Source organism: Diadema antillarum, unplaced genomic scaffold, assembly GCF_040938485.1.
Source record: "Diadema antillarum isolate AM-2024a unplaced genomic scaffold, OU_Dant_1.0 seq00000643_RagTag, whole genome shotgun sequence".
Taxonomy (NCBI): domain Eukaryota; kingdom Metazoa; phylum Echinodermata; class Echinoidea; order Diadematoida; family Diadematidae; genus Diadema; species Diadema antillarum.
This window is the reverse complement of record NW_027271557.1, coordinates 579,079-723,257: the sequence shown is the minus strand read 5'-3', so window position 1 is coordinate 723,257 and position 144,179 is coordinate 579,079. Positions and strand designations below refer to the sequence as shown.

Sequence of the window (144,179 nt, the reverse complement as noted above, 5' to 3'; positions counted from 1 at the left end):
CTTGGTGTAACAAAACAAACCAAAACAAACCAAATCAAACAAACAAGCAAACAAACAATCAATCTCCCTTGTTTTGTTTTTTTTTTCTAGAATTTTACTTATAAGGTTGTGTCAGTTTTGGAAGCACTATTGTATAAATTCTTGGTACAGAATTGATGTTAACGATATGAAAATATTGTTGATTTGCATGGAATATTCAAGACGTTTCGTAGTTTTATAAAGTTAACCAACTCTTTAACTTCAAATCTGATGTTCCTAAATACGGGGAAGAGAACTTTAGTCGATGTTCGTTGTGATCAGATGGTAGAACAAGTTATTGGGTCTCCGCGGCACCTTCCATGTCAGGCACAGGTGCGCGATTTTTACATCTGTTCCGTCATCTGTTCTCGCACATCTGGCACGCCATATCATGTTCGACAGTTCGAGAGAACGTTCCATACGGCTGACTACCTCACGCACACACACGCACATTGATCACCACAATTGGAGAAAATTTGTTCGGAATCCCGAAGTGTTCCTGGATGAATGAATCGTTCCTCAATCACCGACTGTTGTTCGGTCCATTAGGGGGTAAACAGAAGAACCGCAATTCGGTGCAGAGAAACCGGCGGATCTTTCGGCGCGAGTTGATAAATGGCACCGTGGTCAGTGGTGTACACGACATAAAGCTAGCCCCTTGATTGAATTTCTCATTTGACTCCTCAAACAGTCGGCTGCTGACGGTCCCGTGTCATTACTAGTATGGGAATAGGACTAGCGGGATGACGCTCTGTTACCTTTTTCACTCGTTTTTCTTGGTAAACGAAATAGGCGCTGAGCAGGTCAATCCAACGAGTGCAGCTGATACTCTCACTGGAATCATATTTCCCCTGTATATCCTTACTTTATTTTCGCTCGCTCTCTTTCTCTCTCTCTCTCTCTCTCCCTCTCTCTCTCTCTCTGTATATATCTGTCCTGAAAAACAAAATTGATTGTCCTTTTTTTTTGGGGGGGGGGGGGTGCTATATAAAATGCATGGGGACGTAAATGACCATACACTATTTGATTATCAATGCTTGCGCTGAGTTATATTTTTTGTTTACTTCTTAGAAAAATCAAGTAAAGTAAAATGAAGCAACAGTAAATTCCAGGAATCATATATGGATCTTTATGACACAAATTATATGTATGTTTTCTCTTGTTTCTTATGAGGGGGGGGGGAGTGATTACTAAATACTTACAGGTATGATTACTTATATTCTGTATCAGAAAACACAAAATGAGGCTTGCGATACGCGAAATTATCACTTTCTCTCCTTTGAAAATGATATTAAATATATTTTGCATCTAACAGATTATAAACTGATTCCGATGGTCAATTCATCAGCACGATATTGTGTTATGTTTTAAACCAATGAGATGTGAAGAGCTTATGATAAGTGTTAAATAGATTACAACCGCTTGAGAAAGTAAATAGCTCCCTCTGTGTTAATCATCTTCATTCTGGAAACCATTAAAATGTTCTGGCGACCCGAATACATGATTATATGAATATGAATACGCGTACTTCGAATGCAAAACAGATAAACGCCATTTTAAAGTTTCAAAATAAGGTCATCATCAAACGTAGAGAAAAGCAAATTAATTTCAGCGATGCTGCACTCGTTACCAAACAACTATTTTTTTGAAGATATCTAATATCAAAACTTACATGATTGGTATTTTGATTATTTTCTTTCTTTATCTTTAGAGTCAATCACAAAGATACCTCAAGTTGATAACTATAGTGGACATTTCGATTTTTTGCATTTAAAATCTTACGTCTAATTATAAAGATAGAGGACGTGTCTGATTGACATATACACATGATACTTGCATGTGGGGATATGTGTTTGTCTTTTTTTATTTATTCATGTGTGCTCGCGAGAATTGTACCTATACGAGTGTGTATACCATTCCCATAATACATATTATGCAGAATCTCCTAACATCACTCTAAATACAGGCAGGCAAGCTATAGCAAACAAGTAGGCATTTGCACTTCACCCTTGGTGATTGATGGAGCGTATTGGCGTGTTGCGTTACGCCAGCTGATGAAATCCATACTCGACCATTAACTTGCTTTTATGGCGAGATTATTAAAGAGCGGGGCGCAATGCGAGGAAAGTTTCCCCTGCTTTTCATACCAGAACTCGTCCATCGTGTGTTTGTCTGTGTGCAATTGAATGGACCCATTGTATCCAAGGTGTTAGTGTCGCCTTTATACTTTGTTTTTGCACTAAACTATACAATAATCTTATTCCTTTTTTTGTCTCACATTTTACAGCTCTCGGCCTGCCCAGACTCCCGTCGTGCGGAAAAACTTCGCAACTGTTCAACAGCGCCATCACTGGCGAGGAGCTGCATCATAAGTGACAGCAGAGGCGAGGGAGAGAGAGCGAGAGAAAATCCCCTACCGGCAAAATCTCGTGGCTGAGTGCTCCGCTCTATCCACTTGACCAGTTCGACATTCGTTCTTCAGACGGCGTTGGGGACGGCTGGCCGTCATATCACCTCGGGACCTCTCGCCTGCCCACAAGGCAGGTTATCGTACGGAATATATACGCACACTCGGCGACCCGACTTCATTATTAATTTCGTTGCGCCCATGTTTTCAGAAGCGGAGGATTTAATGATTGATGGCAGTTGTTTCTGCAATACGGTAGCACTGTTTGAACCGGAGTACAAATCTGTTTCTCGATACTATTGAGAGGAGGGAATCATCTACTGGTACTTCATTTTTTAGTACCCTGTCCATGTTTCGCCGCCTTTCTTTGTGTGTGTTTCTTCATCAAAGCGAGTGTCGTCGTTGCAGGTATTATGCCAGTGGAACTGAACTCCAAACGGAATGTGTTAGCGGTGTATCCATTATCGCATTAGATGTAGGAAGTGGATTAGAAGGCAGGATCGAATTGACTACGAGCTCTTGGATAAGTGCTTTAAAGTGGACAAATGAGACGCGTTGTTGGGAAAGGAGCCGACTCGGAATAGTAAGTAGTCAATGTGGAAGAAGAACCATCGTGTGGTGAGCGTTTTTTGTCCACTTCCACTGACTATGTAGAAACGAAAAACATAATTTCTTCCTGGTTGGTGCACAATATCAATCGACGGAATATACGGTTTCTCCTTTCCTCTTGTCGAAAGGAAACGCAGAACGAACAACACTCAACATTCAGCGTATAACAGTGACTTCAAGGTATGTGGATCAAGGTATTGTCGGTTGTTTGTAGCCACCCAACTGATTTTGTCGCGCTAGACATAAAAAAATCAGCAGGACATTTCCCATTCAAAGCATCGATAGGTTTGGGGCGTTATATTCAGCACGTGTGCCGTAATTCTTTGGAAATATAATAGTGAGACCCATCAGTTGTTGGAATATTCATCCACATCTATCTCGTACGGGACCGGTGTGAAATTTCGTGCTCCATTTCCTTTTCGTCATCGATATGGTTTCTTCTCTTTTATTATTCTGCTTAGTAGCCTGTGACAACACCTATGACTGCCCACTGCTAACGAGTTAACTACCCGCAACTATCTAAAAACAAACAAGCATGATGCGATAAGAGGTCTGATTCGCTGAACAGTATTGACATATGGAACCAGCTCGATGCATCACAAAAGAATGGACCACTGCTACTTATACACGCCTGCTTATGGAATATCGTGTATGTCGTAACCGGGTAAACATCATTTTGAATCGCCTTTTCTTTTATATTATGTAGGAGTTCCAGGGTACTGTCCTCGTCGAATGCTCGTCTAATGAACCCGTTCGCTACCAAACGCCGTGTTGAATTTGCTCCTATTGAGTGCAGCGCACATCACGTGTAAAATAGGTTTGACATTTATTTCGCAGAGGACCTTATTACGCCTCCGACTGCAACGTGTACTATGTGAGTAGGCATAGGGCGAGCAATAGACTCAGCTGATTCTGTAATGCTTTTGCCAGCACGTAATATTGTTTGCCTCTTTCAAGAGTAAAGACAACAGCAAACAAAAACAAGTAGCCGCAGTAATAACGCCGTGCTTCCATAATGCAACACCATTAGCGGGACCTCGCCGCTTTGGTGGGCTGTTAGTGTTAGCTGTAAGTGGTTCCTTTGTACGATCACCTGAAGGTCTGGAGTAAAACATTTACGGCGGACAATTGAACAATACGTTGGAATTAGAACCCAGTGCACAAATTGCAGACTAGAGCGGAGTGAGACCGGATTTCTGCGTGGGATACGATATTCGGGAAAAGGGACCAGAATCATTGTGGGGCAGCTAACCAACAGGTTCCTGCTATATACCTGTCTTCTATAAATAAGGGGAATCTATGAATACAACGGAAATGCACGCCGGGTTGTCACCACATTAAAATAGTCAGCGGGATCCGGATCACTTCCTGCGATTAGTAAGTGAATTGCAGAACGCGTTGATACACAGTGCCAACTACCAGCGCAATCTCGTTTCATCATTTCCCTTTGTAACAGTTGCAACGTCACACTGGAATATGACCAGCTGCTCTGTGTTTGTCCCCATGCTTCACTGTGATTAGAAATCGACGCAAAAATGGGAGCAAGGGTGATAGGAATTGCTGCAAGTGTTCACGCTGCGGGAATTGGAGGTTAATGACCCCTTGTGAATTTCAGAGTTGGAATAGTCGGAGTTGGCGTTTGTTTTTGGCATCGAATGAATCTTTTCTCCAAGACAGACTGCACGCGGCCCGCGTCCTTTGAGTTATTGTGATTGTGTATTTTACTTGGAAGTGATAACTACACATCTCGACGGAAAGGTGAAACTAAGTAGGCTACGTTAATACACTGTATGGACTACACGTCCTTCATGAGGAATACCATTACTGCAGGGTCTAAAATACACAGCTGTTGAAAGAATCCATTGTATATTCTGTGAATAGTCGACCGGAAGGACCAATACAGAATTTCTTTTCCAGCAATATGTAAGCATAATTCGTTCAATAACGTGCAATTATGCGATGAGTTCTGCGAGATAACACGCTATCTAATTCTTCGAGCTCGTTTTCGTGTGTGTCGTGTTTGGATCTGATACCAAAGAAATGCTTCAGTAAATCTTCAGTACTCGCTGGTAAAACCCGAATCGCTGGAAAAACCCGAATCGCTGGATAAGTGTACTACTAAGTTGATGATGGCTGTCGCTTCTTACGCAATGGAAATCGCCGGCGTAACCGACGTCGATACAGCGACGTGGACGGTTACAGAGACTCCAACAGCTGTGATACCCGTTACTAGTTACATGGAAATACGGATAACGATCATAGCACTAGCTTTGTACGCGTTAACCGGTATTCTCATCATAGCGTGCAATACGTTGAATCTGTACATCCTGAGGAAGCCGCTGGAGTGCTTCAGCGACAACACGCGGTTCTTTCTGCGGGCGCTGGCCGCCGTAGATCTGCTTACGGGCTTGGTTTGTTGTCCGACGGAGATGATACTGGCCGTGTATGGGAACTGGCCGCTCGGACACGTTACGTGTGACATCGTGGCTATAGTCTACACAATGGTCTGCTGCCAGGCGTTGCTGTGTCTCTGCTGTGTCAGCGTGGACAGGTTTCTGACGATAGTCAAACCGCTGCACTATCCAACCATCATGACTCCGATGCGAGCACGACTGTTTCTGGCGAGCGCGCTCGTTGTGGGCGCACTCGCATCGTTAGTGATGCTCGTCGCACGGGAACTGCCGAGTCCCGAGCCAGAGCAGAAGCTCTGTGCATTGCTCTATTTAGATAGTCCCGTAGCGATCAAACCCGTTCTCGTCATCGTCTTCGTGTCGTTCTTCGTTCCCGCCAGCGTGCTGCTATTCGTCAACATCCGGCTCATGGTCATCACGATACAGAAGACGCGCGAACTTGCCGACATGTCGCCGACAGCTGTCCGATACACCACGGACAGGCTGAAAGGCGTTCGGACGATACTCGTATTAACATCGGCATTCTTCGTCACGTGGCTTCCAGTGATAGTAACAATCATATGTAAAGTTGTGTTCAACGTGCATATACCCCCGGCGTTGGGATCGCTAGTGTCGGTACCTGCCCTGTGTAATAGTTGGGTCAATGCCGTCATCTACTTGTTCATGAGCCGATCCTACCGACGTGCCATAGTGAGGGAGATCCAGAAGTGCTTTAAGAGGCGGCACGAAAAGTGGGTGACCAACGGCTCGCTAGGAGCCTCAGCAGCTCTCAATTCCGAAGCCATTCTGTGAATGTCTTTGTAGTATGTACTCGTGACTATCCTGAGAAAATTATTTTTGTTGAAGTAAATGTACGGCTCCGCGCCAAGCTACGTATTCGCTGCATTTTTTTTTTTCTTCTTGTATTAAGTTTTCCAAGAGTTGTGTGTGTACTGCCAAAACCCGATATTAGTTTTATGACAGTAGTTGCTCATGAGTTAGCGGGCAGTAATGGAGTAGCACTGAAACCACGGGTCCTCCAGACTCCCCTCGTACAAGGCTTGTATTCTTGTTGAACGTGTACTGAAATCATCGACAGCAAATACGGTTTTTTTGTGTCGTTGACTTGCGCAATGGAATTCCTATGTGAGGTTTATTTTCGAGTTATTTAAGATCACCGAGTTACATTTAAATGCTACTTATGTACGGAATGGCAGAAGTTCTCCTGAATTAGACACGGACCAAGGAAATGGTTTTCGATACCTGTTACTGTTTTACGTTCGTGTTCTACAAAATAGTGACAATGAATGATGTCATAGTCTCACTAGTCACCATGCACTGGCATGCGCATTAGCCTTCGGCAAAGTCCCTCTTTAAAATAAAAATTCAAAAAATGTGAATTGCATCGTCCACACTACACGATTTTAGGGTTGTGATGAAATAGCTTCTTTTTTTTTTTCAAAGGAGTTGCTGTTGTTACGTGTCCGACCAAATTTTAGTTCTCTTGAAATTTTTAAAGACTGAAAAAAAAATTGAGTCGAGGACGTCATGTAATACGTGTACTTTGTTGTCATTCTCTTTGTAAAGATAGTATTACAGCTTTCAGAATGTTTAGCAATTTGAAACTTCATATTTTTTCAAACTTATGTGTCTGGTGGCGATAGCGCTACTATCGAGACCCTGGTCCATTTTGAGTTTACTTCATTGCATAAGAATCGTATAGCACGAAGTGGGGTATTTTAATTGTGTATTATGTCGCATGCATAGACCCTAAGACCAACTCCAGACAATGCCAGGGGTGTGACCACGCCCTCACCGATTTGATGCAGACGCTGGTCTCTAAGGTACACGTATTTTGTGATTCACCAAGAGTTGTTCGTAAAGTTAGACACGACTTTATGAACGATATTACTATGGCAAGCCAAGTGGGTTTCCTAATCATTAGTAATTTCAGTAGCTAAAGTTAAAATTTGCAGAATGATGATAAACATTATTTCTTTCATGTTTATACACGTTGTTGGTTGAAAGTGTATTTTTGCCCCAATGTAGATAAAATATTGGCCCGCCCTAGTTAGGGTTGAAACGCACTGCAAGATAAAATGGACACACATATTGGCACTTCCTATTCCAGTCGTTCGTTACGAACAGCTTTATGAAACAGGGCCCTGGACACTTTTCCTTCCATGTATCGGTATACATTATCACGATGCGGGACCTCCGTAGCCTATGTTTTTGAATACACAAAGTGATACGAAGTGACACAAAGTGCCGTAAATGGTTACTTATTGAGTTGGTGGATGTTGAGTGTATTCGGGAATACATCTTCTTTACTGTCGAGTAAATGACTTATGAGCTGAACGACGTGGGAAAGGGAGGGGACATTCTTCAAAGCCACAGATCTGTTTGTATCTGTGTTTTTTATTGTGTGTAAGGAAACCTTTTAAATCCTTTCGTACATGTATAAGTATGTGACCCTGCATCAGTAAAATAACAAAAAGTCGCCAGACATGGATATTTAGTTAAGGGCAGATTCTGAAAGAGCAGACTCTGAGCTTTAAAATGATGTACATGTATAACTCAACTCAAATGGACTCCCCTAACCTACCTAAATACTGGAAAGAAAGCACACACTCTGGAAAAGTGTGAATTGAGAAAAGAAGCTCTGAAGTACAGGGTCTATTCAAGCACTTAATCTTTACCATGCCATGCTAGCTGTGCCATGAAAGGGACAAAACACAGGGTTATCCTTTCAAAAGTTACTGTATTAGACTTGAAAGTAAAGAGTGTGCAAAGGATTTCAATAAATGAAAAGCGGTCTCTAAGACATACCTGATCATTGTTCCCCCCCCCCCCCAAAAAAAAAAGGGGGGGGGGTTGTAGAAGAACTGCTGAAAGCACACTTTCACATTCATGTTAAGATTCCAAACTAAAGAATAATGTAGAAGAACAATAGCTCTTTCAGAAAATATGAAAAACTAAAGATTGAATCGGTTGAACCATTTCACCTTCTGTGAGTCCTCACGTAAAATCAAGGGGTGCGACTCTTTGTTTGTTTTGTAAAGCACGGTCTCATCTAACCAGGGTATAGATCTGTTTTTCATGTGTGCTAGCCTTTTTTTTTTCTACAATGTAGTCCTGACGTATCATCAATACTGGTGTCACTACATGGAATTTTTGATCGTTTTGTTTCTTGTAAACTAGTCCTATAGAAATCCTAAAGTTTATTCAATCAGCTGGTCACGCCCACCGACATTTTCTATTAAAAAAATAAAAACCGAAAAACCGAAATACAGGAGTCTTTATTCTTGCAACACAAGACTAAAAAGGTGTGAATGTGTCTATTTTTCTTGTATAAGAAAACAATGGTGCCATGGTAACGTCATGTTGATAGTTAGCTTGTGAATTGTCCAGATTATCGGTATACTATAAACATGTATAACAGAATGTGTGTACACCTTATGTACATGTACAATCATACTGTATGGGACAGTGGTAGATATAGTTCCATGTCCTTGATTCATAGATATAGAATGGTATAATGATCTCTTTTAAGGTCGTTATTATTACATTGCGTAAAGGGATATTTTTCTGCCATTAACGCACGTGTTATGCAGGTTTTTCTTTGATTAAAACGCCACAAGCTACCACACATAATTATGATGTCTACACCATGTTAAGTAAAAGTTATCCAACGATTACATTTACGCAGGTGCATGTAAGCAGATCAATTTATGGGGTTTGTTGGGATTATTTTGGTCGCTGAAATCTCCCGTATAGCAGCACTTACTGTACGAAGAAACTGGGGATGATTCATTACGGGGCATTTCCGATGTATTCGTAATACATATCGTATATAGGTCTGATTACACAGTTATTTATACTTTATAGTAGCGTTACAGACAGCATTACTTGGCGTCATAACATTTCATGACGACAAACCAGTATATGGCCAGCGATAACTGTCTGAAAGCAATTGTTAGTTATTACTCTGCGTGGACCGTGTGTAAAAGATGGAAACGGTTACAATGATGTTCGTTGCTTGTTACATGTACACCCACTATACCGTACAGTGTCTGTGATTGCATTATACTTCATCAAAATTTGGCAACAGCATTATAAACAAGCAGCTGCAATAGTGCCGAGAATGTATACATATTTTTTATTCTTTCACATAATGAACTAATGTGCAAGAATGCTCATTTATTCTGTTTTGCTATGTGCCAAAGAAAACTACATATTCCTCTCGACTTAAAAGATCCCATAATTAATGTACACACGACGTATGTAATGTCTAACTATTCCATTAATGTTATTACAAAGAATTGTACTTAATAATCTTCAAAATCAAACAAGTTAATGTGACGTGGAAGTGGCATTCACGATTATACAAGTTTACCACTGTAGAGTTACCATCGCGTGTACAGTACTCGTTTCTCAGAATTAGCCGTCATGCTCGATTCCTTCTGACTATTATTATGGCAAAGTACTTACGAAGGTGGTCAAATATCGTGCAGCATTCATACATATTCATAAAGCGACACATTTTCAGTGAGACGCTGTCCTAAAGCGATGTGCAAATTCTTCAACACTATGATATTTCCCCGTTCCTTATCCACGCAGAATACACAAATATTACGGGCGTTCATACAGCTGTCATTGCGTAAAAGTTGAAGAGATGATGAACGATGATTTGATCAACTAGAGTCATGCCCTTTCTACCTCCCCTTCCATTTAAATTAAAAAACGAGAGAAATTCAATTTGTATTATTTTGTAATCATAATTATGAACCTTTTGATTGTACTAGTCGCTAGAATCGCTATGCGGCTGTGATTTTATCCTTTCTTCTTATCGCTTTCATGTTGAAGCCGTAAGCAGATTATGAGTAGGCGGAGAAAGTTTATCTTTCGAATAGAAAATGGACTTTGAATGTCGTGACTTAAGATTGTAAGTGGTGCTACAAGATGCCGTACAAAGAGAGACTGCTGTAAATCATGTCGTTTGTACATAAGAGTCTGTATTCGGTGTAAAAGGGTGTATCAAAAGGTGCGTTTGTTTTTCTATTATTGGAGATGTACCCATGCTGATTTTATGACAGTAAATCATTCGCCACATACACTTACACACACACACACACACACACACACACACGCACGCACGCACACACACACTCTCACACACACTCTCACACACACACACACTCTCACACACACGCACACACACACGCACACACACGCACACACACGCACACACACACACACGCACACACACACGCACACACACACAGACACACACGCACGCATACACACACACACATGTTACAACAGGTGACTACGTGCACTAGGTGAATTTTTTTTTCGTTTTGTTGTGTTTCTTTGTCAAGAGAGCACCTTTCACATGGACACCCGACATTTCCAAGTTTTTTTTTTAGGTTTGCTCAAACTCCGCTGAGGGGTTTCCGTATGAGTGAGATTACCGTTTCTTTTCTTCTTCTTTTTTTTTTTTGAATCTACGCCAAAATGTAGTATACACTCTTTAGAATTAACAACGGCAACAACAACAGCAGCAACAACAACAACAACAACAACAACAACACGACTAGCCTCAAAGTGAGGTGTATTTCGTTTAGGGACTTTATGTTCCTCCCCCAATTAGTTGCATTTTCTTTTTGTGTCTGTGTGGGGTTTTTCTGTGTGTGCTTTTTTTTTTTTTTTTTTTTTTTTGGTATCATTGGTGTAACAAAATGATCTGGATTGGACAGTGCTAATCCAATTCAGTATTTTTTCATCCAAGTTAGTGTATGATCTTTATTTGCGAGGAGCGCAAAATAGCGCCGTCTACGTTGTGATACTGGGCATGACCACATGACAACGAAAGCTGGCATGGTTATTTGCGTGCGTAAACGTATTTTGCGTGGCTGCCCAGCCCTTTGCAGATGTGTAGAGTTTTATTGCAAAATGGTCTTAGCGCCATTTTTAAACATTTCAAAGTAAGTCCATCATCAGATAGAGCAAAATTAAACCTTTCCAGTAATACATGTACTTCACTTTTAACATAACAAAGAATATTGTAGAAGTTGTATGATTAGGCGTAGATTTTCTTATGATTTTCTTTGTTTTTTAGCAGATTTAATCATCAATATCTCAAATTGAAAAGAATGGATTTAGTTCGTTTTGCGATAAAATGCTTCATGTAATCATGTGTTGTTTCTACATGGATTATTTTAAATCAGATACAATCAGTTGAGTATGGTGTGAAATCCCAAAGCTAATCTGCCACAGGAGTCAAGTCAAATGATAATAGGGGGTTCAAACCGATTTCACTGAAGAAAGGAATTGTTTTCAGATAAAAGTGAAGACATTTTGCTGAGAAAACAGACTGTTTGCTTTCATAATATCTCATTTGTAAGACTGCCTGACTGCGTGCAGAATGTACGACTTTGTGTTTGTATGGGTGTTTGTGTGGGTGTGGTTGTCTTTTTTTTCCCCACCATCGATACCTCCGTTATGGAAATATCGGTCATGTATAAGTTGAACACGTATACCATTATAAGAGGAAACTTCATCATGCAACATAAAACAAGATTCGGCGGGGGGGGGGGGGGGGGGGGTAGATGATAACGGGTGCTGTTCGTTATTCCGAAGGTTCGCTACTCCGAAGGTTCGTTATTCCGAAGGGTCGTTAATCCGAAACACACAAATTCCCTATACCTAGAGGTTCGTTAATCCGAAAATGAAAAAGGGTTCGTTAATCCGAACACTTGTGGCGTTATTTCGAAGGTTCGTTATTCCGAAGGTTCGTTAATCCGAAAATGAAATTCGGAACAATGAACCTTCGAAATAACGAATCTACGGAATAAAGAGCCTTCGGAATAACGAACCTTTGGAGTAACGAGTTGTAACCGATGATAACAACAGTGCTCCTCACACGAATGAAACTGATAGTAACGGATAAAGAGAGTGCGATCATTGATTGAATAATGCAAGCGAGTGAAAACAAGCATGAATACTTGTACTTGATGATGCCTACAAAATTAATAATGAATGCTTTTTCTTCTTGTCACATACAAAGTAGCAGTACATTGATCGTGAGACGTTATAATGGTTGACGCATGCGCAAGAGGAAAGGTCAGGGGTTACCGCAAAGTCGTGATTGGTTCATCTTCATTTTCCTTCCTCTTCGGACAATTTGTTTTGATTGGTTCTATGCACAACCTGTCACAATCAAAATGAACCAATTTATGCACACGTCATGCCGAGACTCATAGCTGTTTTGTTATTGATTGTAACATGATGGTGTCCGTTCGTAACTTCCAGTATTACTGTTGCTTTGCGCAAACCATTTATGTTGCTATGTTTCCCACTTTGTTCTTAGTTAAGCTTCTTTGTTTTATTTTGTTTTCTAAACCAGAAATGGTTCACGGTGAACCAGCTGGACTGGTTGTTGTGAGCGTCACGTGACTTCTCTGTCGAATAGCAACTTACACTCTGTGGCACGTGGCGAAGATTCGATCAATAAATGTATATAAGACAATGACATGAACTTTATACGCAAATCCAGTGACTCATACTTCCCAATAGTTTATGTGAGTAAGTGTGAGATTGTTGTGATACAGCTCGTGGACTCTCGTTATAAGAACAATGACCCGATAAGCCTTCGCTATAATGAATTAATTTGTCTTTCCCCAAAGCGTCTGTTCAAACTTTAGCAGTAAAGGATTATGTTTTCATTCCTCGCACTCGAAAGTTTGACGTTCACTGTGGACACATCTTAACAACATATACTATTAAGGACAGATTACATTACATAACATGGAATTAAGACGGAATGGGATACTCAAAAAAGTTAAAAAGGAACTAACATTCAAACATTCAATGAAACCCAAATTGAAATGTAGAATCATTAATGCAGAAATATTCCAAGAATGCATCAGTGAAGTTTCTTGCAAATTTGAACAATGCGTTTAAAAGCTATATATATATATATATATATGAATATTACAAATTTAAGAACCTCTCTATAATAATAGGATAAGAAGAAGGAAATCACAGCAATTCATGATGCCACAGTATCACAATGATAGCATAAGAAAATATAAAGAGAATTCACCAAAATACCTATCTTTTAGCATAATGAAAGATTACCTGCCTTAGTGCTTTCAGAAGACAGAATTAATAACAACATGCCCTCCATGTCAGTGACAAGTGAAAGGAGTTTGTACTTTTCATACCAAATGAAAATGTTTTCAATGGACACTACGCGCACATTATATTACGCTTTAGTCCCCCTTCAACACCCTACCCGCATGTTTCTGTTGTCAAAGTGATTCCCGGTGTTGTCCAGTGTAAGGTCCTATCGAGTTTCTGATGTGAGTGGCCAAACAACGCGAACACTATACAACTGTGTACTTGCTGTTTTTCGCAGTAATTAGCCCCTGCATCGATATGCAGGTAGGCCCTATGGCTGGAGTAAGTCAGGAGAAATGACGTAATCCCGTGCGCCGCCCACTTTATCTCAAATACTGCAACTGAAGAATAAAATCATTCCATTTCCTCTCCATTCATTACTTTAATATTCATTCATCAAAGTACTCTCTAAAAAAAATCGAGTGAAAATATTCACTCTTGAAGGAGTGAATATAAAAAAGAGTGAATTTAGAGTGAAATTGGAGTGAATTTTGAGTGAAAATGTTAATTTTCACTCGTTTTAGAGTGACCTCGGGATCACTCCAAAATCTTCGAGTGATCCCTGAGGTCACTCCAAAATGAGTGAAAATGTTACTTAATTCACTCCAATTTCACTCTTAATTCACTCTTATTTGTATTCACTCCTTCAAGAGTGAATACTTTCTCTCGATTTTTTTTAGAGAGTATCCACAGCTTACAGTTCGTCATTCCCAAGATTTTTTATTCCTTTTATCGGAAAGTGAAATAAGATTCGCTATTCCGAAGATTCGTTATTCCGAAGGTTTATGATTCCGAAAATGAAATCAGGCATGTCACCTTTTCCTGTGATTCGTTAAATGTGAAAATGAAATAAGGTTCCTTATTCTGAAGGTTCGTTACTCCAAAAAGAAATGAGTTTCGTAATTCCGGAGGTCTGTTGATGCGTTCCTTCTTTTCAATTTTTGATAAACGAACCGCATTTCATTTTCGGATTAACGAAAAATCGGTATAACGAACTTTATATTATTTTTGATATAGCGAAACTGGAACGACCACCCTTCGGAATAACAGACAGCACCGGCATGCACACATGCATAGACAGGCGAACCTCGTTATAAAACCGTGACAATTACCTTGTTATATATCAGGGTACACATGCACACTCACAAAAAACAAACAAACAAACTAATACGGAGAGATTGGACCACCAAAATGTCATTGTTGTATTACTAAAGACGGTTTGGTTAGACCCTGTCTCTCTTTAAATATATAACCATATTATAACCATCTACAAGTAATTGATGTTATCATATTCTTCTCTTTGTCTATGATTATCAAATATCTTCCAACCATACTTGTAATGATGAAACGTGGAAAATGCAGCATCTTCTTTGGCATCGTAAATATCTTTATCAATCAAACACTCCAACAATCCATTTGTCACGAGCAAGAAAATTCTCGAGTTCCTGAGTATCTTACTATACAAGTGTAATGGAGTTTGCCTCTCAGGTCTGCGTTACACAGATTTATCTAGAACTATGAATATACAGAATTTTGATATACAGTATTTACATGTCGCTCGTGCGAAACACGGCGATGATGTTTGTACCAATACGCATGGTGATGTCTGTCCAGATAAAGTTCGGGGAATATGAATTTTAGTATGAGCAAGAACTATCACAACCTTTCAACTTATCTATATCAGAAGAATCTATGACATAAAACCTATGACGGTAATACGCGTGACAGGACGATTAAGTATTACACATTGTGCAGCGCTTTTCAAAGTGATAAAAACAATTCACAATACTTCACACGTACTGCCAAACGTATCAAACATGTTCAGAAAGCATTCGCATAGACATCACTTTTCATAACGAGCACACTCCTGTGGCTCTTTTGTGGTTATCATGGTATGAAGGCACGTCCGCGCTACTCACGGTTATTTTCGTTACATGTCTCCTTGTAGTCTGGAAATGGGATTGCTTAATGTATTTTTCCCGCACTTTCATGTGGAGGGAAGTACATTAAAAGCAGTCCAAAATCTAGACCATTCTCATCCATTAAACACGCCCTGTCCGTCTGTACCATTGGATTCATTCATTAATGATTGTGCCCGAATCTGCGGTGTTCGAGTAAAAAATTAAGCATTGATCTCCTGGGTCCCCCATATATTCCAAGGTGAACAACAACACCGTGGAATAATGACGCAAAGACGATTGTATATGTTTAAAGAGGGGCCCAAACGTAAGAAAAAGCACAAATAGGTTTTGTTTATCTGGTACAAGAGCTAAAAGGCTCCGGCAAAGATACGGATAATCGCTGGTCTAGTTGTCGTTTGAAAACGCCCACAGAGCCTATCAACGTATTGTTTAGCAGCTGTTTATGGGGGGGGGGGGGATGCAGTTAGTAGTGTGTAGTCGCTGCAACCCGTTTGGATTGAAGCCCCTTGATATTACGCACCTATCCGGAATGCGCGGAGTACACGTAAAATGTCATATAGCAGACACGATTGTCATACGATATGCTAGGCGTTGGGGGATTGATTTTGACAATTTTGTTTTATTTAAACATATTTACACCAGTATTTAGAATGACTTGATCAGGTGAGTTGTTGACCATCAAGGGACTGAGAAATCAGAAGCAGATAACAAGTTGACAAATACATAAGAAATTATAATCACGGTTTGGTTTAACCCCACCCTCAATAGATTCTACCCGTTTGGGTGGTTTACATAATTGTGACCCTGCATCACAAAACAAACAAAATGTCGCCAGACAGGAAATTTTAGTTAAGAGCATATTCTGAAAGAGCAGACTTTAAGCTTTAAAATGATGTATAAATCAAATCAAATGGACTCTCCTAACCTATTTAAATATTGGAAAGAAAGCACACACTCAGGAAAAGTGTGAACTGAGAAAAGTGGCCTTGAAGTACAGTGTCTATTCAAGTGCTTAATCTTTACCAAGCCGTGCTGGCTGTGCGATGAATGGGACAAAAAACATGATGTTAACCACCGGAGTAACAACAATGAAGGGATTATCAGATTAAACTGAAATTTAGCATGCCTGTCCATAGTTAATGCCAACTTTCAAAGCAGTAGCCTTATTCTGTCAAAAGTTATAAGAGTTGAAAGTGAAGAATGTGGGCAAGGTTTTTCAGAAATGAAAAGGGAACTCTGATGAAGACAAGCCTAATCACACTATTCTACCAAAAATGCTCGATATAAACTGCTGAAAAACACACTTTCCTGCCCGTTTTATGATCCCAAATTTTAGCATAATGTACAAGAAGACTTGCCCTTTCAGAAAATATGAAAAAATCAAGATCGGCTTGGTTGACCGATTTCACCTATTTTCAGTCCTCACACAAAATCAGTGTGTGCGACTTTTTGTTCGTTTTGTGATGCACGGTCACAATTAATTCATTTCATTATATATTCTAAAATGTGTCACGCAACTTCTGCTAATTTTCTAAAGCAGCATTGGTGGACGAAAGTATGTTATGACTTGATTTTCTTTTATCACTTTTATCTCTGAGCTTTGTTAATTTTGTTATAATCTTGATTGCCATGTACAGTTGTATATCATTTCATGACATGTGGAAACATTAAAAGATTTCTGAGAAATATAATGAACTTGGTGTATTTAGTGAAACTGTAATCCTCTAGGTATCCACAGGTACAGAGCTAAAGAGGAAGGCAAACCGCGGTACGGACTCCATTAAACTACTGTTGTAGTTTCCTGCGAGAACCAGGGAGCTACGGATCGAGAGCCCGTGGCCGCAACCACTGGGCCACAGCACCTCCTCAAGTTGGCCGTATAGTGAGAAGAACTGAATGAAGTCACGTCCATGATAATCGGGTCACACAGCATATAACATAGGCCGCGTTTATAAGATTTTGCATGCCTAGAATCACTATTTTGAAACACTGTTTTGAAACACTGTTTTGAAACACTGTTTTGAAACACTGTTTTGAAAAACGGTTACGTCAGGAGAGCGTTTATAAAGATTTTTTCCCCGAGCGTGTTGGGGCTCTCGCTCAGACTGTGCCATTGCGCAACTCACTCTGCGCAGTTTTTTCCTCAGCAAAAGGTCAGACAGGGCGCGCGCAAGGCATTGTGAAGTCATTTAAACAGTGTTTGAGATCGCGGTTACGTTTATAAGATTTTGAAACATTGTTTCTACAGAAATACTGTTTTGAAACGCACTATTTTGTGCGATTTGAAACAGTGTTTGAAAACACTGTTTCAAATCACGGCTAGCGTTTCTAAGATTTTTTTTTTTTTCTTGCTGGAAACACTGTTTGGCCAGAAACAGTGTTTCAAAACACTGTTTCTGGCCAGAAGAAAAATCTTATAAACGCACGAAGCTACGGAATTTCAAGGTTTAACGCTCTCGCACATAGCCTTTTGTCAAGGCCCTCTCGCTGTATGGTGAAGAGAGCCCAGCTGGGTGGGGTTGCGCGAAGCCTCGCGCTATCGCGCTCGGCTGGGCTCGCTTCGCTTGTCCATTACAGCGAGAGGGCCTTGACAAAAGGCTACCTCACACATAGCTTGCAGTGACAAACCATGTCTTGAATAATATCATGGAGCGAGAAATGGAAAATGGATTAGACTTTGTAGGAGTGACCAGGTTATCGACAAGGTGGCCATGTTGAAGGGTATGGACCATAAAAGGGTAGAAGAAACCCTAAACACAAACCTGCAGACATGCAGGCTGGCTTGTTAATCTAACCACTTTCATTGACAGATCTCATCCATTCAGTGAGACATTCATTGTTCATTTATGTGACACTCAAATTTGGAAAAGGGTGCAACGTTTCGCTGTAGTCTTTAAGCACGTTTCTTCAATCTGAAAGCTTTTAGGATAGAGGAACAATCTACTGGGTATTGTGAAGGGAATGCAAACAAATGCTGTTGTATGTTAAACTACTAATGCCACTGTTAACTTTTGATAAAGTCCATGTGTTCAGTCAAGCATGACATTTGGCAATAGAAATGGGTATCAATGGAAAGAGGAAGAGTTCCCCTTTCTTCAAAGACAACATTGCGCTCTCCATAGCTGACAATTATGGAATAGTTTAACAATTGCCCTCTACAGTTGGATTACCCTTTTTGATACACACTGTATTGTAGCTATCAGGATGAATACAGCATCCATACTGTTTTACTTTAATATGCATTAGCTGAAATAAGACCATGAGCCCCTTACATAATGTCGCAAATCCAAATGGCTTGCATTTCCCTATCAATGCCGTTACAAAGTACAGTACATAAGTGCCTTTCTGCATGGAAGTTATCATTTGCACAGCACAAACACTGAAAAGGAATAATTATAATAGATTGGTATCTACCAACATTGACAAGGCTCGTCTTCATTTTTTTTTTTGTTTTTTGTTTGTGTTTTCATTTTATTTTGTTTGTTAGGTTTTTTTCGAGTAAAATTAGCAGACATACGGTCTGTTACTTTCTCATCTCCTCAGACATTGACGCGTATCTCATGAGAACCCAGTAACACTCTAATGTTATTGTTTTGAAAGGTTTTTATCATAGAATGCAATTCATTAGATTGAGGAGACACAAGCACGGCGGCCCGCTGACCCTGTTCGTCCATTGCGTATCCGTTGATTCCGCTTCATGACAAATGAGGCCATCCCTTGAGCCCTCCGCTCGCCTTGCCGCGCCGAGCCGTGGATGGCATGAGTGCGTCGCGAAATTGGGGGGCGCATAAAACCCAAAAATCTTGCTCGCTTTGGTGATTAGCTGGCTTAGGAGTAAAGAGCGATCGGATAGTGGAAACTAGTCTTTTCAATTATCTATCGCAAGTGAGCTCATCCGCGTACTGCTCAAGTCAATGTTGGATATGCTGAATTATGCATACGTGTATCATAAAAACCCACATATGCATATGACAGAGTAACAATCATACAGACATACACATACATGTATTGTAGCGATTTCTGTATGGGCATGTTATGTGCCCGTTTGGACACAAGGGAGTTCAGGGGCCCGTTTCAATAAAACTTGTCATCAGTAACAAGTTGTCATAGATGTGACAAGCTACTGAAATCCTTGCATCTGATTGGCTGGGAGCAAATTTGTCATAAAAATGTGCCAGTTGTCACTGATGACAAGTTTTATGAAATGGACCCCAGGTTACGACAATTCTATACATCACTAATTTGAGACGGTACAGGCACGTGGTTTCACGCCACTACCTCGAAGGGTGCCGAACGCATGATAATGATGATAATAATAATAATAATAATGATAACAATAATAATAATAATAATAATAATAATAATAATGATAATGATAATAATAGTCATAATGATAATAATAATAATAGTAATAACAATAATGATAATAATAATAATAATAATGATAATAATAATAATGATAATAATGATAATGATAATGATAATAATAATAATGATAATAATGATAATAATAATGATAATAATAAGAATGATAACAATAACAATATGGATATCAGTAATAATGATAATGATATTGATAATGACCGTAATGATGATATACAATAACAATAATAATAATAATAATAATGATAATAATAATGATAATAATAATGATAACAATAAGACGAAGAAGGAGAAGAAGAAGAAGAATGTAAGGTCTCCTTTATCCAGGGTAGTCTCTTCAGTGTTGCCACTGCTCTACCAGAGGACCCTGCCGTTATCATGACCGTAGCGTTACCAGGTACCCATCATTAAATTATTTCTATACTCCTGGATCGAGAGGGACGTGGTGGGTAAAAACATCTTGTCCAATTAAGGATGTAAGCACTGGGCGGGAATCAAACTCTGGTCCTCCGAGTGGGAGTCGGGTGTCTTATCCACTAAGCCCCATAAGGAAGCCCGGCTCGTTTGCCCTTCAGGAAGGCACTAGTTTATCCACGTTGCTGCTCTCCACCAGGTAGGATGAGAGTTGTTTTTTTTATGCGGGAGAAGCATTAAAGCGATAAGCTTGAAAAGTCGAGGTTACACGGGGTTATTGTCATCATAGATAGTACATGTAGTGAGAACCGGAGGCATTCTATAAGTTGACTGCAGAGCCCTGCAGTAAAATAATTCATTTTTTATCTTTATTTTTGAGGGGGCAGGGGGGGGGGGGGTAATGGCGATTTTTTTTTTCGATTATTTGTTAATTTGTGTTTTGTTGTTATCATTACAATCATTACCATTCCCTATATATGTGTTGCTGGGTTTGGTGGAGGAGGGCGATTTAGTCATTACTCGACAGTTTAACACGGGACCGTCTAGGTTTTCCCGCTCGATTTGCGTCGGCCAATTACACACTCGAACGGATCAGCCGTCTCCTGCATCGATTTGATACACGATTCCACAGAGCATAAAATACGCTATGCCAAGTTTGGTTTTCTCCGAATAGCCTTGGCAATGGACGTTTCAACTCTTTTATGCTTTTGCGTACATAATTGATAGGGAAAAAGAGAAATCTCCGACTAATGGACGAAGTCTGCCTCGCTAAGTGCATGCATGCTACCGTTTAAATGATAGTCAGGAGAACCTCACGGGGGATGCAGAGAGCGAACGAAATTTTCTTTACAATTTTGGTTCTTCATTTCTCATTATTTTTCTCTTTTTTTGGCTACAGACAGACAGATGAATAGTTATTTCTCTTGGGTCACAGAAATATTGAGAGAGAAAGCAGAAATGAACGCAACACAAGCACGGCATATACGAAGTAATTGGAAAGAAATGCGATGTATATATGAAGAGTTTGTTTGCAAAAACCGATAAGTCCATTTTTGAAGATTTTGAAGTACGGTCTCTGTAATAAAGTACAAAATAATACCTTTTAAATGATATATTGGTCACTACATATAAAGGTACATTTTTGAAGTTATGGTCAAAAGAAGCAAAAATTTTCTTATTATTCTCTTTATTTTTCTTGACCTTTAATCGCAAATATCTCCATTTTGCAAATATGGACATCGGTTTTTGCAAACAAACTCTTCATATATATAATTATATATACATATATATATATATATATATATACATATATATGTTGAGATTTCACGTATTGTGTGTGTGTGTGTGTGTGTGTGTGTTATATTCTGACCTTTGCCTTAATTAATCACTATCGAACGTTATTTTCTGAAGAAGGCGTAGGACGCCGAAAATTTGAGTCGAATTAACTCATGCTTTATTACCAGTTTGTTTCTTCACACACACACACACACACACATATATATATATATATATATATATATATATATATATATAAATGTATATATATATATATTGTGAGATATGAGAAAGAAAGAAGAAATCGGTGCGTAGCTTTGACATCATTATTCCTCTTACTGTTCCTTCTCCTTTTTTATTAAATACATTACGTTTAAATAGGTCTCGACACTAACTTGTTTTATCTAGCAATATCTTGCAATGTGACATCTTGGTTGCCAGAAAAAAAAAATGTTTTCGTTCATAATTAAAGGAAATGTAACTGTCCATTTTTAATTTTGATTCCCCGATCGGGCCATGGAAAGATATCATATATTTTGCATGGAAATTTGATGGGCCCACATTAGTTTTATGGTCTCCGGCTACCGGTCCCGCCACCGCTAATGTTTAGCATTGTAATATGCCTGTGTCTATTGATGTTGATATATTGCACATGCATGTCTGGTGTATGTGAGTGTGCGTGTGTGTGTGTGTGTGTGTGTGTATGTGTGTGTGTGTGTGTGTGTGTGTGTGTGTGTGTGTGTGCGTGCGTCCTCAATATGTCAGTAATGCCAGGTTTGATCAGAATAAATATTGTCCCTACTCATTATCTCAGTCCGTTATTATTTCCGCCGGAATTCTGACGCACAAACAGCCAACCGGCCAGCCAGGCCTTGCCGCGCAATTAGCTCAATGAGCTCGTATAGCCTATATTTTGTCGATCGGCATGTCACAACACATATAAGGCATCCTCGATTTCAAAGTCAAGAGCGGGTCTGGAGGTCATCCCGCTTTAGCCGTTTTTTGGCGGCAAAATGAATCTGAACATCAGCAGACGGACGACGTTGCCTTCCGGACCAATATTAGCCTTCGCTCGCTCGCGCCATGCCGTGCGTCGCTGTGAACGACAACCAGGGAAGTACTCAACGTTTGAGAGGGAGACCAATATTTGGACAATCGTACATCAAAGCGTTTGTGGGTTTATGTAGTAGGTAACCCTAGTCCTCCCGTCTTTTGTCGCGTGCTGAGGGGGCGGAGCGATAATTTGTCCAAGTTGACATCACACACAGATATCGCAAAGAGATATAAAGACAAACACAGTCATTATACACCCACACACCGACCCGACGCACACATTCCCCCACTCCTTTAGTGAACGTGATTGACTTTAATAACGTAGCAGAATACATGGTCCCGAGTAAATGCGCCGGATTTGGAAAACTGTGCTTGCAGTTGATTGGTGCTTGAACTAGTTACCGTTTATTTTGCGGTGGACAACTTTGGAATAAGTTAAGAAAAAACAGTTCAGCCGTGGGATCTGTGTGCAAATCAGTCTACATTGTATCAAGGGGCCGGAGTATGTATTGTGTTCACCATCAATAGCCATGGTTAATTTATGATTATGATTTATCCTGTACATATGTTCAATAAAAATCAGATTCTGTTAACCTCAGCACTCCACACGCCCACACGCCATTAATGTGTGTGTATTTGTGAATATATTGATCCACTCTTACAGTTTGTGTTTATTTTCATGTCTTTAGCCTCTCTCTCTCTCTCTCTCTATTTCTTTATCTATTGTAACTATCTTACTGATGTCTAATTATCTATCTATCTTTCTATTTTTCTACCTCTATTTATATCCATCTATCCATCTATCTATCTATCTATCTATCTATCTATGTCTATTTATTTATTTATCTATCTATCTATCTATCTATCTATCTATCTGTCTTTGTATCTATATTATCCTCTTAAAGGGGATGGCTAGTAACTGATCAGTGGGAATCAGTGGGATTGCTGAGGGATGATTGTTCCAATCCTTGTGGGATTCATTTAAGAGTACATTATATATCTATTCTTGTGTGAAAAATATTTGCTTCAGAATGGTCTCAAATTCAAGTAATGTGCAGTTTAATGTTTCCAGGTAGGCGTCCCTGGTCAGTGACGGGGCATTAATCTGCACATTACTTGAATATGAGACCGTTCTGAAGCAAATAATTTTCACACAACAGTAGATATATAATGTACTCTTAAATGAATCCCACAAGGATTGGAACAATCATCCCTCAGCATTCCCACTGATTCCCACTGATCGGTTACTAGCCATCCCCTTTAACCTATGAAACGTCAACATGTCAGCCCACGTTCAAATAACGTGATCAACAACACGGCTCTCCCTCATATCATTATCATGGACATCGCCATTAAAGGGGAGTAAGACCCAAACATACATGATTAATAATTGAGTGAATGCAGCAATTTTTTAGTACAGTGTACAATACATCAGTGAAAGTTTGAGGAAAATCGGACAATCCGTTCAAAAGTTTAGAATTAGAAGACTACGGAATCACCGTGTTATAATTATCACATTATGCACTACGATTTAAAAAAGAAATAAAAATAAAAATGAAAATGTGAAGAAAACTCCACTTAATGTCATTTCAAATGAAAAGTACACATTCCATGGCCTTGTTACTGATATATTCATATCAAGGGTGATATCATCCCCCTCCTTTCTGAAAAAGTTAAGTCTATAGTGCTCTTTCGTTATGCTAGAAAAGTGAAAATAATATCATGTCGAATTCTCTTTATAATTTCTTTATATCGTAGTGCATAAAAATGATGTCATGATCTGTATTGTCTTCTGATCCAGCGGTCTCGTCAGCAAAACTTCAAAACTTCATAACTTTTGAACGGATTGTCCGATTTTCCTCAAACTTTCGCTGATGTATTCTACTAAAATTGCCGCATTCACTCAATACACATGTATTATTTTGTGGTTGATTTCATTCCCCTAAAAATCATCACTACGACATATTATCGTTTAGTAACCTATAAGCTAAAAAACATATCTATATTTTAACTAACTGTCTTATGATATTTTACTAAGACGTTTATGCTATACATGGCATTACTATAAAACCTCAGGGGAGTGGGAGACTGCCATTAGGATTCTTTTAGAAGATAAAGGCTGGTAATAATCTCACCAACGTGATCACGGAAATCCAATCTGACATTTGCATTACCGGTACTAATATAGTTTCGTCTCTTGGTAGAAACATCTTTAGAATATTAAGTCCCTCATGATATGGCCGTCGGAAAAACAAAAACAAAACTATTGTGTCGTCATGACAACCACGTCATGACAACCACAAATAAATCAGCCGACACACCGTCGGCTGATTTATTTAAAAGGATCTTTTCTTTAATTCATTTAAAATGGATGACAGTATAAAGACAAACGTTTCGAGTTCAATCGCGTTATGATGACATATAGATGCGTTCATAACTATTTTACCTTTTTACCTGCAGGTACACTTAGTTAAGCCTATGTGATGGACACGAACATCACACAAGTCTAATACAATAATAGACAGTGGAAGTCTACGTGTGCCAAGATTTAGCTCTGATTGTCACAAGTGTAGCACAATCGTATCTTCTTTACCTGAATGGAATAAGCTAGATTATTCAATCAGATCAGCTTCTTCCATATATTCATTTAAGAGATTGTTTAAACAAAATTGTTATTTGTAAGTAACACACCAAATTTATTCTGGGCTAACTAATCATTCCTGCACAATAGCGATTTAATTGTTATATTGGCATTCTGGTGAACACTTGTTGTGGCATAATCAATACACACTGTTTCTTATGTTACATTGCAATGTACAGTATGTATATCTTCTGTATACGTTCTGCTAGTCAGTGGACATTATGTTCATCAATATATATTCAGGGCTCCATGGAAGACCAATTATTGGTGAATGGGCTACCCTGACAAAAGATTAGAATTAAATAAATGAATGAATAAATATATATATATATGTATATATATATATAGATAGATAGATAGATAAATAAATAAATAAATAGAAAGATAAATAAATAAATAAATAAGTAAATAAATAAAAATTCTAATAAATAAATAATTGAATAAAAAGAATTATTTCTTCAATCGCAATTTCGTTCGTTTGCTGTCTGTGGGATTCCTGATCGCAGTGAACGACGACTTCAACAGAAATATGAAAAATAGTGCATGGATATCATAATTTGCATGCATTTACTTAAAAACAGACAAAACTCATTTAAAAGCTATATAGGACATGAAATAAAGAAATGGAACAAAACAAGAAGGAGAAAAAAGAAAAAAAAAACGAGATAGAGAAATCCCCCCCCCCCCCCCCCCACAAAAAAGCAAAACAAAACAACAGCAAAGCCAAACAAAACCCGTATCTTACTCCAATTTAGTTTGGGCGCCGTTGTGATGTCAAGTGGTAGCGGGTCTGTCCACAAACGAATGTAACATCAATGAATAATGTCTGCCCCGACGGACGGGCGAAATAGCCAACTCAATTGCCTGCATCCGATCCAGTCGGAAATGGGAAGATAGATGCAGACGTTGATGTCAATATGCTTTCTGCTCTTGAGATGCTAATCACGTTCGCACTCCCGCCATTAAGCGGATAGCTTCAATAATATGGGAGCAGACTACAGCATCATCATGGACACGCCGCGAAAGAAACAAAACAAAACAAAACAGCGCCATTTCATGTGAAGGGAAAAAGGGAGATGAAGAAGAAGAAGAAGAAAAAAAAAGAAGAAGAGGAAGGAGGAGAAGGAGAAGAGAATGAGGAGGAGGAGGAAGAACAAGAACAAGAACAAGAAGAAGAAGAGAAGGAGGAAGATGATGAAGAAGAAGGAGAAGACGAAGACGAAGACGAAAAAGAAGATGATGAGGATGAAGAAATAACGAAGGATGATGAGAAGGAAGGATGATGAGAAGGAAGAGGAGAGGGATGATGAAATTGTAAAAGAAAAAAAAAACAAGAGAAGTCAGAGGACAAGGAGGACGAATATCGAGGAAAAGGCGATTTAAAAAGAAGAAACGAAAAAAAAATCAAGTAGAACGACGAAGGAAAATGATGAGGGAAGAGGAGAAAATCCGGAGGGCAGAAGGAAGAAGGAAAAAAATAAAAAGGAGTAGGAAAAATGAAGAAGATAACGGAAAAGAAGGACAAGCTGAAGATTAAATCTAAAAGCCATGATCATTATGAATAACTTAGGCACCGAAGGCAAAAGATGGCAAAAATAATGCGAATTTAATCTTAATGTCAGACAGGCGATCATAATTCCAGAAAATGAGACGTTGCAGATTACCGGTTCTTCCATTACAAGTAGGTGTGAGGGGTGACTGCAAACATTTAGACGTTGTATGAAATAGCCCAGATACTCTGATTTATGAATAATAGTCATTAGTGTTAGTCAGTTTTCGCTGCATAATGCGTCTCTTATAGAAATCGATGTAACATGTATAATGCTCATTGCCTGCGCATACAATGGACCTGTTTAATCATCAACAAAACTCTTTGAAAAAGAAAGAACTGATATTATCTACTCTTCTGAATGTTATTCATGAGACAGCGTAATCAAACAGGTAACACTGATCACACATTATGTTAGTTGCATGAGGGGCCGCGGAACGTTTTTCAGTTGGGGGGGGGGGGAAACAAGGTCACCCCCCCCCCCCCCCCCCCTTTGACCTACGGTTACGCCTACTATGCGAGGGAGCCAAACGACGGAGCCCGAGCGAGCGGAGGGAAGGGGGGAGGGTGTGGGAGGGGGGTGTTCCCCCTCCCACGGTGAGAACTTTTTGCATTTTTATGTTGTAAATGGTGCAATTTGATGCATGTTTTCCGTCTTTTATCGACTTGAAACGGCCCCACTTGTGTAAGGTATAGCAGGATATTTTGGTGTGGATTATTATTGAACAATTTGCCTATAAAGTGGTAGCATATGAATAAACTTCTTGTATGTATTGTTACAATTAATTTCATGAATGTTGTCTGTTAAGCAATCAAACAGAAAAGGCATGCTCACGAGAGTATACAAAAGGGATATTTCTCCTCCTACACGAAGGTGATTTTACATTTTCAGACCTGAAATTCAGCGATCTGGTGCAACTTTTGGTGCAATACTTGGATTTTTTTCTAGCTCCCCCAGCCCATCCCCCCTCCCAAAAAAGAATATATATTTATGGAAATAATTAGATTTTTTCAGGAAAGTGTTAATACTAAACAGCAAAATCACGGCATTCAGCTCTTATTCCGCGTGTGCATCATCTGTGTGTATGTACAAAGTTTAATGAGGTATGGAGGGCGAGGGTGTGGGAGGGGGATGCCCCCTCCCAATCGACGGAGCTTTTGCGTTTTTGAAATCAAGATAAAGCGATCTGAGGGCACACTTTTTGTGAGAAATTCGGGTAATGTGATTTTACCCCGATTTTTCCCCTTTCTTTCTTTTTTTTTCTTTGATTTTTTTTTTCACTATCCAAAAGTGTGTGTGTGTGTGTGTGGGGGGGGGGATGCAGCCCCCCCCCCCCCAGCCCCCGTTTCCGCGGCCCCTGCCTAACAACGTTGGGCACGTTGGGCAGTTACACTATTTCACAGAAAAACAAGTGAAACTGTTAGATTTCAAGTTTACTCAATTCATGGAAATAATTTCACATTAAATTCCACATCAAAAAATAATATTGTAGGCCTATAAACAGTCAAGCTCTTTTGTCGGCATTGGAAGATTTTATTGATGATGAGAATAAAGAGTATCTAAAAAAACAACAACAACAAAATAAAAACTGTGAGCATTATTTAAAGAAGTATCAACTTCTTATGTTTGCACTATAAAAGCTGTTATAATTTTCAACGAGGGTTCAATTTTCGCGATCACTCAATTTGGGCAGGGAATTTAGCAATATACCGCTACCTGATCTTGATTTGATCGCATTGCCAAGTAAAATTAATGGACTGGGTACAGTGTGTGTATATCTGGCTGCACCTGTGTGTTAGTGGGTAGGGGGTGGGGAAGGGGTTAATTCATTCCCGATACGGCAACATTTCAGACGAGGATCGTGTGACCAGCAGTGTACATTGTCTCCGACTTCAAGGAGGCGGTCAGTGGTAAGACATCAGCTCTACAATTTGTACAACTATTGCCGTTGACACTTAGGCAATCGGAGACCCTCCGGCAATTATGGGGTTGCATGCTTAGCTCTGGTTCTCGTTGACAGTGAGGGCGCTGTAGCAGTGGCCAGTTCCAGGTCGAACTGGCCAGTTCATGATTACAACTGCCTCGGCCGTGGCACGTCCGATACCGAACGGTCGTGACATTAATACACATCGCGTCGTCTGCGATTGAAGAGATTGAAGAATGCAGCATTCTCGAGTCCGTCTCATGCAAAAAGGAAATTCACGGTTGTGATTTGCGCATATGCAAAATATAGGTCAAATGTGACCGTGCACCACAAAACGAACAAAAAGTCGCACGCACTGACTTTGTGTGAGGACTAAAAATAGGTGAAAAGGGTCAATTTAGTCAATCTTAACTTTTATGTATTTTCTAAAAGAGCAAGTCTTCTTCTACATTATGCTAAAGTTTTAGATCATAAAATGAACAGGAAAGTGTGTTTAAGATAGCAGTTAATCTTGAACACCTTTTTTTTTTTTTTTTTTTTTTTTTTTTTTTTAGAATAGTGTGATTAGGTGTGCCTTTAGAGTCCCCCTTTCATTACTGTGAAAACCCTGTACACACTCTTCACTTTCAACTCTAATAACTTTAGAAAGGATAATGCTACTGCTTTGAAAGTTGCCATTTATTATGGACAGAATGTGTTGATAGAACATGTTCAATTTCAGCTTAATCAGCTAATCCCTTCCATGTTGTTAAACCGGTGGTTTCAAACCTGTTTTTTTATCCCGTTCATTGCACAGGTAGCACGGCATGGTGAAGATTAAACACTTGAATAGACTCTGTGCTTCAGAGCCTCTTTTCTCAGTTCACTCTTTTCTGGATTGTGTGCTTTCTTTTCAATATTTAGATAGGTTAGTAGAGTCCATTTGATTTGAGTTATACATCATTTTAAAGGTTGAAGTCTGCTCTTTCACAATAAGGAATATATGCTCGTAACTAAAAATCCATGTCTGGCGACTTTTGTTTGTTTTGTTGTGCATGGTCACTAATGAGAATTCATGTATTTGCTTGAAAACGAAAAGAATCTTGAAGTAAATGAGGATCTGGGATGTTAAGTTATGTGTTCCGCACTCGGTAGAACTTTATAGGGCCTACAGTTGAAAGAGATCCATTAATAATGTTTACACAAGATCTTCCTGCACAGAAGCTTTCATTGACACTGATTACAAAGATGGCGTGCTTCAACAAAAGGTGCTTCATTTACAAGAACTTTCCATGTTATTTAAAAGTCCGTGGTAGATTATAGTAGGGGTTTAATGAGACATGTGATAACCGTGAACTCCATTGTTGGCATTTTGCGCAGATTCGTTTTTATAAAAACAACAACAACAACATAAACTTCAGGGTCGCTGTTGATGAAGGGGGAAGGATAGGAGTTGTTTCCTTGGTCACGTGGGAGGCGAACGCATTTCTCTTTTACCTTGCAGAATTCGTTCAGTGTATTCTCGTCAGGAACGAGGACGGGTTAGTAGGTAGAAGTTATCCCTGTCTGTGACTATTTATAGAAAAAGACCTTTTTTTTTCAGATGACATGGGACTAGCTTCTGTAGTGTTGTTAATCCAGCTTATATCTACTTGAAACCACAATGTTATAGTTCAAGACGTAAAAGTAAACGAATTTTCTTCCGTTCTGTAGACGCATCTTTACTTCGTGAATGTATACGACGTATTCAGTGAGATGCCATACGGCCGCTTAATATGGCTATACAGGTACTCACTATTAGTCACATTTATAGCATTCCCTTGCAGCTTGCCTGAAAGCTTCGTAAGAGATTCCATTCTAATCTTATACTATAGTGGGTTATCACATGAGTTTCACGAGTAAGTTTGTATATGAAGAGTTTGTTCGCAAAAACCGATAAGTCCATTTTTGATGATTTTGAAGTACGGTCTTTGTCATGAAGTGCAATATAATACCTTTTAAATGATACGTTGGCCACTACATATAAAGGTACATTTATGAAGTTATGGTCAAAGAAGCAAAAAAAAATTCTTATTACTCTCTTTATTTTTCTTGACCTTTAATCGCAAATATCTCCATTTGGCAAATATGGACTTATCGGTTTTTGCGAACAAACTCTTCATGTATACGCTTATACACAAAGTTAGGGGTCATGTTCAGTCAGCGCTACTAACTTGTAGATTAACGCATGTTCGATTATAGGATAAAAAATGATCTTTCTAGCAAATTTCAGGCACAAGTTCCGTATACGTATTAAGATTAATGTATTCCACCGGCCAAAACGTGCAATAGTTCCGTTGAAATCTTTCTTACCATTTTGGTTGTTTGTTTTTTCATCTTTCATCTGAGAAGATGGCTGGATAGCCAATATTCAGCTACATTTAGCTGGTCTTCCATGGGGTCCAGTTTGATTTGACGTTTGATGACACCAACATAGAACCTTTCCCATTAAAATCAGAGATATCAAAACAAAATCGATTTTGTAACGTATATGCTTTTAAATGAGTATCCGAAGTGAAATCACTATAGCCCTGCGTTTTCCATGCATCAAGGGAATATTGTACGGCTTGCTCGACAACGCAAATGTCAATGAAAAGAAACATTATCGAAGTGACACTGAAAATTACACACACACAAAAGTTTACCTGAAGAAAACTCAAGTTAACGACGACATCTAGATCACCCATTAGATGAACAATTTTTCTCTTTGGGAGACACTGAAGTTTAAAAGAGAATACAAAAAACGTACCCCCCCCCCCAAAAAAAAAAAACAAAACAAAACAAAACAAAAATGAATAAAAATAGTTTTGCGTCGTAAAATTCAGCAGAAACGCATTGGAAACGCATGCGTTCCACATGTCAAGAAGCGGAGGGGCATCGCAACGAAAAGTTTCTGTGAAACCCAGGTATAAAGTCCCAATATGAACGCATGCAATGGAGTCACTTCAACCTTAAAGTCTGTCTTGGTCAACAGTCATCATAGATCATGGTAATCACTGTTGCTGCATTAAAGGGAGACGGACCAAGATTTTAAGAGGGCGCTGTTTATTATAATGTACCTCACTCGAATCTGCCATGTTCCGAACGTCCGAATAGAACCGATTCGTACGGTGAGTATGTCAAAAATCGTCGAAATAATGTCAACCTGAAATCGTCTTTGATTCCGCCATTATCCCGGTCTAGTTTTGCCAACTATGCGGATCCTTCAAAGACAACGTTTGCTTGCTATTAGTAGCCTCGGAAACTTGGGTGCAAATGGAGGTAATAATAGAAGTCGACTGATCGCTTTGTACGTGGAAGACTAGATCTCAACCTCCATTAGATCAGAATAATTGGTTCAATCCAACACGCACCTACCACACGATACGAACAGAGAATATCAAACTACTAACTGAACCTTTATAAATGAGATCACAAAAGAGCAACAAAATAAAAGACAGCCATTATGTGCGACCTGATATTTTGATTGATAGTGTTGAATAGCTTTACTTCGTCGATTCCGTAATGAAAATGGCGGCAATTATCGCACCATCCAACATCACCCTTTTGTGTTCTGAGAGAGAGGGAGAGAAAAAGAGAGAATGGAATTGATCCACATGATCGACTTACAAGATATGTTTGTTAACTTGTAAATTTCGACTTTCGTAATGCACTTTAAGAAGAGAATTGTCACAACATACACTCATCTTGACCGAAAGAGAAAAGAAGAACGGATCGAACTTCATCCGAGTTGCATTTTAGCACAGGTACATTTCAAAGCTGCACGGATTTACGCAATATCAGGCAAACAACAATCAAATTATTGTTGCATCCCTCATTTGTTACTGATTTGATTTGATCTGAAATCATTTTATTTATTGGTTTCTGCAATTTTTCAAGAACGAATTTTTACAGAGAATATACATGGATTATAAAAAAATATGATGAAAACTTAGGGTTCATTTCGAGTTCGCGTCACAAATAGTAATAGTTTGATAGAGGATTATCGTAATCAAACGGAGCAAGAAAATTATTGCATTTTTCTAATATGAAATGTTTGATGGGGTAGCAGGGGTTAACAAAAGGCAAAGCTTGAAGCGTGACACCCCTTAGGAATCTGTAATCTGTATTTGCATTCTTAATACGAGGGGCGCAGGTCCGTGTGGATGGCGGGGTTGGGGATTGAAACAGAAATAATTCAATAGATGTAATAGCATCGTTAGATCCGAATTAAGCGAGAGGAGCCGATGTAGGCGTGGCAGAAGAGGGGAATTGCCCCCTTTTTTGTTCGCTCTTTTGTGAACTCTAGTGAACATCTGAATACGTAGTATTGTCACAACAGCCGAAAATGAGTTATTATAATAAATGAGAGTAATTTTGGTTTACATTTTGAAGGCCTGAGGAAACTTTGTTTCATTACTTAAGACTGGAAGATTGTTCGGCAAAAATGTCTAGTAAGTAAATGTTGTTTCAGTATTAATTCCTTTTGGGAAAATATTGCAATTTTCTTTATTATCAAAAAACAAAAAATAAAAGACAAGATGAAGAAAGAAACAAAGAAGAAACAGAGGAAGTTAAATGTCTTGAGAACAGCGGGAAATAGCCGCTTAACGTGAAGAACGTCAAGTAAATGCCATTCAGGGTAGGATTTGTCAGAAAGTGGCATGGACTTCTCCCGAGCAGATTCAACTGCGGCTGACTTCTAATGAGAGCTTTCTCTGCAAATCCAAGAACTATACGAGCCTATTTCCCAAGCTCTTATCGTAATCCCATGGCACAATCCTAGTATCTTGGGGGGAGGGGGGGGGGGGAGAGGACAAAGTGGAAATACATAGAGTGGGATTTATTAAAGGTCTGTTTACTCTTCTTTAAAGAAGATGGCTCTTTTCGTTGATAGCTTATGTCATCATATATTATAACCCTCCATTATGCTGACACGTGAATCTTTTCCGGGGGATAGAATATACATTATTTTCATTGTTTTTATTTGTTTCACCTTTTTGAAATCAAGGGCAGTCAATAATTGATTTCTTTTCTCTCCCCCGCTGTAAATGTTCATGTGGCTGCCGGTACGCAAAGTCAATGACTTTGTAACACGCAGGTTTTAACATTAACCCAATGTTTATTATTCATATATGAGTAAAACATCATCACTGACGTTTTCCTTCATTTATTACGAAGAACTGACGTTTGCAACAGGGAGGTGGAAAGACCACCTCCCTGTTCGCAAGAATAAAACTCTCAGTTAACTTTGGAGCGGGAAATTCGTCGGGTAATTCTTCGGGTAAACTTCCTTGTGTTTTGTTTTTTTCAGTGTCCAATATTATTCGCATGCATCTTTTTTTTTTCATAGTTACCTGCATAAAACTTGCAATCAGTTTTCTTTTATACCTATTAATCATCGCTAAAATGCTAAAGATGTACAAAATAACCTGTCTTTGCACCTCCCACAGACAACTTCAGAGATTGGTTTTATGTCTTGGTCACTTCTCCCTAATGGACTTTTAAATCCACTTCAGCCATAAAAGGCCTTCCTCTACACCCATTTAATTCCGGTAAACTTGCTTTTCGGAAAAAAAAAATGTTTTGATTTTTCCTTTTGCTTCTTCTCTTTGGCATCTCGCTGAAATGTTGAATTCTTTTCATGCCATAGTGGACAAAATTAATGGAAGAAGAGAAAGAAGAAGAAAAAGTAGAAGAAGACACGTTCTGGGAAAAGTCCGTAGAATATCTCCTACAAATTAGTGACATCTCCGAGGATATAATTATAGACAGCATAGACAGAATGGTGAAAAGTTGGCATCATAATATGAATAGTTTGACCGCAACAACGAATTAACTCCATTCTTGTTAATTTGAGATATTTGCAATTGCAGCTGCTATGAGCAAAGGAAATGATAAGGAAATAATATGTTGGGTTTTTCTTTTTTGTTGTTGTATTCATAACTTAAAGGTACTGTTTGCCATTGGGAGCCGTGATTTTGAAAATGTTGAGTTATCATAGTGTTGTTTGATGCACATGTATGTGTAAATCAGTTGTATCACAAAACATCCAACCATTAAAAAAATAACAATAAATCCTTCGAAAAAAAGGAGAAATCACTATTATTATCAATAAACCATAACTGTATACGGTTTATTCTAGAAACAGTTTTATTATAACTACTGCTCACATTCTGTATATTATTCAACAATACTTAACATTGATTGTACTGATTAAGATTTTCACATTGGTTGTTTCTATCCCTAACTCACATTGAGCTATTTTGAAGCACTAAAGCTGGGTTTCTGTTTAAGATAATGTCTTTATTAAAAGGAATAGTCCATGTTATGCAGTAAGTGAGGAAGTGTGATTGGAAAGGTTTTATTTTGCTCTATCTGATAATTGACTTTAATATACTTTAAGATAATATATTATAAAAAATGTCGTTTAGCCCGTTTTTGCGATCAAACTTTACATACCTTTTGAATGCAGGTAGAAATATGTAAATACGATGTCCCAGTGGCACATTGATAACTCCCTGTTATCACCATTCACGACTTGTTTGTTAGTCGACGAATCATAGCTATATACGATTCTATCCTTTGTCATCTCTCCCGATAGATTTTAGTGACAGAGTAATCTCCTGGCTCAGAGCGTTTGAAAATTTAAAAGAACTTTGTGTCACACTGTCGCTCAAAATTTAATCTCCATCAGACTTTGAAGATCTATAACCACAGTGAAAGGAAAAGTAGAATTAGTGATACAAGGGGAAAAACACACACTGTGCAGTATAGTATTGAATTAGTAGGAATATATAACTCTGCCTATCTAGGACGAGGAACTGCGGTAAAAATAGATAGGCATTAATTCTTTTTGGCGCTAAACGTGGAAAGATTGATCACTTATATCTCAAGACGGTATCATACAGTTACAGGAAAGTTGATTTGGAAAACATTGTGATTTGTCTTTAAGCAACACGTGACATAAGGCGACCTTTCTGCCTCGTTCACCTCGCGGTTCATCCATTGGGGATTTGCCCAACGAGTGTGATATGCAAGCCTGCATGGCAGATTCAAAATTCATTATTGTAAGTGCTCCAGTAAGACAACCAAAATGGTCTGTGTATACGCCGGAGAGGTCAGAGAACTTTTACTTCCCATCCGAGCTGCTTCCTCTTCCTCCTCTTACCCCTCCCCCCTCCCCCACCCCCACCCCCATTCCTTCCATCGCCCTAACAAATCAGTCCCGCGTATGGTGCCTCTCCGTCAGTAAAATACAATGATACCTGGCGAAGTCGTCATATACATTTTGGGCAATCAATTGGTTTTTAATTGAGATATCATCCTCTCATCCCCTCCTTGGTGAACGAATGACTTTTTCATCCAGAACATTCAACACGACTTGATGTTACGATTTGATGAGGAATTCAACCACAAAGTTAGAGACTGGCGTTAACGACATTTTTGTTTGAAACAATAGTACGTAATACCTTACACGGACTTTTCAAGTGTTCTTATTTTGTGTGAATAACCTCCTCCCCATTCAGACGGAGAAAAATCGCATACAATTCTTTATTCCAAAGGTTTGGTAATCCGAAAATGAAATATTCCGAAGGTTTTGTTATTCCATAGGTTCGTTAATCCAAAAACAAAATAATAAGCCTCTTAATTCCCAAGGTTCGTTATAACGCAACTTGTTTTCATTTTCGGAATAAAGAAACATAGGTATAACGAACTTTTGGAATAACGCCACGATTAATGATGGGAGTAAAGAATCGTTTTAAATTTTTGAATTAACGAACATCTAGATATTGGAAATTTGTGTGTTTCGGAAGGACAAACCTTCGGAATACCGAAACCTATTTCATTATTTCGGATTAACGAAAATTTGGAATAACGAACATCACCTTATCAATTTGCCTTTATCGTGATTGTAATCTTTAAAAGATGAATCTGAATGCAATCGAGATATTATAGGCCTACTTGAGTCTTACAGCATATTATTGAAATCACGATTCTCATATCTTCATTTGCAAACTTAGGTTTGAATATAGGATTGCTTGAATCTCCCTCCCCTTTTTCAGGAAAAAAATATCTTGTAATCATGACTGAAATCTCTATTATCATGATTGTAATCAAGATATTTCTAAAGTCTGAAGGCATTGAATCACGAATTTAGAATCTTGATTTGCGAATCAAGATCCGCATGTTTGGATTTGAAGTGTTGAGTGGGTGTATTATTCCTTGTGAGTCTTATCTTTGGTGAAGGATATCATTTCCTAATAACATGGAATATAATAAAAGTGTACACACACTGATGGCCGATTCACTCAGACCAGATTCCAGATTGGATATAAGGTATATTAAAAAGCACATTTAATTTCAGTAATTATTGTGAATAAACTGTTGTAAAGCGCGCTGTGAATGTTATACGAATTATGGAGCAACGACATAATGAAACTGCCACTATTGTAGCAATGCTGCTAATAACCTTGGCATAATGCCATAATTTGTAAAAGAAAGTAAAGATGCATCTGAACATTAAGGTGTGGTTAGGTATTCTAAACATAGTTCGTAATCCAGTGTAGTCAGTACTTGAACGCTAGACAAAATTATTGCCAGCGTGGACACTTTATTTAGTTATGATGAGAGCTCCGATCAGCTCTGATGACCAGTACACTTGAGACAGAAAAAGACATAAAGAATTAACTATATCCATCAGACTCTGCTGTTGGGCTCATGAAGTTTTCATGACATATCTTTGAGACGTCTCCTATGATAAAGTTAAAGCTATGACCACCTGTGATTTTCTAAATGCTGATATCTTCACGCGAACAATAAATTATAATGTTGTATCTTCGCAAATGTTTCTTCAGTGCCGAACAGCATCTTTTCTAGTTGACATTAAAAAAAAAGATAAACTGGATAAACTCTATGCACATCTCTGTAACCATGGTAACCGATGATTGCTGTGATTTGTTATTGTTGGTGTTGTTAATTTCCGCCATGCTTGAATACAAGACAAAGAAGTAATGATACATACGCAAATCTATATACCCCCTACTGTTGGTCAAATGTAATTGAGTTTGGTATTCGTCTTTGTATTTTCGACAAGTAAAACAGATTTACCGCTTTGAATGTACGCACAGATAATATTATTATCTTCGCTATTTCTCTTGAAGAAGATTGTTGGAGAATCTCTTCCAATTTCGTTCCTGTTCTTTTCCTTCCTTTTTGTATTCTCTTTTCTCGTCACCTTCTTCAAACGTGTCTGTTGATAGCGTAAGGCACGTTTCAACTTTTCACGTTTCAACTGGTGCTCCCCACCTGGATTACTAGTAATATTCATTTTTTTTTTTTTTTTTAAATACCACCTCATCACGTCAGACGACTCTTCAATAAACTCCAGGGGGCGCTGTTTGAAGTAGCGACCACTGATCTCTATCGGAAGTATCTGGACATCTCATCTCATTGGGCCATCCATGCAACCGATGTACAATACTCAATTATGCAGGGAGGTGTTTTTCGGCTCCCTGCAATAATCGAAGCCGTCTCGTCTCGGCACCATCTTCTGCCAGACGCACACTATGGGGACTTGCACGCATTTTTCAGCAAAAAGTGTCACAAAGATTACGTGATGTCGATAGCTCCGAACACTTCTAGTCGGCGATGTGCTTGGTAAGATGGCGATGTGGTAGCTTCGAAGCAATTGGCCTAGGAGAATTGATGTCCAGGGGCCCGTTGCATAAAAGTTACAATTATGGTAACTTTGCCATCCAATGGTAACTTTCATGAATTCTTGATTTTGATTGGCTGTTGAGTATTGTTGCCATGGTAGTTACCATTAAATGGCAAAGTTACCATAATTGTAACTTTTATGCAACGGGCCCCAGATACTTTCTCTGGAGATTATTGATAACGACCGTAAACCGCGCGGCGCCGCAGGCGACCATTCTGCCAGCACAAAGCTGGAAAGTGATACCTTCTGCTTATACACAGGAAACTTGCCACAACACAGATTTCTTACAGCGGGATTATTGTGATTTTTCCCCTCCATGAACAACATAGATGACATTAGCTACATTGTCATGTGTCTCCTATCTTCTTCAGACTGTCTCCTCTTTCTTGTCTCACGGTGCATGTATCCCACATTCGTAAGAGGATAATCACGACAAAACATGTTTCTCAAGCACAATGTTATTGCCCAGGCTTTTGAATAGAGAAAAGAATATCAAGTAAAGTTCCCCACATTGAGGAGAGAATGCAATGATGTATCACTTCTTCCGACAAGCACTGAATAGCGAAGCGACGCTGCCTTTGGCATAAGCCTACTTCTAATACACCTGTACAGCGTCAAAGGGACGCTGCCTTTGGCATAGGCCTACTTCTAACACAGCGTCAAAGGGACATTCTGACAGACAATTACATGTATATAATGTTACAACATGTACTCGGCCTACATAAATCGGCAGTGCCATGCATAGATTTGTGGCATATATATTATCTTAAAACAAGTAAACCAGTTCCCTGAAAAGCCCCCAAAACGTACCACTGAACAAGAATGATGACACAGGATTCGGAGGCTCACATATATTCCAGTAAAGTAGCAATGCAATTTCGCTCACCTCTGAGATTTACGCAGGCTTTCTTCTTTTGTTCTGCTTCCTTTACCACACGATAAATATAGTAGGATTCACAAGTACACAATTAGCTGGACACAAATCCCGATCTCAATCACCCAGGCTTTTGCACGTTTGGACATAAAAATCCCATCAGTTATCGCGATGCGACTCTCGAGAAATCTTGCGCTTGTATCTAGTATGTACATTGTACTGCGCTAATTTTCAAGGCGGTGACAGTGTGAATCCTGGACGACCATAATGTCGAGATTTTAAATCATTCAAAGCACACATCACATCCGCGTGCGCAAGAACAATAGAATTTATCGATTTATCAACCGGCAATTAGTAGTGGGCTATTTCTGTCTCTGTGAACGCCCCCCCCCCCCCAAAAAAAAAAAAAAAAAAAAAAAAATCTTGCGATTAGGAGCGCGATCGCCATCCCGCTTTTTCTGCCCGTGTAAATGCTTGCAAAATATATCGAGATTAGGAACGCGATCGTCATCCCGCAATTTTGTACGTGTGAATGCGGCTAATCATGTATTCTGATGTGATCCTGCTGTCATTATCCTTGTTCATTGTACACTGTAGTTTGTTATGAATGTTGAAAACATGCCTATTCCTCATTCAAATCACTATCATGACTTTGAATGCTGAAACTCGGTACTCAGTAATAGCAGTTAATAGACGTTCAAATGCAAAAGTCTGAAAATCGTCCAGAAGTCTCCTTTGATGCCAAATCAGCATAGCAGTCAAAGCACATAAAATAAAACCATTAGCCTTCCATTAAGTCTCGGAGCTCGGATTCTGTCTACTTGCCAGTAAGATAGCTCATGTACACATTCACTGTGACGTAAAAAATCATGCAAGTTTAGGGCTATCATGTTGTTCGTGGGTGTCAGTGGAAAAACAACCGACAGACTGTAATGGGGGCCAATTAATATTTGATATTCTTATGCACTTTTTCCACTGGATACAAAACACTAAATTAAGAATTATGAATTAAAAACACGCAAACCTCACATTGGATTTTGAACTTCTCTAAACCAAACATCGACCCCAAAGAATGTTCCCCTACCCTACGAGCATACAGTATTGTAGACTTTGATTTCCATTACTAAAGCAAATACAATCAACAAAAGAAAACACATTATAGCATACAAAGAGAGCGTCCTTGTTGTCAAACTCTTCCGATGGAAATGAACACAATACACCACGCACACACACATTCACAAACACACACATACACACACGCACACACACACGCGCGCGCGCGCACACACACACACACACACACACACACACAAAGACACAATAAGAGTAAAAATGTATCCACGTATTTTAATTCCCGCAGTCTGATCACTGATTCATGTGTACACTGATATATTCAAAAAAAAAAAAAGAAAGAAAGAAAAAATAGCCCAGGATCAGGTGATAGTAACAATAGTCTCTACACAATTCAATCCTTTGTAGAACACATTGTCATGTACAATCCAATCCCCCTCCCCCCATAAGCATCAAAATAGATCACGCACTAAATCAATTTAAATCCAGACTGGACACATTCATAACACGTCTCAGCTGGCGATACAGCAAATGTAAAATATAGACAAGAAACTCAATATCATCCATAAATTAGGAATATAGGACAAGTCTAAATTGTCAAAGGCATATAATGATTCTACGAAAATGCGTTAACAAATCAATTAGAAAGCTACTCGACTTTCTTCTTGTAACCCTGAAGTGCGATACACCAAGACACGAAGAATCATAGTGTGATTTCACAATTTTATGCTATGACCTCTGACACAGCCTTGAACATTCTCCACAGAGTGAAAAATAGGAAACTACATGTATTCATTTGACAAACTATCAGGTCATAATGTTCTCCCCGTACGAAACGAAAGAAAATAGCCCCGTGTGAATGTTGGACAAACCATACCCACAGTCAAGTATAAAATGTGCGTTATTTCTAAAGTGTACAACGTGAACGCAGTGATGTCACACTGTACTGACAAAATCACAATTGTGTACTAAATTCACAAGACTCTCAACGCCTGTGTGTCATTCATCTACGCCTTTTGGGCGTTGTCTGACTTTTAAGGTTCACAGATTACACCACTATCGTTCACCAGATGTGCGCCCCTACAACCAAATCTTGAAACAATTAACGTCTTAACAGAAGACAATTAACATCAACTCAACCAAAATCATACGTGACTAATAGTATGCACTAGCAAAAATGCGATTATTCTCCTGAAACTAATGGTTTACATAGTGACAGCTGCTGAAACTAAAATTTACATGCCGGGAATGAAAGACGAAAAAAAAAAAAAAAAAAAAAACAAACAAACGAGAAGTTATTCTATTCTTGACTCCATACACACTTTCCCTTTGTTCGACATAAAGCTCCTCGAGTTACTACAATCATTGTTAAAGTCTCTCTTGGAACTGTGTAACATTCCCAGTCAAGTTTAACCCATCACCTCCCACACTGACAGTTATTTCTGCATAGGGTTTGCACATGTCACATCAGGCTCCCATCAAGAATTGGCTTAGCTGCAGCACATGTTCGATCCATCGCTCAGCTACAGATATTTGGTTTTAAAACACTGTAACTTTATGTTGGCCCGTACCTGGGGTAGCCTTTTGCAAAGGCAGCTCGCCATAATTTCAGCACACGCACACAGAGAGCAATGGACTCGCACACACAGCGCGCGACCGGTGAGCTGCGAGTCTCATCCGATCGCTGTGTGCGCGTGAGTCCACAGCCCGCCAGCGTTTTTTTTTTTTTTTTTTTTTTTTTTTTTTAGACGGTACAGATTGGGGCATGGCGCGTATTAAAACTATGGGAAACACGTTGGGTTAGGGTTAGGGTTACGGTCCCCAATCTGTGCCGTCTAAAAAAAACACGCAGCCCGCCATATGCGAGTCCATTGCGAGCCGCCTTCGCAAAACGCTATAACTGGGGGACTTCCAAAATAAGACGAAGAGATGACTTAAATGGGCTATACAAATGAGTCAGATGCACTGCTTTGCAAATGCATAAATCAGCTATTGTTTGGTATACTGAAGCACCCAGTTATGGATAAAATAAATCCCAACCAAATCAAACAGGTCTCTATCCAAAGGATGCGTTTATCCCACTGTAACAGACTCCCTTGCATAAAGCTATGTGAGACAGAAAACTGTAGACGTGCTATCTCATCGTTTTTTAAATACACAGGTGCAACATTAGAAGACTTGGGAAAAAAATCATTATGGAAGAATTTACATACAGTTTAATAAAACAATTTTTTTAATCTAACAGAGCTAAACATAAACAGCTTTGGATATCAACTTAATAGTATAAGACACACAGTCATACAACATAATATGTTCAAATATATATACTTTTTGTCACCTACATTGCATATCAATAAAATTATGTGTATTGTACAATGCACAATAACCAAACCATTTTACATTTATATCATACACATAATACCCCATAGTCCATTTCACTAGCAGTGAGTAACCTGATAAATCTTTAAGTCCAAGACTTTCTCGACAGTTACTGAATTAATTCAATGCTGGCTGTCCTTGAGAAGATGTCAGAATAATAATATACCGACAATGGGCGAAATATCTTGAAATATCTTGACTTCTACTGAAACCACGAGCTAGTCCATACTGTAATCATGAGTATTCACTTACACACTTATTCATATTTGTACATAAACCATTAATCAAGGAACTGAAATCATAAGATGTGTCAGAATCAACAGTGTAGTTCATGATTCAAATGAGTATAATATTGTCATTTTGAATACTAAAATCTCTTTGGAGCATACAAAAATAGGGATAACAATTTTCTCAAGATTTTGGCCCATTTCTACAATACTACGGAATGTTTGCTACAAAAAATACTCTGTAATTTGCCCCACTAACAATCATATCACTACTTGATGCATAATTATGATCTCACAGTCAAATTTGGTGTAAGTTTTACCTACTAAGTACCAATCCTGCGTTCTCATATCAATGGTCACACAAATTGAGCAGACTTGTGGGGTGGTTTTAAAGACAAAAATGTGGTCCACAGTGATAGAGTGATGTAGTCAGAATACAACCTCAATAACTACCTTACAACAAACTACAAAGCGTTGTCTCTGTACGGGTCGTACACTTGTTCCACTGCCCTACTTTGGCACAAGAAGGAAGCAAGTGACCAAAGTGTCAATTCTCAAAAATATGTGCAAAGCATATTACATGGACAAGAGTGATAAAAATATCCCACCGAGGTAGACCGTGCTGTTAATTATAGTCAACCCTAGTACCTATACACTGCATTCATAACTCAGATTAGAATGGCTGGGCACCTGCCTCCTTTTGTTAAAGAAGGGTGGCTGTATCAGCATACCAGCATGCTGTGAAGTTCAGCTGAGCAACCACTCTTCTGTGGATTCAAAAGGCTGCTGGTCTGCGATTTCACTGGTCGTCACTGCTTCCTCAAAAGAACCAGACATTTAACATTCAGCACAACAATAATGTTCCAAAGGATTCTACGTCTGAAGAGAGGTACAATGTGTTACATGGGCAACATTGAATAGCATCTCTGGGCTGAAAGCATCGTTAACAGTGTAGGAAATTACTAAAACCAACTGTAACACTATAATTAACATACAAGGGTATGTACTCGAGAATCGGCATTGTGTTTAGGTCCCACTTGCTTGCCCTTTACACCAAGTCAAAACTGGAAATGCATTGTCTTATGGATATCCATGCAAACCACACCAAACCTGCTGTCAAGATGACTGCTCCTCAGTGAGCTCTGCTGCTCGGTCCACGAGATTATGATAATACAATTTGCTGCAGAATCATCACTGTCTCCTCTTCAAATTGGCAACTCTGAAGTTCACTTCAGCTTAGATGGAAATGGGTTCATGCGATTAAATCTGCACAGACTCGGATGAAAAGAAATTCTAAAAAGTTGCCAATTTCAGACACAAACAAAAGCATTTCATTTTCTATCCCGTGTCACCAATTCAAGCACCGGGTATTACACTGTAATTTCTAGGTTTTGATAAATCTGAAAGCAAAATGAACAATACCAAAATAAGGCCAACATTAAGAACTAATAATGAATGACAATGATCAGAATAAATATATTTGCATAAAAAGTATGGTTTCTCGGACCTTGTGCGACCTGCATAGAGCAAGTGAAAGGCCCTCCCTTGTGCTAGGGCCTTGGTAGCTATTTGATAAATATACAATCTTTCCATTTTATTAACCCTAACTTACCTGGGCTATTTAGCGAGCTTGAATTCCTGGGGGGGGGGCCATTATGGCCCCCCCTTCAGATCTCGGCCGTTGATCGCGCGATCGCCGCAAAATTTTGCAAGAACATAAAGCCGGATGTAATCTACAAAACTGTTAAGTTAGATTTAAAAAAAATTTGCATTTTCTATTTTAAATTAATTAATTATGCAAATATGTGCAAAAAACCTCATTTTCGTCTGTAATTGGCTTATAAAAGCTTATGGAATGCTGATTTTTGGTGTAAATATTCCTAGTGACATTCCAAACATTTGTGCGTAAAAAAAAAATTCAGTATCAAATTCAATTTCTTATGTTTTTTATTGTTTTATCAATTTTTTTATGTATTTCTGTTTTTTCAAACTTTTGTTTTTGTTGATTTTTTCAGCAGAATTTGTCATACACATTTTTTGAAGCATAATTATAGTAAAATGAATTGATTTCAGCCAGTAGAATAAAAAATATGAATTTTTATGTGAATTAATTGAAAAAACACAATTTGTATTGACTTTGTACACAAAATCACGTTTTTGAGCAATTTTGGGGTTGACGAAAATTTTTTGAAGGGGCGTGGCTTCAGAACGGTATGCCCGGGCGCAACAAATTTGGTCTCAAAAGTTGCGCGAGACTTGAAAGTAAAAATTCAGCGAGCGGCGCGGTCAAAAGATTTTGCGTGCCGGAATGGTCGCGCAATTCGTCGAGGGGGGGGGGGGGGGGCATTATGGCCCCCCCCCCCCCCCCCCCCCGGTAAGTTAGGGTTAAAGTGCCACGAGTACCGAAAGGTGGACCTGTGCACTATACAAGCAGCCACTATCATTATGATGATGATGATGATGATGATGATGGACTCGAAAGAAGAGGAAGAAAAAGTGAGAAAAAAAACCCAAAACGGATAGAGCCCTCCTTCTCTGACATCTAGCACTGCTAGCTGATTAATCTGAATCAAATCCTGGAGTCTTGTGACACCATCGTTACCACACGTTTTGAATCACAGATCCCACATGTAACACGGTCATGTGTTCTCAGGTCTTTGGGATGGGCATAGCATCTTCAGTGGATGATATCATGGGGTTGTATAGGCACCAAGAGTGAGTAGAACACCTAAAAATACCACGGGGGAAAGATAGGATGTAAGCTGGCTCAAATCACAAGACCACGGTTGTCAGGAACCATCGACTCGTTCATACCGGCATGAACCATTTTTACAAAAATATTGCATAATGCACTCAATCCGTCCCGGGGGTCGGGGGTCAGACGTTGAAAGATGGCGGGATGAATCGCTTGTAGGGCGTGGACCGACATGGCACCATCCACCACCAGATTGGGCCTGAGGTGGGACAGGAAACGGACAAGAAAAAAATTAGGGTAAATCATCCCAAGTTATCATCAATTTGATCATTCTGCATTTGGTTTTATTTTTGTTTTTGGTCTGTTTCAACACATAGTAGTACTTACTCTCATCATGTTTGTAAAACAACAAAAATTGATTTCTGTTCTTTTATTATATACAAAGAAACATTTTTCAGTCCACGAAAAAAAAATACATTATAGAGATAAATTTCAGCTTCATCGGTCATTCTCATGATTATGAAATCTATCACACCTGTTTGGCATTTCTTCAGTCTGTCATATCTTATGAACATGTCATTAATGCATTAAAAGAATGTGATACATGCATGCATAATGTTATGCTGAAAACCTAGGGCATAGTTTCTCTTGTTAAGTGCATAAGGTAAGAAATTAAAATCATATGGGCAGACTAGTCATAAACTAATAAATAATCAAAAGCCTCATCCAAGCACTTTGTTACCTAGTTATCACAATTGTATTATGAAAGACTAAGGTAAATAACCAGAGAGATGAGAGAATTAGAGTTAAGAGAAGTTGGGAAAAGAATATCATGATATAATTTCATTTGAATGTTGATTTTTTTTTCTCTCAACATTTTGTTCTTTTATATTCAAGTGTTTGGAAGGACAAAATCTAGCTGGAAAATTTTGGAGGAAAAGAGAAAAATGTGTCTTCTGTCCATAAACATATGCATCAAACAGACAGGGCAACTCTATTTTGCTAACATTGCGCTTTCCATACACAGACATATACGCATACATACACAGAGGATAATGGTAGACGTGCGCCTTATAGATAAATGACTGCAATCTTCTAAAGTTCACTGACCTTTACCAAAGACCTCCCTGAGTAAGTCCATCTTTGATCGGCGGATCACCTCCCTGTGCTGGCCTTTGTTCTTGACCTGTTCCACCAGCGTCTCATCTTCAAATATTGCTGTTATCTGTGTGAGGTAAGACATTCATTGTAGAGATAATGGATGAAACTCTACTTGAACTTTTCAGTTTCTACAGAAAAAAAAAAGAAAAAAAAAGAATTTATAGCAACTGATTGACAAACTGCCCTACATGAAAGCAAATAAGCACTGAATTACTCAGTGCTTATATAGCATTAACCATGATAAAAATCTTGGTCATACATACTGTATGTGGGCTGGATTTGAACTACTGGCCAAAGATGTCTTATCCACTGGATCACTGAGCTTCTGCCTGACAACCAGTGCTGGTTCTTATCCTTATAAGTGGGTACTGCGTATTGCATGTTTATTCTAATTGATTCCAATTTGAGTAATAAAGAATTTGTTTTTACATTAATAGACCACATTTATTTCATTTTAAAGCTTCAAGCTTACTATTCCATACTATGTAGAAAAGCAGAAATTCATGTTGGCCTACTTTTTGTGGGTTTTGAGCTGGGTTGTAACAAATAATCACCAATCATTAGTTTCCACATCTGGAACTAAGCCAAGCCTTACCTGGTCACACCCAATTGCACAAACAAACAGGCCAAAGAGAATGGAGATTACCACCAGAACTATAGAGTGCGCTCTGCAGGAAAAGTGAAGGAAATGAAAAAAGGACAAATAAATGTAACACAGGACAAAGTACATGTAACTACAGTTTTGAGGAAGTATGTTCAAATCTCATTTTCAACCCCGAACTTGCTCTCTGATTTATTTCAAGGAAAGTTTACACCTACTTGGAATAAAGCAGTAAACGCAACCACAATGTCTAACCATGGGGCTACACGCAGATCCATGGTCTAACTTTGATCAAAATCTGACAAGTACTAAAAAACTTGCAAAATGTTATGGACATTACCGGTAAACAGTAAAATTTTTCCATCTAAAATGTACGCTCTGCAGTAAAACAATGATCAGACCGCTTCTGGAAACATTTTCAGATTGCTGACAGTAATTTCCTGTTGTCTAGAAATGAACTACATTCTCTATGAATCTGCTTGAGTCTGATTACAATGTAAGACAAAGAGTACACATCTACAATTATTTAGAACACTGTACTTTCTTTTCCAGACTTTTTTTTTTCATACAGGAATTAATCAATAAAATAAAGTAAGGTACAAAGGTTTTTTTTTTTTTTCTGTAACATCAGATAACAATTTAAAGTGAATTCTGATAAAACTGAAAAGAGAAACCAACAACATTTCATAATTTTAAGTCAATCTTAGCTTTTAAGTTCAACTGAAATTTAAAAACATACAAAAATATCAACTCTGATTCTGACATGAATGTGATGTACAAACATACATGTAAACATACAATTCTCAGATCAGAAGTCCAGATTCACACAAAAAAATAGACTCGCTAAATATATGGCATATACAGTACTTACATCCTGGCATTTTTCTCATCCATATCGCTACATGACGGGCATTCCCTTGTCCAGGAGATGACAAGAAGAAAGATAGAATACACTGCAGCCATACCTGTGAGAAGACCAGACAAAAAGAAAGAAAGAAAGAATGAATGAATGAATGAATGAATGCATGAATGAAAGAATGAATGAATGAATGAATGAATGAATGAATGAATGAATGAATGGATGAATGAATGAATGGATGAATGAATGAATGAATGAATGAATGAATGGATGAATGGATGAATGAATGAATGAATGAATGAATGAATGAATGCATGAAAGAATAAATGAATGAAAGAATGAATGAAAGAATGAATGAAAGAATGAAATGAATGAATGAATGAATAAATGAATGAATGAATGAATGAAAGAATTAATGAATTCATGAAAGAATTCATGAAAGAATGAATGAATGAAAGAAAGAAAGAAAGAATGAATGAATGAATGAATGAATGAAATGTCTAGGTGTTGATATAACTGTGCATACAGTAATTGTAGACATATTTAGATGGTCAACATAAATACTGGTCAGAGATTGGTCATAATACAAACAGGAGACTAACGCAGCAGGAATCAAAACACTTATATCGCCTGCAGTGACGTCATGTCGGGTATTACACTTATAAACTTGGTTAAGGCGATGTTTATGATTAAACTCCTAAATTGTCCAAGCAGTTCACTCTTGGACTTACACAGTGTAACACTGCATGATGAAGGTCACTGTTTAGAAGGACACAATACCTGACAAATTTTGTTCACAAGATGAACACCACTTGTTTCTCCTTTCATATCATTTATCATAAAAGATAGACAAAATTTGTGAAGGGCAGAGATGATACATAAGAAGTCGAGAAATAGATGTTGTCGACTCTGCCACAAAGAAAAAGAGAAAACTTCAGAACATTGAAAATGTGTCCACTTACCAACATAAAAGAGGAACTGAATGAAGTACTTTTGGTTGAATTCTCCTACACAATTATTGATCCTTCAGAGGAAAACAAATGGGGTAGAAAGAGAAAGAGACAAAAGAATTATTGATCCCTGAATACTAAGATGTGCACATCAAAATATGTTTATATAATGTGCAGGGTCAATTTGTACAGGCAATTTCTAGTACAAAACTAGTAACCTAACCTCCGCCCCCCCCCTCCCCCCCAAAAAAAGATAACAAAAACAAAAATCAACTGCACAATCTGTTCACAAATATGATAATCAATGATTTTGCTCCGAATCAAACATTTCTCAGGTAATCATAGACTTAAGTGGCCCCCAAAATGAAAATACGACCTCTGAAATCTTGAGTGGCAACAAAATGTGTGTTTTAATGGAGCACACATTTGTTTTCAAGATATTCAGACTGATCATTTCAATTATGATAGACTCATCACTTTATTGACGATAGGAAGCAACAACACATGATATTATACTGCACTGCAATAAACCAGTCTTTTGGCCACAGAAATACACTTACAACCCTGTCTCTGTACAGGGTTTCACCTCAAAAGCTATAAAATTTGCAAACTTGATCAATTCACCACAATTCATCAAAGAATGAATAACGCTGTTTAGCAATTTTAGGTGTGGCAAGGAAGCACACTCTAACCAAGAATTCCATTCCCAATGATCTCTGATTCTACAATCAAACTGGTGCTGGTATGTATTTATAGTTATACCATGGACAATGGTGGTCCATCTTTCGAATACACCTCCTGCAGATCCGACAGTGGTGCGCCCTCGGGGGTCGATATGCTTCGCATTTCTGGCAAACAGTCCAGCTCTCGCCTGACAGCTGATTGAGAAAACGCAGACAAAACAAACTTCATGATTACGTGTTAAAAATGTGATTCACATTCCTATCATTATGCCAGCCATTAACAACCCGCAGTGTATTCACAAGGTATACAGTGAACATAATTTTACTCTTTATGTGCCATGGTGTAAACCCCTAGTGTGCCACATTACCGGTAATCTGAGAGAGCAACAACATTCTGTTTTTCAAATCTATGTAACTTTCATAGATTTTTGTTACTATGGACATACAACGAGCAAAGTTGTAGAGAAAATTCCAAGTTTTGCTTTGATGTAAATTCAATGACAAATCTATGATTCATTTCTTCTAAAAAAGAAGTATATGTATCGCAGTGGCATGACTTTTGCACTCAAAACAGTGACAGAAAATTGGAATTTACTCGCAAATCCAGTAAGGAAAAATCCTAGATAGACAATCATCACATAAAATGCAAGCTACATGTGATAGGAAAGAAATCCTAAGAACGCTTTCATTGCATGTGTCATAACGGCTATTTATTGATCGCTTTTGAGCAGAATACGCGAAGTTGGCACGCAGTTGACTGAGTCAGGCATGTGAACATGGCACATACAATTTTGTCAAATATTTAAAGAATTGTTTTTACTGTTTTATGGGGGCATACACTGCAACTACTTTATTACACAGTAAAATGATACGCTCGCATCAACTCTACACACTTGCATGTATAAAATTGTTATTTCTAGAGAATAAAGGCACAATTGTACTTGTGAAATAATACTCAAATACCAAAATTGAACATTTGTTCTCATTCATTCTAAGTGGTTTTGAGGCATGTTCTATATTTATAGAGCTAAAATATGAGTTGTTTTTTTTCTGTACTTGTAAATGAAATGAACAGGAATTTGTCATGGCTTGACATCATCAATCATTGCTGGTTAGAATACAGTGTATTCATAACGATTGGTCAAGAAATGTTTTCCGGAAAAATGTAAAATTTTAAAATGTCAAATCGTCCTTATTTCTGCTCTGATTTTTGTCATTTTCTATCTTTCTGTAGGGAGTATTTTTCTTATTTATTTTTTGGGGGGATTCCTCTTTAAACATGAACTACTCTATAAGGTGTCATACACTTCACTCTACCTTATCAATTCTTGACTTTGGTGCATTTCCTGACCTCACATCAGAAAAGTCAATTGCTGTTGAAGGTAGCGGTACAATGCCTGGAAAACGCCAGAGAAAAAGTGTAAACATTATGCGAGAATCACATGAAAAGAGTATCATGTTCATCTATCTAAAATATCGAAGTCATCCTTCAATCTACAGGCTAGATCACCATTAGCAAAAATCTTGAGATCAAGTCCTAGAAATCATATAAAAAACACAATTCCAGGAGCTTCACAAACCAACTCTTTTTAGCAAGTCTGGTACTTACATTGTATTGTTGTTAGAAATCAGCTTTGGACATCAACCCGTTGAGGACAGACTGATTTTGCTACAACACCTTATTTCCCATAGACACCTGCCCGAGTATACTCTTGACTTGTCCTCAACGGGTTATAAAGCAGAAGCTCATCTGTATTGGTGCTTCATCTGAACTGATGATTAACATTTGATCTCATTATACACTATTCACCTCCAGGGTTTTCAGTTGTCTACTCCACAGCCTCCATCAGCAGACCCAGACAGACCCATCTTCACCTTCCTCACGTGGCGGTCAATAAAGGGGTCATACTAACAGACTTTTTGAAAGTTTATTGTGAAAATTACGAAAACAGAATTAGCTCTTGGTACGTGTTTCTACATCGTATGGTATTATACAAATGTATGCCACTTACCAGGGTCTGAAAGAACAGCGCGTAGGTGAGACACGATGAGGAGTAGAATGATGGAATTGAATATCAGTGCATGCAGAGCACCCCACAAGCTGAGGAAGAAAGTCAACACGAAATGCTCATTACTAAATTACAGTAGTTATAGAAATGCAGCATTAATGGCATGATTGCGGATTAATTTATAAGTAGAAGTCCACACTAGATCCTTTGTGTAAAAAATAAATGGTCTTATGGTGAATAACGATCTTCCCAGTGCCTTCTCAGTCACAGCATATCCATTTCTCGTAAAGCAGTGATTCATTCATTTATTCATTTCTTCCTGATAAGATCCGGGCCCTGTTTCATAAAGCTGTTCATAATACTAACAACTTACGAGCGACTGGTGATCAGTTCTGATGTGCTATACTTAAATCAGAATTTCCATAATTCAGCACAAGAACTGATCACCAGTCGCTCGTATTAAAGACACTCGTAACTTTACGAGCAGCTTTGTGAAACACCCCCCAGCAGGTTCGAGACTTCACTGATATCGTTTGAAAACGTTCTTTCGTTTTGTGGCCTGTTTGGGCAATTCTATCCAGAAATGGTAAAACGCTTAAATTAAATCTGAAATGTTGGTGTCCCCCCAAAATAAAAACAATGGCCTAAATAATAGATCTATAAAGGAGGAGAGTGATAACGTCAAAAAAAAAAATAAAAGACTCCTCCGGACAGACGGATCTTTCTGTCTAAGTTATACTATAGGAACTAGGCACTTGTTGGGCAATTAATGGGCTACATCTGTACACTGCACTGCACTCCTCACATACTGTACTAACAGTAATTATAGAACACAGGCACACATAATAATAAGTGTATGGGACTACACAACATACCTTGCCGATAACGAAGACGGAACAATCAACCATTCTACTACCACGTAGTCGGCGTAAAATACTGCACCGTATGTAATGATCATACATACGAAACCACAAGGATCATCTCGGCAGGACACCATTTTCGATTTTTCTCTCATACGACATTATAACCTTACAGTGGAAGGCGGAAGAAGTGTTGTTCTTTCTCCAATGCTGCATAGAGATCTACGCAAAATCGTCACACAGGCTAACGTCATTCATAATCGCGTTTTGTGTATCAATCGTACCGGTTCACACATTCACTATATCCGGCGACTCGGACGTGGAGCAAAGTCCGTAGGAGAGGTTACTAGGATAGCGAGGGGATGAAAATTGTACCCAAAAGAGATTATCTGTTTGATGTACCCCGTTGATCAGTGGATTGCCCCACTACCCCCACAACCCCCCCCCCCCCCCCCCCCCGCAAGGAGATGCTGCTTCACACCATTACCAGGGAGGTGAGATCTTTTTTTTTTTTTTGGTTTGTTTGTTTGTTACGACATGAATTGTCAATCTGTGGGACCCCGCCAATGGGTCGGTGGGGGGGGGGGGGGGGGGGTGTTATCCGCTTCCGATTTTGATAAATGGTATGATAAATTGCCATCTAGAATTCAGATAGACCTACTTGCATTACGTGTTTCTATTCTGTTGTCTTATGTGGAATTAGGTGGTTTCTCCTACAGTACTATTGTCGTGGGGGCAATGCTGTCCGTTTTATCTCTTCAAACTTTTCAAAATAATGTAGGCCCTGACCACTGCTTGTCCAACATTAATTTTCTACTGACATTATCTCATGAATGCTGCTTTTCTTTTATTTTTGTAATCTGCTGATCTTTTTCTCTTTTTTTTAATTGTCATTTCGACATAGGACCTATACACTCACAGTTGTATAGGGTCTATTGATACACATTTTCCTCGGTAGACGTAGGCCTATTGTTGTTGTTGTTTTTATGAAAATTATGTTAATACCTATTTCAGACATAACTATAGGGAGCATCAGTTCTCCTTTTGCCTAAACAATAGTTGATTTTTATATGGACTGACCATGCTGGCCATAAACGCACCTGACTCCTATAGATATTGCATAACATATTGAATCATCATTTCTTCTATATTTGGAAGTCCCTATAGTCATGGCCGACGTAAGTTACAGTGTCACTGAGGTCTAAAAAATACCAGTATTCTTCAAATCTTATTAAAGATTATACACTGCAAAAAGTCCGGTGTTAAATAGTGAACACCGAGCTGGTGTTAAATTTTCGGTGCTCATTTATAGTGTTAAATTAACACCTCCGGGTGTCATTTCCAAATTTTAAACTATTTTTTGAAGAGTTTCTTAGTAACTGCACTTCTTGTTGATTTTTAATTTAAACAAGACGATCAAGAATTTTACATCAAAATACTAGATTTTTGAAAAAATGTGAAAATAAATTTACACCAAAGTAACACCAGCTGGTGTGGTCTCTTATTGAAGCTGGACGGGTGTTAAACCATTGATATTAACACTAACAAATATCAAATCAACACCATGTGGTGTCATTTTTGAATTAACACCAGTACAGTGTCAAAATAACACCAGGTACAGTGTCAAATTGACACTACGAAGTGTCAGGTGAACACTTTTCAACACCATCACAGTGCAATTTTTAACACCTGTCGGTGTGGTCCTTTATTGAAGTTTGATCGGTGTTAGATTTAACACCCGTGGTGTTAAATCTAACACCGATGTTTTTACAGAGTAGGTTCAAACTAGTGTATGATTTTCAGCATGCGTGTTTGGGTGGAAATGAGCTTCGTGGCAGAGGTCAGCGCTCTCCGAGTGCTTTTTCTAGTTTGAAATATCATGGTTGTAATCGCGTTTGTCCCCCTCCCAAAAACAAACAAACAAACAAACAAACAAACAAACAAACAAACAAAAAACCTGCCATGGCTTTCTGCAGTGATAGCCTTAAAAGTTATGAATCAAGCGAAATACATTTTGGGGGTATGACACTTTAACTTATTACCTACACTTGACATACATCCTGCAGAAAACATTTGATTTGTTTCAGTGGTCACAGAGAAATGTGGATCTTTGTAAAGTATGTCGTACATCCATCCTCTCCAAGTTTTGCTTGACGGAGACGCATTATCCATTGTGCTCACGTCTTGTTCATTGTCTTCACACACACACACACACACACACACACACACACACACACATACACACACACACACATACACACACATACACACACACACACACACAAATACTCTTTTGAAAAAAAGTGACTTCTTGAGACTGGATTTATGCATTTTCCATGTTGGCTTTCTGCTTTTTGTTTTCCTGTTCTTTTCATTTACCTCCCCCCCCCCCCCCTCTCTCTCTCCTTCATCAATGATAATAATAATAATGACAGCAATTACATTTGTATGTTCACATATTGACGTAATGTTATGCGCGGAATTTAAATTCACGTGTTGGTTTTTCTGTCATGCAGTTGTGGGCAAAATATTTTTCATTCATAAGGATGCCAAGCGCATCCAAGTGCTAAACTTGGGAGAAATTGCCCCATGATAATTATGTTCTACGAAGATCCATAGATTATACTTCTCCATGACCACTGAACCAAATCGAATGGGGCTTTCTGCACGATGTCGGTGTATAACAAGTTATTTGTTTAATACTCTGAAATAGCATTTAGATTGTTTCATTACTTTTAAAGGGGAAGGCTAGTAACTGATCTGTGGGAATCAGTGGAAATGCTGGGAGATGATTGTTCCAATCTTTATGGGATTCATTCAAGAGTTCATTGTATATCTATTGTTGTGTGAAAATGATTTGCTTCAGAACGGTCTCATATTCAAGTAATGTGCAGTTTAATGCTTCCAGGTTAGCGTCCCTGGTCAGTGACGGAGCATTATTGGTTGGTTTTGGATAAATCAGCCATTTCGAAACCGATCTTAAACACATTAAATTTGTATTCCTGATAAGAGTCGTGTATTTAATTCTGTAATATTTCACGAGCGGTTTCATTATCTCCCTCTCTCTCTCTCTCTCCCTCTCTCTCTCTCTCTCTCACACACAGACACACACACACACACACACACACACACACACACAAACACACACAAAATCAAATTTGACGCCCCATATATCCACCAAATTTATACCATCCCTTTAATTGGGATATTCACTGCGAGATTGTTCAAATTTCACAAAGATGTTTCAATAAAAGTTTCGTTTGTTGACTTACAGATATATACTAGTATATATTTATATATCTGTGTCATTGTTTGAATTTCGCGATAGTCAGTGATTGACTGTTAAAGCTGTACAACAAATCAAGAATAATAAATTGTGAAATCGTCGGTCATGAATATGAGAAATAGAGAAAAGATTTCCATACTAAGTGCAGCACATTTGACATTTAGAAACGCAAGTTTATATATTTCTTTGTGTACAAACTTCACAATGGGATGGTTCATGACCTTTTGCATGATAAGGATTTCATTATGCATGTCACAAAAATGCCACTCTCTCTCAAAAAAAAAAAAAAAAACTGTGTTCGCTTGCAAGTTACTGTTGCATGTACAATCATCAAAAGAGATCAAGACCAGAGTGTAACGTATAGTGCCATATGGGGATTTCATCACAAAAACAACCTTCAGGGCTGCAACATGCTGGATATCCCCACCCTCCCCTCTTCACTCAGATGGTAATTCTGCATACACCGCATCCGCATTCCCGATTTTTCGGAAAAGGGGTATATTCTAGGCGCTCAATTCGGGGGGGGGGGGGAATCCTTGAATAGGGGGACTTTTGCTCTTAAATGTTCTTGACTTATTAGGGTGGTTTCCAAATCTTTCCCAACAACAAACAGTGTCCCAATCAAGATTAGTTGCAAACCCTAGTAAAATGTCAAAATAGGGGTAATAGGGCTTCTTGGTGGTTGCCCCAATTCTCCTGAAGGTGTTTTCTGTGCATGTTTTGCTGCAGAGCACACCGGGCTGGCCTTCTTTTAGCAGGGAAGTACATCTTTTCTGGTGAAATTTCTAGAGATATTCTACTCCACGCGGAGTAAAAATGCAGACACCCTTCACCTCGGAACCCTTCTTTCATTTTGCTATCTTCCCTTCCCAAAACCTGTGGTAGGGGGTAATTTTGATGGCTTCCCTTCCAAAAACCCGTAATAGGGGATATTATCACAATCCTGACCCATTGATCCGTAAAGGGGTATCTCTGAAGGATCTAGAACAAGTATCCATCATCATAATACATGGTTACAGTCTGAGTGAGGGGGAGGAGGGGCACGACAAAGAAAAAAGAGATTGGTAGGTGACAGGGCAAAATGAATAGCAAAAATAAAAAGAGAAATTTAGATATTTACATGGATGACAAATGAATAGTAAACACACTGTAAAATTCCCAAATAACCTGATTAAAGGTGAAATTCTATTCTCCATGATCAAGTGGAAATAACAGACTATAATGTCTCAAATTCGTATACCGATTCTCTTAATTGACGAACATAATGGAACACGGGGTGTAAATCACAAGGTTGGTGTTTCAAATTCCCTAAATGACTGCAGTGATTGTGTCTCCACCCCAAAAAGCAAACAAACAATCAAACAAACAAACAAACAAAAACAAACAAGTAAAAATCGGATTTCCACATTGATAACTGTCAATGCGACTAAACTGTCTGAATGCTGTCTCTGGATCTAAAGATATAACATCTTACCCATATTTTGCAGAAAACCCCACTGGATTTAGATAAGTGGTTACAGAAAAATGTGGGTCAAGAACGTAATTGCACCAACATAGTGCTGAACGATATCACATCAAACAAAAACAAACAAAAAAATCAACAACGACAGCAATACATATACTGTATGTTATGGACAATATTGCAGCCCCCTCAAAATATAATAGAGGATAACTTAGACAAGAAGATGAAATCAATAGTTTTCTTCATTCTTGTTTCAATTGCTATAACGTGATTAGTGATATTTTCAAGTTGAACCTTTGTTTATTACGTCACATCCGTTTGAAAGTCAATAGATGCTTTAATGTTTCATACCAGTCACCGTCCTGGAAAGTGCGGGCAACTGAGGAACACGACATTGTTAAGATTTTCCTTTTCTGAAAATTATCACAATAATTCGAGAAATCAGACACAATAGTACATGTATCGTGGACAAAAGGCCTAAAACATCAAATAATACCAAGAGGAGATATAAACGAAAGAACTGCTCTTAAAGCCAAGAAAGCAAGATAGTATACGAACAATGACAAATATAAGGACGTGAGAACCAAACACACAGCTGAAAAGAAGGATGAAAACCCGTTGGCTTTTACAAAATCCAAGTTTATGATAGTGTTGAAAATGGCTTGAATAGAAAGACGAGGAGGGCCTATAATAGAGGAAAATATTATCTCAGACGCTGTTTCAGCCAAGAACTTTCAAATGATAATAGATTTAAAAAAAAATCTTCAAAATTAGCAATATTCATGCAGCAATACAGTAGCAAAGCATTACATTGACTTTTTTTTTCTTTGTCGCTTTACTTGAGCGTGAAATTATTCTATTTTGTTGTTAATTTTGCTCAAAATAATCACCGTCTGCCTTTCGTTAGATAGAAAATAAGATGTTACACGTCATTTTCTGTGTATATTGGAGTGACCACAGAATTGATTATTATTTTAGTATTTGTTTTAGAATGGCTTATCAGCTCCGCACATTGTAACCGAGCGTCATTGCAAACACACTTAATGTATGAACACATACAAAACAATAATTGTAGAAGTATCTGTAATTATACTAAATATTTCTGAGGGAAAGGATAGGCAATGATTGCGGTAATACCACTGTAGTGTTATCGTAAGCTGTTCTACCTCATCACCAAACAAACTTTCAAACAAAATAAAACTTAAGGATAATTTTGCAGCGAAGATGACTATTACGTACATAGATTTTGCACTTTGTAAATTGATGATGATGATAATGATGATGATGATGATAATTATAATAATGATGATAATATTGATAATAATAATAATAATAATAATAATAATAGTAATAATAATAATAACAATGATAATAATAATAATAATAATGAAAATAATAACAATAATGATAATAATTATTATTGTTATTATTATTATTATTACTATTAATATTATTATTCACACGTTATAATTATTATTATCATTAGTATCATTATTATTAATATCATCACATCATTATTATAATTAGGTATAGTCAAAACTCCTACATCCTATTTTCGAACCATTTTTTCTGAGTCTCAATATTCGCCTCACTAATCATCATATCCTATAGAAACCTAACCCTATGTCATACTGGTCCTGACAACTGTTTTCAATTCCTAGACCTAATTCTAATGTTGCACTCTTCTTCTAACCATGAAGCCCTATAATCATACACACCATGGTTCGTGTGGTAGCACGGAATGAGATTCGAACATTACACTTTAAAGAGGCAGAGAGCTAATGATGCATAATGACCGAGCGCCTTGCGCGATAAAACCATCATAGTTTCGTCGCCGATTGCGGGTCGCTGTTGGGTACTCTCGAAGCCTTGCCCCGTCCGTTGCTTTTGTTGGATCTCTGGACGATTACGACGAGGACGATGACTATGATGAGAAGGACTGCTATGACGACGGAGAGGACGATGACGATCAACGATTGAGCGGAGGAGGAGGATGGTCCGTAGTAGTTGCCACATCGGGGAAAGTCTTTGGGTACGGGGGGAAGGTCAGTTTGGTTGCCGACTCGGACAACCAGACCCATTCCAACCTGGACCACGGTCAAGAGAAAAGTACTGTAGTTTTCATCATATCGGACATGATTATTGGATTGAGTGGCGAATAACTAAATTCTACCCCTCCCCCTCTACCCAAACACCACTACCTTAAGCGTTGCCATAACTACACCTATACATTCGTGTGAAGTTGTCATGGTTGTAGCTTTATGAAAACATAGTCGTCACCTAGTTTTAATATTCCTAGCCATCTCTTTTCTCGATTATGTCCATCATGATACACACGCCATACACCTTATGTCAGCGAATTTGTAATTGTAATGTTTTTATGTACAGTATATGCCACAGCAATTTAGTCTTAGGACTACCAGTGTGAAGTTGTGTGACATACGTTTACTACATGTACTGTTATATGAATACATAACCTACCTCAACGTGGAACTCAAGATGGCAGTGTAAGAACCACCAGCCGGGGTTGTCGGCCACAAACTGGATCACGGTGTAACCAGCGCTTGGGGTCATCACCGTATCCTTTTCAGGCGGACTGTTGAAGTTGCGCTTTATCTCGCCGTCTGCAGAAAGACAGGTAAATTATCAAAATATATGCTATTATTCATTGGATATTAGATTTCTTTATCTCTTTACATGGGAAGAAGAATATCACTGGTGTTATAAATATCAGCGACGATGGTTCTATGAGGGACTCGATCAGTTGCACTGAGTGGTAGATCCTGCAATATACAGCAAAGTGTCGTTGACGCTTGTCAAAACAAGATGGATGATGAGGCTTAGATGCATTGCGACTACTGCATTCCATGCTTATCAAAAAACGAACGACTTGTTTTGCTGAAATCAATCGTGAGATATCGCAGTTTGGCTGCCCTGCACGCATTTCATTTACTGTATTCTTATCTATTGGACTTCCTAGGGTATAGCGACATCAGATACAAAGGCTTGTCGTCTGAACGTAACTATTGAGGAGACCTCCACCTAGCTGTCAATCAGGAGTTCCAGGTTCGACGGAAAGTGGTGTCTAGAGAGGAATAATCAATCGACAGGTCATCGTGTCGATTACCGTTGATTTCGATGCAAACACAGAAAGAAAATGATAGTAATCACAATCATAACGATGGCAATGATGATGATAATGATGATGGTGAAGTTGGTGATGATGGTGATGATGATGATGATGGTGGTGGTGGTGATAATGATGTGATGGTTATGACGACGATGATGGTGCTAATGACGATGGTGATGAGGGTGATGATGATGGCGATGAGATTTTGATGATAATAGTGATAATGGTGTAATGGTGATTGTGATAGTGATGATGGTGATAATGGTGATGATGATGGTAATGATAGTGATAATGGTGTATTGCAGATGTTGGTGATGATTGTGATGATGATGGTAGTGATAATGGTGATAATGGTGATGGTGATTATGATGATGGTGATGGTGGGATGGTAATAATGATCGTGATGTTGATGATAATGATAATGAGGATGATGGTGATAATAATGCAGATATGATGGTGATGATGATGATCAGTGATGATGATGATAATGGTGGTGGTGGTGATGATGATGATGATAATGATAATGACGATGGATAAGATGAAGATAGATAAGCGGTGATGATGATGGTATTAATGGTGGCGATGATAGCGATGATGATGATGATGCGTATGTTAGTGATGACGATAAAATAAAATATCAACTCACTTTGGTCCATCATCTTCACCGCTTCCAAGGATGTGTTCGTGCCCAGCTTCGCCTGTGCCACCACTCTGAAGGCGTGGCCATGGAGATGAAAGGGATGGACGATGTCCAGATCTTTGCTTTCGTCTACCAAGACGATTTCCAGCGTCTGCAAAGAGATTTGTGACATCCATAGCTCTCGATTCCAAACGTAGCCTAGTACTAATCTCAGATTTTTATCGCCACTTACACTTTCAACTACTTGCCCTATAATTACACTCCACTGCACAAGTAATGTTTCGAAAATTCGAGAATCTTTGCCGGTAATGTTAATAGTGTGTTAGTAACATTATTTGGTGTTTGTTGTTTTTATAAGGATCTATCTTATTACTGTTAAATCTAATCTGATCTCATTTCACTTCCCCCTTCTTTCAGATCAGCCTTCATTGTCTTTGTTGCGTATTGTCTAGTAGTATATTACTCTTATCCGATGGGTTTGATCGTAAATGGGCTAAGCGGCTTTTTGAACATTGTTAGGTAAGTTCATATCAACAGATCCAATGTAGAGCCAAATAAAACCTTTCCAGCGATACCTCATTGGTTACATATACCAACATCAACTAGGAATGTTTTTGAAGTTATGATTCAAAATATCTCATCTTAATAAAAATGACGTGAACTCATTTTGCCAGCTAACTCATCATGTTTTTACCTGTCCCAGCTCCACTTGGATGTATTGCGGACACGAGCAGTATTCGCGTGAACAGCGCTCTCTATCGACAGAGTCCACTTCGCATAGCTCGTCAAGCATCGTCTGTTCGTCAAACTGCGACAGCGGCGGTATGTCGAGGAAGTGGAAGGAGCGGCGATTGATCTGCGCCGAGTGGTACTCGCCGTATCCCGGCCCTGTCGGCCCCAGTGGGTAAAGGTCTGGTTTGTTAAAGTGGACATTGTTGACCTAGTGGGAAGAGGGGGGAGGGGAGATAATCAAATAATTTTCTTAGGGACATGAGACAGTGACCACAACGAAATCATATTACAATAAAATATCTAGACCCAATTTCACGAACGTGGTACAATCTTGTCTAGGTTTAAAGACCGCAGTTTTGTATGGGGCACCAAGTGTCGCATGGCCTATTTCGTTACGAAATCAGTCATTTCGTTGACGAACATGACTGATGGACAAGATTGTACCACCTTCGTCAATTCGGGCCATTGTGTCAGATGTGAATCCCACTCCGATATGTAAAATGAAAAAAAAAAAGTCGTTTACTAAGAATCTACGAGCGTTTTATTATTTTGCTCGGGACGCCAGGGTGTTGCATATGCATATTAGGATAATCCTGAGTGTTGATGGGGATTTTCGTTTGCTTGTTCGTCTGTCTATCTGCTTGTTTGTTTGTTTGTTAGTATTTTCCTTAATTTCCTTTTGTGCTCATCATCGCCATCGTCACCTTTTGTGCTGATCATCGCCGTCATCAAAATAAAAAGTTGGGAGTCGGGAGTGTTTTTCTCTCTGCCACAGCGCTCCCATGCACGGACGTGACGGAATGATATTTGAGAAATACTCATTTCCTTGAAAGAGATCGTTATTCTTGACATAACGGCAGTGTTGCAGAAAGTGAGTTTGATTTCAATAAAATGATTGTGTAATAAATGAATCATGACTACTGTACAAGTAAGAAGCATATTATACACAGCGAGAGAGAGAGAGAGGGAGAGAGCGAAGGAGAAGGAGGAAGAGAGATTTTGATAACGCGAGGAACTACCTATACTCACCGGATTAAGGTCGTAGGAAACGTAAACTGTTCTCTTGCCTTTTTGAGGAATGCTGGCGTTTTCTAGAAGGAGATGAGAGCAGGGAGATGCTGAAAAGTATTTTGTAATACATGTTTGCATTAAACACATTTATTGACATGGTTCCGCCTTCAAAGTGGTGCGGTATTTGTGACGGCCGTACACAAGCTTTAACAGGATGAGGAGAGATTTTTTTCCAAAAGGTGTCCTGCATTATAATGACGAGAAGACTAGACGGCGGCTACACGTTGTAGATTAGAGAGAGGAGGGTGGTCTGATTGAATGGATCCCTATTTGCTGCCCACTGATTTACACTCGAAAACTACGACTAAACCAGCTGCTATAATATAATAGACCGGATCTGCATGGGCGTCACCGGGGGGGGGGGGGGGGGGGGGGGGGGTGCGTTGGGTGCGAACGCACCCCCCTTCAGACCAAAAAAAAAAAAAAAAAAAAAAAAAAAAAAAATCAGATTGTGAGCGACCTCAACGCCGGACCCTAAATAGTAATCATTTTTTTTTTTTTTTATCTATTTCCTTTTTTTTTTTTGAAATTATGCATCGGGGACAAAAAAAATCAAAAACAAAAGAAATTGTGGGCAAAAACAATTCGCAGCCCTGGTTCTGGCAGAACTGATTTTTATACATATCTACTAGTATAAGTGTGTATACAGTGTTTACTATTAAGATAGATTTTGGACATCCTTCCCATGCTTGGTCACTTCGACGCCACCTCGCTGGTCATGAACATAAACCGACACCCTTGACTACCAGTGGCGGATCCAGGGGGAGGGGCGCACCGGGCGTTCCCCCCGCCCCCTCTTGATTTCCAAAGCGAAAAAGATATAGCTACGAACGGCAGTTTTTGGACTGTAAAATGTCAAAATTTTCAAGCTCGCTCGCTCCGCTCGCTGGCATTTCGTCGTAATGCCATTCTCCTGAAGTTGCTGCCAGGAATTGCCGGCAGTTCCATCGGTGCACCCCCCCCCCTTACTGTAGAAAAAAAAAAATATATATATAGCTACAAACGGCAGTTTTTTGCACTGTAAAATGTCACAATTTTCAAGCTCGCTCGCTCCGCTCGCTCGCACTTAAATTCTTCTGATATTGCTGCCAGTAATTGCCAGCAGTTGCGCCCGGTGCGCCCCCTGAATTTCGAAAGCAAAAAAAAAATTATAGCTTCAAACGGCAGTTTTGGGACTGTAAAATGTCAGAATTTTCAAGCTCCGCTCTCTTCGCTAGCTCGCATTTAATCGTTATGCAATTCACCTGATGTTGCTGCCAGTAATTGCCATCAGTTGCGCCCGGTGCGCCCCCTCCCTTGATTTCCAAAGCGAAAAAATATGGCTAAGAACGGCAGCTTTTGAACTGTAAAATGTCAACATTTTCAAGCTCGCTGGCATTTAGTCGTAATGCCATTCTCCTGAAGTTGCTGCCAGGAATTGCCGGCAGTTCAACCGGTGCCCCCCCCCCCTTACTGCAAAAAAACGGCAGTTTTTGCACTGTAAAATGTCACAATTTTCAAGCTCGCTCGCTCCGCTCGCTCGCACTTAAAGTGGAAGGCTAGTAACCGATCAGTGGGAATCAGTGGGAATGCTGAGGGATGATTGTTCCAATCCTTGTGGGATTCATTAAAGAGTACATTATGTATCTACTGTCGTGTGAAAATTATTTGCTTCAGAACGGTCTCAATTTCAAGTAATGTGCAGATTAATGCCCCGTCACTGACTAGGGACGCTTACCTGGAAACATTAAATTGAACATTACTTGAATATGAGACCATTCTGAAGCAAATAGTTTTCACACAAGAATATATATTAATTTACTCTTAAATGAATCCCACAAGAATTGGAACAATCATCCCTCAGCAATCCCACTGATTCCCACTGATCAGTTACTAGCCATCACCTTTAAATTCTCCTGATGTTACTGCCAGTAATTGTCAGCAGTTCCGCCCGGTGCGCCCAACTCCCTTAATTTCCAAAGCGAAAAAATATGGCTAAGAACGGCAGTTTTTGGACTGTAAAATGTAAAATTTTCAAGCTCGCTCTCTTCGTTTGCTCGCGTTTAATCGTTATGCAATTCACCTGATGTTGCTGCCAGTAATTGCCCGCAGTTCCTCCCGGTGCGCCCCTCCCTTGATTTCCAAAGCGTAAAAATATGGCTAAGAACGGCAGCTTTTGGACGGTAAAATGTAAAATTTTCAAGCTCGCTCGCTCCGCTCGCTGGCATGTAATCGTTATGCTCTCCTGATATTGCTGCCAGTAATTGCCAGGAGTTGCGCCCTATGCGCCTCCCTTAAATTCCAAAGCGAAAAAATATAGCAACAAACGGCAGGTTTTTTTTTTTAACTGTAAAATGTCAAAATATTCAAGCTCGCTCGCTCCGCTCGCTCGCATTTAATTGTTATGCCTTTCTCCTGATGTTGCTGCCAGTAATTGCCGGCAGTTGCGCCCGGTGCGCCTTCCCCCCTTTATTTCCAAAGCGAAAAAATATTGCTCCAAATGGTAGTTTTTGACTGTAAAATGTCAAAATGTTCAAGCTCGCTCTCTTCGCTTACTCGCATTTAATCGTTATGCCATTCACCTGATGTTGCTGCCAGTAATTGCCAGCAGTTGCGCCCGGTGCGCCCCCCTTAATTTCCAAAGCAAAAAAAAAAAATAAAAATAAATAAATAAAATAAATATGGCTACAAACGGCAGCCTGGGGACTGTAAAATGTCAAAATTTCAAAGCTCGCTTGCTCCGCTCGCTCGCATGTAATCGTCAAGCCATTCTCCCAATATTGCTGCCAGTAATTTGTCGTTTCACACCGTCATTCCATAATCCATTTATAGGGGGACAACCCCCTCCCACAACCCCCCCCCCCCCCCCTCCCCTTGCTCGTTCCGCTTGTTCGGGCTCGGTCGCGCTCATGACATCAGTGTAAGAATTATTACTAGAAATTTATTTGAATTATACCATTTATAGGCAAATTGTTTAATAACAAATTACTTCAAAATGTACTGATACCGTAAACAAGTGGGACTGTTTCAAGTCGATAAAACACGCAAAATACCTGCATCAAATTGCACCATTTACAACATCAAAATGCAAAAAGTGCTCACCGTGGGAGGGGGACACTCCCTCCCACATCCTCCCCCTCGCTCACTCCTCTCGCTCTTGATTGGCCGCGTTCATGATATTCAGTGTAAATATTAAAACAGGAAGTTAATTGGATGATACTTTTTTTATAGGCAAATTGTTCGATAATAATCTACATCAAAATATACTGCTTTACTTTAAACAAGTGGGACTGCCGCAAGTCGATAAAACAAGCAAAACATGCACCAAATCCACCCTCGCTCTCTCCGCTTGCTCGGGCTCGGTCGTGTTCATGACATCAGTGTAAGAATCAATACAAGAAGTTTATTGAAATGATAATAGTTTATAGGCATATTGTTCAACAACAAATTCCATCAATGTACTGCTACCTGAAACAAGTGGGACTGTTTCAAGTCGATAAAAACACGCAAAAAGCCTGCATCAAATTGCAATATTTACAACATCAAAATGCAAAAAGTTTTCACCGTGGGATGGGGGAGGGACATCAGGCACTTCCACACCCTCTCCCCCCCCCCCCTTGCTCGCTCCCTCGCATACTATCAACCCCCCCCCCCCCCCCCCCCAAGATGAAATCCTAGCTAGCCGGTGCCCTTTCCCCGCTTGGTTTCCCTCAAAAACAGTAAAAGTCTAGGCATTGAGAGCTTCATATATTCCAAATGTCTGTCAAAAAAAAAAAAAAAATCTCGTTACGTTAGGGTCTAAACGCACTCCCCTTGAAAAAAAGCCGGTGACGCCCCTGATCTGTAATGTAGGCCTACTCAGATTTTATGCATGTTTTGTTCACAAAAGTTGACCTTAACAAGCAAAAAAGTTTGCCGGAGGCTTGTTCGGCCTAGCAGCAGCAGCAGCAGCAGCAACAACAACAACGACGACGACAACAACAACAACAACAACAACAGCATCTGCTACTACTACTATATACTGCCATTGATAACATGAATAATAATAACGAAAATAGTAATAATAATAATTACAATAATAATAGATAACATATAGCTTAATACTGACGTTTCTAAGCACTTTGGTATACAGAAAAATAATGAATTAAAATACAGTATTATGTATATAACGACAATATAAAAAAAAAAATTAGGATTGAAAAACTGACTAAGCAAACTAAGCAAATTCCTGCCTATCACATGCCTATGGAACTTAATTTGAGGGTGCGAGGAAAAGAAATTGATAGTTCGTTATTTGACTGCTGAAAAAGATACATTCCAATAAATTACAGAAACGGTCTATTGCCCTTATGCGAATATTTTAATCGAAGCATCTATTGGTGATACAGTTGTTCACATATTCAAATGAGTTTATTAGGAATTTTCTACACTGAATATATGATACAAATGAAATACAGTGATTTCTTTTTATTTTCAAGACAATAAAACATACAGTAGGTTGTGTATCCAAACATAATTGAGATATACGTGCAAAGATTGAAGGAAAGAATAAGAGAGCGCGTCGATTGGGAACCACTCGGGAAAGTAGTGAATCAAATGATCTGACTGAATTATAGCGTATGTGTTGGGAGTATGAATGCAGAAGACTGTCGTCAAATAAGCATATAGCTTGAAGATACGACAGCCTTAAAAGAGACGAAAGATTGCGACGATATTGCGACGATTCTCGAATATCTCCGCATCGGAACAGTCTGTCCATTGCGCGAATCTCCATGCTGTTGGGTCTTTCGCTGCACCAAAACGTCAGGTTGTGTTATGTCTTCTTTAAAAGCGCCATATGACGAGTTTACAATGCAAATACAGTTCTCTTTCTTTTAATGCAAAGTAAAATTAAATCTTACGGGATTCATCCAACTTGGAAAAAGGTATGAGAGAGTTATGACACTTCAAAAGCTTGCAATTCCGTGTAAAAAAAAACAGAGAGATATATTTTCTTTTTATCTCTGTGTAAAAAAAACAAACAACCAAACAAATAAAAACAAACACACCGCGGTCACGTCGGCCACGCAAAACTACACAGTGGCATGCATGTCGAGCGATGAGCGAATAACCCCAACGCCACAAATCAATTGGTGTGATTTGATATGCAAAAAGACTTCTGAAAATTTGGTCACAATCAACAAGTAATCATAATATTATAGGGTTCAAGGACGTGACTGTGAAGGTCAAACGGAAAGACTTGTGACATGATGACGTCATCGACTTATCGTTTTCACGTCAATTGTTTTGATGAAACTTTACCAATCTGCTTGACTATCTTCGCTTTTTTTTTTGAAGGCCAACTTGAGCAGAGAATGCAATGTCACTCCGAACAAATTACCATCCAGTCCTAGACGCCTGCGATTAACCCTAACAATTTTTTGCTTGAACAAGTCACATAACTATTGTCATGTAAATTAATAATACATTACAAAACTGATAATCGATGAATACAAATTCTTACCCAGTGCCACCAGCTGGTTGACTGTGATAGCGGTGTCAGAAGGGGGCGCATTCCATTCTTGGAAGACCACGCCCGTTCGGTCGACGGTGGGATCGGGCGTCGGGTTGGCGATGGGGGCGCCCTTGTATCGCACGATGGCGTAGCCTTGGATGACTCCCCGAGCTTGTCCGTAACCTTTCACCTTTAGCCAATAGTTACCAACATCTTGCGATGCATCGAGAACAACGTCATACCTGAAATAAAAGCAAAATATTAAGTTCACATTTTGTATTCTAGCAGAGCAGATAAGCCGAAAAATTGTGCAAAATTTGACTACAGCATGAAACTTTTACCAGTGTTAGCACATGCTATAAGATTCATTTTAGGACCGGGAGATAAGTATGATTTGACCTCTGATGACCTCCCAAGGTCGATGAAATTTGCGTCATTGATTTAGATAATTTCAAACATGGCAATGACGTACAAAAAACTCCATCATTTTTTGTTACAGTGGAATTGTCTTCATGTTCCACAGAGCTCTGCCAGTTTTCTACTTTTAACCTCTTATGACCTCCATAAGGTCAATAAACACGGCAATGATGTACTGAAACCATCTTTTTTTTTTTTTTTTTTTTTTTTTTTTTTTTTTTACAGTGGAATTGCCTCTATGTTTCACAGATCCCTGACAGGTTTCTACCTTTGACCTCTGATGACCTCCAGAGGTCAGTTACCTCAGATTATCAGAATATTGATATTTGATGCAATTTATTAAATGTGACCCTGCACCTCAAAACAAACAAAAAGTCTCCAAACATGAATTTTTAGTTAAAGGACAAGTTCACCTTCATAAACATAAGGATTGAGAGAATGTAGCAATATTAGTAGAACACATCATTGAAAGTTTGAGGAAAATCGGACAATCCGTTCAAAAGTTATGCATTTTTGAAGTATTTGTGCAGTAACCGCTGAATGAGAAGACTACTGCAGTGTTTGAATAACTGAGATGTCACATGCGTACAACAATATAAGGAAAATATAAAGAGAATTTCACAAAATTTCATCTTTTGAAAAAAGTACACATTCGTCCGACTTGTTACCGACAAATGTTATGGGTAATATTATTCCCCCTGCCTTTAGAAAGAGGCAAGTCAAGTGCTCTTTTATTATGCGAAAAAAGTGAAAATATGTTGAATTTTCTTTACATTTTCTTTATACTGTTGTACGCATATGACTCACAAGCTGTAGTAGTCTCCTCATCCAGCGGTTCCAACACAAAAATTTTAAAAATTCATAACTTTTGCATCGATTGTCCAATTTTCCTCAAACTTGCACTGATGTGTTCTACTAATATTGTTGCATTCTCTCAATCTGTATGTTTATGAAGGTGAGCTTGTCCTTTAAGACCATATTCTGAAAGAGCAGACTTAAGGCTTTAAAATGATGTATAACTCAAATCAAATGGACTCTCCCAACCTATCTAAATATTGGAAAGAAAGCACAAACTCAGGAAAAGTGTGAACTGAGAAAAGAGGCTCTGAAGTACAGTGTCTATTCAAGCGCGTAATCTTTACCAAACCGTGCGGGCTGTGCGATGAATGGGACAAAAACAGAAAGTAAACCACCAGAGTAACAACAATGAAGGAATTATCAGATTAAAATGAAATTAAGCATGCCTCATTATCACATTCTGTCCATAATTAATGCCAACTTTCAAAGCAGTAGCGCTATCTTTTCAAAAGTTATTAGATTTGAAAATGAAGAGTGTGGACAAGGTTTTTTAGAAATGAGAAAGGGATTCTAAAGACCCACCTAATCACACATTTCTACCAAAAATGTTCGAGATAAACTGCCAAAAAAAAAAAACACACACACACTTTCCTGCCCGTTTTATGATACCAAATTTTAGCATAATGTAAAAGAAGACCCGCTCTTTCAGAAAATATGAAAAAGTCAAGTTCGGCTAGGTTGATTTCATTTCACTTATTTTCAGTCCTCACGCAAAAATCTTTGTGTGCGACTTTATGTTCGTTTTGAGGTGCACGATCACAAATATAAACAATGATAACGACATCCTATAATTCATTTGTGTTACAATTAACTGAATCTTTTTTCTACTCCTCAAATCAAAGGAAATAATTTACATGTCTCTGCCTTTGATCTATGAGGACTGTGACAGGTCAATGGCCTCAAGATACCAGAATAGTGATAAAAGTATGATGTGTAGTATTGTTAACAGTATACCTGGTGTGCAATCATGCATTATGCTATTACTATTTATGCTACAATAGAAGTGTCTTCTCATTCCACAGAACACTGGTCATTACCTCACGTATATCCAACTTTGACCTCTGAGGACAATGTGAGGTCAGACTTTTAGGGGATGTGGCACCAAGTACAATGTACAATGGTAATCCCTTATTGACATTAATAACTAGTGCTTACACTAGTTTGAAAATATCAACTTAATGATACTGTCCTGATTTTCAATAGGAATTCACTTAAATAACAAAGTCAGATTTAATTGTTATTGGCAATGATCTCTACTCTACTGCCGAAATTACATCCCTCAATTTTGAAAATCTATAACAAAATAGATAAATTGAAAGCACATGAATTCAAAACAAAATTACATCCAACTAATTTCCAATTTTCTTTAATCCCAATATGCTTCAAGAGAATGACAGTTTATATCAGGGGAATTTCTAGTATTTCCGACATTTTGCACTGGTTGACACTGCTTTATGTGTAATGATATGGGGAAGATGCATGGAAAAAAAAGTTTATGTATTTCACGTGTAATCAGTTTCCGTCTGTTGTCTTTTCGGAAATACAACAATCTTGCAGTATTATTATTTTCCCTCTTAACCACGAGTATATATGGAACGTGTTGATGAGAGCTGTTGTGATGTCGGAAAATGTGAGGCTGTATTGCAGATGGCCTATTGCAGGTGGCCTTCAAATTGTTTTTCACATTATATTGACATGTTTAACAGACTGTAACTCACCAAGATGCATCTTGAAAATGTTTTGAAAAACGTCTGCTTGATTTCACATGAGCGGATGATTATCGGTTGTCTTTCTGCCATAATTTTGTGAGAAACAAAGTATTGTTTCTCTTCAAAAGATAGCGTGCCAAGCTGCAGTTACACGCTCTCTTGTACACGTACTGTCCTGCTTTATTGGGGGGGGGGGGGGGGGGTCGACAAATTACTCAAATCCAATTTATTGATGTTTTCCTGAAAAAAAAAAATATGGCGCAGAAATCAATCCTATTGAGACATTCCAACCCACCTCCAGCCTAGACATCCGTCGGCATTGTGGTGTCGAGCGGGATCTCAACATCTCTTATAATTACTCGAGACTTCTCTTTTCTTTTCTTTTCTTTTCCCCACTAACAATGTGAAACAAAGTATTGTTTCTCTTCAAAAGATACCGTGCCAATTAATCCGCACTTACGGTGAGGGCTCTATACAAGACATACCAACCCACCTCCAGCTTAGATATCCGTAGGCGTTGTGGTGTAAACATAGTAGAGCGGGATCTTAACATCTCTCATGAAGCGAGACTTCTCTTTTCTTTTCCCCCAAAACAAATAAGTTTAGCAGGAAACACAGAAGCATTCGCACATACGTTTACATTTCCCATCACATGCTCTTAACATCGGAATTTTCATATACACATTTTGCCTGCAAAGAACTATCAAGAACTTTTTAACACAATAAATGTTCAAAAGAAACCATTTGGTTCATACATAATTATAAGGTCACCAGAGGTCAAAGGTAGAAACCTGTCTGTGTTCTTTGGAATATGAAGACAGTTTCATTGCAAAACAGATATGCTTGTTTTGCACATCTTAACCATGTTTATTATTAACTAATAACATCAAAGATCAATATTATGATATTTTGAGGTCATTGACCTCTAAAGGTCATCAGAGGTCAAAGATCGAAACCTGTCAATGCCCTGTGGAGTCGGAAGATACCAGTAGTTTCTTTGTGGTACAAATCCATATTTAGTGTATCGTAACCATATCTAGGCCTATCATTCACAAATGTCTCCAAACATCAATATTTTGATATCTAAAATTCATTGACCTCTGGAGGTCATTAGAGGTCAAATCAGACTTACCTCCCGATCTTAAAATGAATGTTATGGTATGTACTAACACTGGTGAAAGGTCAAAGGTAGAAACCTGTCTGTGTTCTTTGGAATATGAAGACAGTTTCATTGCAAAACAGATATGCTTGTTTTGCACATCTTAACCATGTTCAACATTAACTAATAACATCACAGATCAATACCATGATATTTTGAGGTGATTGACCTCTTCAAAAGTTAAAGGTAGAAACCTGTCAATGCCATGTGGAATTGGAAGACAGTTCCTTTGTATAGTAAATGCATATTCAGTGCATCGTTACCAAGATCTAGGCCTATCATTCACAAATGCCTCCAAACATCAATATTCTGATAGCTAATGTTCATTGACCTCTGGAGGTCATCAGAGGCCAAATCAGACTTACATCCCGATCTTAGAATGAATCTTTTTACTAACACTGGTAAAAGTGTCATGCATTAGTCACATTTTGCACAGTTTCATGATTTTGAGGGCTTAACCGCTCTGGAGGAAGTGAGTCCATTCAAAATTCTCTTTAGCAGAAAATATTTCAAAATTCATAATGTAGACCCTATCTCAGTCCTTACTGCTCACTTAAACAAGCCATCTGGCCTCATATTAGTTCAATACGGCTCCATTCAGTCAAAGTAATAGTGTGAGCCTTTAAAAACCTAATGAATAGCAGGGGCGGATCCAGGAATTCTGTAAAGGGGGGGGGGGGAGGCGTAACTATTATTTTTGGTGCCACTACCGGGTTTCATTTCATTTTTTCCCTTTATTTCTTTTGTTTTTAACGATAAAGAAAGGGGGGCGTGCGCCCCTTGCGCCCCCTCTGGATCCGCCACTGAATAGCAAAATCAAAGGAAATAATATACCAGTGAGGGAAATTACTTTGTAGTTGACCAATGTGCACAGTTATTATCATAATAGGGATGTGGCGACAGCACAAGAAACAACCAAACAAAACAATACCAAACTAGAAGATACCACAAAAGACATCTACTTCGCCCCATTACCTCTCTCCTCCGAAGAGGAACAAGGCATCCACAGTCCTGGGCTCCACATCCGAGCCATCGGTCGATATGAGCGTGAGGTTGTGGCCGTCCACGGACACCTTCATGGGCGTGTTGGTGATCCCACTGCTCACCAATCGGAACCGGTACCTACGACCCTACAGGAATTGGAGGTATGACGGGAAGGCAAAGAATCAGTTGGTGTGTGTGTTTGTTTGTGTGTGTGTGTGTGTGTGTGTGTGTGTGTGTGTGTGTGTGTGTGTGTATGTGTGTGTGTGTGTTGTGAGTGAAGATACGGTATGGGGGGGGGGGGGGAGTGGAGGGGTCAAAAAGTGGACTTTAATCAAGTTCTCATAGATTAACATCACATTTAATGCTTCGTTTCTTCTCTTTGGTCCACTCCCTAAAACTTTTCCTAACACAGTGGTTTTTAACAAATAATTGTTTCATATACAGATTATGGACTTTCTAATTTCTATCTGTTCAGCTTTCATGTATGTTTATCACATAATTTATTATTTTGTATTGCATTGATTTGTTATATCGATTGTTACATCTGAAAGAATTTTTGATACAATGTATTGGAAATATTGGATTCATAATCATTTTTTCTTTATTTTGCCTCCGCTGACTGCCTATTCAAATTTTATGATTTTGTTATTCAGTCACGCAAATAATTTGTAAATAGTGTGACTCTTCATGATTGTTCTAATAAAACATAAAATTAAAAAAATAATCATTATTGACAGAAATGATATTCATAATTCCAATCAGACTCAACGCAGAATAATATTCACCTGTTCTACTTCAAACACTTCCCGAGGAGTGACGTAAGAAGGCGCAGGTGATTCTAAACTCGTGGAATCCATGTACACGGCGAACTGGCCCTTCCCGTTGATGAGGATCGAATCCGGGTTGTCTTCCCCACGAGCGTGATGGTGATCGGCGAAGACCTGAGCAGCCGGTCTGTGTATCCAGTCGTTCATCATCACCATGTGTTCTGGCATATCAAGATCGTAGAGGGCGCGCTGTCGATTGGTCTTGGAAAGAGAAATGGTTGGGGGGGGGGGGGGGCGGTAAATTGGGTGAGATAAAGGTATAAGAATGCGGTAGGCTCCGTGTCTATTCAAAGTAAGATCGCATTAACATAATATGAGTCGCTCAATGTTGATGTAGTGTTCCCCCAAATATGCCCCATTTTTGTTTTATTAACTGTTTTCACCTAACGCTGTAATTTTCTGTGAAGAAATAGAGAAATGAAATTAAATATAATCAGTAATATTATTCACCACTGAATATCTGGTACTATGAACTGAAAGTTAGCTAAGCAAATCTGATACAAACTGATGGTAATTGCCAGTTGATATTTGGAGCTTGTGAGAGCTTGCGTGCAGGTTCATGGCACCGATTTTCTTTTCGTACCTTATCTGGAGGTCGGACGACCAGGGGACCGAAAAGGCCGTCTGCCCTGTGCATACCAGTGTGTCCGTGCCACATGTGCGTGCCCGCGTGGTCGGCAGTGAAGTTGTAGGTGAACTTGGTGTGAGGCCCAATGGGACACTGGGTCAGCATACTGACGCCGTCCATGTATGGGGTGCCCCTCTGGTAGATACCGTGGGCGTGAATGCTGATGCCCTCGCCGTTGTCTGCGTGGTTGATCACGGTTAGAACGACTTGGTCGTGCTGACAAACCTGACATCATTTAAACAAGACAGTAGAAAAACATAATGTGAAATTAACTAATGATTCACTGCATATTGCCGCTAGGGAGACTATGAGTGAAAGGAAGGAAGCTGCAACTGGACAATAGTTTTGGTTCAGACCTGGAGCACGTTTCATAAAACTTGTCATCAGTGACAACTGCCACATTTCTATGACAAATTTGCTCTCAGCCAATCAGATTTCAGTAGCTTGTCACATCTATGACAACTTGTCACTGATGACAAGTTTTATGAAACGGGCTCCTGAGGCTTCAGATTTTGTTTCTTTTTGTTTGTGAGATAATGAGAAACCTCTTATATGAAAGGAAATGTAATTCCAAGAAGAATTCAACGTTTTGTTGATAAAAATTGGTTTTGAAATGGCTGAGATACCCAAACAAAGCGATCCTAAGAAAAGGTGGGACCCACCTTTTTTAATAGGATCGCTTGGTTTTACCTTCTTTTTTTTTTGATATCTTAGCCATTTCAAAACCAATTTTCAGCAAATGAACTTTAAATTCCTCTTAGAATGGTATGCTCTGTGGCATTTCAGAAATGAATTTTTAGAGTCTCTCAAAAGATTAAAAGCTCATTTCTAATTTCCATCAATAGGCCTACTATACCATAAGGAGCAGAGTGTACAGTTGTTCAATGTTGAGCGGTACATTGCCACGGTAGTTTTTTGTTTTGTTTTGTTATTTCCCAATAGAAAGCATGCAGATAATCATTGCTGGTTGAGCTGGCTCCCTGGGTGTTGGGTTGGGTTGGGTACGTTGAGTTAAATATTCAGTTATTTATGATGTTTTTTTTTGTTTTCTCTCTATCTTTCTCTCTTTCTTTCTCTCTCTCTCTCTCTCTCTCTCTCTCTCTCTTGCAGTTCTGTTTTGTTAATTGTCTAAATATAATGAAGTTAAAATGAAATGCTGTAAGGGAATATGGGCTATATGGTTTACATGGAAACTTCAAATTTATGCATTGTGCGTTAACTTTATGAATTTTAAGTGAGTCAGGTTTTGATGTCTGTAGCAATTTAAGAGTTGACAGACATATATGCAATGTATTAATAATATTTTTTTCTTAGTTCTGTTAGGCAGAAAATGACCTCTGATATTTGAATAGAATAAGAAAGGTGGGTAGTTACACATATCTTAAATTGACACTTACAAAGGAACAGTTGTTTTGTTTTTGTTGTTGTTTAGATGTATGCCTGTTAATGAAATATGTATTTTTTTTTATATTGTAAACTGACTGTTTTGGGTGCACCAGGTGGGTTGGGGAGGATGGCCTGAGGGCCCAAGTCATTCAGCTGGCTCTTTCCAGACCCGGGCTGCCCAACCTGGTGCACCCTTACCACTCCAGTGTGTTCTGATTTCAAAATAATGTTTATGTACTATGATATTTGTGAATGAAAGCCGAATAAAACATAATAATAATAATAATAATAATAATAATAATAATAATAATAATAACAATAATAATAATAATAATAAAAATAATAATAACAATGATAATAATAATAATAATAATCCCTTTAAATGCCCCTCCAAAGGACTAAGAAACGAGGATAAGGTATCTTGCCCGGGGGCACCACCGTTGCATCCATGAGACCCTATTATAACCATGCTTGGTGAACTCATTGCTGATCATCAGTGGTCTTATCCAAGACGACAAGAAGCACTGGAAGGCAGTCTTTTGTTCATTTGTTTCATATTTGTATCTGAGAAGTTAGCTGGATAGCCCATATTTATCTACACTTGCTGGTCTTCTATGGAGTTACCGGTTGCTAAGATTATCATTATGCTATAGTGTGTTAATAATTGCGCTATATCATCCTGCTTTCATTCAAGATTATAGTTATTCATTACGAAAGATTTTCATCTAAGACGATAGAAACCTCTATCGATGGTCCAGGAAAAGTTCGGTTGGCGACCATGATGAGTTTGGGAATGCCATTAGCCGCCACACAGTCCGGTCTATCGCAGTCCGACATGGTACATGGGCAGTTGTAGCAGGCCTTCGACATGGTGTAATACCACTCCACCACCAACGTGTACTCGCACACAATTGGGCCATCGGCGGTGCTGCAGTCACGTAGGCACGGGTGTGGTGTCCCGGATGTGGCTATGGGGTTAGAAAGAAAACACATGAACATAATTTCATATACATAAACATATATATCCACGTGTACATGTATTGACTTATTGATTTACCAAGACTGTAGGAAAAAGCCCTTGAAGATCTCATTGAACACCATTACCGCATCGATCGTACATGAATAACAATTTCTCTACCTGGGTACGGAAAAAAGCAGAACAAGAAAAAACAAACAAACTTAGATGAAACATCATGATCCGACCTCGTGAGATTCGAAATCAACCAGCTAACAGTCCATAATGTTTGCAACCACATAACTACGTTAACATGGGATCTTCCATAAAATGAAGTGCATTATAAATTGCATTATACATTTCTTTAAGTTACAAAGAAATAAAACATAAAAACCTACAAGACAGTAAAGTTAGAGGAAACTATGAATGAGCTTCCCAGCTCACCTGAGACTAAAGGTATATCGTCTCCGAAGACACCAGTCTGGGGCTCTTGGTCGGTTGACCTGACACACCTTGCCGCCGCCTCATCTGTGTAGGGCGGAATAATATGTGCAAAATCGTGTTTCTATGTTTGTTTTGCTTTGTTTTGTGTTTTGTAAACCATCACTACACGCAATCATTTAGATTGTGGAAAGAAATACTGGTGCATAAAAATATTGGTGTTAATAAATTACTGTTACAATGGGGAAAAAATTGCAAACTGACACACATCTCTGTACATTTTGTTCGAGCTCTAGAAACATTTGCACATTTGTTTTGGGAACATGATGTTAAAGGGATGGTACAGTATTGGCGGAGATGAGAATTGGGATTTCAACTTTTTGCAAGATACGAAGAAAACACTTATGATATAGTACAGAGCATACCATTTTAAGAGGAATTCAAAGTTTATTTGATGAAGATCGGGTTTGGAATAACTGAAACATCCAAAAACAAAGTAAAAGAAAGCGATAGTAATAAAGTGTGGGTCCCGCACTTTATTAGAATCGCTCTTTTTGGGATATCTCGGCCATTTCAAAACCAATTTTTATCTAATAAACGTTGAATTCCTCATAGAATTACATGCTCTTTCATATTTCATAAGAGGTTTCTCATTATCCCACAAAAAATGTTAGAAACCAGAAATTAGGTCTCAACCAAGACTGTACGATCCCTTTAACCAAAGGTTTATTGCTCAAATACAGGAACTTATGTTACAGAATCAAACTCAAATTATTAGAAGTGCTTTTATACTTGGTTCTACAGAAACACGAAGTTTTTACAAGGTGGTTTATTTGTATGCAAAATACTTTATGTTTTCTATAAGAAATAAAAAGAAATCATTACATTTCAGCCAATTTTGTCTTTTTGTAAAGCAAGCGAAGAAAGTAGATGAATAAATGTCTGAAAAAAACTAAATGTTTCGTATCTAATATCAATTGGAATCGTATTTACATTATTTAGACGTTTTATTGTAGCTGCCTGTCAATTTTTTTTTTCATTTGTCTTTATGTATTATAATAATGTGACATTTACTTTGTACCTGAATGTTTAAGTGAATAAAATTTCTTTGTGGAAAAAAAAATTACAAATGACAGGTACTGAAAAAGAAGAGAAGGCGGAAGAAGGTTGTGATGATGACGACAATGAGAGATGATAAAAGTAAAGCAACAAGGAAGAAGAAGATGATGATGATGATGTGCAGGGCAGAATATTATGCAAAGTAATTTTTGTTTTGTTTTTGTTTTGTTTTGTTTTGTAAGTCAGCACTACAGACATTAGATAGGGACATATACTATACAAACGACATGTACTCAAAGAAAAGAGAAGGCGGAAAAGGGTTGTGATGATAACGACAGTGTCAAAAACGATGAAAAAAGACCACGATGAGATTTAAAAAAAAATACCTAACGGTATACTGTAAATGGTAAAGCAGTTTGAAGGGAGAAAGAGAAAAGAGGGAGAGAGAAAAAGACGTCTTTTACATGTATGATAATACTTTCGCACTATTACCAATGTGTCCCCAAGTATAAGTTTGATTATAATCGCACCACAAGGCCAGAAATTCTTACTTTCTTGTTTCAGTCCACCTATTTATTTTTACTTTTACACTGTCCCTGTCTTATTTTCACTTTTTGGGACTACATAGCTGTGACACCTCCCTGGACAAGAGAAGAGCTGGGCAATTACAATTAGGTCGATTACGTAACGACGCCATCATGCGCGTAGGCGGCGCAATGACTGTTCGGATTAATCCCGGACGCAGTCGCGCGCAAAACGTCCCAACTTTATACGAAACATAAAAATAAACCATAAAACCATCAGTGTGACGCTCCTCGACTTTTTTCATTTTGTGTGTGTGTGTGTGTGTGTGTGTGTGTGTGTGTGTGTGTGTGAGTGTGTGTGTGTCTGTGTGCGGGTGTTGGCACGCGGTACACCGGGTGTCGGTCATTTTTACAAGTCATGCTTTATTTTGTGTGTTTGGTGCAGCTGCAGCTGCTTGTTATTGCGGTGACTTTATTGACCAGAGTAAACGTGGTAACCGGTCTGAACGAATTTATGTTTTATAGTTGTCGTACCATTACGTAGTCGGAAAGGTTGCCTGCCCCCTCCCCCTGAGCTCCCCCTCCGCTCCTCGCCTCCTTCGGAGCATATTATGTGTATAAACTTCATAGTAAGCATAGTGTACGGCATTTACTTCTTTCAGAAGGATGGGGGAGGGATAGTGTTATCCACGTACATTACGGGTGAAGTTGAAGGAATGTGTCCGTTTCACACGAGAAACTTGAATTATTGAAATCTTTGGTGCCAGTTAGTGGAAGTCATGTACGGGTGGGTGAAATCATTCTCCTGATCTTTTATACGTGTATGAATGTGACTGTGACTATAATATGTTGTTGTCAAGTTGAAATTATGACGAAATTTGAGGGCGAAGACCAAGGATGTCCAACTTTACGATTCCTAAAATTTAAAAGTTTATTATGTCATGTTTCGTCCTCTTTCAATGCGTCCTCTTCCGCTGTTTGGTTTGAAATAACATATGTATTTTTTATGACCATAACAGATTGTGCTCGCAATGGTGTGAACAAATTAAGTCAAAGATACACTACATTTTTGTTATAACTATTACACCTTACTCTTCGTAAGATAGAACACCATTCTCTAGCTTCAAACATACTCATTCTTTTAGTCAACCATAATTCGCGCGTATATGGATGTAATATACATGTAATACCATGTCAGATTAAACAGTAACTGCATGCCATCTACGTACTGCACGGATGAAAGGGAACGACTATTGAAAAATTATCATCCTTCATGACTCTGAGCTGAAGTTGATCCATTGCTGGAGGGGCACAAGGTCACATTATAATTATAAAGAGGGTACTATAGCTACTAAAGGCATTTACAGCTGAAACCTTATCATGTTGTTTATCGCCCCAACAATTTGACCAAGTCAAAATACACTCACAGCGACCTGGGCCCCATTTGATTTCATAAAACTTCTTATTTGTAACAACTGCTGCATTTCTATGACAAATCTGCTCTCCACTAATCAGATGCAAGGATTTCAGTAGCTTATAACAACTATCTTAACTTGTTATTGATGACACGTTTTAAGAAACCTATAGCGCTGATTATGTCAATAATATCCATACCTCGAGTTCAAGTTATTTAAATGTCCTAAAAGAAGTTTGTGTACTTCGAAACTTTGCTTCATCATCAACAAAGAAATGTACAGTGAGAGAGGGAAAAAATGGTCTGTCAATATGATAATCAAGCACTCTGAAGATAGAATCAGATATCAATAGTGGTTCCATGACATTTGCTCTTGCGACAATTGCTCCCATAAGATATCTGCACACTTTAAAACCAAACATAAATTCTATCCACGAACATAACCCTAACCCTAATCTCGATCCTCACATCAAACTACACCAAAAACCCTATGACAACCTAAAACGGTACACTGCAAAAAGTCCGGTGTTAAATAGTGAACACCGAGCTGGTGTTAAATTTTCGGTGCTCATTTATGGTGTTAAATTAACACCTACGGGTGTCATTTCCAAATTTTAAACTGTTTTTTGAAGAGTTTCTTAGTAACTGCACTTCTTGTTGATTTTTAATTTAAACAAGACGATCAAGAATTTTACATTAAAATACTAGATTTTTGAAAAAATGTGAAAATAAATTTACACCAAAGTAACACCAGCTGGTGTGGTCCCTTATTGAAGCTGGACGGGTGTTAAACCATTGATATTAACACCAGCAAATATCAAATCAACACCATGTGGTGTCATTTTTGAATTAACACCAGTACAGTGTCAAAATAACACCAGGTACAGTGTCAAATTAACACCACGAAGTGTCAGGTGAACACTTTTCAACACCATTACAGTGCATTTTTAACACCTGTGGGTGTGGTCCTTTATTGAAGTTTGATCGGTGTTAGATTTAACACCCGTGGTGTTAAATCTAACACCGATGTTTTTACAGTGTATCAGAAGCCCAACCCTATAATCCTATGAGTCCTTGGACAAAATGAGTCTTTATGAGCAGTTGTCACCGGAGGAAAAGTCGTGTCACAATTGACGGTACTACTGTCACTGAATGTGAGTACTCTTCTCACATATCCTTGTTGATGTTCCTCCCTGAGGCTCTTATCCAGTGAGAGTGTTGATGGTATGTTATGCTGGTAGTCAATGACGTGAATACAAGCAATCAAACTTTAAAGAGAAAGGTCACTCCATGTTCAAGATGACTTCATTTGAATAAAGCGAATTCAATCAAACAGAACCGTATCAGTTTCGTTACATTATTTGAAAAAAAAAGGAAAGTGATACTTTGAGTTTTTGAATTGGCACAGAAACAAGTTGGGAGGGAAAATTATGCCATCATCTCGTGAACCTTCCACCGACCTGAGAAGAATTCTTTATTTCCGCATCTCATTAATATGTCGTTTAAAGGCATACTTTATCATTTGCAGATGAAACAAAAACCCACTTTTACTGCTTTAAAATGGTTTTTACATGTGAGTTAGGGATAGAAACAACCACTGTAAAAAAAATTGAGTTCGTATAATACACAAAATACACAAAATGTGAACAACAGATATGATAAATATATTTTCAGACTAAACCGTCTACAGCTACAGTGTATTGAGAAAAACACTGATATCTCCTTATATTTCAGGTTTCATTGCAAAAATTTTATATGGTATAGGATATTTTGTGATACAACAGACCTATGCATATATGCATCAAATGTTATATCTTGAACATTTTTGAAATCACTATTCCCAAAGGTATACAGGACCTTTAAACCCAGCGAATGTGCTCAATTCAAATCAATTCAATTCAAATCATTTCGATTCAATTCAATTTAATTCATTTAACTTATTCTCATTCTTTGTTTCCCATCAAAACGTAACACAGTATAGTTAATCAGGAATTACATCGTAGGCATACATTCGATTGAGCACAGGATAAACTGATAGTTAACAAAAATATGTATATGCATACCGGCAAAATACAAAGTCATGTTTAGAGGGGAAAAGAATTGAGAGGTCCACCAAAAAGCGTGTTTATATATTGTAGCCACTCAAAAGATACCTATGAAAATACTTACTTTCAATTACTTCGCACAGAAATGATATTTAGACAGGACGGAACAAAACACGAGAAACACAAAAACATAGCATGACTTGACTGAAGATGTACAAAGGAATGAGGCAAAATAGAACAAATTGAAGAAAGGAATGTCTAAATTCAAATTGACATCTCCTAAATGTAAATAATATTATTGTTATTTTTAACAAATACAGTGTACGTCAATACCTAAGATAAAAGACAAGAAACAAACTTTCTTCATTCACGCCCTAATTGAAAAAAGAAAATGCCCTTGACTTCAAGAGAGGGAGACCCCCGTGTGTATTATTTATACGTGTGTGCCTGCGCGTTATAGGAAAGGGTATTTTTATGTGGGGAAAATTGTAAATCCTAATTCGGACACTCGATTACTTGAATGATAATTCAGTACCGGGACGTGGAAATGATTTCATTGGGACATGGGAAATCGTGTTTGGTGCTGGAGTTAACTATTAAGACAACAGAAAAAAAAGGTAATGCTGAACACTTTCTATGAGTGTCACATCTCTTAATAATAATACTTAAACAACATTTCTGCCAGGCCTGTGATTAACAATTGTTATTTGAATGCAGGCCCCTACAGCATGACTTCGGAATGACAACTCGAAAAAAAGTATATTTTCCTTCCTATTTTTTCTTTATTTCCATACCTTATTGGTGCAACTACGGAGCAACCCCTTTAAAAGACAACAAATGCTTGACAACGTGATAACAACTGAAGAAGACAGGTGAAAAACAGTGATATCTCTCTCTAATATGCCATTAGCAAGCATTGCTTGGCAAGCAGACACTAGCTGTATTCGTTCCAACTCAATGCCGTATATATACGGCACTGTTCCAGCTTTGATACATGATAGTGGAGCCCTGCTGTGACTGAAAAACGACAACATGTGTCATTGAAAGTGTCGACAAAGATGGTAAGAGAGACAATATGAGAGTCTCAAATCCAATTAGGTCAGAAGTTCCTGAGACAAACAGACAGACTGACAGGCAGACAGACAGACAGACAAACAAACAGACAGACAGAGGGAGGGGGTGGCTGTCAACTTTTCTCGAAGTACCAGCAACGGTAAGTATTATCGTGCTTATGTCGCTGTTTATATTCTTGTTTATTCGAGTGGGTATAATCCATTAGAGTATAATTCATTTGTAAATTGTAAAAGCCGTTGCAACAAGCAAGTTTGTAATTAGCCCATGTGAACATTGGACAAACAAGACTTTCCTTGATTCTCAGTGGTTAGGCACTGTCTTTACTCATTGTCAAAACGACATCGTTTAATTTTACCCGACAGTTCTACATTTTATCTAACATTTTTTTTTTAAATGGAATTCATGTTAACAGAGAATGAACTACAGTATAGTGGAATGGCAATTCAATGTGTACTCCTATCTGGGAAAGCACCAATTTAATTGTGTTGCATTGAATGCATGAATATCTTTTTCTATTAATTAATATTGCTGAATACCAGACTTGCTCTGCTGTCAGTTTGAAGTGCTATGAAGCATAAGGTAGATCCTACATGGTTTATAATCACAAATGCTATCGTCACTGAATCTAAAAGCCTACATTTCCTAGATACCACGAATGACATTTTTTTTTGTTCTGCTCATGCGCACAGTGGAACTACAAACTGACTTTTTCGGCTGTTTGCCAGGATGACTCCCCCCCCCCCCCCTTTATATAAAGATGAACGCTTTCAAGCAAATTAAATCGAATCCATAAGATCCGATTCAAGTTTATTATATTATATTTTATATATCATATACATGAATATTATAAATTATATTCTAATAAAAGCGAAGTGAAAACAGAGTCACAACTGATATCGCCCCGGCCACGTGAAAACATTGCCTACCAATCAATCAACATTGCAACACATCACGTTGTTTCCTGCATGCAGATAACAAGGCATTGACTCTTATTTCGCAACTCATTATTACCACGGACAATCGTGTGAATGATGTCATCTTAACAGGAAGAGACTTATCTTCATGACCAAGTCACTCGAATTGGCCAAGAATGTTTGATACAGTTAAGTAACGAGAATTAGAGCAAGATTTCGTTCATTGTTTGTTTGTTGCTTGCTTGTCTTCTTGCAGGCGCCCCCGCCTGGATCCGCCACTGTAGAACGTGCATTAACTTTTGAACCATTTGGACACATAAGGATTTCAAATTCAGTTCAATTCAATTCAATTCAATTCAATTCAATTCAATTCAATTCAATTCAATTCAATTCTTTTCAATTCAATTCAAATTAATAGTCTCAGTTGTGAAACAGTCCTCCTTCCGTGTTAATACCCTCTCCTGGATGTGTCTAAAATGTGAACGATTTTCAAAGAGTTGGTACAAACAAACATTCATTTCTGAAGAGAGTTCTAACGAGTGCTATTTGACCCCCCCCCCCCCTCTTTCCTTGGTCTCCTCTCACCGTCAACTTGGGGCTGTATCCACTCCCCAAACAAAGTACCGATCTTGTGAAAAGCATATGTAGCGTCCAAAGTACGCATGACTTCGTATGAAGACTTAATCCTCTCCCCTAAAAGTAATAGTTACGGCCATAAAAAGCTGTCTCCCAGCAATCATCACAATGACCATTGGAAGGGAGAAATAAAACCAATAAAGGGGTACTGACCTGTTTTAAAGACAGTAGCATACCGAATATCAAGCTTTTGCTGGAGACATTGAGGCTTACATTCTGTTGATCTTATTCATCAATATTTGTTTGTGTGTTTTTGTTCTTTTTTTTGGGTTTTTTTTTTTCCCTTGGGGAAGATAGAAGGGAGTGCATACGAGTATGCAAGATGAAATTCCATTTCCTGTCCTGCATTGAATAGTCTCCATACTATATACTAAAGTCTCCTAAAGTCTTATTTATTGTACAAATCAATGTGCTAATGATAATTATTCTTGTAAAAAAAAGTAGGCAAGCTAAAAATAGATCGACTTGACGCGCGCTTCTGCGCACGCTCAGAACGTTTTTTTTTTCCCTCTTAACGTCCGCGCGTCTAAATCTAAAGTTCCCTAATATGGCAAAATAAAACCTTTCCAAATAACTAGTTATTTAACAAGGAACACTCTTGACGTTATGACAAAAAATATTCGATGCCTTGCTTTCGATTTCTTTGTGTTTTAGCAGCTTTAATTGCAAATAACGGTCCCACAATAAACACGAATGGAGTTAACTCGCTTTGCTAAAAAACTTATACAGGTTCACGTGCATAGCAGAGTGTATGAACCTGCAAAGCATGCACGAGCACCTTGTGCTGCTCAGGAACTGTTCGTGATGCAAAAACAAGTCTGTAACATGATCGGAGATTATTCCCATGTTCCGTCTTGCATGTATTTCAGTCTTAAAGACTGAGATCAAGTATTCATGCAGCTTTAAGCCTCTCTTACATCCCGTCGTGCGTGTTAAGAGATCGTGCGGACTCGGAGTTCCTGTCAGGTGTGGAGTTGTCGCAGGGTGAAAATTAAATCGGAGGGGAAGTATGTAGTAAGTACTTAATGAGTAGGTGTGTCTTGCTCAAAAAGTGAGGCCCGCAAGTGGTCTGTTAGTACGCCTTTTTGGAAGTAGGAAGAAGTAAGGACCACGTAAGATCTCTACTTCTGTCGCACGCAATGATCGAGTGGGATAATTGTACGTGAATTGCAAGTGAAGCGTACGTTTTCAGAAATCGTACTTACGAAGTAAGAGAAACGTAAGAGAAACGTAAGGAGCATGGAAGTGTTAAGCAAGACAATCGTGCGTCAAATTGGAAGAACGCACGGATAATCACAATAAAATAAAAGGGTGCACTGAGTCTCTTCATCATTCATGTGGACTCACTGCAGAAAATGTCGACGCGGAACTGAAATCACGCTGTCCGTATCAGCTTTTATATAGGGGCACAATGCACCTCAGCATGTCTCGACATAGTACTTCTGACGCACTTTTTATCGTGCTGATCACGTTCGTCGTCTGAGTGTGACGTACTTCACAAGTACGGTAGTAGTATTCACCACGCATTTTGGAAGTAGGTAATACGCACGGAGGAAGTGCGCTCACCCCCTTTTGTTAACACGTACATTGAAAGCAAGTGGAAAGTAAGAGCCTCTTGCGTGGTAAGTACGCCTTTGTGGGAAAATACCCCCCGAAATTGTTGCATGTTTTGCCTGCGTTACACGCACACCTATCGAACTTACTCAGTATTTTTGTCTTGCGTACTCCGAGCGTGCCCCACTCGTGCTAATTGTCGCAGCCAGGTCGTAGCGAAAAACTGGTTTTCAGTTTTCAGTTTTCAGGCTGCGTGCTGCGGCTGCGACCACCAAAAAAAAAGTACTTTCCACTTGCGTGCCTCTCACTACTTGGCCCATTTTTGGCACGCAAACCACTCGCAGGAGCACGCACGACCGGATGTAAGAGAGCCTTTACCCCAATCGCCAAACATACAAGCGTACACTCACACACACACACTCCCACCCTCACATAAACATGAACTTATACAAAAAACCAAACGGATTATTATGTGACCGTGCATCACAAAACCAACAAAAAGTCGCACGTACTGATTTTGTGCGACATCCTTTTTAAATCTATATTTTCATCCTATTGTGTATCTATTTGTCTTTACAGTTTAGTTACAATTCTGTTGTACTTTTTTCATCCGCACAAACCTAATGCGGAAGAACAGTCCTCGGACTGAATTAAGCACATTAAAGAAATGAAAATGAAAATATGCTTTCTTGAAGAAAATAGAAGTATAGAAGTCACAATTAAATTGCAATGAAGTTTCAGGAGTAGGATGTAGTAGATGTCCAACTTTGGTGCGAGAACGTCTTTAAACTTACATGTGGGCGTACAACCAATGTGAGGAGATGTGATGTGATGTGATGACTAATGTGTACTGCTCTTTGAAAATATGTGAACGTGCGCTTTTCATTTTCGATTATTTAATCGAAGCGCTCGTTAACACTTGACTTTGGGCGGGGGTTCCACTTTAGTTCAATTCAATCAATTCAATCATAGTTTATTTCCAATCAACGAAAATCAAAAACATAATACAATGTATACATGTCATTAACTGATATTGTTCAAACGCTTGCAAAAGATTCATGTAATATACGAGACAAATTATAGAACAACATATATGTACAATAATAAAGAGGAACACTGTACAAATACTACGTGGGCGAGCGGAAAATAAATTCGATCATGGAAAATAGTGATCCACTAAAAAGCAAAGCTTGTCGGACGTGGATCGCTACACTGCAAAAACAGTGGTGTTAGATTTAACACCACTGGTGTTGAATCTAACACCGGCCGAACTTCAATAAAGGACCACACCATCTGGTGTTGAAGTAACACCATCTCTGGTGTTAAAATATCCAACACCCATGGGTGTTAAAGGGTGTAAAAATATACCAACACCAGCCTCGGTGTTTTTTCAACACTTAAGAGAGTGTTAAGAAGTTGACACCATAATGGTGTTCATTTGACATCCCAACACCAGTTATGGTGTAAGTTCAACACCCGTGGTGTTAAAATATACCAACACCAGCTTTGGTGTTGCTTAGATTATTGATAAGTTGACACCACTTTGGTGTTCTTTTGACACCCTTTAACACCAATGACGGTGTAACTTCAACACTATTTGTTGTTAGAATCTATACCCCAACACCTGTCATGGTGTTATTCTAACACTTCAAAGTGTTATAAGTTTGCATTATTTGGTGTTTATTTGACACCACAGAAGTGTTGATTCAACGCTTCAGGGTGAGAAATAAATTTCAAGTGATGCCAACTTATTAACAATTTGAAGTGTCGATACCTCGACATCATTTCACACTCTCCACATTCAATCGCACAAAATAACACAGTAATGTAAGTAGGTGAAAGACAGTCACGTGCTACTAGGTTGATCAAAATATTTAATAAATTCTGTCTGTCACAACAAAACACAATAATTCTATTACATGTAATGAAAGCCTCATCTCTACAATATAAGTATCAAAATGGAATACCTTTGACCCTGTCAGTTGGTTCTTTGATTATCTATGCAAATGAGATACATTATGGCTATTGTAGGCTAAAATATCAAATTTAAATACTCACTCTGAATACCTTTGGCCTTCTTGGCACTATCAAGTTGAATTTTCAAATGAAATTGATACTAGTATTATATCTTCTTGGCTCTATCATTCAAATGTTCAAATTGAATTGCCTACTCAGCTGTGTAATTCAGATATTCAACATAGATCATCCAGTCTGGTTGTAAAATGTTAACATAAAAAAAAGATTATACTCTTTCTTTTGATCAATGCTATTGCAAGTGATGATACAAGCATGTGAAATTCGGATCATTTGAATATTCAAATGACACACATAAGGCCTTCTTGGGCCAATATTTTCAACTCGAACTGGATGTAATTGATACCCCCACCTAAAACTTAGAGAGTTAGCTCAATTCATGATATTCTTGTATGCCTTTTGTTGAAAAAAAAGTACAATGTAACAAAAGTTGTTACCAAAGCAAGATTACTCAACAGTGAGATCAGTGTGCGACTCATTTTAAGATTACACTGGTTACATGAGCGAAACCTCAAGTCAAATGCTAGAAAACTGAGGGAGCTCACCCAATTCACAGTATTTTTTGTTTGATTTTCATTTTAAAAGATGGTTGCCATTACATTAGCACTCTTTTCAACATTTCAGGCCAGATGCTCAGAAACTGAGGGAGATTGCATAATCAACTGTTGTGTAAGTTTTTAATTTGAAAATGTCACTGCCATGATAACACTTTCTTTGACCGATACAAAAGATGACATTTGCACATTAGCGCACTACAGTGGTCACGTGCCAAATTTCAAGTCAAATGCCTAAAACATGAGGGAGTTATGAGTCAATCACAATATCTTCGATTGCTTTGTATTAAAAAAAAAAATAAGTTAGCATGGCAACGCATGGTTTAACATTGACGACAAAAGTGTTTTGCACATCTAGAATTTATCTTGTCACAATATATAGGTGTCATATCTCAAGGTTATTGCTAAAAATTGAGAGAGTAAGCTCAATCCACTTGTAGTTTATACGATTCTCATTACAAAATACCATTAACTTGACAACATACTATTTGACAATGACGAAAAATAAAATTTGCACAGGTACATAATACAGTGGTCACATGTGCCAAATTTAAAGCCAAATGCTCAAAATCTGAGGAAGTTAGCTGAATCCACATCGTATTTGTGGATGATTTGTATGAAGATGCTGTTGCCATGGAAACGGATTTATGACCCCCACAAAAAGTGTCTTGCACGATATCATATTATCATAGTGACCATATGTATCAAATTCAAATTTAAATGCTAAAAAAAAGAAACTAAGAGAGCAGCGTGATCCACACAATTTTGTATGATTTGTTTAAACACTGCAATTGCCATGGCAACAGATTTCTGGACAATCGAATTTCAACAGAATTGATTTAAAATTGAGTAGCTTGATCCACATTCTGTATTTGTAATCTTTATGAAAATTTGATGTTACCATGGTAATGCATTACTCCATACTGACACATGTAAACTAGGACATGTAAAAATTACAAGGTCGTTGTTCAATGTCCTCTTGACTAAAGGTAATCACCTCCTCATCAAAAACTGTCATCGACTAATGGAGAGTACTGCTTCATCAACTGTATACAACTTGTATCATCAGTCTCTATCTCGGTTCCTCCATAGAACTGGACTTGGAGTATCTTCACAGTTTCATTGTCACAATGATGATTCTTCACGTATCTTCTAAAACCATTGAACGAATCAAATTATGTCCGTACACAGGCCCCCTGGGCGAAATTTATTGTTTGTCCATCACTCAGTCCATGTTCGTATGGCAAACAGTGAAAAAAAGCAGTTTCAGTGGGAACTCCTAAAGAATGCATCACTTCATTATCTATTTGAAAGTTTAGATCTCGGTTCACGAACTCGGGGTAATTCCAAATGTCCAAAGGTTGATGAGAGGTTTTGCATACCGTAGACAAAACACATATTTAATGTGCTTTGAACAATGTGTCGAAGGCACTCTGAATGATATCACCAGGGCAGGGTAGTACCAAGTGGTCAACAATGAAGTAATATTGGTACACATGTATGTTATCCTTCTGACGTCCTCTGTCAAGCAAGCTGCATCTTCTGATCTTCAAGCAAGCAAGCTGCATCAAGAGCTGCATCTTCTTCTGCTTTCCCTCTTCAAGTGGTGATCAAAACTAGCATCAGGCTGAAAATGTAAGGAAACAATGAAAAACAAACAGACATTGTATGAATCTATTACAAAGAAAAACTAGACAAATTTGACTGTGACCTTTATTTCGATTCCATAATGCAATTTGATAGACTCAGTCATACATAGGCTTAACACATTTTATTCACATTTATGATTATTTTAACAGATTTCAAGCTATCACACACACGGAGGGATGGACTACTCAAAACCATAACAATTCAGGCACCACTTCTTGGCAGAGGATAATAAATGGATCTTATTCCATTTTACTTAAAGATCACTATAATTTCACAATTAAAACTCACTTATACCTATTTTTTTCTTAAAGAAGCTTTGAAATTTATCACTTTTCTCTTATTCGTGACTGATCAAAAAGCAACTTCAAAATTTCAGCCTACATATGGGGAAGACAATCTTTAAAGTTCAAGGATCGACTTTGAAGCATTCATGAGTAAAGTTCTCGTCGACATCAGGACATAACCCTGACAAAGGCAAGTGCGCAAAAATATTCACAACATCCAAAAAAAAAAAGTTAACCTGTGAAACATGGAAAAGCAAGTGATCTTAATAAATTACATAGTCCAACAACACAAAAAAAAAAACCAGAAAATTTCCCTTGACCTCTAATTTCTTTTCTAATACAAAAACAGATCATAGAAAGTAGAAAATGCAAAATCAATTAAACTTGTAAAAATCAATTTCATTTTCAGAATACCAAAGTACTGTGAGTTCTAATTGCCTGTCCAAAATGACTCATAAAGGCTTGTTCAGATATGATGAGTCAAACTCCGGCAACATTTTAGTGCACAAATCAATGCGATATGAGATGGTAAAAAACAAATAAACAGATCAAAATGCAACAAAACAAAACAAAAACACTGAGGCAAGAGGAATATATTTTGCCACACAGTGGCAAGAAGTTATGGTGCAATCAAGCTCAAAAGTAAGTGAAGATACAATGTCATGAGTTTATCTTTATCTTATTTTTTTTTTGAGTCATGTGCATTCATAAACATAATGAAAGTGGCGTGGTTCGGCGCACCATATCTGAACACTAAAAATGTCAGGGGGTTTGTCGCATCATATTTGAACAAACCTTATAGTCATGTAGACTTACCTTTTGAAATCGGATAAGGTAGTCTATAGCCAAAGCACAGCAATCTTGCACAATCCTTGCGCCCTGGTTCACAGGTGGAAGCAGATAGAGTACAAGAAGGATTTGCAGGTTACTTACATTCTATGCTGTGTTGTAAGAAATGCATGTTATATACAATATATTCTACGACTCATTAACAAAGTATCCAGGTATCAACAGAAATTATCAGTGAATTGCACTGCATAATCAGGGAGCATTAAGTAAAACATATGATCCTTCAAGTAGGATGAACCCATGGGTTGTTGTGTGACTTCTTTAAAAAAAAACAAGAAAAAAAAAACTCTTCTTTATTTCATCAGCATCTCCAAAATAACAAAATTACATTACATATTGATTTGTGACTGTGAACTTTTATATTACAATTGAGTTTGGTGAAATCCATTCATCTGCCTTTGAAAAATCAAAGTCACAAGATATTTCCTGCATTTTTTTTCATAATGAAGGGCTCCTGACCCTTGATTATTGACCTCATGACCCTTATCGACTCCAGGGAAACGTTTGATAAAATGTATTGTCAGATGCAAAGATTTCAGCTACTTATAACAGTTGTCACCAATGACAAGTTTTGTGGAACGCCCCCTGGATTTACATAGCCTTACCAAGTTTCATTCACAGATGATTGTTTTCAACTTGCGGCATGATACACAAGAAACGATATTGGATGGATAGACATCTAGAACATAAAAAAGGGGCTTTCAAAACCTATAGTATTGTGCATACCCTGACTGCTACCAGGTCTGGTGGTACACTATTTGATGATTGCTCCAAGTCTCATGAATCCACATCAGTTTTCCGCATGTGTTCTCCCAGCAATCTCAACAGCTTGACTGTGGTTTCTGAAGGCTTTCCTCTTGCTAGCTTGACAAGACCTTCCACCAAAAACTGGCCACTGCTCAAAAAAGCTTGGCATCGTTGCCTGGGAGAAGGAGTGAGAAGTACTGTTCAACCTGCAAGTGTAAGGACCATGAACATACATAATTATCAAGTGGCTACAAGTCCACAAACTGTCAAACTGGTGCGCAAGGTGTGATGCACTGGCTTAGGACTCAAAGTACTGAACATCCACATAACTGCACTAGTGTATTTACTGTATACAAGTGCATGAAACAGATTTATCTTGTGTGCATGAAAGATTTGATCAGAACTGCAGAAAACAAAGGGTTTTGTTCAGGTGGCTTCAGATTAATTCAGTCGGTGATTCTATTATATACCTACTTGAGATATGCTCATAATTTCAAGTTCGTTTTAATTAGCCACCAGGGGGGGGGGGGGGCAATAATATCCTGCTTCCAGGTATTCATCATCTTTATGCAGTGTACATTTATGCAAATATTATTTGAGGAGAAATGGAAAAATCAAATGCCATTTTGCAATTGATCTACTCTCATTTTCAAGGTTTTTTAGATAGATAATAAAAGGTCTTTTTGCAATTCTGTCATTTGCAAGATTCTCAAGTGCACTATTGCCAATATCATTAAGTGTGGCAATAACATAAGTATGGGGAAGAGGCATATTCCAGAAGGGATTTTTTTTTTTCAAGAGATTATTTCAACAAATACTACCATCAAAGTAGACGTACTTGACGTAGATGATACATGTATTCCATTTTGACTCATTTGTGAAATTTAGGATCAGTTCTCAGACAGAGAACAACTGCCAGAGATGGGCTGTGATTCTGTTTCTCGCTACCCTTGAACTCGCACCTTACAATTAGATCTAGAGTCTAGAGTCTTAACATGGACTCGGTGGAAATACCGGTTTTACATGCATGTGACGTCATCAACTTTATAAGAGCATATTCTTATATAATGTAAATTTGTAAGCGGTTAGCAAACTCATAAATAGTAGTACTCATATTAGAAACTAGTTAGTAGATTCTAACGTAAGATCCACACGCAAACACTAGCATCCTATATAGGCCCCTACGTTCCTACGTGTACACTGTAACTACTGAAAACATCACGTAACCTGTTGTGATAAACAAAAATCGGGTCGGGAGAACCCCCCACCCAGCCCCTTAAATCGGGTATTTACGCTCTTTTTAGAGCGATATTTGCTACTAGTACCTAGTACTAATTCACACCTAACAGTTTGGACCTAGAACAGTTACAGTAGGCCCTACAAAAAATATAGTAGGCCTAGGGGCCTACCAGCCTACCAGTATACCTACGAACATGTACACACAAACATTGTTCGAACTTCGTCTTCGTGCACGTCAGTAGCGGGTAATGATTTGCGCGCTAACAAAGATCCGCACCAGAGCCTCAGAGGTAAGAAAACTACATCAATAACAATACAAAATGCCACGGAACCTTTTATATTTAAAATTTGATGATATTTTTAAAATGCAATTATTGGACAAAGGAACCCTCAGCGAAATTCGGACTCAATGCACCGCTGTGCACAGCGCGTTGGTGTTATGGCCTATTATGTATGGCAAACACTATAGGCTACATGTACTTAGTATGCTGCGCTACATAGTATACTATAGTATTACGTGCGTGCAAAGACAAAGTTGTCTATAATATGCGATGAAATCCGTGAAAATCATGCACATCGTTTATGAAAGAAAATAACTGGTACAGGAAATAATTACCTTAAAAGATATTTATCCCCGTTGACAGACTTAGCAAAGTCACCATCATAGATTTAATGTCATTTTTAGCCCCAGGCGACATCGAAAACCTGACTATCGCGATGACAGACGTTGACGACTCCGCGCCACAGCAACAAATTTCAGGCATTGGCATGTGTAACCAATGAGATCATCGGACTGCGAACACGTGACTTTCTCTGGTGGACAACTAACACCGATACGGTGTTATTAATGAAAACCCCCTTTTCATGACAAAACTATAACACCACTTGGGTGTCATTTTAACACCGAGAATCTAACACCCAATGAATGAGAGAATGTTGGTGTTAAATTAACACCGAAGGGTGTCAAATTGTGTCAATTTAACACCAAATTTAACACCCACAGTTTGACACCCGGTTGGTGTTACACTTTTAACACCGCATTTTTTGCAGTGTAGGTAAATAATGAGTGAATGATATACTATTCTATAACAATATACATGTAGTTATTTTGAGATAGTTTGTGGTTTTATAGTAGTCATAAGAGATGGTGTAAAAACGAAAGTTCAGCAACAATTGTGATGACGAATTCCTACACAACGCTTGTTATTGCAAGTAGTCTGTTGTCCTAATTCAGTTATATTCTTTTCCCAGAATGTATAGCCTCAAAAGTAAGTCTTAATATATTACCCAATAATGTAACCACATTCCTTTACAGAAATTGGTCGAATATTTAGGCTTGGGTGATATGAAAGCTGGACGACATAACACATGCAAAGAAACTTACATGCTTTCTCACACACACACACACACACACACATAAGAGGCGACAGGTATAGTCCAGGGAGAGGGTAAGTATAGATATCTCCTCATCCTTAGTTACACAATAATCATTTTTATTATCATGTCAGTTTATCACACTAAACTCAGAGTGACAGAGTGATGTTGGTAAATTTCCATGGAGAAAGGAAAAACGAGCCCAAAAGACGAATCAAAGCAAAACAATATAAACTATAAAAAAGAAAAGAATTGATGACGTAGGTTGCCCCGGGTCATCCAATAGAATTTTGGGTTATTTACTCGATCAGAAGGCATAGGGAGATATAACTCTTTTCAGAGTCGCGCGCACCTTTCAGGGACTGTAAGTACTGGTTGAGGTGGGAATTCCTGTTTTGAATATTCCTAAGCGAGATAATGAGAAACCTCTCATGAAATATGAAAAGGCGTGTAATTTTAAGAAGGATTCCACGTTTATTTGATGAAAATTGGTTTTTAAATGGCTGAGATATAAAAAAGTGATAATAATAAAAGGCGACAGGCCATGCCTTTTATTAGGATCTCTTTGTTTCATCTTGTTTTTGGATATCTCAGCCATTTCAAAACCGATTTTCATCAAATAAACTTTTGATACCCCTTAGAATTGCATGCTCTTTGACATCTCATGGAGTGGTTTCTGAAAATCTCACAAAATGTTAAAAGCTAAACCCTCACCTCGACCAGAACTGTACACACCCTTTAAGTACACTTCGTGAAAAAGAGAGAGGGACAGAGAGAGAGAGAGAGAGAGAGAGAGAGAGACGGAGAGAGGGAGAGAGAGAGAGAGAGGGAGAGAGGACATTTCTGTGCGTATATTATGTATGAGTGTGTGTCTGTGTCTATAATGTTTGTGTATTGGGGAGAAAATAGAGAAACACAATAGAAAGTCGCGGGCTCGTATAGTAATCTGTTGACTGAGATGCTCATGTAATATAATGCAAGTTCTGTCGCGTGGAGTCATAGTCTATAAATCATGATGTCGTTCATTTTCAAATAGCATTAGTGGTCATTTATTATTTCAATCATCATTACTCATCTTCTCGTAATTGCTTATCAGAGTAGACGAAAGAGGATTGTATACCCATTGAGAATACGGGTAATATCGGATGTAACGTGCAATTCAATTTCGAACGAAGTGATCGTTAATGTCCTGTCCAATTAACTTGATTAACAAGAGTTCGCTGGTATCATTATTGCTATCACTGTAGAACAACAGCGCCAGCAACTGCAACAAACATCTTACTCGATTATTCAGTGTCATGTAGTCTAATGAGAAAAAATAATGACGATCGATCATAGTTTTGTATTGAGAAAACTTATCAATTAGTCTTCTTCTTAAAAAAAAAAGAAAAAAATCTTGTGCGAAAGGAAACCTTTTCATGGGCATCTGACCGAGGCGCTTTCGGAAGATAATGAGAATAATTATGTTTATGATTCAAGAGACAGAAGAAATAAGAAAAAAAAAATACAGGTAGGCCCTATATGTGGACAGGGTTACAGCTCGTTATTCCAAAGGTTCGTTATTCCGAAGGCTCTTTATTCCTAAGATTCGTTATTCCGACGGTTCATTGTTCCGAATTTTATTTTTGGATTAACCTATCTTCGGAATTACGAACCTTCGGAATAACGCCACAAATTTTCGGATTAACGAACCCTTTTCATTTTCGGATTAACGAACCTCTAGGTATAGGGAATTCGCGTGTTTCGGATTAACGACCCTTCGGAATAACGAACCCTCGGAATAGCGAACCTTCGGAATAACGAACAGCACCCTGTGGACAGTATGATATGGAATTTCATGCTCATTATGATTATGTTAAGGCACACTAGTCACAAATTTTTAGTTCTTCTAGAGATATGCGCCCAGCATTTCCACATTGATCGCATATTACTTGTACTTGTATTCACGTTTGTAGGGAGTAAATGCCATTAAAACCTGAACCTTATGTCGCTATCTGATGAAGCAAGGCGAGTCATCTGTACTTTGGTTCTGACTATGTTGATACTGTTTCTCTATATTTCAATTTCTACGAATTGTCGTGGCTAGTTTTTTTTTCCTGGTGTTTGCTTATTTCACGACGGTCTCCAGAGAACACAAAAGACAGATTTGAGTACGAGCCTGCATGTATGCAAAATCAACACTTGAGGAGATCGTATGTTAGAATTATCAAATATCAATTATCTCGCGAATTGAATCGAATAGGGCAGAGTACAACAAGCAGTCATGAAAGAAGAAAAAATATCTTGCCACATGTGCACTGCCCCACATAACCACATCCGTGTCATGCAGGTGATATTTCCTCGAAAACACCTTCCTATACCACATCCGGTATTTAACTGGTAATAGTATTTATAATAATTACAGTGAGAGGGAAGTTTCAGTCGAGGACATCTGGGATTCCTACGAAACCTTCCTGGGATCCCTTCCTTTCATCGAAGTTTATTGCGGGTTTTTTTTTTTCCCAGGACAGCATGACACAACAAAATAAGTTGTCAAGACAACAGACATCAAGGAATGTAGGAAAACAACGACAACAGCAGCGAAAGATATCTCATTTGATTATTCAATGTCACGTAGCCCAATGGGGAATATGACTCTCAGAGTATTTACATGTAGTTCTACTCTCAAGAATTGTAACATCGTCCCTGTCCATCAGATAACCCGTGTCCTTAACTCTGATAGCAATGTAATGCAATTGTTATAAGTTACATGTTTCGGGATGATGACTCAAAATGTAAAATTTTTCATCCATGTGTCTTGTGTTTACGATTTGCATACTTCAGTTTATATTTCATGTTTAGTCCGGATGGATTCATGGTAACTTCCTCTCAGTTCAGTTTAATTGAGATTTATTTCCATTCTTTCAAAAGAAAATCGTAACAACATACAAATCATACATTACACAATTATTATTCTATTATGATTTTCGAGAATATACGCAATAAAAGTATCATGAAGTGTGATAAAGTGCATACATTTCGTAAATGTTTACGATGTATAATTATCCATTCACAATCCTGATACTTTAAAGGGGATGGCTAGTAACTGATCAGCGGGAATCAGTGGGGATGTTGGGGATGATTGTTCCAATCCTTGTGGGATTCATTTAAGAGTACATTATATAGCTATTGCTGTGTAAAAATTATTCGCATATTCAAGTAATGTGCAGTTTAATGTTTACAGATTAGCATGACTGCACAGTGACGGGGCGACCGTTAACAGACCGTCAGCGATTGCCCCGCTTCAATTCAGTTCAATTCAATCCAAATCAATTCAATTCAGTCCAATTCAATTCAATTCATTTCCATTCAATTAAGTTCAATTCAATTCAGTTCAATTCAGTTCAATTCAATTCAATTCAATTCAGTTCAGTTCAGTAACCTCAGTTAAGTTCAATTTAATTCAATTCAATTCAGTTCAATTCAATTCAATTCAATTCAATTCAAATGTAACATCCAATATCACAGATTCTTTCAAATACAATCATTCACAAATATAGTTATAATACAAAACATTATTATGACTATTTCAAAAGCATAAGAAAATATTCAGTAAGTGCAAAACTTATGTTAAAACAACTTGGATAAAATCATAGTTCTTGAAAAGTATAGCCAAGCTTGTATAGAGATCTGGGGTACTATCATCGGTTACTAAAAAATAGCAATTGGAGCACACAATGAGGACACACACACATACACACAGGAACACCCGATACATTGTATAGACATTTACTTGTATACAATGAGGCTCACTGCGATTTGCCTATTCGACAAAGGGTGGAAAAAACGTTTCGTATGCCAGACTTTATCAGTAAAGGTGAACGCACTTTGTCATACGACGATTAAAAAAAGAAAAAAAAAATACAAGGTATGTGCCCGATTATATAGACACCGTTCGTATCAAACATGTCCAAAATTTCACTCTGTGAATGACTAATATAAGACTTAATGGCTAAAGGGAAAGGTGTGATATCTTTGCTGAATAATGTTACCTTCTCTCTCATTGTTTCGAATCGATTTACTATTTGAAAAGCATTGAAGAAGAAAATAGCAAGGATTTCCCTTTGTAAAATTATTGTCCATCATTTAGAGCTCAACCATTATTTATCAGCGCGAAGCCCTTGTAAAGACAGATGATTTTTTTTTTTGTTCCCAGAGCATTTTGCCGATCAAACTTGTCCTGCTGAACTATATCCGATACTGAGCGTGCGTCCATTCTGGTCGGCTGCATTTCCCGTACTCTGCATGTATACGAACATACTGACTCAACATGACTTCTTATCAGGGGTTTCTATTTGACGATCTTTCATTCAGGAAAGGAAATTAAGCTAATTGTGTTCACAATGAAAGTTCACACCTTCGTGCTGATAATGTTGGAGTACGACGACCAAAAATTCTGTATTGTGTGCGCGCACCTTGGAAGGTTGCCTCATCACGGATTGCTCTTGTAATTAATTTTTGTCAAGAAGCGAGCGTGGTATAAAAGAGACCCAATACTCATAATTATACTAATGCAAGCAAATGTTTTGTTACTCTCCGTCGAATGCTAATGTTTTTTTAACAATAGCTGCGAGTGTGATTAATACAGACAATAATGATGTTGATCATTCGAGAGATCTATAGGCCCTAACAAGGCCTGTCAATGAGACTATGTTTTTGGCCAACTGAATGTGATAGCATACTCTCTCAAAAAATTCGAGTGAAAATATTCACTCTTGAAGGAGTGAATGCAAAAAAGAGTGAATTTAGAGTGATATTGGAGTGAATTGCGAGTAAAAAAGTTCATTTTCACTCGTTTTGGAGTGACCTCAGGGATCACTCTAAAATCTTCGAGTGATTCCTGAGGTCACTCCAAAACGAGTGAAAATGAACATTTTCACTCTGAATTCACTCCAATTTCACTCTAAATTCACTCTGTTTTGTATTCACTCCTTCAAGAGTGAAAATTTTCACTCGATTTTTTTAGAGAGTACCGATGCGATGACTAAATACTTATTAACGATTTATGTGGAATGTGGAACAGTCTTTCAAATTCTCATTAATGCTCCTATGTCTACATTATGGAAATCATAGTCATAGAAATCCTAAACTGAGAAACTGTCATAAGAGAGAATCTTCGCTCATAATATTATGGGGGAGAATTGGTGTTATATTATTCTTTTCAATTCAATTAAATTCAATTCAATTTTATTCAATGATTTATTTATTTCCATCATCAAAAAACAGAAAAGAAAAGGGAACATGATCCAAAGTGGTACATTTTTCAGTTTGTCTTACATTCTTTTGCGTGTGGATGCTGTATAATACTCCTAACCCGCTATTAGTCCAGTAGACGATGTCATTGACCATGTAAATGATGTGGAAAAGTTTTAAGTACAACGTTTTTATATCTACCTGTATAAAAAAAAAACAAAAAAACTGAAAGGCAACCACGCTAAATATACTCCAATACCCTTCTAGAACACGACTCAACAACACCAACAACAACACCAACAACAAAACAACAACAACAACAACAACAACAACAACAACAAACAAACCTTGTCCTTAAAATGTTTCCAGGTCTAAAAAGTTTTTTTCTCGACTATACATGTAGATAGTGTGCTCGTGGCTAAATATGTTGTGCTTTTTCCTGTTACAATGCATTGCTGTTACATTATGTCTGCGCTTCAAATGTCGATGTATCTTTGTTATCTCTGTTAACTCTCAACGTGCCACTTGAATTTCATGATGGTACCATATGCTTAAAATCCTTGTGTGAAAATCTTACATATAGATTTATTGGCGTACAAAGGATTAATGTCATTAATGAGTGTTTATGCTTCTTTTGAGAGTAACACAGCGATACATAATGGGCCTAATGGTAAGGGGAGTGCACGTTCATTACTGTTCCCTTGGCAGGTCTATTATAATGTTGACTTTCGTGTGTGTTTGTGATACGGGTATCACAAATGCGTTACGTGAAACAAATCAATTATTAACACTGCAACCTGTCTCTAATGGATCTCTGCCTGCCATGGTAACATTCTATGCTCCATGCCCTGCGTGGGCCTCTTTACGATAGGTTTGAATTCTTTTTCATAATTTCGATCTCGTGAATGCTTTATGTGACCTTGCATGACGGGATTTTTGTATAACGTTGATTCTTACGTTTCGCAGTTAAAGGGCTTGCTCTTTAGTTTATAATCTCTTCTATTCGATATCGTTCCGTTCCCTCGTAAAAAAAATAAAATAAAAAAAGATACAGAATACCATACGTTGCTGTACAGAGTGGTGGCATAATCACAATCGTAATCATATTATGATCGCATAGTGCATTCAAAATAAAAATGAAGATAATAATGAACCATATGGAGGCTTCCTCGGAGTTATAACGAAAAGATATACATATTGTGCCAGACAGACTCCATGGTTTGGCGATGAGTTTTCGAACGGCATAACTCCTTCGACCTACTTTGTGGTGTGAGAACACGTATCCAGGATTGGGTGCATGGTCAATAACGAGGTCACTGTCCACTGAGGTCTTTGTCCAGCTGATAACCTGCAGTCCCCTGCGTACCAGCTTCCCATTCTAATCGTGGTTCCCACATCGATCAACGCGAATCTGCCCCAATTCGGCGGATTAAATTCTTAGTCTTTGCAACACACTCGGAGGCGCTGTATTGCTCCAATTGAGAGTGTACTTACAGCATGGCATGGTAAAAATGCGATTATATACCACAATCAGTCAAGCAAACGACTGGAAGGCAGGCTATCACTAATCGTCATCATTAGACAAAAGAAAACCGAAACATTGTTCTTAGATTATCAAGTATCCTCTTCCATCATTGTGTGATACAAAAGACTATCACATACTAAAATGACTCCAGCCCTGTTTCAGGGTCCATGACCGTCGCATCCTAGATTTCATGATGCATAAAATCAGAACGCTATAGCTCGAGCAATGTCGAGGCCTGCTTGTTACAAAGGGACAATGCATGCATGGTGATGTAAACTTGATTCCCAGACATTGGTAAGTGTTTTGATAAGAAAGGTGATCTGGGTATAGTATGGTATGATGTTGGCAGGGGGAATAAAAGAAATAATTTTCAGCACCCTTGTAAACTGGCAAACGAATTCGGCGCAGCGCATGTATTGAAGCGGTCCAGCCGAGATGATTGAAAAAAAAAAGTTGGATTAAAAAAGAGAAAAGCATATTATTATTTTGATGTACCGCTTGAAATATCTATGTAGACCAACTGTCTTCCACGACTAGTTATATATACTGTCTTCATAGTCCCCATGCATTCGTGTTGTGCTAAAAATAATAATAAACAATATGCTGAAATTTATTGAAAATGAAATGAAATTATTCATCCAGCTTCTAACATTCGTTCACAGAAATTTCAAGTAACTTCTTAATCAACATGATTTACCTGCCGATGTTCTACTCATGAAACTAACAAGACAACTTTCCCATATTAGGGCCCATCTTCTCTATTATTTATGAGTCGATGTATCAAATCATTCTACACTTTGTGGAGTTAATTTCGGGGAAAAATCATGTGCGGCGATGGCAAGCCTGGGTACTGCAATAGTCAACATTTTGTTTCTGATCAGTTGCAACAAATTGTTGTCAGCGTGTCCTTGGGTGTGTGTGTATGTGTGTGCGTGTGTATGTGTATGTGTGTGTGCTGTAATGTAAATTAAAGGGTGTGTACAGTGGGCGTAGCCTGTTGCCTTTTATTATTATCATTTTTTGATATCTCAGCCATTTGAAAATCAATTTTCATCAAATAAACGTTGAATCCTTCTTAAAATTACATGCTCTTTCATTTTTCATAAGAGGTTTCTCATTATCTCACCTAGGGATGTTCAAAACATGAATCCCCGCCTCAACCAGTACCGTACAGTCCCTTTAAAGCAGGTATGAATGCTTAGGCGCTGAGCAGCTTGCATTGTCATTTACCCTACACAGGATCTGCGGGTTCGCTCACGAGAAATCGGCACAAAACTGCAGACTTATTTATTGATGCACAAAGTCGCCAAAATCAAATGTGTTTGGTTTGTACAGTATCTTTCATTTCGATCTACTTTTTTATTTTTACTATTCATTGCCAGTACTCCATGAAGAAGAATAAACAAATTTTCTTAAATTGTTTGTTTGTTTTGCTTTATTTTTATTGTATTTTGCCATAAACATTTATTTATTCCGCTCGCACGATTATCATCACAAGACTCTAAATTCATTGAGCTCATTGCTCCCCTTTGCATTGATAATTCACTGTACGAGATTCTGTCTAAAGTAGGGCCCGTATTGGATGTTTCTATTTTGATATACTTTTACTATGGTAACAGAAGTAATGAATTGAGTCTGTGTAGAAAAGGCGCTATACATGTATAAATACTAGTATTGTTTGGTTGTTCCCATTATTTCAATTTTCCTCCATTCTATGATAATAATGAAAACTTGCGAGGTATCAAACGAATGTTATCATGTACATTTCTTCAGCAAATTTCCACGAGGTCCCGATGGGTTAAAAACAAAGTGCATAAAAGGATGCGTCATCAAAAATGACGCATTTGCAGAGCAGGGTCTTAGATATGTCTCTCTGAATTCAGACATTTTCTTGGAAGACGAAAGCGTCGCTGTCTCAAATCTGCCAGGGTTTTGACAAGTCTTGCTAAGTTACTCGGTCGCTACCTTTCGCGGAACATGTAGGCCCCTACTTTGTATACATGTCTCTCCAACGTTTGGCAATTCCTGAACACGTCATTACTTCATCTTGTAATCCATTCGTAATAATTCTCGATTCCTCCATTCCCTGAAGAGAGGACACATACACAATATCCTCTTTTCAGACCCACTTATCAAATTGTCGTACTATCGTGGGGCTTCCCCCTGACTCATGGCCGTTATCTTGGCCAGTGGACGAACACGCGCACAGAGTGGTACCGTATCAATTCAAGGCTAGATCCACACGGAAGTCATTATTCGTGACGAATGTTATGGAGTTAAAGTTAATAGACAAAAATACAGACTCAAAGACTACGACGTAGGGGTGGAGTTGTGACTTGTGTGAACAATGTATCGCGCTAGACAATTCCGAGAACCCGCAACTAGCTCATGTTCTTCACCAAGGAAAGCCCGAAGACTGCCGCGAGCTATAGGTTAGATTTCTATGCATGATTGTTTAATTTATGGCTCTTCGCCTTTTGTATACAGCATATGGAGAAATGCAAAAAGTTATGAGGATAACGGGGAAAAATGTTTTTGGAGTCTGACTTTAAAGGGTGTGTACAGTTCTGGTTGAGGCGAGGATTTAGCTTTTAACGTTTTGCGAGATATTCAGAAACCACTCTATGAGATGTCAAAGAACATTCAATTCTAAGGGGTATCAAAAGTTTATTTGATGAAAATCGGTTTTGAAATGGCTGAGATATCCAAAAACAAGGTGAAAGAAAAAGAACCTAATAAGGTTGTGGCCTGTCGCCTTTTGTTATTATCACTTTTTTGGATATCTCAGCCATTTGAAAACCAAATTCCATCAAATAAACGTTGAATCCTTCTTAAAATTATATGCTCTTTCATATTTCAGGGGTTTCTCATTATCTCACTTAGGAATGTTCAAAACATGAATCCCTCACCTCAACCAGTACTGTACAGTCCATTTAACGATGCCATTCATATGGCAAGATTCATTTTTTTTTTCTGTAAGTAACATTGTAGTCGCGTTGCTGTTCAACACAATGCTAACAGAATTATGACCTTGGGAAATGAAAGAATCCCGCCCCTGTAGAAAGAGATTGATAGACTAGAGCGAGAATTCGATTTCAAAAAAAGAGAGATGCATTTTGATATTAGCATGCCGTATTTACTTTCGCACACTCATTCATCCAATACACATATGACTATATGAATATAGACAAGAATTTAATTGCGTATTATATGCCTTCATACATGTAATTACAACAATTTATTAAGTACATAAAATTATGAGATACGATATACAGCCATCGCTGGCATGCAATCGTCTTAAACTTGAACAAATGGTCCAGAGAAGAGCTGCGCGATTCACTTTAAATCGCTACCATAACACCTCGAGTGTCACCAAAATGCTACAAGAACTTAATTGGACCACTCTGGAACAGCGCAGAGAAAATGACAGGCTAATTATGATGTACAAAATACACAATAATCTCACTCCTCTTTCAGCACAGGACTATATCATCAAACAGGCTACTCAGTTAACGAGAGCCTCGCAACCACACTCCTATCAGGTACCATATTCGAGAACTGAATCGCATCGCCATTCGTTCTTCCCAAGAACTGTAAGGAACTGGAATTCCCTGTCGTCAGAAATTGTTTCAGCGCCATCTGTGGGATCATTTCGAAACCGTCTAACGGTTGATCACAGTGGCTAGTATTTTCGTCAAATTTTCTATGTGCTTGTAAATATCTGTAAATAAATTGTATTATAATGTAAATAGCACCAGTCTGCAAGAATCTCAACAGTCTATTGAAGGAGGCAGACTTAATCAGAAGAAGAAGAAGAAGAAGAAAGACGACATCCAGCTATGACAGACATGCACACACACACGCGCGCGCGCGCGCGCGCGCGTACTCACGCACGTACAAACACCTTAATTAAGACATATGGATGTAATGATGATGATATAAGACAAAATTTCTTCTTCTTCTTCTGATTAAGTCTGCCTCCTTCAATAGACTGAAGATTCTTGCAGACTGGTGCTATTTACATTATAATACAATTTATTTACAGATATTTACAAGCACATAGAAAATTTGACGAAAATACTAGCCACTGTGATCAACCGTTAGACGGTTTCGAAATGATCCCACAGATGGCGCTGAAACAATTTCTGACGACAGGGAATTTCAGTTCCTTACAGTTCTTGGGAAGAACGAATGGCGATGCGATTCAGTTCTCGAATATGGTACCTGATAGGAGTGTGGTTGCGAGTATTTAACAATACTCACCATCATGATAAAGGATTCGAGAATGATGATAGTGGTGAATATGGATATGAATATGAATATGGTACCTAATAGGAGTGTGGTTGCGAGTATTTAACAATACTCACCATCATGATAAAGGATTCGAGAATGATGATAGTGGTGATAATAGCAAAAATATTGATGATGATGATGATGATGACAATAATCATCATCATTATAATAACAATGGTGATAATGATCAAAATGATATCAATAATACAGGCTGTATTATATTATACAAGATGAATTCCAACCAACCTTGAGCGACTGTCAGCCATCCATCGAGCAGCAGTACAACCAGCAGCCCAGAACAAAGCGTGAAAACTCGCATACTGCTCCCTAACTCGCCGTTCTTGATAAAGCTCGAGGTCGAGAGTTCAACGAATCAACTTCTATGATATCACGCAGGAGCAGCAGAAGAAAATGAAATGGGCAGGACTACTACTCCACTGATGTACCTTGAACGCGGCACAGCTGCAGGATGTCCCTGACAACAAATGAAAATGAGAAACTTGGCAAGTTGTGATGATTACGTGACGAACGCGCTACAAGTTGTGTTGTACAAAAATATTCGCTTGTATCATTCGTTCTTCGCGAGTTATATGAACGATTTGCATAGGCTTCCGATCACGAGTCGTCGATGGAATCGTTAACTCAAGCGAGCAAAAGGAAAAAAAAAAGTATCTCGCTCAGAAACACTGTAGGGATGTCACGCTTATCAGCCAACGTCCGCACCGTGAAAGTGTAGACCATAACTGTGATTCCAGGGATCGCTTCCAGCGGAGACTGCGTTAGAAAATTTGGAGCTCAGCTGCAATGATAAGCAGTCGACACACTCGACTCAGTAGCGCGTTCGCGCGCGCACTCCTAAAAGGCATTGAGGCAGAGTGGGTCTTTATTTCGGTCTGTTCGTCTCTTTCGCCCAATCTCTTTTTTTTTTCCTTCTTCTTCTCTCTCGTTCTCGTTCCATCTCTTAAAACATTTCACACAGACATAGACAAAAACTCATTCAAAGATAGAATAATAACAATAAAGTAAAATCATTGTTGTGTCTTCAAATCACCGTGAGCATTGATTCGAAGAGTCGCTGCTTCGTGACCACAATCAATAGATCTAACTGTCATCTTTGTAACGTTAAACATTTTTGTGTCGTATGATTAACATCTGCTAACCTATTTTAAATCTTTGGACTGTGTAATGTAATGTAAAGTCCTGAGTCTTCATCCACCTTCAGGAAGACGATCGAGGACTCGTGGCTCAGTGGTACAAGACCACGGACTCTTAGGCCCAAATTCACGAAGTTGGTACAATCTTGTCCATGGTTTAAACCATGGACAATTTGTATGGAGCACCAAGTGTCGCATGGCCTATTTCGTTACGAAATCAGTCATTTCGTCGACGAAATGACCATTTCATTAAAGAAATGTTTTCATTTCATTAACGAAATGTCGTTGACGCTCCATACAAATTGTCCATACATAGTTTAAGTCATGGACAAGATTGTACCACCTTCGTGAATTCGGACCTTAGTCAGCATAAGCCTTTTGAAAGCATCGGTTTGGCATGGTCCTAATTCATTTTTACAGCCCAGTGCTGGGGGGACTAGCCGTTGATCTCCTCGTGGTAGCTTGCTCATAACATTTTAAAACAAAACAAATTTATTCGAAAAACTAATTGTAAGGTTAACCTAAATTGTTCAATCGAATTCCTCTCGATTTATTGCCAACTCATCCCAATTGTGTTCTCCATTAATTTTCCGAGGAACCACAGCAGATTCAGAATTTGATCCCGAAACTACCAGGGTGTTCAATTTATTGTTGAATTTCATAAATATGATATGCCTGCCATCAAGGTCACTGTTATTTTTTCTTTCATAACAAATCAAGAATTACGGAAGACCTGTTTATTTAAATAGTCCATTTTCCGCGCTGCAAATATTGTTAATTTGCATGTGTGCGTTTTTGTTTTTTGTTTTTGTTTGTTTTGGGTTTTTTTTTTGGGGGGGGAGGGGGCACGCTTTTAATCGACTAAACTGATGAGACATGCATTGAAGAAAACGCGTCTACTTGTCATCTGTGTGACAGCGCACACAACAACCTTGATATGAGCTTCGTGAGAAAGACTTGTTCCTTTTTTTTTTTCATTCAAGAAACATTACTCAAGTCTGCCTTACCTGGAAATGTAATATCTGATACAAAATAAGTGTATTTGCCAGTCTGAAAGAGCTCAAAAAACAAGAGGAAGACGTGCTCTGCAGAGGCACAACAACCTTGGCCAAGAAGATTTCAACACTTTGTCTCTTATGAGAGGAAAGGCATAGCAACATGCCAAATGATTCAGAAACTGTCAGAAGATTTCGACACATTCCAGTTTTCTATACTGCAGGATTGCGAGCAAAGTTAGACTACCAAAACGTGATTTCTACATTTGATTTGACTTGATTAGATTTGATTTGATTGCGTTTGATTTGATTTGATTTGATTTGATTTATTCTCTGTATGTCATCGCTTTACACAATACCATCAACTTTCATCAATTTCATTAAACATTACATGTTGTATTAGGCCTACCCAGATTATTTTTTTTTTTGGTACAATTTCAACGATTTCCATTGTACTGCATACATCTATTATTCTACAACGACATTTGGAAGAGGTAGACGATTATCAATAATCAATTAATGATGTATGGTTGTATTCTATTGCAACCTGTCAACTCTGCCGTGCCTTTGACAGTAGATATCTGAGCGCACGCATGCTTTATTGTGGATAGATCCGCATCGGCTCTGCGTGCGCCCTCCTGAAATATTCCGCGTCTAGCTCCCGCTTGCCTTCGCGTTAATGCCTGCCTGGTGGATGATTTCAGCTGGCAGTGTATTTGAGGAGGAGGAGGAGGACAAGAAAATCTATAAAAAACACAGCATCAATACTGATAATAATAATAATAATAATAATAACAATAATGATGATAATAATAATAATAACAATAATAATAATAATAATAATAATAATAATAATAATAATAATGATAATGATAATAATAATAACAATTATGACAATAATCATAATGCTAATGGTAATGGTAATGTTAATAACGATAATATTAATAATGGTAATAATAATAATAATAATAATAAAAAGAACAATTATGACAAAAAAAGAAGAAGAAGAGGAAGAGGCAGAGGAAATCTGCTGGATGTTTTAAAATTCTGTCGATGTCTTCGCGGCAATGCAGACATATTTAAGCCAGAAATTCATTTCCGCTTCTTAATTTTTGTCTCGATCGAAATTTGGATGCCAAAATCTTGCCCTCTCCGGAATTTGATAAAACGATGAGAAAAGTTTAGGAATGAAAAAAGCAGGGAACTTTTTCCCCCCAAGAATATGCGGACAGGTAACGGTTGGAGGAATACGGATTCGATGAATTTGCATTCTGTGTTTTGTCCAGTGCTCTAGTGGACGCCAAGCTCTGAGAAAGTAGGCCGTGAATGAGGAATGTAATTCTATATCTGGATCATTTTACAAAACGCCGCCTTTATTTCAAAGTAGCTGGTCGATCCATGGGTAGTGGTGACTCATGACGTATAATGAGCGCGTAGTGAGTCACCATGTCCCAAGGAAAACTGAGAGATGTAATGGACCCGAGGACAAGCCGACAGATCTTCTCATGGCTCAGTCTCGTGGGGAATGGCGTGATATTCCAAACAACATTCACTTTTACATTTCACCATTTATGTGCATTATAATTTATTATTCATCACTTTCACATACTTTTGTTCTCTTTCCGCGCTTGCGTTTTTCTCTCATGGGAATAATTGAAGACGTAAGATGCAGGATGCAACGCATGTGCTTTGTGTGTGCATGTCTGTTTGTGTTTGCTTGTTTGTTTGTGAGTTTGTTTGTTTGTGTGTGTGTGTGTTTGTATGCACTTGTTAAAACCAGGGTCCCTGTTAAAACATGGCATCATCATCCTGAAGAATGCATTATTAAACGCCACCTTCACAACAACATGTGACAGAATCAATGTCCATTATTTCAACGTGCTGCCATCAAAATGAAATAACATATTCAGCATCTATACTTCTCGTGTATATGTACATGTATCTCTTGCAGCAGATTTTGCGACTTCACCTCTGATCTGATCTTTGATAGTGAAATAATCATGAATTGATATAACTCAGAGTAAGACACGGTACTGACGAACTGATGAGATCTCTCGATTAAAAGCCTTATTGCCAGCCCCCCCCCCCCCCCGCCCATCCCCCAGGCCGACTGGCGTGAAATTGTCTTTCCGAATAGTGCGCCCTATCGCGTTTATAAGTGCATTGCATCACAAACCAAACTAAAACTTGCCAAAATATGATTCTTGAGGACACGCCTTGGTTTCGCTGCCTCAAAACGCCTGAACTAGGTACGCGGAGGAATAACCCCGAATAAAGCCTAAACACATGTTTAATTCCTGGAAAAATTAACAAGGAAATAATTAGAAATTATACCTTTAGAAAATTAAACCATGGTGGTGGATTATGGATGCGAGGTGAGACAAAGGGTGCGTTTATCAACTCTTTTTCTCGGCAGAAACAGGTTTTGCAAACAGCTTTCAAGGAATTTTTACGAGTTGATAAACGCAAAGCTGTTTTGGAAGCCCTTTCGGAAAGCTTTTTCGAATGGGTGCGTTTATCAACTCTCCTTTTCTCGGCAGAAACAGGTTTTCCAAACAGCTTTCAAGGAATTTTTACTAGTTGATAAACGCAAAGCTGTTTTGAAAGCCCTTTCGGAAAGCCTTTTCGAAAGCCGAACATTTGTGGCTTTCCAAACAGGTTTCCTAAACAGGTTTTCAGAAACCTGTTTATAAAAGCCTTTTGAAGTTGATAAACGCAAAGGTGTTTTGAAACGGCTTTGTAGTATTGTACTGCAGTTACGAACAATGCACGCCTTATATGTGACCCTGCACCTCAAAACAAACAAAAAGTCGCCATATATGAATTTTTAGTTAAGACCATATTCTGAAAGAGCAGACTTTAAGCTTTAAAATGATGTATAACACAAATCAAATGGACTCTCCTAACCTATCTAAATATTGGAAAGAAAGCACAAACTCAGGAAAAGTGGGAACTGAGAAAAAAAAGGCTCTGAAGTACAATGTCTATTCAATCGCTTAATCTTTACCAAACCGTGCTGGCTGTGCGATGAATGGGACAAAAAATAAGAAGTAAACCACCAGAGTAACAACAATGAAGGGATTATCAAATTTAACTGAAATTAAGCATGCCTCATTAACACATTCTGTCCATAATTAATGCCAACCTTCAAAGCAGTAGCACTATCCTGTCAAAAGTTATTAGAGTTGAAAGTGAAGAAAGTGGACAAGGTTTTTCAGAAATGAAAAAGGGATTCTAAAGACACGCCTAATCACACTATTCTAGCAAAAATGATCGAGATAAACTGCTAAAAAAACACACTTTCCTGCCCGTTTTATGATACCAAATCTAAAGGACAAGTTCACCTTCATAAACATAAGGATTGAGAAAATGCAACAATATTAGTAGAACACATCAGTGAAAGTTTGAGGAAAATTGGGCAATCGATGCAAAAGTTATGAATTTTTAAATTTTTTGTGTTGGAACCGCTGGATGAGGAGACTACTACAGCTTGTGAGTCATATGCGTACAACAGTATAAAGAAAATGTAAAGAAAATTCAACATATTTTCACTTTTTTCACATAATAATAGAGCACTTGAATTGCCTCTTTCTAAAGGCAGGGGGAATAATATTACCCATAACATTTGTCGGTAACGAGTCGGGGGAATGTGTACTTTTTTCAAAAGATGAAATTTTGTGAAATTCTCTTTATATTTTCCTTATATTGTTGTACGCATGTGACATCTAAGTTATTCACACACTGCAGTAGTCTTCTCATCCAGCGGTTACTGCACAAAAACTTCAAAAATTCATAACTTTTGAACGGATTGTCCGATTTTCCTCAAACTTTCAATGATGTGTTCTACTAATATTGCTACATTCTCTCAATCCTTATGTTTATGAAGGTGAACTTGTCCTTTAAGCATAATGTAAAAGAAGAACCGCTCTTTCAGAAAATATGAAAAAGTAGAGCTCGGCTAGGTTTGACCCATTTCACTTATTTTCAGTCCTCACGCAAAATCAGTGTGTGCGACTTTATGTTCGTTTTGAGGTGCACGGTCACATATGACCTCTTCTCCTCGGGTCGAATTGCGCAATGCAGCTGTGCAGTGACAGGCCAGTTATCGTCGTCGCGAAGAGAGTTGATAAACGCAACTATTTTGGAAGCCGTTTCTAAAGGGCTTTGGAAAGGGCTTTGGAAATGCTTTGGGAAGGGCTTTTGAAAGCCGTTTAAACAGGGGAAAGTTGATAAACGCAGCCAAAGTCTCATGCCGCCACTCAGAAATTGAAGTATATGCTAAACTGGAGCTGCCTCACAGATAGGAAGACAATCGATTCATGTGGCATTGCATCATGACTCGTCACTCTCAAAGGAAAACATGTCTTTATGATTGTAATTTCTTTTCTCCGTCCCTTCTTTGAAAACAAGCGGCACATTAATAGTACAGGGCTTTGGAAAGGGCTTTGGAAAGGGCTATGGAAAGGGCTTTGGAAAGGGCTTTGGAAAGGGCTTTGGAAAGGGCTTTGGAAAGCCGTTTAAACAGGGGAAAGTTGATAAACGCAGCCAAAGTAATACAACTTGTTCGGACTATTTTCTGCACTATACTGGTAATTGGCAATGTACTTCTACAGATACTCCTCCCCCCCCCCACGCATTTTACGATTCCATCATATTTACATAAAATATAAGACAAAAAATACAACAAAAGCAACAGCAGATAATTCCTGAAATGAGAATGTCAAGAGATTCAACAACAAGAGTCTCTTTATAAAGAATCAAGTTTGGTCATGCCTTTTGAAAACTAAAGCAGGGTCACTGAAAGCAAGGCAAAAATAACGGCTATCGGCAAAAAGATTATTGATCGGTGGCTATCACACTTTTTTCCCAAGTATACGACATTAAAGGTTAAATTCTTTGCTTTGCCTACAGGCAATTTGGAACATAACATTGAAATGAGGTTCCGATATCACGAAGTGGTTCACTTTTCTGACCCCCACGTGGAAGTTGATATCAGTGCATTAACGATAAAAACAGAATATAGGAAGACAGCGTATCCACGCGGAAAGTATGTAGGCCTACAATTCAAAAGTAGATCGAAAGAAAAAAACAACAACAATTTAAAAAAAAGTATTCAAGACAGCAATGCATGACTACTGTATGCAGTGGTATGTGTAACGTTGCCCTGTAATAGTGTCATAGTATATCCAAAAATACTAACCAAAATAATATAGCAAGTTTACCATTTCACGGCAAAGACAGGAGTTTCTCTTAAAGAGATGGTGCAGTTTCCGTTGAGATGGGGCTTTATGATTCCAAATTTTTTAACGATGACTTTTGGGAAGCTCTTATGAGATATGACAGAGCAAACACATTCTAGGAATTCAAAGCTTATTTGATGAAAATTGGTTTGAAATGGCAGAGATATCCCAAACAAAGTGATCCTATCCAATGTGGGACCCACCCTTTATCAGGATCGCTTTGCTTGTTTTGTTTTGTTGTTTTGTTTGCTTGTTTTGTTTTGGATATTTCACCCAGTTCAACACCACTCATCTTCCAATGAAAGTTTGAATTCCCCTTAGAATTGTGATATGCTTGTTAACTTTTCATGACGTGGATTCTAAATATCTCGCTAAAAGTTTTAAGCCGAATCCTCACCTCAACACATACTATACGATCCCCATAAAAGTTATCATTTCCCTAAGTGGGTTCGACCAATGTCATGGATGCGGCGACGTGCTAAGCATGCTAGAGTTTTGTTTTTGTTTTGTTTTTGTTTTTTGTTTTTGTTTTTTTACTACCAAAGCCTGATTTCACAACGCTTCTAATTTATGAAATTCACTTGGTGTTATTGATAGTTATTGATAGCATATGGACAATATAGTAAATGTCTTTACTTTTCTGTGCCCTGACCCTCATGTTGTCTCCATTTATTTCATTTTCATATTGTGTAATGTGTACGGTACAGTGTATTCCTTTGTAATGTTCATTCTGAGTTTTGTTTCATGTTTGTAATGTCTATGATATGTGTACCTGGTCGATCAAATAAATGAATGAATGAATAAATGAATAAATAAATAAATAGTAATAATAATAGTAATAATCGTAATAGTAATAATAATTATAATAACAATGGGAATAATAATGATAATAATGATAATAATAATAACAATAATGATAATAATAACAATGATAATGATAATGAGAGTGGTCAATAGAACGCTGAATGTCCGTGTCGCCTTTTCTCCCGTTTCAACTTTATAGCGCATAGCAGTCCTTTCACCGCTGCCTTCCTATATGTACATTCTCCCTACGTCATCTCCCTCGTTCACTCTCCCCAATTTAGGGTCTTCTTTTACCGCCAACAATCCCTCAAAGGACTGCATGCCTACACATGGCACTTCCAAGGGGGTTCTGATAGCTCTTTGGTGTTCCCGCGCAAACCTCTGTTCTTTAAAGGACTAATTAAAGGAAGTACCACCTCTTTGGTGTTTCAGCGAAAACCTGAGGACCAAGGAAGCGCCACCCATTTTGTTACCGCGCAAATCTAAGACCAAGGAAGTGCTACCTATTTGGTGTTACAGCGCAAACTTCTGAGGGCCAAGAAGATACTGTATACCTCGTTGGTGTTCCCGCGCAATTCTCTGTTTTTTAAAGGAGCAAGAAGGTGTTACCCATTTTGTGTTGCCGCGCAAACATCTGTTCTCTAAGAGGACAAACTCACCCAAATTAGTATGTGTGAATAATTGAATGAAAGCAGCGATGTTATAGAACACATCAGTGAAAGTTCAAGGAAAATTAGACAATACTTTCAAAAGTTACTGTACGGCCATCGCCATCTCTGGTTGAGAAAACTACTGAGTACTGCAGTTGGTGATGTCACGTGCATACAATGATAATAATAAAACGACATTCCATAAGAACTAACAAAATACATTTTTAGTGTGTGAGTGTGTGTTTGTGTGTATGTGTGTGTGTGAAAAGCACACGTTTTCTCGACTAGTTACTGACACATGTTAAGGGTGATAGTGTTACCCCTGCTTTCTGGAAGAGGTAAGCCAAGAGCTAGCTATTTTACTTCAGAAATATGATAATATGCATATAATAATAATAATTATTATTATTATTAATATGCATATATTGAATTATGTTCATATCGATGTATACGCACATGAAATGACATCACAAGCTGGATTCTTGTCATCCAGTAATGGCTGTACAGAAAGTCTAACGATTCCTAACTTTCCAATTTACCTCAAACTTTCATTGACGTGTAATACTATCGCTACATTCACTCAATTTATGCATAATTATATTTGGGTGAACTGTACTTTTAGCACTTTAGGTGTTTGTTGTTTTGGTTTATTTTTTTGTAACAGTGAGTGCATGGACAAAATAATATATGCACGAGCCACATAGAGCCCCGTCTAATAAGAATTTTCTTTTTATTTTCATTCACCAGATTCACTGGTTACCGGGAAAAACACATTGGAAGTTAGGGGCATATCGATCATCACAGCTGCGGATACGGATAACTGCGGAAGGCCAACGGAAACTCGTCTGAAGACCCTATTTCTTCCAGGAACTGAAACCTATTATTTCACCAAGTCATCATTTCATAAGGTCATTAGGTCAATCAATGTACATCATACAATGACATTTTTTTTTTCCCGAAGGTTAGTTTATCATCTTTGTTACAGTGATCCTATCGTTAAATTCCCTATTTCCTCACGTTTGCACACTTACTGCAGAATATTATGATGTACAACAGGGCCTGTGCTGTGGTGACATTGGAATATAAAATCCCATGTATTGTAGATGCTCGAGTGTCGCAGTGGATTGAATTACGTCCTGTTCAAAAACTTGTAGTATTTACCCCGCCGCTTCACCTCACCACGACACTTGTGTCCTTTTTGCAGCACACTTATGCATAACGTCCTTCTTCACACTTGCAAACCTTTCTTCTGGTCGGATTTTGTTTTGTTTTTGTTTTTGTTTGTTTGTTTGTTTTTTTTGTGTGTGTGGGGTGGGGGGGGGGTGGGTATTGACCCACTTGATCGGAGTATTGTTACAATGTCCCATCAGATTGTCTCGCCCGGCTGGAAAAACAAAACAAAACAAAACAGAGCACAACCAACAATTAAGAAATCAACTGGTAGAAATGGAGCATTGGAAAATTCGAAAACCAACACGCACACGTCAATTTCAGGAGATAATTTTCTTATGAAGAGGTATCAGGTTACAGGATTGGAGGGGAGGGGTGACGCTGTACACACTGGTTTTTAGCAATGTATACGGACTGAATTTACAACTTCAATAATATCAATGGAGTAATGATTATCCTGACTATGTATATATTAACTTTGTATGTCTGGTATTGTAATAAGTCTGGTTTAAAACGCATCTCTTTGATATGTTTTTCATGCGATCATGTATATGGGCCTATCGTTGTAATTATGCGAAAATGAGGTGTTTCAACTATAGGTCTGGTTTAGAACACATCTCATAGTTTATGTCATACGATCTTTAAGACTCTCACGTTTGAATGCACGGCTGTTTGTGAGATACCAGCATCGGGTATCAACTTCCAATCCTGAGCGATGTGTTGTTTTATCAGCAATAAAATACAAAACAAAACAAAACGCATACACACATCGCAGGTCACAATCTACGACGATGAATCTGCACATCAGCCCGATATTATGGTTTGCTTGTTTGTTTGTTTGTTTGTTTTTATTGTTCAATATTCAACGTTTTAACACATAAAACATAAACAGATAAAACATAAAGAGATTGAAAGAGTGAATTGTCTGATACAACAACTACATAGGACAATAAAGACATGTGAAATATAAGGAATCAACATAGAAGCTTTGCTCGTAGAGCGTAGATTCCCGAGAGCTAAATTCTTGCTTGAAACGTTCCAATTGAGAGGAATTACAAATCATGAAATATAATAGAGAAATACAGGTCAATGGCAAGTCGAGAAAACGTGCACTTTAAAACAAAAATAAGTTCTGTGAAATTCTCTCTATAATTTCCTTTTATCGTTCTACGCATGTGACATCATACATTGTAGTAAATCTTCTCATTCAGCTGCAGTGACTGCGCACATACTTTAAAATTTCATAACTTTTGGACAGATTGTCCAATTTTCCCCCAACTTTCACTGGTGTAATTGCTAATATTGCTGCATTCACTCAATCCAATTGTATTTGTGAAGGTGGACTTTAATAGTTTATTTGTCATGCGATCTTTAGATGAGACTTTCACGTTTGCATGCACAGCTGTGTGTGAGATACCAGCATCGGGTATCGACTTGCAATCCTGAGCGATGTGTTGTTTTATCAGCAATAAAAAATACACACACCCACACATCGCAGGTCATGATCTTCGACGATGAATCTGCATGTCAGCCCGATATTATGGTTTGTTTGTTTGTTTGTTTTTATTGTTTAATAATGTTAACTATTCAACGTTTAAACAAAATAAACCATAAACACAACAAGAATTAGAATGAGTGAATTGTCTAATACAGCAAATATAGGGCAATCCACATGTAAATATGAGGAATCTACATAGAAGCATGAATTATAGAACGTAGATTCCTCGATGCTGGTTTGAGATGAAATTCTCACATGAAAGTTAGAAATTGAAAGAAATTGTTTATAGTAGAAAAATGGAGACGTCAAAGAATTCAAAAAAGGAAAAAATGACATGTCCTCATTAGATCTCTGTGTAGTTATCGTATTCCAAATAAATGTATCCTTGCGATTAACATGATCTGAATGAATAAATGTATTTGAACCTTTGAAACTATAGATAGATGTCCCCTACACAACAGGGCCGGCGGAGCGTTTTGAAAAGTGGGGGAGGGGGGGGGGGGGCACTTCCGGGTTTCATGAGCTAACAAGCTAAAAAAAGAAAAAGAGGCTTTCATCGCAGCTTCTGGTGCCACTTCCGGGTTTCTTCAACTGCAAAAAAGAATGTCTTCAGCGCTAAAACATAATCTTATCGCGCTTACACTTCAAGGTCTCTATCTATTTCTTTCTAGTGCCACTTAAGATACGCACTTCCGGGGTAAAAAAAAAGTGGGGGCCCAAAGTGGTGACACCTTATGTATTCCTTTGTACGGTGCAAAATAAGTGGGGGGGGGGGGGGGGCGAGCCCCCGGTTCCGCCGGCCATGCACAGGATAGAGAGGGGCGTGAGTAGAGAGTGGGGTGATCACTCGAGCAAGGCACGGTGAGTAATCCTCTGTACAAAAGAATTATGTACGTAGACCTATGTAATCGAAAAATGAAAGTAAACAGTAAGAAATGTCTCTGGTATATTTGTATTAGTCAAAATGTTCACGTGGGTAACTGTTGGGATGGGACTAGTCTTTTTTCAAGGCACTTTCAGACGACTTCGCGTTGCGGTTGCATTTCTTTTTAACAGCCTGCGGGATAAGTCGCACTGTAAGAAGTGGAAAGTTTGTTTGAACAGAGAGAGAGAGAGAGAGAGAGAGAGAGAGAGAAAGAGATGTAGGGTACTATAATTTTCTTCAGATGGATTTCTATACAACGTGTTGTATTTGAGACTAAAAGAGTTTGATGAAAATGAACAGAACAGCTCAAGTTTCATTGGAAATCAAAGTAATGTAAAACATTTACAAGAAAATGAGTAAATGCATGGTTTATGTTTTGTAAAGCAGTATTTGGTGCGTCATCACAGCCTGTATAAAGTCGGAGATCATAAAAGGTATAATAAAAGAAAATGCGCGTAACGCAATTTTAGGCAATGCATTCTTTACCGCTTTCTTTCTTTCAATTCATTTTTTATTGTGTAAATATTTGTTTTCCTTGCTATAAAGTAAGGCAAATTACAAATCAATCTAGAACTTACCATCCAATGAATTCGTAGACCTCTATACCTCTGGCAGAAAAACACACACACAAAAAGAAATGATCTTCCCGACATTTATAATATAGTTTTCGTGAAGACATGTCACATATCGTGAAACAGAACAAGATGTACAAAATAATGACTCTCCGAGTATTTAGAGGCTATTCCCTATGATCTTAATTTTGTTGATTGCATATATTACATAATTAACAGCGGAATCCAGCAGAGATTCTTATATTCTAAATGGCTTAAAACACCTCGTACTCTTTGCAACAGTGCACTTTTAATATTGACGACGGCGAAAAAAAAACCAAAAAAAAAAAAAAAAAAAAACCAGAAAGTCTGCCTGAAGTTGGCGCAGCAGAAATCATCACTGCTGCCCCCAGCGGTAATATCCATACAGGATCTTGGGATACCTGAATACTGCAGACGGCAGGGCAGCTCCCTATTCTTTTATCGTCATCAGCCCCATACAGGAGATATTCGCGCCGACAAATGTTATCTTATTCATAACATGTTTGATGACGATAGTAATGATAATAATAATAGGGCCCAATAATGATGATAATGATAATTATCATAATAGTAATTACAATGATTATGATAATAATAATGATAATAATAATAATAATAATAATAATAATAATAATAACAATAATGATAATAATAATAATAATAACAACAACAATGATAATAATAATAATATTGACAACAATTTTACGGTGATGACTAAACGATGTTTCCATCCACGGAACCTCTTCAGTGTTGCCACTATGGCAGTTTATAAAGAGCTCTCCCAACGCGGTCTCGTAAATATCACTATTTATAAAGCCACACATTGTACAGTATAGTTACTCCGAACACTCCAACTCGTGACTGTGGGGAAACGGCGTAGGGCCTACGTGCGCAGACGCTACAACAGAAAACCCACCCACGCATGTCATAGAATGATGTATAAATTGAATGACGAAACTATATAGTACTTGATTTCACTTTGAGTGTGTGTGTGTGTATGTGTGTGTGTGTGTGTGTGTGTGTGAGAACTGGTACCGTTATCTCTATACTAATACTAAAATTAATGATATTGATCATGCAGATATTGACAAAAGACAAATTCACAGTAATATAATCAATTATCGAAACGCAGATGCAACTTTTCGTCGATGCGCATAACAACAAAATTAATTGACCACACTGAATTGTCAATATGATAACAAGACGAAGAAAGCAAGACTATTCATATTGTGATTATCCTGAATGTAAAAATAAGATATTTCATGATTTTTTATGGACATTGACATCACCAAACATCACAAAATGTGAAGAACTTGTACTTATTTTCCTTACTTTTTAATATAAATACAACCACGTTCTTAAAGATTCTGAGAAGAAAAAGTAGTTGAACCACTAATAGATGACATTTAATTAACTTTCTTAACATGTTATCATTGCCATAATCATCAAAGTAGGTCCATACATCTGGGAACATACAACTATGAAATGGCATTGGTAACAGAAAAATTACAACTACCAAGAAAAAAAAAACACCCGATAATAAACTTGTATAAAAAAAGAGAAAGAGCGATTGTCAAATTAGGTCACCTGCATAATTATTCGCATCACAAACAGGCGCCGTGGCACAGTGGTTAAGACTCCCGACTCCAAATTGGATGACCCGAGTTCGGTACCGTTCCTGTCCAATGCTTACGTCCTTGGACAAGATACAGTGTATTTAACTCTTTATGTGCCATGGTGGAAACCCCCTGTGTGCCACGTTATTCTGAGGCACGAAGGTAGTCATGCTTTGAGAAAGAATTATGTTTTTCCAATTTGTATAACTTCCACAAATTTCTGTTAAGATGGGCATAATAGCAGGCAAAGTTAAAGTGCAATGTCAAACTTCGTTTCGATATAAATTATATGACGAATCTATTTTTATTTTTCTATTTGAATGACCAGTTGCTACATTACTATAAAGGCATGACTTTTGCACATAAAACCTTGACAGAAACTTAGAATGTACGAGCAAATTTACTGTAGTTGGGAACATCGCTTGATAGCCGACTACCACATAGAATGCAAGCCGTATAATTATGAGAGGAACAAAAGCACGAGAAACGCTTTCATTGTGCCGCGGGATTAGCAGTAATTAGCGGTTTATCGATCGGTATTCGCGGCTTTGTTCGTTGAGCAGAATATGCGAAGTTGGCACGCCGTCGACTGAGTCGGACGTGCGAACGTGGCACATAAAGAATTAACCCACCATGTCCCTTTCAACCCAGGTGTAAAATTAATACCTGGCAACGCTTGGGTAATAGTAATCATAGTAGGGCTCTCTGGTAGCAGTGGCAAGACTGAAGAGGCTACACTGGATAAAGAAGATTTTCTTTATATAATTTTATATAATGGCATCGCTTCTATAGGGTATATTGTCCTTTTCTAGCAACGCACAAATATGATTAATGCAGCAGATCAAATTAATGCTTTCTGGAAAATCGAAAAAAAGAGAAAAAAACAGCAACAACTAAAAAACAGAGTACACTGTATAAGAGAGTTGAACTGAAGACTTTCTAATGGGACCAGTACGAGAAAAAGGTTGTCAACCTGGTGGGTCCCTTACCAGGAAATGGGAAACACATTGCCTTTGGAGACGTGATGAAAGAGATAGTGAAAGAGCACATTGAAGTAAAGACAAAAAAAAAAAAAAGAAAAAGAACAGTGGGGATTATTCACGATAAACTGTGAGGCGCCCTCCTGTTTTGTGCCTTGCGTAAATGTTTGTTTGTTGTCTTTTTAATTGTCAGACAGATAATTACATAATTATCAGCAAAATGGAGGTTATTTGTTTCCTTCATTTTGACTTCAGACAAATTTCCTTCTTTGCAAGTCTCGAACAAAATAATGAGTAAACGTGTCTTTGCATGCTGGTATTCGATTGCATATTTTCAAAGTTGTTACAGCTGCATTCATGATGGTTCAGCGCAAACAATAGAACGTCGGGCACACTTGCTTCATTCTCATTCCAGAGGGCGCTCTTGCATTGATCCGCTGTCTCCACACTTTGCATCATGGTATTCTGTCATGTTTAGAACGTCCAAATAAAAACGATTCATGTAATGGATATCCGGGAAATAAAGCCACGCTTACATCGTCTCATGATTCGACCCCCTTTTCTTGTGTGGTTCCAACACACTGATCCTTCAATTGCGAAGGTCCATAATGTTTCAAAATACGATTTAATTACTTGCTTTAATACTTTACAGAGTGCAGTCCTGTGGTGTTCAGACAATACTTCCGAAATTCAATTGAATACAATTTCTTTTTACGTACAGGAAGCACAAGGGAAAGTCTGTGTGTGATTGGACCGCCCGAACTTTGGAAAAAAACACACCAACAACAACTCTACTTCTGAGGTTGTCTAGTGTGCTTACTACTGCAATCATCGTTATTATTTGTATCACGCTGCATTTTATTGTTCATTCTATCGATGTAAGTTATTTGCTCGTTACATGTCATTTGAGCATAAATAATGTACTGTATTCCCGTTTTCTTCAGGTATCAGGTAATTGCATTGGTTTCTAACTGTCTTCACACTTCACAGTCTTGGAGGTGCTCTCCGCTCTAACAACATGTTCGCAACAACAAGAAATTAGGACCTTTCGATTTCACGTCCAGGGGCCCGTTGCATAAAACTTACCGTTGAATTTCAATGGTAACTACCGTTAAAATTGGGCGTCACAGCCAATCAGCATCAAGGATTATAGAATTTACCGCTAATTTGAAGACTTACCGCTAGAAAGGAGCGGTAAGTCCAGCGGTAAGGGTTTTTATGCAACAGGGCCCTGGACGCGGGCACCGACGTAATGAAGTCATATTAAGGGACTGCACATGCTCCGAGTTCTCCAGCACGTCCAACGCCAGAATCGAGAATGCGTCTGGGATTAACCGCACCCCTAGCATCAGGCCAGGGATGACGTCATCGCTTGGCACGCCAATAGCCAGCCCGCTGGAGGTGACGGACCATGACGTCAGTACGTCGTGAACGACGTTCACAAAAATTGGAATGAGCGATTACATCGCGGACGTGACGAGTGGACTGCAGCCATTAGCAACCTCTCTTGTACGAGAATTGCGTCCTCCTCGTGACTTAATCGAAAAGTGCCTATTGGTGACGAAGGGGAGGACAAGAAAATGCGAACACTAAGCTGTATACTGGTCCGACCTAGACAGAAAGATCCGTCTGTCCGGAGGACTCTTTTATATTTTGCCATTAACGCTGTCCTCCGTAGACAGACGGAAGGTTGCAGTACCCATTGCTGTGTGGATGTTCTTAACCACTGTCTCTATGGAAAATTGGGTGAGGTACCTCACCCTTCTCGATTGCGTCTAATTCACGGCCCTAGGTCGGCAAATTTAAGCTTGTATAGTGGAATCAACTATTCAAGAGTATATTGCACTCACCAGATGAATGAATAATCCAACATTTTGGTCGAATTTTCAACGTAAAACACACATCAACCAGCCCGTCGCGTCGTCACGTTCAAACTGCAGCAACATACAGTACGAATCTATTAGCCAATCACATGCGAGGTAGTTTCTACGTGTTTTTTTTACTGAAACACGTACCTCACATGTGATTGGCTTACAGATTCAAAATGGCGACTTACGGCTAGCGGACGGCGATGTTGCGATATGGATAAAATTTCTGCGTTATAACCGAGTTACTGTGAGTATTTCGATTGCAAAATGTGAGAAATTAACCCCAAATATTGCTGCATAATGTGTCATGTCATGTCAAACTTATTTGAATGTAAAAAAGCTGCCTGAAATTTGGTTTATCGTAACGTTTGATCTGTGCGCTACTGCCACACAGGAGCTGGCATCATTGACTTCGGTCTGTATACGGAGGGGATCCGTGAAGCCAGACGCAGTCTCCGCGGAACATTCCCCGACGGACAGATACAGACCGATCTTTCGGTCAAGGTCCGACCTGGCTAGAACATGGACGGTATATTTTTTGGTTGAGATGGGGCTTTAAGAGACCTCTTCGGAAATATGAAAGACCATACCATTCTACACGTATTGTTCTAAGAGGAATTCAAATTTAGTTTATTTGATGAAAATGATTGCTTTTGAAATGGCTGAGATATCCAGAAACAAAGAGGTCCTAATAAAAGATGAGACCAATCTTTTATGAGAACCCCTTCGTTTTACTTTATTTTGGATATCTCAGCCGTTTCAAAAATCAAAACCGATTTTCATGAAATAAAATAATAATAGTACTCTTAGATTCCTCTGAGATGTGTGCTCATGGACGCAGAAAAAAAGAAGAAAGCATACATAAATTCTACACAAGTAAAGTTATTAAGCAAGTTGCATTGTAATGGAATTACTTTTCTAAGTTCCTGGAATATGAATGTCATCATCCTTGTTCAGTGTGCTTTGGGCTTTTCAGACTATTGGTTGATTTGCCAAAAACCACAATTAATTTCTCAAATTTACACATGGTACGATTAGTTCATGTAGGCCCTACAACATGATGTAAAATTATGAAAATCGTCTGGAATTCCACTCTGCGGTGTCCAAGTTGCGCGCGCGTATGCATGATACTTATTGTGGCAGGTGCGAGCTAATCGCTTTTTTTAATTTTAAGTATCGACATAATTATAAGATTATTTTGCGGGACACCGCAGTATAATGACGGTTTATTGTGTTTATTGCTCTTCGACAACATTGTGACAACATTATAAATTGGGGTAGAGCAATATGGTCTTCCCAGCACATCCCCGTCCTTCGCGATCTGAGGTTAGTGTTCGAACAAACAAATAGGAAACACAAAGCTCGCTCACGGATGTTGTTTGTTTGTTTGTTTGTTTGTTTGTTTGTTTCTGGGGATTGTCAATTGTCACGGTTGAGAAGCAGCCTTCACAGGTATGATGGGTGCTTTACAAACGGAAACATTGATCTGGCCGCCTTTGAATGAAGCCAACGGACCATCAAGGCAGCTCTATCGTTATAACCCTGAAAGGGGAAAAACCAAGTTTAAAGTAACCGTAGCCCATAGAGCTGTATTATACGTACTTAGGTGCGGACATGTCATACGCGCGCACGTTACTTGGCTCTGTGATCGCATGGAGCACGATCCGCCATTACTAAGGCTGCGTCTATCAACTTTCCCCTGTTTAAACGGCTTTCGAAAGCCCTTTCGAAAGCCCTTTCGAAAGCCCTTTCCAAACCCCTGTACTATTAATGTGCCGCTTGTTTAAAGAAGGGACGGCGAAAAGCAATTACCATCATAAAGACATAATCTTCGTTTGAGAGTGACGAGTCATGATGCAATGCCACATGAATCAATTGTCTTCCTATCTGTGAGGCAACTCCAGTTTAGCACATACTTCAAATATTTCTGAGTGGCGGCATGAGACTTTGGCCGCGTTTATCAACTTTCCCCTGTTTAAACGGCTTTCCAAAGCCCTTTCGAAAGCCCTGTAGAAACGGCTTCCAAAATAGTTGCATTTATCAACTCTCTTCGCGAAGACGATAACTGGCCTGTCACTGCACAGCTGCATTGCGCAATTCGATCCGTGGAGAAGAGGTCATTATTATAAGGCGTGCATTGTTCGTAACTGCAGTACAATAATACAAAGCCGTTTCAAAACAGCTTTGCGTTTATCAACTTCAAAAGGCTTTTACAAACAGGTTTCTGAAAACCTGTTTAGGAAACCTGTTTTGAAAGCCACAAATTTGCGGCCTTCGAAAAGGCTTTCCAAAAGGGCTTTCAAAACAGCTTTGCGTTTATCAAATCGTAAAAATTCCTTGAAAGCTGTTTGGAAAACCAATTTCTGCCGAGAAAAGGAGAGTTGATAAAAGCACCCTTTCGAAAAGGCTTTCCGAAAGGGCTTTCAAAACGGCTTTGCGTTTATCAAATCAAAAAAATTCCTTGAAAGCTGTTTGGAAAACCTGTTTCTGCCGAGAAAAGGAGAGTTGATAAACGCACCCTTTCGAAAAGGCTTTCCGAAAGGGCTTTCAAAACAGCTTTGCGTTTACCAACCAGTACAAATTTCTTGAAAGCTGTTTGGAAAACCTGTTTCTGCAGAGAAAAGGAGTTGATAAATGCACCCTAAGAGTGGCAAAACTTTAGTACAGTGCGAATTGCAGCTTGTGTATCAGTAATGTACCGTTGCGTTGACAACCGGGGTTGACAACGCCGGGTTTGCTCCTTTGCAAGACCTACACGCGATGAAAATCAACGATTTGAGTGATAATTTGATAATCTCATTCACAAAACCACGCTAACGCTATATGATTGCTATTTTTAATGTAAATTAAAGCTAAATAATTATCTCCTCAGTAGTGTATCAATTGTCATACGCTGAGCGCTGATTGTTCATCGCGGACATTCAAGTGCAGCTACGCAGCTAATTAGCTCTGATTCATCGAGTGGTGAACGCGACTTGGAGATAATTTGTAACCCCGGGGGCGGGAATCAGTGGCATAGCTAGGATTTTTCCAGTAGGGGCACTGGGGGCCCTCGCAATTTTGTAGGGGGCACCCTGAACTGCTACTGTGATTATTTTTTATTCAGCATATTTTTTGTTTTTTGTTTTTCAGGGGGTGGGGGTGGGAGGCACATGGTAGCATACAGTTTCTCTTTTTTTGTGGGGGGGGGGGTAGGTCCCCCATACCTACAGCCCTGGGGACACTGCCATTACAAGTCTTGTTTAAACAATGCGTGTAAAAGGAGTTGTTTTTCACGGACGGGCGATGTACCCGCGTACAGTGAAAAGGGTAACAAAATCGCTAAAATCAGAGGAAAAGGCCATACTTTTACAGAAGTAGCTAGGCTACTTGAAAAAAGGTAGCTTCAGAGTGAACTTGGTGTATTTTGAGATCAAGGGATCATTACTTGTACACACACACACACACACACACACGCACACAAACACACACACATACCTAGCAAACATAAATACACACACATACACATCCATAACACATCCATAACAAACACAAGTAGGCCTACACACATACACTAACACATCCATAACAAACACAAGTAGGCCTACACACATACACTAACACATCCATAACAAACACAAATACACACACACACACACTTACTGAAGGCCCCCACCTCAACCTTAATTAGGAATACAATAATTTGAATGGGACATAGTGAATACGCCTGCACACACAAACAAACACACACACACGCACAAAAACTCACACACACACACACACACAAAGTCCTGAACATATCACACAAATGAATACATGTACTACAGAGCATAAAAATTCTATGCATTTAATCTTGTCATGGGATATGAATTCTCAAATTATTCGACATACACCATACATGGCTGTTAGAAAAATCTGTACTGTAATACAAAATACAGAATTATTCAAAGCCCAAGTACGCACTGTAGTAGAGCGGTTAAGCCCTCAAAATCATGAGAATTGTGCAAAATTTGACTAAAGCATGAAACTTTCACCAGTGTTGGTACATACCATAACATTCATTTTAAGATCGGGAGGTAAGTCTGATTTGACCTCTAATGACCTCCAGAGGTCAATGAATTTTAGATATCAGAATATTGATGTTTGGAGACATTTGTGAATGATAGGCCTAAATATGGTTACGATACACTAAATATGCATTTGTACCACAAAGAAAGTACTGGTATCTTCCGACTCCACAGGGCATTGACAGGTTTCGATCTTTGACCTCTGATGACCTTTAGAGGTCAATGACCTCAAAATATCATACTATTGATCTGTGATGTTATTAGTTAATGATAAACATGGTTAAGATGTGCAAAACAAGCGTATCTGCTTTACAATGAAACTGTCTTCACATTCCAAAGAGCACAGACAGGTTTCTACCTTTGACCTCTGGTGACCTTTAGAGGTCAATGACCTCAAAATATCATAATATTGATCTGTGGTGTCATTAGTTAATGATAAACACGGTTCAGATGTACAAAACAAGCATATCTGTTTTGCAGTGAAATTGTCTTCATATTCCAAAGAGCACAGACAGGTTTCTACCTTTGACCTCTGTTGACCTTTTATAGAGGTCAATTACCTCACAATATCACAATATTGATCTGTGATGTCATTATTTAATGATAAACATGGTTAAGATGTACACAAACAAACATATCTGTCTTACAATTGTAGCCCAGATGGCTACTAGCACATAATAAAGAATAAAATAGAATAGAATAGGAAAAGAGACTGAAAGAAAGCAGAACACTGCTGTCGTTTTCCTAGTCACCCTGTGACGTCAATATGCTCAGTCTTTTTCCCTTCTTGGAGTTTATGAAACCGTTTATCTTCCTTCCAGCAATTTCCTATTTTTCTTTTGTCAATTCTCTCTCAAGAAAAGTCTATGGTCTTAGAAATTTATGAGTTTGACCAAGGAGGTTTAAGAGAATGGAGTCACGACCGTCTTATTTCCTTAACTAGATGTTCGATGCCGCCGCTCAAAAATATTTGAAGCACGTGCCAAACAGGATCTGCAACGCGGATAGTAAGACAATTGACTCGTGTCTCATTGCATAATCACCAGCCACTTTCGAAGGAAGATATGTCTTTGTGATGGTAATTATTTTTCGCTATCCCTTCTTATAAAAGATAGGTGGTACAGACATGAGGATGTGCGAATAGGAATTGCACAAAAAATGCTGAAAAAAAGATGAAAATTACTCGACTGGGCATACCCGGGCACTAATCTGATACATCTATCAAAGAGAATTATAATACTTGCAGATTACTCCATGTTAGTTTTATTTGTCGGAATTAAGTGGAAAAGTGATAAAACCTGCTTTACAGGCTGGTACAGTTTTAAACATTTTCACGTGATACAGCTCTGATTTACACTTTTGCACAAATTTCTGCACAAGATTGACTTTTGTTTTACATACTTTATCATTAAATGAAATGTCATTTCATTTAATAGATAAAGAAGCAAAATATGGCCAATATTATGGTAACGTTCAAAATGAATATGCAGATTGCTCAGCAAGACGGTGGCTTCGAACATCGATCATCAAAGGCACGAATGCACCTGTGAAATTCCTTTGTACATCAATAGAAATCTGACAACTGTTTGAATAATTACAACCAGTTGGAACTCCAACTCTTAAACCTCCTTGGTATGACATTGGCTACTTTCCCCGCTAGCGGTCAGTTCCACCGTGACGCATTCTCCATACCCAAAGCCCCGCACCAAATTACGGGAAATGACGTGATGACGTGCTTTTGCTCCCTGATCCCCAAACATAAGTGACCCTCTGAGCTGGAAGGTCGCCCTCCTGCCAGAATGTAGCCCTCTTATTCTAGCATTTATTGTTTAGTGGAGTGGGTCAGACAGGAACTCCAAAGACAAATTCAGGGACAACGACCCAGAGCAACGATGACGTTGGATGTCACAAGGACACTAATAGTCATTCGGTTTATCATTTTGTTATCCAAGAAACAATAAAGTCTTTACCAGTGGTTACAGAGAAGAAGTAAATGAAGAAAGCAAAAGGCGAGTTAATCAAAAATTGACATTGAGTTTTCACAGAAACGAATAGATGGAGCAAATTGAACAGTTGACCAATAAGGAATTAATTTCTAGTGAACACCACACCCCAATATAAGATTGAGCCAATGAAATGTTTTAGGGAAAGGAAGTTTGTTAGTAAATTAGTTATTAAAAAACTCAAAAACATGTTTGAGGCGAGAAATCAGTAGGAGTGGCAAGCTCAATAGGAGTGGCTCCACACTACGTATGTAGTGAAGCAAAGGCTGCAGAGTATTTTGGAAGTTTGAGGAACTTTGAGAATAGTTTGAGACCACAAAGATAAAGTCAGGAGCTCCCCTTCCCTGATACATCATGCCCTCCTCCAAATTAATCAACTAATCTTTATCGACGCTGAATAATGCACCATCGACCTTTATACTCTTTAGGAAAATTGAATATGAAATTGTGAAGTGCACGTCACCATGTCCCCGGGGAAGATATATCATTTACACTATGCACTCTATTTACATTAATGCACTCGCAAATCTGTCAACCCCCCCCCCCCCCCCCCTCCTGGCAAAAGGTAGCAAGTGACAAATGCGATATATTTCTTATAAATGAACAAATATTGCGCTGGCGATTACAATGACACATCTCAATATAATTGATTTTTTTTCCAGGAAAACATCAATAAATCGGATGTGGGTAATATGTCAAACCATTCCTCCCCTCCCTGCTTAAGTAGGACAGTACGTGTATATTAGGCTACAAGAGAGTAATCATTAAAGAGGAATGACTTTAATATAGGTTTAAAGACATTTCAAGAGATGTAGTCTGATTTGTTATGGAGCAAATCATTCTACTGTTGGCAGCCTTGTAAACATATTCAGGGGCGGATCCAGGAATTCCGTAAAGGGGAGGCTCTTTTGCAAAATTAAAGGGGGACGCACACACACCCCATTTTTTTTCTTTTTACTTTTTTTTGTTCTAGCCAAAAATAAAGAGGGGGCGCGCGCCCGGTGCGCCCCCTCTGGATCTGCCACTGATACTTGTATCTTCAGCGAAAACTGTTCGAGTACGTAGACGGTGGTAAGTATGTGTACATGAAAATTCTGATGTTAAAAGCATACGTGATGGGAAATGTAAAGAATATGTGCGAATGCTTCTACGTTTCCTGCTAAACTTATTTTTTAGTGGGGGAAGGCAAGGAGAAACCTCCTTGGGGAAGCAAAAGAAAAGAAAAGAAAAGTCTCGCTTCATGAGAGATGTTAAGATCCCGCTCTACACCACAATATCTATTTACGCTGGAGGTGGGTTCGAATGTCTTGTATAGAGCACCAATCGTACGTGCAGATTAATAGGCATGCACGCTATCATTTGAAGAGAAACAATACTTTGTTTCACGTTGTAAGTGGAGAAAAGAAAAGAAAAGAGAAGTCTCGCTTCAGGCATGAGAGATGTTCAGATCCCGCTCTACACCACAACGCCTACGGATGTCTAGGCTGGAGGTGGGTTGGAATGACTTGTATAGAGCACCAACCGTACATGCAGATTAATGGGCACGCTATCTTTTGAAGGGAAACAATACTTTGTTTCACAAAAGATGATAGCAGAAAGACAACTGATAATCATTGGCTCATGTAAAATCAAGCACAAGTTTTTCAAAACATTTCAAGAGGCATCCTGGTGAGTTACAGTCTGTTGAACATGTCAATATAACGTGAAAAACAAATTGAAGGACACCTGCAATAAGCCACCTGCAATTAGTCCATGGGCCAAGACCCGAAAAATGGGTTGTTGGTACCATCTAAGGTGGCACAACCTTTTTGGTGTCATTTTGTTTGTCGGGCATAGATATGCTTATCAAGCTATGATAGCATTTCCAAATGAGTAGCTTAGTCATAATAAATGAATTTTTAACCAATTTGGTCTTGTATTTATATCCCTATACTTCTGAATCGAAACTAAACGGCTATACAAAGAAGAGCACTGCCTTCTGTATGTCCACAGGTGTTCTGTTGTAAACGCGGTGCGCTTAGTCTTTATTCAAGGCAGCGAAGGGAATATCCAAAGGGTTATGATGTCCACAGCTGTCACGCGGTGCGCTTAGTTCTTTATCTAGACCAATGTACCGTTATCATATCTAAAGTTCCTCATAAAAGGGATTATCTATACTGTTTTTATACCACCCTATCAACAAATACATCAGTTTTAAGCAAAAATCACTCTGTTCATTTACAATGTTATTTATTATAATGTATTGTAGTGTACCGGTACATTGTTTTTGCATTATCTTTCATTGTTGGAGGGAAATAAAGCGACATTGGCGTGGTATCAGCGTTTTCACCGTAGCGTTTTCGCCGGAAAATGGTAAATAATTGAAAGATACGGTAAAATTCACGAGGAATTGCTTTTGTTGTTGTTGTTGTTTTTAGATAAAAGGATATACAATGTATCATACACTTTGGACATTCCCTTCGCCGTCTAGAATAAAGACTAAGCGCTGTGGACATCATAACCTTTGGATATTCCCTTCGCTGCCTTGAATAAAGACTAAGCGCACCGCGTTTACAACAGAACACCTGTGAACATACCATAGAGCTGCATTTTACAGCTCTGAGATGGAACATACAGAAGACAGTGCTCTTCTTTGTATGGCGGTTAGTTTTCGATTCAGAAGTATAGGGATATAACAACGAGACCAAATTGGTTAAAAATTCATTTACTATGACTAAGCTACTCATTTGGAAATGCTATCATAGCTTGATAAGCATATCTATGCCCGACAAACAAAATGACACCAAAAAGGTTTTGCCACCTCAGATGGTACCAATATATGGCCTGGCCCATGGACTAAATACAGCCTCACATTTTCCTACATCACAACAACTTTGATCAGGGAGGTGTAAGAAAAGGAGAGACAACTCTTCGTAATTCATGCAAACACATGTTTGGGTTCAAAGCGTTACAATGGGATGTCTAGCATTCCACTATACGCTTTGAAGTCATGCTCTGCACCGCTCTAGTTGCAAGGCGAAGTTCGGAGACGAAGAACACATTCACCTTTCGTTGAATTAAAAGCTTTATTTCCCCGTAAAATTTTCAATGGAATACTCGAATTGATTAAGAGTAGTTTAGGAAAGAATTCAATATTATACATGTAAACATGTATTTCTAGTTTCTACGTGATGCGCAAATCGAAATGAAATGAAAGTTAGGCCCTCTTAAAAACCTAATATTTTTCTATGATGTGCACATTTCCGCATGTTTGTTTTCCATCCTTTAATCTGGGGATATTTTGATCTTTCAAATAAAGTACTCGGCTAAAGCGTGCTCCAGCGTGCTTTCAAACTATTTGCTGTTAAAATTGTCAGTTTTACACTGCATTTTGATTCGCTGCTCCAATTCAAGGTACACCAATTCATTGTTGCCATCACATTGCGAGAGAGAGAGAGCGAAATGCAGTGGGGGCAAGTATTTCTAGCTGTGAGAGCGCTAGTCCCAATTATTGATGCTCTCTTTTGTCAAAGCACCTGATTTCCACATAACTTCTCGGCGGTGCCGCGCATCCTTCAAAGGAGAGCGGAAATGGTCTCGCCTTTTCTTACACCTCCCTGCTTTGATCAACACATTCCATATATCATGGACCTATCACACACATGGACTAGAAACGAAGGTCTCTCTTGATCCTATCATCACCGCCGCCACCTGAGTATGTGCATCTTAATGAGTACATTCAGGTGCTTGGATAATGACGATTGTGCAATCGTGCATCGTCACTAACAAAAGAACCATTTCCCTCATTGCGGTCTTATTTTGCTGAGGTGCTTTTTCAGACTCAACTGCCTTTGCATAAACACCGAAAGGGAGCAGCAAACCCGAAAATATGACAGTTTTCCTGTCACAAACTTGAATATTACTGAAGTGGAGACTTGTGGACAAGCATGTAACATGGCTTAGTGATAGAATATACATGTCATCTACGGTTACTGTCCATGTTTACTCTGGAACAATGTGCGAAAATGGGAAAAATTACAAATCACAACCAACCTGCCAAAATGTTGTAATTGCTTTCTCTTAAGTGTAAAGTACACGCATTTTGCAAATGAAATTACTTGGGCGATAATTTCTCATTGTACACTACAACTGCACATGCATTTTTCTTGATTTAAGAGAAGTCAGGTACTATCTTCTGCGCATGTAGTTTTTAGATTTCTCAAAGCGTCGTCATGTTTTTATCCAGGCTGGATGTCGGCGGTGATTATAAGATCAATGCAGGAAAGCATGTTTAAAATGCTCTTGTGCCACTTTTGACAGAAACAGGTGCATGAATCAATTAACGAGCAATGAACGTCCATATGTATTTAGTCCATGCATATTATACTCGTGATGGAGAGGGAAAATAATAAATGACAACATTGCAAGATTGATGTATTTCTGCCAAGACAATAGACGGGTACTGATTCCACGTAAAATACATACACATGTGTTCCATGTATTCACATGTATTCCATGTTTTCCATGCATTTTTCCCATGTCATTACAGACAAAGCAGTGTCTAGCAGTGCAAAATGTGGGAAATGCTAAAAATTACCCTGATACACACTGTCAATCTCTTGAAGTATATTGGGATTGAAGAAAGTTTGGAAATTAATTGGATGTAGATTTTTGTTTTGTTGTATTTGTGTGCTTTGAATTCATCTAGTTTGATGTCTGAAGTTATTGAGAGTATTTTCATTGAAATTAGGGTTCCAAATAGAAAAAGTATTGTTGTCGGTGAAATATACAGACCTCCAAATACAAGCCCCACTGAATTTATTGAATCTTTATCCGTACTTTTAGCTGATAAATATTTGGAGAATAAAAGTTGTTTTATCATGGGTGACTTCAACTTAAACCTTTTAGATTGTCATACCAACTCCGCATGCCAAGATTTCCTCAATGTGATGTTATCCGAGTCCTTTTCACCTCTTATAAAGAAGCCCACTCGAATTTCAGATGTCACAGCAACTCTAATTGACAACATCTTTGTTAATAGTTCTCTTTCCAATATCACGTTTGGTGTAATAGTGTCTGATGTATCCGATCATTTTCCGATTTTCGCTGTTCTGCCCAATGTTAACATAAGTAATGCCTCTTTTTATTCGCCCAATTCTGGTTTTCGAGAAATGTCAGAAACTAATCTTAATAGACTTAGGGAGAGACTAGGATCCGTTAATTGGTCAATTGTTAATAACCAAAGCGATGCAAATTTAGCTTTTGAACACTTTTCACAAATATTATCATCCGCATTCAATTCCATTATACCCGTTAAGCCATTTACTCGTTCAAACCGTAAAAAGGTTCCAAAGAAACCATGGATTACGAAATCTCTCCTGAGGTCTATTAACCGTAAAAACGCTCTTTTCTACAAATACCGAAGTGATCCTAACAGTCGAACTCGGTCTCGGTATGTGCATTATCGCAACGTTCTAACATCATCCATACGTTTAGCCAAACGAATGTATTTTTCAAAGCAATTTATCAAGCATAAAAATGACATCAAGAGTACGTGGAAGGTGATAAATGAAGCGCTGAACACTAAAAATAACATCGAACCACCTAGGCATATTATTAATAATGATAAGTACATTGAAGATGAAGCTGATGTGGCAGAAGTATTCAATGAATACTTTGTAAGCATAGGACCTAATCTTGCCAGCAGTATTCCGCATTCAAATACTGATTTTTATTACTTTCTAAAAGACCAGAATCAGCAGTCTCTTTTTTTTGAACCTGTCATTGAACAAGAAATCAAAGATATCGTGCAAAACTTGAACACTAAGAAAAGCTCTGGATGTGATGGAATCACCAATTTTCTCCTTAAAAACATCATTAATGAAATAGTTATACCATTAACACACATTTTTAATCTATCGTTATCTACTGGCATAGTTCCACAAAAAATGAAAATAGCTAAAGTAGTACCAATTTTTAAAAAAGGACAAAAAGAATCTGTGACAAATTATCGCCCTATATCTTTGTTAACTTCATTTTCAAAACTTCTTGAAAGGTTGGTATATACGCGCACACACAAATTTCTCGAAAAGTGTGAAGTTTTCTGTAACTCCCAGTTTGGTTTTAGGAAAAACCACAGTACGACCCATGCCTTACTCACTTTTATCCATAAAGTTGCTCATGCTATAGATGATGTTTCCCACACTGTGGGAGTTTTTCTTGATTTTTCGAAGGCCTTCGACACAATTGACCACGATATTTTGATTTACAAGCTACGACATTATGGTATACGTGGGAAGGCTTTAGACTGGTTTCGAGATTATTTATCAAACAGAAAACAATTTGTGAGTATAAATGGCCGTGATTCTCAGTTAAAGTTAATTTCATGTGGTGTTCCACAGGGCTCCTTACTAGGCCCACTATTGTTCATTTTGTATATTAACGATCTTCCTAGTTCCTCGCCAATTCTTTCCTTTATATGTTTTGCTGACGACTCCAATCTGTTTTTTTACACACAGAGATCCTTATACTCTTGTTAACACAGTGAATAAAGAACTTAAATCTGTGCAATCTTGGATATACGCCAACAAATTGTCACTTAATATTGATAAAACTCATTGTATGCTTTTTAGCAATAGTCTTAAAACCCTTCCTTTTCATATTAAGTTTAATGAAACTGAATTAAATCAAGTCAGTAGTATAAAATTTTTTGGGCTTTTTATTGATAGTGATTTATCTTGGAAATCCCACGTTAGTTATTTAAGTAATATTCTTTCTAAAAATACGGGTGTTCTTAATAAACTTAAGAGTGTTTTTCCAAGTCAAATTCTGCTTAATCTTTATTCTACTTTGATTACTCCGTACCTTAATTATGGTATTCTTGTGTGGGGGAATGCAACTAGAAATCTTCTTGATATACTGTTCCGTATTCAAAAACGTGCCATCAGAAATATCAACCATGTCGGATATTTGTCCCACACGAATGATTTATTTTTGAAAAATAAAATACTGAAAATATCAGATCTGTTCAGTTACAACGTCGGCATATTTATGTACAAATTTTCTGCCAACGAGTTACCGGGTGTTTTTACTAGCATGTTCAGAAAAAACTATTTGATTCATAATTATCCTACCCGCCAAAGTGACGCATTTCACCTTCCACGTACTCGAACAATTTTCGCTAAAAAAACGATAATGTATACGGGCCTTAGATACTGGAATGACCTCTCCCCCGAAATAACAAGCTGCTCGTCCTTATATTCCTTTAAACGTAAATTAAAAGAGTTTTTATTGAGTGCATATTTTGCAGACACTGAACAGTCGTAATGTCTTATGTAATACTGTGGTATGTTATTGTCCAATCAAACATTTTGTCAACACGTTGCAGATTCCATTTAGGGTCTTGCCATCGGGCTCTCTGAATTCATCATTAGCAATTCCACATTCTACTTCGTTTCCCTCTCTTCCTCTTTCCCTCTACCCCTCTCTAACCTTCTATGCAGAGCTTGACGGCAGGCACCAAATGGCTTAATAGTTGTACATGTTACTTTTTGTGTCTTACTGATCATATCCTGGTGAAAGTTTTAATGCAACAATAGTTCATAGTATATATACCAAAGTAGGCTGTATAATAATGATGGCTCGGTCACAGTAAGTTCATATTGATGTATAGTTTGCTTGTTTTTCTTCTTCTTCTTTTTCTTCTTTTTTATTACATAAAATTTGGCAACCTTACATCATCATTCTGGTCTTATCTTCTATCCGTTCTCCGTTTCTTTTTCACAAACACTGATTACTCGGGGCTTACAGCCAAACAAGCTAGCTTTCATGTAGGTCCCGTCATACTTCTCTTTGATCAACCCCATTTCGATTTCGATTTTGACCAGTTATCATTACATGTAATTACTGTGTTATCACCATGTATATTGTTTGTTTTCTGCACATTGTTCACAAGGTAAAAGAACTTGTCTGGTTTCTGTTGTAATGTTCATAAATGAGAAGCATGAAAATAAATGAATTGAATTGAATTGAATTGATAGTTTGTTATATATTTTCAAAATTGAAGGATGTAAATTCGGCAGTACAAATATAGAGATCACAAACAATAAATACAATTAAATCTGACTTAAATTCTTTAAGTGAATTCGTTATTGTAAATCATGACAGTATCATTCTGTTGATATTTTCTGATTTGTGTAAGAAATAGTTATTTCAAATACCATTAAGGGTGAACTACACTTGGTACCATATCCCCTGGTGACGCCATGAGGGTATGTTTTGCAGGTATAACGTCATTTAACCCTAACTAGGCCGGGGGGGGGGGGATGCTCCGAGGCCCCCCCCCCCCCCTCGACGTTTCGCGCGATGTATCGCTATCGCGAGAAGCTATCGCCGCGACGTTTGATGACTTTTTTCCTTCACGTCTCCCGCATCTTTTGACACCAAATTTGCGATGCCCGGATGCGCGGTTCCGAAGTTGCGCATAATATGCACGTGCATGTTAGACCAAAAATTGCTCAAAAACGTGAATTTGTGTACAATTTCAATGCAAACTGTGTTTACAGGCAAATTTCATAAAAGCATGATTATTTGAGGGGTTTATTGATTAAAATCAATTAATAATGCATTTTCTTGTTCGGAACAATGTCACGGACAAATTTCATCGAAAAAACAATGAAAAACATAAAGTCGAAAAAACAGAGAAATACATAAGAAATTAAAAAAACAATCAAATACTTAGGAATTTTTTTCTGATTGTGCAATTTTTTCTCTTACATTTGCTAAGGACACTAAAAAGAATATTTACACCAAAAATGTGCCTGTTTTGAGCTTTATTAAGTGATTTATACCAAATTGTCTGATTTAATTCATTCATCATTATGCATAAATTCGCATAATTTAGTGTAAATTATAATTTTTGAAAAAATTAACTTCATGGTACTTTAGATTACATCATAGGCAATGCGTGTGCCAATTTTCGTCGCGATCGCGCGGTCGACGGCGGAGATCCGGAGGGGGGCCTGGGAGCCCCCCCCCCCCCCTCCCGGTTCTATCATCTACCTAAATAGCCCGGCCTAGTTAGGGTTAAGACGGTACATATTGGGTATGCCGTAATACGTCATTCAGGGTCCATTAACATTCTGAGGTGCTTGGACATTTGCGTGTACGTCATGAGACCGAACAACGAATCATACAGCCCACAAATCATACAGCCCATGAGTTCAATACTAAGCAAACAAGGCCCACGTACAAGATCGACACATTAAGTCCCTTGTTGTAATGTCGAACTCATGGAGTGTATGACTCGTGGACCTTTTTTTCAATGTCGAACTCGTGGGCTGTATGACTCGTGAGTGTCCGTCTCATGGGATGGCCCCGTATATTTGCCTGTAGAGCTAACACTGTAGGACATACAGGTCCTACAGTTGGGCATACCGCGTATACTTGATATGGTGTTCAGCTCACTGTGTGCAGACTGAGCACGATCCGATAATTTAGAACATCTGCATGCCTGAGAAAGGATTGTAGCATGCCACGCGAGTCAAAAAGAAGCTTTCTTATCATCTCGTGCATCCTGTACTTTATGTACGATGCACCCATCATAGCGACAGACTTGTCTTCACCTAAACTGTTTAGATATTGCCATTGGAAGACTCTGATGATCGCATACAGTGACTGTGCACCTATAAGAACGCCATTCTGACCTCAGAATGCCTATCCAGCTTAGTCGTGGAGGAGATCTCTGTGCCGATCCCTGCAATGTAAGCTCCATCGCGTGCTTCACTGAAGACGCAGATGGTGCCCTGTCTTGAAAGAGATCGAGGGTATAGATCTAGACCAATTTCAGTCAATGTCAGTAGGAGGTTACACTGAATCATCACTTGCTGGCAGAGAGTTATTAATCATGCAGGTGATATTACCCGCTGCCAGCGTACCCTGACTCACATAAGGCTGCGTTCACATAGAAGTATTCGGTATTCGCTATTCGCTATTCGCTATTCGCTATTCGCTATTCGGGCACCCAGTACACCATCACCCGCACCGTCAAATCACCATCCCATGTAGTGAGGATTTTTTCCTCCTACATCCCAGCAAATCTTATTAACAATTTCTAAACTGCATCAGAATGTCAGTCTACATGCTTATTTTTGCTAAAGGGCATGCAAATCCAGACCAAAATTGCCATTATTTCATAAACGAGAGACGGTATACGCTGCAAGAAAATCGACCAAGCTCGATCCCCACTATGCCATACTATTCTATGCTATTTGGTACTTTCGAATAGTGCCCTCTTTTTTGAACCGGTGTTAGGAAATCCTATCGTTCGATTCAAGCTATTCGCGTGCCCTCGAAAACGAGCTCCGAATACCCGAATAGTATACTTCAGGGGCGGATCCAGGGAGGACCGCAACCGGCGCACCCCCCCCCTTTATTTTTTATTGAAACAAAAGAAATAAAAAGAAAAAATGGGGGGAGGGGTGCGTGCGCCCCCCCTTTAATTTTGTAAACGCGCCCCCTCTTTACGAAATTCCTGGATCCTCCCCTGTACTTCTATGTGAACGCAGCCTAATGGATGCAAACCGGATGGCGGCCATATATTGGAAACAAGCAATATTTGGGCATGGGGGCACCATTCTTTGCCAGGCCCAATTGTTAAGGAGTATAGAATATAAAGAAGACAATGAGAGCAAATAGGAGTTCCACTCTTATTTGGAAATGAGGTACCGGTACCTAAAGAGGTCAATAAAAATGCGCCAAATTAAAAGCAAGTTGCAAGACACAGGATTGCTTAACGTGGAATGCATGTTAGACCTCACAGTATGTCGTTTTCAAGATGGTCCATGACGTCACTGTATGCTCCAGGACCATTAGTCATTCATCGGAATCACAGCCCACGAGCTTGACACTGGCCAACACCAGAGACTCCAACCACAAGCACCTTTTGATCTGGAGATTCTCCCGCCCGAAACCCCTATCAAACGGGAGACTCCAGGTTGATGTGTGCGAAGCGCGAAGTTCCTAGGGTTCTAGATGCTCTCTAGTGCTATCTAAGGCTTATTTTTTCAACATACGATAGCAAATAGGTAAGAAATCCTTTCCAACGGGAGACACAGAGCCAGGGCGGGAGAAATTAAATCTCAAGCGGGAGAACGGGAGATTTTGCAAAAATGGGTTTTCGGCAGGAGATCTCCCGTTGAAAAACGGGAGAGTTGGAGTCTCTGCAACACAGGCCCGCCAGCTCGAAACTAGGTAATATTGCCCATGAGCTTGACACTATATAGGCAAACCAGGCCCACAAGATTCCGACACACGGGGGGGGGGGGGGGGGGTCCACGAGAATACTAATCTCGTGGGCCTTGTTTTCCCCGAGTGTCGAGCCGTGGACCGCACAGGTTGTTAGCCTATCATATTTGATGTTGAGCTCATGGACCTTGTTATCTAGAGTTTAGGTCACGGGATGTATAGGGCTTTTTACACTTGTGTTTCTTAACCCCGGACTTTCTCTGACCCAGGACTATCGTTAGTCCCGTACCAATTTTTTCAGCTTTTTACACTCGCCAATTAGTCCCGTACTATCTCTTGTCCGGGGCTAAGTAGAAAACTGACCTTTTTACACTCGTATTTCTTAGCCCAGGACTTTCCAAACCACATGAATATTCATAATTACGCTGTGTAGGCCTACTGTACACGTACACGCACGCACCGGCAGCACTTGATGACCTCGTTTCTGATTGGTCAGTGAGGGTCGGACTTCGTCTCCGTCGCTTAGCCCAGGATTATTTTTTCGTTCTGTTTACACTCACTTGCTTGGCACCGCAATTGCGGTGCTAACCCCTGCTATTTTGCAGGACCAGATAGTACCGTACTATCGGTGGGGCTAGCCCACTTTGGCAAAAACGAGTGTAAACAGAAAGTGGGCTAAGGATAGTCCCGTACCAACGGTGGGGCTAAGGCCCCCCCCCCCTTAGCCCCACCGTTGGTCCGGGGCTAAGCAAAATTTTACAAGTGTAAAAAGCCCTTATGACTCGTGGGCTGCGTAACTCTTGGGCTGTACGACTCTTGGGTTGTTTGACTTGTGACGTACACCCGATGAGGTGGGCTTGTTGTTTTCTGGTTAGCATCTTTCACCCTTTCATCCAGTTCAAGGGACTTTGCCATATGCCTTTTCACAAACTATTAAGCATCAACCCCAAACATGGTACTCCTCTCCCCACCTTCCATATTTATGCGTACAAACTTTGTCCAGTGCAAATTGGATAACAGGCATGAAAACTGATGTAAAAACTAGAAATGTCGCGATGGCGACTGGTGCCTCCGCCATAATGCATGATTCTCCCGACAGGTGTATAGCACAATGTCTTCACAATGTGTGATCACAGTTTCACATAACTGACAAAACACTGAAATGACAGGTTTGTCAGAAATATCTTGAACGTTCACTTTCCTTGAAATGGGTTTGCTATAATTGTCTAAGATGGCAGGTACACATATTTGGGAATTGAGGATTTTTACTTGACTTCTGACAGACCCTTTTATAAGTTTATGCACTGAGTATTTTCAAGGTATGAAGAAAGAGTGTAATCACAGTACAATATATATTTATATATATATATATATATATATTTTTTTTTGCATTTAAACCTGGCCTTTGACCCTTAACCTTCGACCTTCTGGCTGGAAATTTCCCAGAGAATCTCCATTAGGTAATACATTTATATATTAAGTTTTAAGTCTAATAATGCAAGCATTGCATATACTAGTATATGAGGGAAATAGTACAATTTTGAGGAGTTGACCTTGACATTTGACTCATGACTATTGCCCCATGACCCCTAGATTCCCTAGATAATCCCTGCCAGTCAGTACATGCGTATGTACCACGTTCCATGAAGATATATTGCACCATTTGCGAGAAAAGTGAATTGCAACATTTTCACCTAACCTTTGACCTTTGACCTTATGACATGAAACTCTGGAAAATCTTTACGCAGTAGCACATGTTTACACTAAGTTTCAAGAAAATACCTCCGGGCATTGCATAGATATGGGGGAAATAGCAACATTTTTAGCATTTGACCTTGAACTTCTGACCTTTGACCTCTTGCCAATATCATTAAAATCTACTTAACTAATTGCCCCATCATACATCATCCTTGGACCAAGTTTGGTGAAAATTGCTCGATCCAGTCTTGAGTTATCGCGTAAACGGATACAATTTCATGATTTGACCTTGATCTTTGACCTTTGACCTCTATCCGATTTCACGAAAAAAACTAATCAAGTAATTGCCCTATCATACATTATACTTGGACCATGTTTGGTAAGTTATCACGTAAACAAATGCGGATGGACGTATACGTATGGACGGATGGACGGACAACCCGAAAACAGTCATGATTCCTCCGGCACCACTTCGTGGCGGAGGCATAAAAAACACTGAAAATGTTTTGAGAACCAAAGCGAGGGAGCGGAGCAACCGAGCGGGGGGAGGGGAGCTTGCCCCCCTCCCACGGTGTGGACTTTTTTTTAATTCGGGGGTTCAAAATCATGCAATCTGGAGCATTCTGTAATAAGATTTTTGATACATGTATGCATTAAATGATACATGTATGTACCTCCAGTAGTATGACACATCTTCAAA

At 38.5% G+C, this 144,179-nt stretch overlaps 3 protein-coding genes across 3 annotated transcripts; 1 reads left to right on the top strand and 2 right to left on the bottom strand.

Moving 5' to 3' along the window:
* The first annotated feature begins 4,780 nt into the window (after positions 1–4,780).
* Positions 4,781–6,549, top strand: LOC139736401 (5-hydroxytryptamine receptor 6-like). The gene has a single exon (XM_071647152.1). The coding sequence runs from the start codon at positions 5,161–5,163 to the stop codon at positions 6,235–6,237; it is 1,077 nt and encodes a 358-aa protein (XP_071503253.1). The 5' UTR covers positions 4,781–5,160; the 3' UTR covers positions 6,238–6,549.
* A 39,367-nt stretch (positions 6,550–45,916) lies between these two features.
* On the bottom strand, positions 45,917–53,023 carry LOC139736385 (palmitoyltransferase ZDHHC7-like). The gene is made up of 9 exons (XM_071647140.1): positions 52,873–53,023; positions 52,001–52,089; positions 51,306–51,385; positions 50,068–50,183; positions 49,318–49,379; positions 48,368–48,461; positions 47,491–47,563; positions 46,845–46,959; positions 45,917–45,993 (listed from the first exon to the last, which is right to left on the bottom strand). Exons 1-9 carry the CDS (start codon positions 53,010–53,012, stop codon positions 45,917–45,919), a joined length of 846 nt encoding a protein of 281 aa, XP_071503241.1. The 5' UTR covers positions 53,013–53,023.
* Positions 53,024–59,425: 6,402 nt separating this feature from the next.
* Positions 59,426–107,368, bottom strand: LOC139736384 (uncharacterized). The gene is made up of 12 exons (XM_071647138.1): positions 107,263–107,368; positions 78,019–78,102; positions 77,361–77,587; positions 75,189–75,458; positions 74,564–74,806; positions 73,770–73,924; positions 68,661–68,893; positions 63,137–63,198; positions 62,070–62,315; positions 61,382–61,526; positions 60,087–60,229; positions 59,426–59,692 (listed from the first exon to the last, which is right to left on the bottom strand). Exons 1-12 carry the CDS (start codon positions 107,333–107,335, stop codon positions 59,426–59,428), a joined length of 2,148 nt encoding a protein of 715 aa, XP_071503239.1. The 5' UTR covers positions 107,336–107,368.
* Between the last annotated feature and the right edge of the window lie 36,811 nt (positions 107,369–144,179).

Coding starts and splice junctions, on each gene's coding strand:
- LOC139736401 (XM_071647152.1), top strand. CDS start 5,161: ATGATGGCTGTCGCTTCTTACGCAATGGAAATCGCCGGCGTAACCGAC.
- LOC139736385 (XM_071647140.1), bottom strand. CDS start 53,012: ATGAGAGAAAAATCGAAAATGGTGTCCTGCCGAGATGATCCTTGTGGT. Junction 52,090..52,872: donor CCGTCTTCGTTATCGGCAAG/GTATGTTGTGTA, acceptor TTTCTTCCTCAG/CTTGTGGGGTGCTCTGCATG. Junction 50,184..51,305: donor CAAAGTCAAGAATTGATAAG/GTAGAGTGAAGT, acceptor TTTCTCAATCAG/CTGTCAGGCGAGAGCTGGAC.
- LOC139736384 (XM_071647138.1), bottom strand. CDS start 107,335: ATGCGAGTTTTCACGCTTTGTTCTGGGCTGCTGGTTGTACTGCTGCTC. Junction 73,925..74,563: donor AAGTGTTTGAAGTAGAACAG/GTGAATATTATT, acceptor CAATTCCTGTAG/GGTCGTAGGTACCGGTTCCG. Junction 59,693..60,086: donor ATCTTGAGTTCCACGTTGAG/GTAGGTTATGTA, acceptor ACCGTGGTCCAG/GTTGGAATGGGTCTGGTTGT.